The sequence below is a fragment of the Prionailurus viverrinus genome, chromosome E1, assembly GCF_022837055.1.
Source record: "Prionailurus viverrinus isolate Anna chromosome E1, UM_Priviv_1.0, whole genome shotgun sequence".
Lineage (NCBI taxonomy): Eukaryota > Metazoa > Chordata > Mammalia > Carnivora > Felidae > Prionailurus > Prionailurus viverrinus.
Window position 1 is genome coordinate 48,622,289 of NC_062574.1, and position 138,839 is coordinate 48,761,127.

Consider the following 138,839-nt stretch of genomic DNA (forward strand, 5'->3'; position numbering starts at 1 on the left):
AAGAATGCTTACGTCCAGATTATTTCAAGTCCCCCCACGCCCTCGAGGCGTCAGGAACCCCCTTTCCCTCTTTTGGTGGCTCATGTGACTCTCGATCTCAGGGTTGTGGGTTCGAGCCCCACATTGGGTGCAGAGATTACTTTTAAAAAATAAAAAAATAAAAATAAAAGGATATTGCTGTCACAGTACACCCCGAAATAATTGAGCATGGCTTTCATTCACTAGAGCTATACATTTATTTGCATTTTTTTGGGGGGGGGGGCAAAGTAAAGCACAAAGAAATGTCCAGATCTTCAGCGTTTATCTGCCGAGTTTTGACAGATTCCTATACTGGGTGTCGCAAACCTCTATCACTATACCCGGCATCGCTATCATCCCAGAAAGTTCCCTCCCGTCCCAATCAGTTCCCACTCCTAAGTCCCAGAGGCAGAGGAGATGTGATAATGTGCACTTGACCTTGAGATCCATTGACCTTACCATGTAAATAGTCCATCATCTGGAAACATCTGGACTAAGAGAACAGTAGAATGGCTCACTAAAGGCTCGTCAAAGGCACCTGACCGGGGTAACGTCCTGCCGTGTAGCCGAACCATCCTCTAGGATAGAGTGGATGTGCTAGATGGATGGCCAACAGGTGATGCTATGTCCCCAAGTGCTAGAACACAATGGGACTGAGAATCCCAGGAGCAAGCGTCCCTGGGGGCCACCTTGGAGCTGCCTATGAACCTCTGAACAACCCAGAAGCACCAGTGAGTTAATGCCTGGGAAGTCAACTGGGACCCATGAGGGACAGGAGTCAATGGAAAAGTCCTTCCCCTCTGCCCTCTCAGGCAGATGGTTCTGAGATGCGTTTCATAAGGCTCCCGAGAAGGTCCCGGTGAAGTCAAGCACCCGTCACCGGTGGCGGTATATTAATGACACATTCTGGTTGATATTGGTGTTCCCTCCTCCCCTGTCTCGTCCCCCAGCTCCTCACTCCTTGAACAGGATTATTTCCTAAATAAACAAGCCTTAGTCGCTGGCTCTGGTCTTTGGGTGTGTGTGTCTGTGTGTGTGTGTGTGTGTGTGTGTGTGTGTGTGTGTATTGCGTGGAGGGGTACTAAGACCCAGATAGGCGCGTGGTATTTGTGGTTGTTGGTTACTTACCGAGATACAATTCTATACAGTAAGATGCACAGCTGTTAAGTGCACACTTTGATGGGTTTTGACAAACGCACCTACACCTATGTGACCAACAGCCTCACACAACACCTAGAATCTTGCCAGGACCCCAGACAATTCCCCTGTGCTGTTTTCAGTCTATCCCCACCCCCAGACGCAACCACCATTCGGATACTTATTCTGCAGATGCGTCAGGTCTGTTTCTTTTTTTTTTTTTTTAATTTTTTTTTAAATGTTTTTATTTATTTTTGGGACAGAGAGAGACAGAGCATGAACGGGGGAGGGGCACAGAGAGAGGGAGACACAGAATCGGAAACAGGCTCCAGGCTCCGAGCCATCAGCCCAGAGCCTGACGCGGGGCTCGAACTCACGGACCGCGAGATCGTGACCTGGCTAAAGTCGGACGCTCAACCGACTGCGCCACCCAGGCGCCCCAACGTCAGGTCTGTTTCTGCACTTGATGGAAGTCGAATAAACGTGCAGTATTTTCGTGGTGGACGCGAGGTGGCTGAGTTGGCCACACGACAGGATCTGGCTTGGGTCGACACAGGGCTGTTGGAAGTGATGCTGTGATTTCCAAGGCTGTGATGGAAGACGTCTACGGCCTCCGCGTTCCCGACTTGGACGCTGGGTCTGGGACCAGGACGAGCAGTCGTGACCGCAGTGGCCACAGCGGGAGGAGGAGCACGGCCCCGAGACTCCGCCGGAGGGCAGGAGAGTTGTCCCACCTGTCCTGGTCCTGTGCGATACTAAAACACGTGAGATACAGCTAACCTGCTGTTTAGAGGTCAGTGAAACCCCTGAGTGTGCGTATTAAAAATAAGAAAGACTAGGGGGGCTGGGTGGCTCGGTCAGTTAAGCATCCGGCTCTTGATTTCAGCTCAGGTCGTGATCTCGCAGTCCGTGAGTTCGAGCCCCACGTCGGGCTCTGTGCTGACAGCTCGGGGCCTGGAGCCTGCTTCGGATGCTGCGTCTCCCTCTTTCTGCCCCTGCCCCACTCACGCTGTCTCTCTCTGCCTCTCAAAAAATGAACAAACGTTAAAAAATTTTTTTTAATTTAAAAAAGTGAATACGTATAAATAATTTTTCCAACCTGCTAATTAATGAGGAAACTGACAAGATAACCAGTTGAAAAGAGAATGTGCAAATCAGCCATGAATCCGGGCAATCAGGAATGCCAGGATGGGATTTGCTGATCGATGCCACGCTCTCGTGTCCCCGCGAGACAAAAGCCATTTGTGATGTTATAGACAAAAGTTATTTCAGTTTTAATGACTTAACTTCTCTTTCCCCCTTCCCCGCCCCGCCAAGAGGTGTAAAATTGCCCAGTCAATAGACGGGAAGGTACACACGCCTCCAAAACCAGGCGAGCTCTGGGGCGGGCGCTGCGTCCGCGCCCCGTCGAAAGCGCTCATATCCTTTTCTCCATTTTCAGGTGGACAATCTCTCTGGACAGGGGACTAACTCAGTCCTCTCACACCTGCAGGACTGTCTTAGAGCACCTCAATCCAGCTCAGTAGAATGGGCCGGGAGCCTTGAAACATCCTGATTCCCAGGCCACACCCCAGGCCCATAAAAATCAGTATTTCAGGGCGGGTGGGGGCGATGCCTGGCCTCAGGGTCTTTAAAGCTCCTAGATGATTCTGAGGTGCCACCCAAGTCGAGAAGCACTGCTCTATCTTTTGTTGTTGTTGTTGTTTTTATTTATTTTTGAGAGAGAGAGACAGACAGACAGACGGGGGGTGGGGAGGGGTGGAGAGAGAGAGAGGGAGACACAGAATCTGAAGCAGGCTCCAAGCTGTCAGCACAGATGCGGGGCTCGAACCCAAGAACCGTGAGATCATGACCTGAGCCAAAGTCGGACGCTCAACGGACTGAGCCACCCAGGCGCCCCAGAGAAGCACTGCTCTGAAGACATCCAAGCAGGAGCTCTCCTCCCCTCCCCTCCCCACCCCCCTCCCCCCACCCTCCCTCCTCGTCCTCTCCCCTGCCCCACCTGCCTCCCATTGTGCCTCTCAGGTCCTGAAATGTGCCTACTTTTGTGCAGAAGGCACCAAGCTGGGGCAGCCCAGGACAAGCCCCCTCCAACTCCCAGCCTGGCGGGGAGAGGGTCGTTCCCGAAGGTGGCATCTTTCGAAAATATTTTCCTTCCGGGACTCAGAAGGAGCCCACAGCTTGAGAGCAGCAAACGAGAAGAGATCTAGGAAATCGGTTCTGGAAGTCCCGTAGAGTGACAGTAACCAGAAGTCCTTTGAGCACCCGGCTAAATAAATGGGTTTAAAATGAACGCACCAGCTGCTGCAGGAAAGCGCGTGACCACAAGATGGGCGGGCAGCGGGGCAAGGGCATAAATCCAGACACATGGTGGGGGCCCCAGCTCCCCCCCCCCCCCCGCCCCCGGCTCCTTTCACAGAAGGCAGAACGGAGCATGTCTGCTCTCAGCCTCCAGAACTCGTTTTTAGTCGAGGGAGAGCTGTCGTGTTTGGCTTCCCAGGCCCCCCGCGCTACCCTGGAGGGCGGCCTGGGGAGGTGGTCTGGGAGGACAGGCAGCCAAAACCGAGCCAGCTGACCAGCCTGGCTGGTCATCACAGATTCTGGGGGCATCACAGATTCTGGCAGACCATGGGGGCGGTCAGCTGTTGGGAGTTGGCGACCAGGGAATTTTGAGTGACCTCAGGCAAGTCGGAGCCTCCAAAATAATAACAATAATCCCTAGTTCCTAAGCTTTCTCTGAAGGTGAAATCACACTGTGTACAGAAAAGCAATTATCACAAAGCCACGCACCCAGGCAGCCATGGGGGTGGGGTTACCTTCCCTCCCTCCTCGTCTATCCCGAAGCATCCAGGCACCGGGCTTGGCCAGCCTCCAGGTGCTAGCACTTTCCAGGCCACCACGAGCCCCACGTGACTCCTGGGCACTTGAAACAGGGCTTGTGCAAACCCCAATGAGCCGTGAGTTTAAAATACACACCAGATTTCAAAGACTAGGTTAAAAAAATAAAAAGCAAAATCCCTCATTAATAAATTCTGGGGGTGCCTGGGTGGCTCAGTCAGAGTTAGGCCTCTGACTTCGGCTCAGGTCACGATCTCACGGTTCGTGGGTTCAAGCCCCGCGTCGGGCTCTGTGCTGATAGCTCGGAGCCTGGAGCCTGCTTCAAATTCTGTCTCCCTCTCTCTCTGCCCCTCCCCCTCTCATGCTCTGTCTCTCAAAGATGAATAAACGTTAAAAACAAAACAAAACAAAAAAAAAACGGGCCCCTGGGTGGCTCAATCAGTTGAGCGTCCGACTTCAGCTCAGGTCATGATCTCACAGTCTGTGAGTTCGAGCCCCACATCGGGCTCTGTGCTGACAGCTGGGAGCCTGGAGCCCGCTTCGGATTCTGTGTCTCCCTCTCTGTCTCTGCCCCTCCTCCGCTCATGCTCTGTCTCTGTCTCTGTTTCTCTCTCAAAAATAAACATAAAAAAATTTTTTTTCCCCATTAAAAAAATTATGTGTTGTTTATCTGAAATTCGTACTTGATTGTGCAACCTGTTTGTTTTGCTTTGCTAAATCCAGCAGCCCTGCTTGGAATACTTTGGGGTGGGGGGACTTCAGATTTGGGGCGTGGTGTAGGGTTGAGAGCACCCACTCTGGGTTCAATTTCTGCCTCCGTCACCTGGCAGTTCTGTGTCCCTAACCCCCGGGTCTCAGTTTTTCTTCTCCTCACAATACCTGCTTCGTGTGACTGTCGTGGGGATAAGGCAGTGCACTTAAAACCCCTGGCACGTTGGAAGGGCTCCCCGACACTGATGAGAAAGAGGGGAAGGAAGGCCGGGGGGACAGGGGGCCAGTTCTGCAAAGCCAGGGCAGAACGCCCACCGCCCCAGAAAGGGGGTGTGCCGGATGTCAGGTTCAAAGGCGCACAATATCCTGGCATTCGAACCCCAGGACTCGCTGGCCCCCAACAGGAAGTCTCCTGAGGTGGGTCCAGAATACAGCCCCTGTCTGCTGAATCGTGGCTTGCCCCAGCCCCCTGGCTTCTGGGCGAGGACACCCAGAGTCACTCGGAGAGGTGACAGGGCTTAGCCGGGTCCTCCTGGGCCTCTCCGAGCCACTAGACTGAAGGGGATAAAGAGTCCTCATTAAGCTGAGCCGGCATCACTCCGCTCACCACTGGGCATCACTCCAAACCTGGGCATTAGTTCCTCCTCTCCACTGTGACTCTTCTATGATGAAGAGGTTGTTACGCCAAAGTAACGGGTCCGCAAATCACTTAATCACTGCCCATCCGGAGAGTTCCTGTTACAGGTATAAATGCGCTCGGCGTTCAGAGGAGACATTTTTGAAAACAAAGACACAGAGCCGCACATCAGCCGCTTCCGAGCACCAGCTGTCGCCTGGCCCTTTCACTGCTGGGCCTCCAAACACCCTGCAGGGCCCTGGAAGAGACCAGAGTCACCCCCCAGTAGCCCCTGTCCCTCCGGCAGCAGGAGTACCCAGTTAAAAGGCTATACTTTCTAAACTCCCTGGTGGCCAAATGTGATAAATCAAGCTGACTGCGAGATGAAATTAAATTTCCTTAGAACCGGCAGCCCACTGGTAAATCCTTGAGGCCGGCAGAGCAAAACGTTTCTCCAGGAACCCCCCACTTGTTACCGCTGGTGCTTTGCTGGAGGGAAAGACAGCCTTAGCCTGACAATAGCTAGGCCTCCAGGATCCTGTGAGTCTAATTTAGCATATGAAAATCTCATTGGAAACTTCCCCTGGACTTGACCTCCCCCAAAACTCCCAAGTACATAACCAGTCTCTCCCCAGGGTCCTGGGGCAGCTAGCTCTTCCTGCCCACGGGTCCTGTCCCTATGCTTTAATAAAATCACCTTTACGCACCAAGACGTCTCAAGAATTATTTCTTGGCCGTCAGCTCCGGACTCCACGAAGCCCCCCCGCCCCCCCCCCCCATCGCCCCCCAAAACCTCATCATCTGCAGGGCTGGTTCTTTCTGGAGGCTCCAGGGGAGAAGCCTTTCCTTGCTTCTTTCCAGCTTCTAGTGGCTGCTGCATTCCAAGTTCATGGCCCCCTCCCCCCACCCTCAAGTGCAGCAGCTTCTGTTGTCACATCTCCGGACTCTCCCGCTTCCCACTCGGGGAGGCCCCTTGTGATGACATTGGGCCCACCTGGAGCGCCCAGGACCATCTCCCACCCCGGGCCTCCTAACCTCATCACACCTGCAAAGTCCCTTCTGCACTGTGAGGTGACATGCACAGGGTCCAGGGACCGGGGCACGAACAGCAACTTTGCCTCCCAGACCCGCTATACCGCTGTCCCTCCGGCCTCACATGTTCCAGAGCTGTCCACTCTGGGCCCCGCCTCACCCTCACCCTCCCTTCACCACCTGGAGAGGAGAGGAGGGAGGGCAGCCAGAGGTCCAGAGGCCTGACCGCATCCTGTGACGGGGTTCTTGAACTTCTGCAGCTCCTCCCCCCACCCCCACCCCCAGACACATCAGTTCCACCCACGAGTAAGTCCGCTTTCTAATATAAGTTGAGTTGGCTTTCTGTCACATGACTCAGTCTCATGACTGACGTTTTATTAAATGGCAATAAATGCTATTTTTCTAGCAACAGCTAGCCCCTCAAGGTCCTGGAAACCTTGCTTCCAAAATTCCTTACAGACTTACTCTACCCCTGACCCTGTCCCAACCTGAGGGTATACAGTGAGTGACCCATCAGGACCCCAGTGCAGCTCTTCCTGCCCATGGGTCCTGTCCCCGTGCTTTCTGCACCAAAGACATCTTCAAGAATTCTTTTTGGCCGTTGGCTCTGAACCCCATGGACACACACACCCCCGTCACCCCAAAACTTCATCAGTGGGAACCCAGAGGGGAGAGAACAGGCGGGGGGAATCCTGGAGCCTGGAGCTTCCCCCTGTGTGTGGCACGGTTCAGGGCGAGCCGCCCACAGCCCTTGGGCAGTCAGAGGTGGCTCTGCGTTAAGAAGGCCACCACTAAGCACTGAGGACCTGAGGACAGAGCAGCCTGGGGTGGGGGGTTGGGGGTGAGGCCACGTCTCTGCCCAGGAGATTCAGGGGACATACAGTCCCTGTGCTGGCTGCTGGGCCCATCTCCGCTGGAGAGGCCAGAAAGAAAGCCGAGGACAGGCAGCGTGAGCCTTTGTGTCACTCGAGCAAGTCACGATTGGCCCCACGTGGGGCATTTGGCACCTCCACGCTCCTCTTGATGTGGGCATAACCTTCAAAGTCCTGCCTATTGGGGCGCCTGGGTGGCTCAGTGGGTTCGGGTCATGATCTCTCCGTTTGTAAGTTCTAGCCCCGCATGGGGCTCACTGCTGTCGGTGCCGAGCCTGCTTCAGATCCTCTGTCCCCCTGTCTGCCCCTCTCCTGCGGTTCAAAAAGAAACATAAAAAAAAAAAAAAAAAAAAAAAAAAAAAATTCTTGCCTATTAGAGTGGAACGTCATTTGGCCGTAAACAAGAATGAAGCACTCATACATGCTATAGCTTGGATGAGCCTCGACAACACGGGTCCCTTCCGCTTCCCTGGCGCTAGGGCTCTCCCACCACCTGCCGCGGCGCACATCCCCCTGGAACCCGCATTCCCGGCTTCGGCCCCTTTAAGACGGCCATGGAGGACCCAGTTTCAAAGCCCAGGGAGACCCTCTGGCTGCCGCCTCTATGGTGAGACGTCACTTCCGGCCGGAAGTCGGTGCGTCCCGCGGCTTTGGCGCGAGTTGGGGGTGGGCAGCGAGCGCGGAAGCGTGCTTCCTAGTGTTGGGAGGAAAGGACCCCCCCCCCCCCACTTTTGTCCCCCGCACTTGGCTTCGGGCTGATCGCGGGGGCGGTGATGACGACTCACGGCGGGGCGCGGGCCTCGGGAGCGCTCCCCCCAGGCCCCGGACGGGGAGGCAGAGGGGGCTCGGGCCGAACGCGGGCTCCGAAGCCGGGGCGGGGCGGGCAGTAGTAGGTGCGGCTGCTGGCCGATGAGTCTTGGAGGCCCCGCCGGGGCGGGGCGGGGTGGGGGTGGGGGGTCAAGGCGGCTTCTGGGGAGCGTGTAGATAGCGGATGAGACACCCTCCTAGAGCACGTTGTGTTACTCTTTCCCCAGGGTCTCCTCGGAAAACGAGAACGTTCCCGTCCCCCGGCGATTAGATGCAGGCAGGCACCGATTGGCCACTTTGTCCTCGTCGGTCACAGCACCCAGAGCACCCTCCCTATGGGGATCCAGGTATGCCAGTCACGGGGACGGAGAGTCTTGAGGCCGATGGTCTGGGGAGAGGCTCCTGTGTTGCTGAACCTGCCGGCTTGCGGGTGCAGCCTTGTAACCAGACAGCCCGACCCTGACCTAAAGTAAATTCCCGGGAGCAAGTTTTTCCTGGGGTTTGAATTTGCAGTAACAGGTGTGAACATTCTAGCAGCAGTTTGATGATCATGTATGATACTGCAAACAGGACCTACGCTGAAAGAAGGAAAAAACCCTTACAGTTAGTATCCGAGAACAGTGGTTCCCAAACATCTGTAAACAGAGCGTGGAGACTTTTAATAAATATTGATAATTTTGGCCAGGCACCGTGCCAAACGTTAAGGGTACAGAGATGAACAAAACAGCCCAGGCCCTGGTTCTCGGGGAGCTACAGCCCCCGTCGAGGGAGAAGAGATTAAATGATTGCACTAAAGAGGGTGTAATTCAAAGCCCAGCCTTGTTAGCAGGCGAATTACAGCACGATGGAGGCTTTCCTAAGGATGGGATCCTTGAGCTGGACTCTGGAGGATATGTGGGGGTTCCGTGGAAGGCCACGGGGCAGCACGTGCAAAGGCCCGGTGGCCTAGCAAATTGTGGCTAGTGGAGGAGCCGAAAGAAGGCCATTATAACCCAAAAAGCAAGAGAATGGGGTGCAATGAAGCTGAAAAGGCGGGGAAGGGCCAGACCACACAGGGCCTGTGGCTCATGTGAGCATTTTGATCTTTCCTAAGAATGTGGGGCATCGTGGGTTTTAAGTAGGAGGATGAGGTGCTAACATCTAATTTCAAGGGAACGCTGTGTACAGAACCGTGCTGTCCGGTAGAACGTGCCGCGGTGACGAAGTGGTCTACACCCGCCTTGTCCAGTTGAGCAGCCACAAGCCACAGGTGGCAGTGAGCACTTGGCAGCGTGGCTGGTGCTCTTGGGGAACAAGATTTGTCATGTTAATTTCAGCATAAACAGTCACACGTAGCTGGTGGCCGCCGCATCGGGCACGCGTGTAGCGCGTTTTGAAGGGCACGGGAGCACCTTTTTTGGGATCATGCCACACGCACCCTCTCGTGTCTCCTGCACCGCATCCCGTCCCGGGTCAAGGCTGAGAGGGATCCTGCTTTTTGAGAACCCTCCCACTGTCTCCCGAGGAGCTCGCACACCGCAGTGCCTGCTGGTGGAACTTGGGACTTTGGGCTCTTGGCCAGAGGTCCTCCTGCCCCTCCTGCTTCCTCGGCCTGGTGGGCTGTCCCCATGCAGAGGGAGCAGTGCCTGCAGGGGTCACCGCGTCACGTCTGTGCCTTGGAGGGGATGTGAGGAAAAGTGGTCCTGGGTGTTGAGGGGCTTAGCATCCGGAGAGGTGAACGTCATATGCTATGGAGCCACAGAAAGGGACATTTCCAATAGGACTTCTCGGAATGGGACCCCTGTGAGGACACGACGGCTGTTTCCAGCTGCTGAAGTGTGGCAAAAAGCAGGCAAAAAGCCTGGCAAAAAGCAGGAAGCCTGAAAATGCTTGGGGGATGTGAGCAGCTCCCACGTTGGGGCCAGACTGGGGAACTAAATGGCCGGAATCGGGCAGGACGGGAGGAAGGCGTGGGTGGGCGTGGGGTGTAGAGGCTCGGTCAGAGTTCAGGTTTGCCGTGGCTCCTGTGCAGGCAGGTTTCTGAGGAAGGCCCCAGGCGGTATGCGGATTACAGTCCAGGGGGAGGTGGGTTGGGAAATCACTGTGGGTGCCTTGAGGTAGAAGGTGATGAGCCCTCGGAGGGAGCCCGCAGGCTTGGAGGGAGGAGGGGCTGGTGGACGCAGGGCCACTGCCTCCCACCTTGTGTCCCGGGGCCGCTTGCTCGATTCTGGAGGCTGTCTTACGGTGCTAACAGACTTGCCTGGGTAGAATGAAAACTGACGTGCGCTTTCTTTGCAGGTGAGTTGACGGGAAGATCTGTGTGCAGGCTGAACGTGTGCCAGTTCCTTTTCTGCCTGGTTCCGTGTGCCTGAAATAGAATTGTCGGGGCCTGGAACTTCCCAGATTCCTTTGGTTTCATTCCCTCAACCGTGTCACTTGGGAACGCGGGCCCTGTTCGTGCTTAAGACCCTGTTTTGTATGGACCTAAATAAAAGGGGTCGGTCCCCAAGGAGCATTTCACGCACTTCGTGGTTCTCGTTCCCAGCGACCTCGTGCGTGACGGGTCGCTTCTGCTTCTGAGAAACAGAAACGTCGATGGCAGCAGTGTTCCCAGCTGGAGAGTGACTTAGGGAGCCAGCCACGGGTCTCTAGGAAGTGTGAGCGCTGGGGACGCGTGGAGGGAAGTGACTGTTGTCTCCGTGATCTGAGGGGGCAGGGGGAAGGCTGGTGTGGCTCAAGGTGGCGGTCACCTTGTTCAGACGTCACTTGGGGTAGAATTTCCAAAGACGGCTGTGACCTTGGCACCGATCGCTGCCAGGCACTGCCCGTCCCTGCTCCCTCCCCGATGTCTCCAGCCCCGTCTCTCCCAGGCCTTCCTGTCTTCTGACTGTTCACCACCTACTGATGTCAGAAAAGGAAAACCCAACCCGCCTGTGTTTGTAGCTGTCGCGTTAGTGACGGTTGTACACGTAGGGTGAACCTCGGACTGTTTTCATGCTCTCTTCTAGTTACAGTTGGGGTATAACGTCCTTTTTTTTTTTTTTTAAGTTTGTTTATTTTGAGAGAGAACGTGAGAAGGGGGGGGGCAGAGAGGGAGAGAGAGAATCCCTCTGTGCTGTCACCATCAACGCCGGACATGGGGCTTGAACCCACGAACCTGTGAGATCATGACCTGAACGGAAGTGAAGAGTCGGATGCTTAACTGAGCTACCCAGGCGCCCCCATACTGGGTGGGTGTCTTGGCATCCTCTCCCCTGCCCCTCCTCTTGTCCAGCTCAAGTGCTGGGAGGGTCGGGCCCACGGGTGCCTGCAAGGCCGAGAATGTAACTTCAAACCTGCAAGGCGAACTGTCAGTGGGCTTTATAAGGGACCGACAGTCCGGGACTACAGATGTGGGGGTGGGGGGCGTGGCCCCCAAGGGAAATGTCCATTCAGAGGCCCCAGAAAGCGCCTCCGCACCGAAGGGCAGGCGTTCCCACGTTCGCACAGCCTGGACAGTTAGCGCGGGGTCTCCCATCCCAGCTGCGCCCTGGCCTGCACTGCGGCCTCAGGCCCCTTCCCTGTTTCTTAGTAAAATGGGGGACTCTGATGACAGGGACGCCCACGGGCGGGTGCCTGGGAGGAGTGTGTGAGCGAGTCAGGAGCACTTGGGATCAGCCTTGGCTGATGGACATTCTCGGACTTTCGGAGCCTTTCACGGTGCTTCCGGCTGTGAGGCTCTCTAGGCTGTTGCTGCGCAGGCGGGCCCCGGGAGGGCGCCAGGAAGGTCCTCCTTGCTGCCAAGCGCGGGAGCTGAGGCGGGTTTGCTACAGGCTCCTGGCTTGCTGAGCCCGTTGGTGTCCACGTTTGGGGCGCTCACACGAGCACGTGACTCTCGGTGTGGTCACCCGCCCTCTACACGCTCGTCTTCGGCGGAAGTATCAGTTGCCCAGACTGACCTTGTGTTAAGACGTGTGTACTGGGGAACACGGTGTGTGTTGTTGGCATTTCTGTAATAATCAGCTTCGACGCCCGCTTCCTGCTTTGCTCTCCTGCGGTGTTTTTCTTGAGGGCAAACGGCCACTGTGGCCGTGGGCAGGGCCCGGTCTGGCCTCGGTGGCGTCCAGCGGAGCAGCCGTGGGCTCTGTCTGCAGACTGGTGCAGTGAGTTACCGCAGCCTCTGCTTCGGTAGGTTCACCGGGGGCCTCAGATCGTTCTGGGCCCCCCTGAGCAGGAACGTGGTGTTTCCGGCGCGGGAAAGGCTAAACCGGATGTGCTTCGGCTGGGCAGTCGTCTGTGATGTGCGCGTGCCGTCTTCCGTTCCCGATTGACATCGATGATGGCGGGGGCGGGTGCTCGAGTGTCGTCCCCGGTGGGTCCGCGTGGCTTGGTCTGAGACCTGGGGCGGAAGAGCCTGCCCGGGACAGGGGAAGGGATGCTCTGATGCGGGGTGGTGTGGGCTGAGACCACGCGGTCCTCCTTGGCAGTCCCGCAGCCCTCAGGATGCCTGCTTGCCTTCTCAGTCTGCTGAAGCGCTCCCCTGATGGGGCTGCTTGACTCTGAACCTGCCCCCCGCCTTTGCGACTGCACCTCGGTGCACGAACGCGGTGTGCTGGGCGCTGTCGGCGAGGGGAGGGCAGCCCCGAACCCACGGGAGGGGACTCGGGAGGACGTTTCGTGTGGCCGATGCCAGCGGTCTCCCGCTCCTTCGGTCGCAGCTCCTTCATGCCTGCCTGGGCGCGGCGCCGGTGTTTTCCCCAAAGAACACATAATTTGAAATAGGCTGCGGTAGGACGTCCTTGGGCTTCAGCATCTCTGGCTTTTGTTCCTCTGGATTGTGTGAGAGCGGGTTGAAGTAGGGGCAGGAGCCCAGGCTGCCAAAGACTTTTCAGCGTAGCAGTAGATCCCGAAACGCGTGGTCCACGAGAAGTGATTTTTAATGTCAACAACAGCCGTGGAGCACAAAAGGCCGGTAGCAGGAAACGGAATGAAAACAACCGCAGAAGAGTTACAGCGGGTCATGGTTTTGAAGCTCCCTGTCTGGCCACTAGGGGATGCAATCCCACACCACCCTGCTCTCTTTGGCAACTTGGTCCAGTTCTAGGTTTTTAATGCGGCCGAGCCCTTATTTCACCAGAAAGTTATGCGGAAGGTTAATCTGCAGGGCTGGGCTCTTTGTTAGGAATCTGCCAGGGTGTCCCCAGTTGCACACGGTGTCTGGGAGGTGTTGATCATGTCGTGGACGAGCTGAACCAGACCCCGGGCACGGGACACTGGCGCTTGGGGAGAAGAGGGTGTCCTGATGGGACGTTCCATCCGGATTCACTCCGGATTCCCCACCCGACAACAGGTGGCTTTACTCCGTGTGAGCAGATTTTCTTTGGTAAGGACCCCAGTGCAATACACAAACCAGTATGTGAGGTGCCAGACCGTGTGTGAAGGGTTTAGAGGCATCTCTCGAGAGAACGCTGCTCATAGTTGTGGTTGAAAGGTACAGACCAAAGCTGAACAAGATCTATGCCGAGCTGGTGAGGTCTGGATTGCTGGTTGTCGTCCACTTGGAAAGTGCTGCTGAATCGGGGGAAAGAGTTGCGATCCCGAAGCCTAATTTTAGGCAGAGTACTAAACGTTCTCCGGTTTGTGACCCTGGTTGACTGACTGCTTTCTGATGAATTGAACAAACGGTAGGTTGGGCGCCTCCTGCTGGCCACATGAGGCCGGGACGGGAGCCAGTCACAGGAAACTCCCCGCCCCCGGAGCGCTTCCATTCTGGAGCAGGGGGGACCAGAACCCAGTCCTTAAAGAAGTGGAGACGCAGGGTGTGTGCTCTGCAGGAAAGGAAAACGGGGCCAGAGTGGAGGGGTGGGTGGATGGGGGGGGGGGGTTCAGTTTCAGATGGGGTCGTCAGGAAAGGGCCCAAATCCTAAGGGATGAGAAGAAGTCACGTGACAATCTGGAAGCGCGGGGGCGGGGCAGAGGGAGCAGCCAGTGCAAAGGCAGCCTGTCCAGCCCAGCACGATGGTGAGTGAACAAGGCTTTTCTGAGCCGGGTTGGAGCGGCCGGGGCGTGGGGTCTTGCGGCGCCTTGTAGGAAAGTCTGGCCTTTACTCCCCAAGTGGGTGTCACTAGCTTACATGTCTTCTCTCATCTTTTAGACACCTTCCCCCCACCCCAACAGAGTAGTTTGCAGTCGAAGCATTTCCTGTTCCTGTGTCAGCAGATTTGCCCCCTGAGAGGATCCAAGATCTGCACAGTGTGTCCCTCCCCTTGGCAGCTGTGGGAGGCTCCCACTCGGCCCTGCTGAGCCGTGACTGTGGTGTCCCCAGGATGACTGACCCGGGAAGAGACATTTGGGTGTAAGCTCCTGGGACAGCCGACCTGGTGCCTTTCACCTCGCGGATGAAGCCGGGGTCGGGCCACACGTCTCGTCTCAGAGCAGCAGGGCCCCGGGCACGCGGGACTCCGTCCTAGGACTCACCCGCTGGTTTTTTTTTTTTCTCGCCTGTTGCCCCCTCGCAGGAGCCGTGTCCCTCCTTGCTTTCTCGACGAACCGTAGATGTGTTTTCATTTAAATTACCGCCAAGAAGGCTACAGAAAGCGCATTCTCCTCGAACCTTTACGAGGCCGAGGCTTGTCCCGGTTTCACGTGGCCATCCATAACGAATGTGGCTAAAACAGCTATTTGTTCCGGTATTTGTGCAGATCAGTAATGCAGCCACAGCAGAAAACTCGTTCTTTTATTGCAGACTTAGTTAAATACGGAGCCGAGTGAGTCATTGGAAGGTCACATGTGTCCGGGCCCGGCAGCCATGGGGTTGTGGGATGGTCACCCAGCACCGCTCCAGAATGCAGCGGCCGTCAGCACAGCGCCCAGATTACCGGGTGGAATTAAAATAAGACTTGACCTTTCTTCGGACGACAAATTCTTTGTGAAAACCAGACTTGGGTTTTTACCCTGACCTCCACTAGAGGCTCTGTGAGCCGTGTGTGTTCCGTCTTTGCGGCGGTGCTCCCCCCCCCCCCCCCCCCCCGCCCCCTCCCTCCCCCCGCCTGTGGGATACGGTTCTTAAAGCCCAACTTCCGACATACGTGCCCCTTTGGGAATTTTCCTCGGTTGTCCTCTAGCGGGGTGAGCTCTGGGCGGAGTCCCCTTCACCCACGTGCCTTCTTTGTTCCAGATCGCTGCACCCCTTTGAAAGTCAACGGAGGAGACAGGAGAGAGGAAGGAGTCAAAGTAAAAGAAAGGTGTTCCTTCTCCGGTCATTGTAGATACGTGGGAGCCCTGCTGGGTGTTTGCCTTTAGTCTTTTCCCCCCACAGTAACGACGCACAAGTTGCAAAGCGCAGAGGATTAAAAGGCTGGCGCTGAACAGCCGCTCCCGGCGCCCGGCTTCCCAGGGGCCTGGCCTCGGCGCCCGCTTCGTGCGGCTCTGTCTTCCAGGCGTGCGGGTCTCCTGTTTCTGAGTAACATCCGTGCGCTGCGCCTTTTGACCCATCTTCTTGAGCCTTGCCCGCTGACTGCCTTTCTGGCGGATTCAGGCTGAGCACTCACGGACCCCCTCTGCTTCCCCTTCCCCGTCCTCCAGTACAGTCATCCTGCGCGATTTCTGTTCAGCAAGCGTTCACGGTTGTCACGCGGACACAACAGTCGCCCGCCTCCTGGACTCGTCTGGCCAGACCCTCTGCGTCTCCTTCCTGTTCCCCGCCTAGTTGTTGTCTCGCGGTTTCCGTGGCCGAACTTTCCTTGGTGGCCAACTCTCATTCCTGCAGGGCCCGGAGCCTCTCTGCCTAACTTTGCACCAGGTCAACCACATCTCCTGATCTGTCCCTTCCTTCGGTCTGTTGCTTAGATGTGTGAAAGACTTTGCAGACGATTCAGCTGTGGTGGGAACGTTGTTACGGTTTTGTTACAATCCCGGGTGCAAGGGGAGAGGCCCCAGGAGGCCAGTCCCCAAGCTGATCTCAGTTAGGAATTTTGTATTTTGCAGGGAAGTTTGGATTCTTTTACAGGGGAGGTTGGATTATTGTTAGAGTAAATACAAAAAGAGTCCCAGCTAAAGGTCATCTGGGTGGGTAGGTTTCCTAGGAAATTCCTTGCAAATTATATCAGGGAGGCCAATCTTCCCAGAAGGAGGCTATGAATTTTATCATCTGTCAAAAATCAGAGCCGGATTAAAGTGGTAGGAACAGATTTTTTTCAAAAAAAGGCTCCGTCCCAAGCCAGGTTTAGACTAATTTGGGGGGGGTAAGATTTTATTTTTAAGTAATCTCTACCCCCGAGTGAGGCTCAAACTCACGACCCCAAGATCAAGAGTTGCGTGCTCCGACTGAGCCCGCCAGGCGCCCCTAGACCAATCTTCATACCCTCTTTTTGACCTAGACCTCGCCTCTGACTTGCTCAGGAATGCATCTTGCTGCATTTCGGTTCTAAGAACATGAACGAAAAGTGTTGCCCGGGTCAGCACTTTCCAAACAACCTGTGCACAACCACCGTCCCCCACCAGGGGTCTGTCAAATGCAGATTCTGGCACAGCAGGGCTGCGGTGGGGCCTGGAACTCTGCATTTCTCATGAGCTCCCGAGGGATGCTTGTCTGGGGGGCCACCCTTGGAGGAGTGACGGAGGGCATTTTTGGTTGCTAGGTACGTCTCCCATTGATGATAGGCTTGGGTGTGGGTTTCATTTGTGTGGCACATACCCAGTCGTAGCTACCAGCAGTATCTACACACACACACACACACACACACACACACACACACACACACGAGCCAGTTTCCTATATTAGGGAAGGCCTTACCTGTGCAGCATGGAGTGGTAATCTCTTACAGTCTGTGCACCTGGGCCTAGAATCTGACCCTGAACTCCCTCCTTATATACGCTGGGTTCTGTGAGGCCTCTTCTACAGCTAGCTACAGCAAGAGGCAATGATAAACATCTCCTTACCGTTTGCCTCATCAAACCAAGGTCACATGAAATATAATAAAAAAAAAAAAAAAAACAAACCACAAAAAACCTCCCCGCTGTCAAAAATCAGCGCCTGGGTTAAAGTGGTAAAAACAGGTTTTATCCAGAACGATTGCAATAAAGGAAAAGAGACATCAGTATAGAACGGGGTTCAATGCCAAATGTAGCGGGGACAGGTGGGGATTTACGGTGAGGGAGCAGGAGGAGGGCAGCGGGTGGAGAATCGCTACGAGGACAATACATCACGGGGCAGGGGGCTTCTGGACCCAGCAGGATTCTCAGCAGGATTCTGGCCGGAGGCAGGCCAGGGGGTCAGGCGTCACCCAGGGGCCGGTGGAGGCTGGTAGGTTGCAAGTAATTTGCAAATGTTCCCTCCTCAAACTTCTTGTCTCCTGTGGGGGGAGGAGGCTCAGCAAGGACAGGTGACTGCTGGGGTCAGAGGCCAGTGTCCACTTGCTCATTCACAAATGTGGGTGACACACGCAGAGACCGTGCTAGGTCCCGGGGATACAGGGGGAACAAGCGTCACCATGGCTGGGGAAAGGTCCCTGGTCTGCTCTTGGGTGCGGCTGGGGCTCCCGCTTGGCTTGGAGGAGAGGGAAGTCCTCCCTGCTGGTGTCTGCACGGAAAGCTGAATCACAGGAAGCCATGGGCCAGGAACGAAGAGGGAAGGGCATTCCAGGTGGCAGGAACAGCATGTGCAAAGGCCGCACAACAGGCCACCACTAGCGGGGCGGCCCCGGGACCTGAACCCTGTGCTTCCCGCCCCCAAAGTGCATGGTCTCCCCACCAAGGCCTCTGCTGTTGCGCTGCCCCGTGTCAAAAAACAAATCCCGACTTAGGAAACAGAGACTGTCTTGTTAAGGATGATTGTGGGGGTGATTCTCTCCCACCAGGGAGAATCCTCTGGCCAGGGATCTGCCACGGAAGAGTTCAGCAAAAAGGACACTGCCTTTGCGGGAGGAGTGGGGTGGGGGAGGGGGGGCAGGGGTGGGGGAGGGATGAGGTCACCCCGTGAGCAGGGGTGGAAGAAGTTTCCTTCTGCCCTTTACTGGTCTTTGGCCGGGCTGATAATTAAATTGACACGAGGTAGATTACCAGGAGAAAAACAAAAGTTTAGGGGCGCCTGGGTGGCGCAGTCGGTTAAGCATCCGACTTCGGCTCAGGTCATGATCTCACGGTCCGTGAGTTCGAGCCCCGCGTCAGGCTCTGTGCTGACGGCTCGGAGCCCGGAACCTGCCTCGGATTCTGTGTCTCCCTCTCTCCCTGCCCCTCCCCTGTTCATGCTCTGTCTCTCTCTGTCTCAAAAATAAATATGCGTTAAAAAAAAATAAAAAAAAAAAAAAGAAAAACAAAAGTTTAATCAAATGCATACCTCCTGAGAACATGGCAGAAAAAAACGGAGTCACTCCCCCCAATGGCCAAAGCCATCACCTTAAATACCACCTCCGGCTAAAGACCTAGGAGATGTCGGGGTGAGGGATCAGTTGTGGGAGGGGGCCAGGAAAAGCACCACCAACAAGGCGAGGGTGTGGTGTGCATATTAAGTCCACACCACCTCCACTGATGAGTTTCTAGAGATCTCCGGAGACCCCCGCATCCGTGGAGATTTCTCTTAGAATGAAATGTCTCTCTCTTACCAAAGGGTACGTCTCCCCTACGTTCAGAGCTTTTGTGCCTGCATTTCTTAAAAATAACCAATTTAAGATAATATGCCAAAGAGGCATATCGAGGGGGTCTGTTCTCCCCTTCAGTCAACACGTTCTCGGAGCAGAGGCTGGGCCCACGGGACCCGTGCCTGCGGACTGGAGTTTCCTTCCGGTGGAAATGCTTAAAGTTGTGGCTCAGGCAGCAAACACAGCCTGATGCTTTCCCGAGCGCCCCACGCCCCTCGGTCGGCTCTCGGTAAGGGCAGGAGGTAGATGCAGAGCCCAGCAGACTCCAGGTCAGCAGCTTGTTCAAGGCCTCCCACCTGGTTCTGGGAGCAAACCCCCAAGATTTGACCTTTGTATACAAGTTTGCGGAGTCCGTCACAGTGTGCTAGAAATTTAACGTATGTAGACGGGCCTGGTCCACAACCTGTTCCTGGCAGCGATCGGGCCGGGCCGTGATGCCTTGGAAAGTCCTTTCCCAGCTAAGGAACTACGTGCATAGCATCAGTGACTTGTCCTCCTTCCTACCAGGAAATGATTGGATGTGTCTAATCCAGTGCTGACACCAGAACTGTCACGTTTAGGAACTCTGCTTCCCACGGGAAAGCACGGGCCCGGCGTGGAAGCCTAACAAGTAGTTCTGGCATTTCTGGCAGGTCGGGCACACCGCTGTCGAGGTCTGGGGACCTCGGGAAAAGAGGGGCGGCCCCACGCCCAGCCGGTGTTGGTGGCCCTTGTTCCCTGGTCTCTGAGAACACGGGGATTTAAAAGCAGTTGGGAAGGGCACCTGGGTGGCTCCGTCGGTGAAGCGTCCGACTTCGGCTCAGGTCATGATCTCGCGGTCCGGGAGTTCGAGCCCCGCGTCGGGCTCTGGGCTGACGGCTCAGATTCTGTGTCTCCTTCTCTCTCCACTCTTCTCCCGCTCATGCTGTCTTACTGTCTCCTTCAAAATTAAATAAACATTAAAAAGAAAAATGTTTTGAAGGATCTGAAGCCCTGTAAAAATAAGGCATTGTTGAAAAGTAAAGGAACAACAACAAAAAAAATTAATTAAAAAAAAAAAAAAAAAAAAGGAAAGGAAAGCAAAGGAACAAGGGAAGAGCCTCCGCCACCCCTACTCCCTATATTCCCAGCCTCTCTTTCTCTGCCCTGCTAATCTGTTTGTGGCTGAATCAGTCTCAGGCGGCTCCCAACTCAGGAATGTCTTCCCTGGGCCCAGAGAGCCTAATCTTCGAGATGTGAGGAGGCTAATGCCCTCTGTGTCCTGGGAGGGGACGGCCAGACTCCACCGGCCCCACATTAATCGCAAGCCTACGTGAGGACTGAACGCAAAGAGCACGTTTTCTCTCTGTGTTTGCGGTCCCTTCAGTGGGTGGCCTGGGGGCGGTCCTCACGTTGTGGTTTAACGCTTATTATGCGGTTTAACGCTTAGAGCACTGTTCTCTTTTACCTGGGTGGAGAGGTCTGTTATCCAGGGCTCTTGGACCAAACTTCAGTCAGGCGCCTGGACCTTCTCGTCGGCCCATCCATGCACTTCCTCGTCAAATGCAGCGTTAGCAAGAGTCGAACCCCATCTCTCTCCCCGGCGGCACGTCCCCGCCGTCCCATCTCCATCTCGAAGGTCCTGAATAGAGTCGACCTCACCGTCCTCAACAGGTGTCACTGCACGCGTTTTCCTTACTGCAGGTGAAACGGACAAAGACAGTTGAGCAAGAGAAAGGCCGGTTTGTATTCATGCTGCTAGCGGGAGTTTGCAGAAAAAGGTCTCTGGAGGCTAGAGGTGAGGGCTCCTGGGGAGAGGAGGGGAGGACACTTGCAGGAAAGCAAGACTTCTAGAAAAGATAATGAGCCTTTTGAATAGGTGACAGGCGTGATGGTTTCGCGACAGTGCCGCTGATGAAGTTTTGGGGTGATGGTGGGGTTCGTGGAGTCCAGAGCCGACAGCCGAGAAAGAATTCTTGAGACGTCTTGGGGGCCAAAAGGCGATTTTGTTAAAGCACGGGCACAGGGGGGCGGGACCCGTGGGCAGGAAGTGCTGCGCTGGGGTTGTGATGGGTGACGGGTTGTATCCCCTCAGGTGGGGAGGGGGGCAGGGACAGCGTACGTCTCTGAGGAATCCTGGACGCAAGGTGTCCGGGACCTTGAGGGGCTAGCTGTTGCTGGGAAAACTCAGTTTATTACCATTTAATAAAACCTCCGTCCCGAGACCCTTCAGATGTGTATCGGGGGCCATGAGCTTGGAGAGGGATTGCCAGCATATATCTTGGGGCCGTCGAGATGAAGGAAGTTGACTTACAGGGTCCCCGAGGTTGGGATCACGTTAAGCCGAGATTCCCTTTTGCCCCCCGCAGAGTGTCACCATCGAGGCAGCCGAGCTCCTAGAGGAAGGTCATTCTGCTGGTTTCCAGGACTCGTCAGCGGGCTGCAGGCGATAAGGGAAGTTAGTTTCTCCTCTGCCTGAGTCTCCCACGGCACCACGGCAAGGACTTTGACCCCATTCTTTATCCTACTTGGTGGGGGGGGGAGTGCTAGCTTATGCTCTGCCCCTCAGCCTGGGAAGGGCACTTGCGACCCTCGGATCCTCTCCGGAGGCTCTGCGTTCGGGCAGATAAAGGGAGCTCGGAAAATCAAACAGCTCCAAAAACCCCTCTCGCTCTGCACCCGTTCACTGGCTTCCTTCTTATCTGACTTTGCTGGGAGTCCAGGACATCCTCCTATACTTCCCTCCTCCCAAGTAAGGGGAACTTGAAATCACTCAGGCCCTTTCCAGAGTCAGGCAAGAAGCAGGCTGGGGCCTCCAGGCCCCGGCATCCCCCCCCCCCCCCCCCCCCCACCTCCCGCCGTGACCTGGCCTCACCCCGCAGCTGACTTCCCTTGAGTCCTGCCCGCACAGCCCACCGGGCCCCACGAGCAGGGCCTGGCGTGTCCGCCTACAAGCCCTCGTTTACCCCCGCGGGGCTGTGATTTGCTGGGAAGGAGTCGCTTCTGTCCTGCAGAAAGCCAGAGGCTCACCGCGCAGCCCCCGTGACCTGAGATTCCGGAGTAGCAATGAAGGGTCTCATTCATTCGGCCGCCCGCGCCGTCCACCCACAGGGGGAGGGCGCGGGCGGAGAACTGCTTTTCCACCCAAGGACCCCTCACCGCCCTGGGCGCCGCGCCTGGCTCACTGCCTTCATCTCGTTCACTGCTCCTCCGGACAGATTTCTGAGGCCCCGTTGTCCCCCACCCTGCAGATGAGGGCGTGGGGGCCGGAGGGACAGCCGCTGCCAGGGCCCCGCAGCCAGCGCGTGTCGGGGTTTGGACACGGGCCGTGCCTGACCCACCCAGCGACAGGCAGTGACAAGAGTCTCGTTCGTCTGCGTCGAAGCTCACAAAACATAAACGAGTCAAAGTAGCGCAAATACAAAATGTCTCGGATGGGTTTCCGGTCTCTCTCGGAGGCAGTTCACGAAGACGTCGAAAGGGGGCGCGGTGAGAGGTGCTTCTCTTGACTTTCTTGCCCGCCACGGCACACGGGCTCATTTGACAGAGGTTCTAGAAGTTCTTTTTTTTTTTTTTTTTCCCCAATGTTTTCTATTTATTTATTTATTTTTTCAACGTTTATTTTTGGGACAGAGAGAGACAGAGCATGAACGGGGGAGGGGCAGAGAGAGAGGGAGACACAGAATCAGAAACAGGCTCCAGGCTCTGAGCCATCAGCCCAGAGCCCGACGCGGGGCTCGAACTCACGGACCGCGAGATCGTGACCTGGCTGAAGTCGGACGCTTAGCCGACTGCGCCCCCCAGGCGCCCCGATTTTTTTATTTATTTTTGAGACAGAGAGAGACAGAGCATGAGCAGGGGAGGGGCAGAGAGAGGGGGAGACACAGAATCCGAAGCAGGCGCCAGGCTCCGAGCTGTCAGCACAGAGCCCGACGTGAGGCCCGAACAACCCACGTACCGTGAGATCATGACCTGAGTCGAAGTCGGATGCTCAACCCACTGAGCCACCCAGGCGCCCCAGGTTCTAGAAGTTCTAAAGGTCCCACACGAGCGGACGGTCGAGTGCTTTTGGAGCTTTCTTGTGCTAGAGCGTCAGCAGCCCCCAAAAGTCCCTGTGACGAAGGGCCTTTGCCGATGGGTACCATTCCGCAGTCTGCGAAGGGGACACTTTGGGGCTGGGATTTGTGTCCTTGTTTTCAGCCCCGCCAGCCTGTCGGGTAAGCACACACCACGTGTTTGGTAGCATCTGATGGTGGTGCCGCCAGGCCCGGCCCGGCTCTTCCGGCACCTTCATCCCGCGTCCCCAGGTGCCGAGTTGACCTGTCATCCCAACCCGAGGCCTGCAGCCTGCGGCCCTGGTGTGTGTCGGGGACAGGCGCAGAGGGTGGCCCGGCCCCGGGGGGGGCTCTCGCTCTTTCCCACGGGACCTGAGGCGGGGCCAGAGGGAGGGGACCCCAGTGTTACAAGTTATCGTGGGCACGCGCGGCATCTCCCACCCCAAATGTGCCTTCATCTCAGGTCCGTGAGAACTGTGGCCGTCCCAAGACAAAAGTCCTGTGACACAGTAGCAAAGCGTGTTTCATCAGGCGTTTTAAGTGCTTCTCTCTGAAGGAGGAATGGCTGAAACTAGGTGTTCAAAGCTGTGCTTTCTATCTGCTTTCGGCAGTGTTTACATTATACGTCTGGGGGCGCCTGGGTGGCTCGGTCGGTTGAGCGTCCGACTTCAGCTCAGGTCACGACCTCGCAGTCCGTGAGTTCGAGCCCCGCGTCGGACCCTGTGCTGACAGCTCGGAGCCTGGAGCCTGCTTCAGATTCTGTTTCTCCCTCTCCCTTTGCACCTCCCCCACTCGCACTTTGTGTCTCTCTCTCTCTCTCTCTCTCAAAAATAAATAAACTTAAAAAAAAAAAAAGCTAACACCCTACTCTGCACATTTTTTGAAAGTGAGGTCATATCTTATCGTCATTTGTCAGCTTGCAAACATTTTCCTTGGAATACGCCGGGCTCCCCTGTGCTTCCGAATCCCGCACTTTTGGGGCAAACACAATAGTTGGGACCAACCACAGGCCAACGGCACTGGTGTCAACCCCGGTCACATTCCCCAGAAGGGAGGCGTGGGCGCGTTTACTTGGTTTGCGTTGAGGAACTTTCTTTGTCTTCCAAAGAATACATGAGAAAAGTTCCTGTCTTGGAACACGAAGCTCTCGGCCGTGACTTGCCAACCGGAGTAATCAGACGCCGGTTGACGGAGCTCAGAGAGGAAATACCCTCTTGGTTGCCAGGTCGCGAGGAGAGGCAGCGGCCTGGACCCTGGGACTGTCAGGAAACAACTGTTTCTGAGGGTGGGGGGTGGACAGTCTCCTTTCCATCAGTTCCGGACGTGGCTGGAACCAAGCGTGAAAACCAGGCCGCGGATCTGTACCCCTGGCCTCTGTGAGCCGGAGAAGCCTGGGGTGTCTCAGATGTTTTATTCTCAACATCAACCGAACACCGGAAGCAGCCCGAGACAGAAAGGGGCAGTCGAGCGAACGAGGCAGGGCACGGCCGCGCGGTGGGAAGGGCTCATGGCATGTCGACGGGCGAGGACGAGGGTCTCCGCATCCTGTAGGGTGCCGTTTACACAGAGTCCCAAATCGGACACAAGTCATTCTGTGGTGGCAGAGGGCAGAAAACTAGTTATTTGGGGAGGACGGGGGACCGGCCAGCAGTGGGGAGGGAGCTTTGGGGACCTGGTCCTGAGACTCACCTTATCAGGGCAGTTAATCCGTGTCTGCGAATGTGAAGACACGCCTAAATTTTGTGCTCTTTGCTGTGTGTGAATTACGGCTCCATGAAAAGGCCAGCCCGCCGTGTACCGACGGTGTGACTTTGTCTGGGAAGGTCACGGACAGGAGCACTAGGCCGTGGTGTCGAAGAATTATAGTGGGCTCACTCCCTCTGGGGAGTGGGTGACCGGGAGTAGGGTGAGGGGTTTCTGGGGGAGGGGAGCTGGTCAAGGAAGAGCTCTTGACCTGGGGCTGTGGTCACACAGGTGTGCCTCTCCCTGATCTCCACCTGTTTGCTGAGGATCTGGGATTTTGTTTGAACGCTGTGCCTCAATAAAAGGTCATTAAAGGGGCGCCTGGGGGGCTCAGTCGGCTGAGCGTCCCAACTTCAGTTCAGGTCATGATCTCGCGGTTTGTGGGTCCGAGCCCCGCGTCGGGCTCTGTGCTGATGGCTCAGAGCCTGGCGCCTGCTTCGGATTCTGTATCTTCCTCTCTTTCTGCCCCTCCCTGGCTCGCGCTCTGTCTCTCTCTTTCTTAAAAATAAATAAACATTAAAAAAAAAAAAAAGATCATTAAAAAATAGCATGTACAGCATGGTCCCTTTTTTTGGTGGAAAATATATATGCAAAGAAGACCTTGGGAGGGGGGGCGTCGTGTTTCTTTCCTGCAGCTGCTGTAACAAATTCCCACAAACTCAGTGGCCTGAAACAACACAAATGTGTTTTCTTTATAGTTCTGGGAGTCTGAAGTGCGGCTCAGGTCTCGCTGAGCTGAAATCAAGGACCCTACAGAAAGACCGTTGTGATTCTGTTGGGCTACCTGGAGAATCCCGGCTGATCTCTCTGTTTTGTTTGTATTTATTTATTTTTTGAAGAGTTTATTACTTTTTATTTAAAACAATTTTTTTAGTGTTGATTTATTTTTGAGAGAGAGAGAGACAGAGCATGAGCAGGGGAGGGGCAGAGAGAGAGGGAGACACAGAATCCGAAACGGGCCCCGGGCTCTGAGCTGTCAGCACAGAGCCCAACTTGGGGCTCCAATTCGGGAATGGCGAGATCACAACCTAGACCAAAATCAGACGCTTGACCGACTGAGCCACCCAGGCGCCCCATTGAAGATTTTACTTTCTTTTTTTTTTTTTTTTTTTTCAATTTTTTTTTCAACATTTATTTATTTTTGGGACAGAGAGAGACAGAGCATGAACGGGGGAGGGGCAGAGAGAGAGGGAGACACAGAATCGGAAACAGGCTCCAGGCTCTGAGCCATCAGCCCAGAGCCCGACGCGGGGCTCGAACTCACGGACCGCGAGATCGTGACCTGGCTGAAGTCGGACGCTTCACCGACTGCGCCACCCAGGCGCCCCGAAGATTTTACTTTCAAGTGATCTCTGCCCCCGACATGGGCCCCGAACTCACAACCCCGAGTTCAAGAGTCATGTGCACTACCCAGTGAGCCGGCCAGGCACCCCAGATCTCCATATTTTAAGGTCAGCTGATTAGCACCCTTAATTCCATCGGCTTCATCGTGTGGCCCCTTATCCCCTGTGTGACCTAACATATCACAGGTTCCAGGCTTCGGGTGTGGACACTGGGAGACATCCTTCTGCCGACCGCGGGCATACCCGAAAAAGTTGAGAAGGCTGGTCTTCCGCCCACGCCCCGCCCCTTTTTTCCCTCGTCTGTATTTTCAGAAGTTTTCCTGGGAACGCATGTACCGCTTTTGCAGTGAGGCAATTTGAATCTCACGCCACTCGCCGAGGCGAGAGCATCCCAGTGTGGTGCTGAGCACCTGATCGCGTGCCTGAGCCTCTGACGTTCAGAGAGATGAACCCAAAGTGCCGAAGCCTTGAGCAGACCGCCACGCATTGTCACCACCCTTGGAGCCTCTCGTGCTCCTGGACAGGCGAGAGCCATCTTCTTAGCCAGAAGAACCGCTCTTCTGCTTAAAACTCCGATCAGGCTTTCAGGTTTAACTTCTGAAACAAAAGGATGCTCCACACGGGAGTTTTTTGCAAACAGGTGAAACAAACACATGACGATACTCCGATGTTCTTTGTTTCCGCAAGGTCGCCCGCTCACCTCCCCCCGTGTCCCAGACGGGGCAGTGCTACCTCTGACCACGGGAGCGTCCGCACGGTTGCTTCCCGGCCAGCCCCACCCCCTACTCTTGGGCACCTTCTGGATCACGGGGCCAAAATGCACCCGAAAATGTAGCTGCGGCCACACAGCAGGTGAAGAACCAGTTAAGAACGGATACCAGCCTGGGGGAATCTGTCTGTCGGCATGTCTTTCCCGGAAACACTGCCGGGCCGAGCGGACCACTGTCTTTGGGACAAACAGCAGTTCAGAAGTGAAGATCTCCGAGGCCTCCGTGCTTCCTGTGAGTGCGATGCAGTTAAACACGAACTATCCCTTCTTATTGTTTCCACATTAGGCCATAGTTGCTCCTGATGTGCTGTAAACACAACCTCTTATCCTAACTCATAGACCTAAAATACTCCCCAGGGTGGGAAGGAGAGGCCACTGTGCTACCCCTGCTTAAGTGAGACCTTTTTATTTATTATTTTATTTTATTTTATTTTATTTTATTTTATTTTATTTTATTTTATTTTATTTTATTTATGATTATTATTTTTAAAAACTTTTAATGTTTATTGATATTTGAGAGAGAGAGAGACAGAGACAGAGACAGTGCATGAACAGGGGAGGGGCAGAGAGAGATGGAGACAGAATCCAAAGCAGGCTCCAGGCTCTGAGCCGTCAGCACAGTGCCTGATGCAGGGCTCGAACTCATGAACAGTGAGATAATGACCTGAGCCGAAGTCAGATGTTCAACCGACTGAGCCACCCAGGTGCCCTTAATTTTATTTTGGAGAGAGAGGGTACAGGTGAGGGAGGGGCAGAGAGAGAAAATCCCACAAGGGTCAGAGAGAGAGAAAGAGAGAGAGAGAAGCAGGGCTCACCCAAAGCAAAGTGGGGCTCAGACTCACCAACGATAAGATCGTGACCTGAGCCAAGGTCAGATGCTTAACCGACTGAGCCACCCAGGTGCCCTAAGTGAGACCTTTCTAACAATACCGTGTGGACCCCCTGGAGATCTGTGATAAATGCCATTAGCGTAGAGGTCCTAGGAGCCTCTCCTTTCCCTCCACCCCACCTCCTGATTCAGGAGTCAGGCACAAACGTCAAACCATTAAGTCCCCGCGGGCTCGCATTTTCTGGAGGCCCACCGCCATGAACTGCTGGAGCAAAGGGCCCCTCTTTGATCTGAAAGGGTCCTACTTTCAGATCTGTTTTCTTGTTTTGCCTTGAATCGTTCACTCCAGAAAACTTCCCCCTTCCAGCTCTTTCCTGGGTCTGACGTCCACCGGTTACAGATAGACCGCTGAACGCAAATGTGGGTTTTTCTCCTGGGGACTGTCAGGCAGAGCGTTTCTGTGGTTGTAGCGTCTGCTTAATGCTCCAGGCCCTTGGCCTTTGGCAGCTAAGTTTGGTCCTGGGAGATGTTTTCCAAGTACCTGGGAGTACTTGGCAGAATAAAGCAGGAACACTTACATTTAAGAGCCTCTCTGTCAAGCCCCGTTTTGAAGTCCGTTCATTGTGCCGTAAAGAAAATTAAAAGGAAGAAATGAGAGAGCTTTGACTCGTATGTCTTTGTACACCCTACAAAAATTCACAAGGCTGTAAAGATGCGAACGAGCCCATTTTGGGGTGTTCTCGCTCCTGGAGGGAGTTGGTGTGTCTGTGGAATGGCTAAATCAGGCAGAATCTTTTATTTCTTTAATGTTTTCATTTGTTTTTTAGAATGGGAGAGCACGAACGGGGGAGGGGCAGAGAGAGGGAGACACAGAATCCCAAGCAGGCTCCAGGCTCTGAGCTGTCAGCACAGAGCCCGACGCGGGGCTCGAACTCACGGACTGCGAGATCGTGACCTGAGCTGAAGTCGGACGCTCAACCGACGGAGCCACCCAGGCGCCCCATTCTGAGAGCATTAATGACTGTGTGAGCAAAACCCCCGACCCTGAGTCCAGAGGAAAGAGGAATTAATTCTGACCTTAGCATCTGGGTGTTACACGGAGGAACGGAACCGTGAGGGGTGGAGTGGGATTTCTTAGAGCAGATACTGGGACAAAAGCCCTTCTAGGTGGGAGAGGCTCAACGTTCCAGAAAGGGAGAGAGGCGTGTGCTTCCCGGAACAGCAAGCCCTTGAGCCCCAGCACGATGGACTTGGCTCTTGGGGCAAAGTTGAATTCAAGTCAACTATTCTGGGGACGCCTGGGAGGCTCAGCCTGTTGAGTGTCTGATTCTTGATTTCGGCTCAGGTCATGATCTCAGGGTTCGTGGGATCCAGCCCCACGTCGGGCTCCACACCATCAGCGTGGAGCCTGCTTGGGATTCTCTCTCTCCCTCTCTCTCTCTCTGCCCCTCCCCCTCCAAAATAAATGAACATTAAAAAAAAAAAAAAAAGAAACCCAGTATTTTTATTGCTGTGTTTGTATTGTGTTTACAAGTCTGAGCACTAACACAAACACACAAGGTCAGGATTTTTGACTTGAAATTCAAAGAGGCGCTTTTGCCAGCGACAACGTGTTCGAACAACCGTGGAGGTCCACAGACTTTTCCGCAACCTCTGCCCATTCCTCCAAGAAGCTACCAGGCAAGATACTCGCCCACCGACTGTAGAATTGACCCTTCTTCGTGGACTGTGGATGTGAGTGGGGGCCAGGCCTCGGGCTGGGGGAGATTTTGGACCGTGACTTACAGGCCAACACCCCATGTTTACAAAATTAAACGTTCAGCATCCTTTTGATGCCAAAGGTGTTGCTCTCTGGGTCCGCTGAGCCCCCACGGTCTCCAGCCTCTCTCTCTCCTTTGCAGGAAACGCTAGCGAACTAACCTGTGTGCAGAGGCACTTTCTGGGTGCACGCAGAGATGCAGAGACCCGACCAACGTCTTTGCAAACGACTGGTATTTTTAAAAACTCTAATAAGCTATTCTTGCCGGCTGAATGGATGTTTTGACAGCCTAATGGTGATCGATGTGTTCCACAGCTTCTAGACGGAGCTGATGAATTATAGAGTAACTTCACGGATCAAGCCCTAGAGGAGAATTTGCTCCACGGAGTTGGTCTGTCCCCAGCGATGGCTCAGGAAAACCCATCCCCCTGTTGGCCTTGGCCGTCTCCTGCAGGAAGAAACATTCTCAGGGCTGAGGGATTAGGTGTGCCTTTGTTACCGTGGAGCTGGAGGCAAAAGGTTAAGTTTGGGGGGGCGGTGTCAGATCTTTGAGGCTCCCTGAAGACCCCTGCCCGGCCCTCCCTTGTATTCCCATCTCTCTAGCTGCGGATCTATGTCGATGGCAGAACGGGCCGTGATGGGACCCGGCATGGTCAGAAGACCCTAAAAACAAGAGCTCCTGCGCCAGCCTGGCACCCATGTGCCCTTGAACCTGCGACCGGAAGGCCTGAGACTTGGGGGCCCAGCAGCAAGACTGGCCTTTCATCTTGGGCGGCTGCCGGGTCAGCTGGATGGCAGGAATAGCGTGATTTTCTAATCACACCCAGAAGGCCAACAGGTCCACCTGACTTAGCTTGGTCACCCCAGTGGCTCACGAGCTGGGGGTGTGTGGCTGCTCAGAGCCACGAAGGGTGGGCATCGCAGAGGGCTCTTTGGAAGGGTTTGGAAAAAGTGCTGCTTTCTTCAACCTAACGCCTCTTATCCGGGCAGGCTCTCAAGGGGGTCCGTCTCCACAGAGAGGCCTTGTCTCCCTCTTGTCGACCGCTACAAACCGATGATCTTAAAATGTGTCGTCCAACCAGGTCACTTCTGAGAGCGACAGGAGGGCATTGTGAATAATTACTCTGAGTCTACAGGCATACCCGGAGACTGCCTTGGGCCAACCGGGACACCTGTCACCCTAACTAGAAAGGACAAAGAAGGGAGGGAATGTGAATGAGGCCCCTTTGTCTCCACCCGTGTCAGACTGTCCTTTGAGCCCTACACTTTCCAAGTGGCAACGGACGCTTTTCTCTTCTGTAACGCACACTCGGGCGCCACTGAGTCCAAAGGTAACAAAGGACAGAGTATTTCCAGCTGCCGGTCCAGGAATGGCATTTAACCCAGGGAGAGCCGTGGCCAGAGAAGGTCATCTTTCCTGAGTCAAGGTTACATTTCCGCAGCATGGGAGCCTCTGTCACGTAACTGTTCTCACACGCGTGCGGGTAGGACACAGACCCGCTGGCGTCTCTGGTAACATCAGCATCACCTCTGTAAGCGCGTTCCTGTCTTTGTACGCAGGGAGCGCAGGCTTTGGCTGGCAAGGTGATCCCAGGGGGTCCGGAACAGGAAAGAAGTAACTAGCACCTTCCAGTAGCCTCGCCACCCTCTTCGACGGGATGGAGGCAGCGGCTGGCTTGGCTGGCTTCCCGAGCAGGGTCCCAAGAGCTAGATTAACAGCCAGGAAAATGGGCCTCCGCGAGCAGCGATGGGGGAAGGAAAGTAAGTCTTCAGCAGATCACTTGGCCACCCACCCTCCTTAGGGGTTGCGGGTCATTTCCAGGCCCCCAGCCACGCAAGAAACACCTGAGTCTCTCCGGAGTTGAGACACCGAGGCTCAAATCACCGCAGTCGCTGGAGGAAAGGCTCACAAACGGCCCGTACCCGGTGGGAGAGGAGACCGGGTTGTCGTGAAGGCGTCCAGCTCTCTGGCAGGACAGGAAGCAGGGTTTCTTTTAGCGCCTGCAGAACGGGGGGGGGGGTGTATGTGACGAACGTCACTTAGGCTGAGTGAGTGCAAAATAGCACGTCCGAGGGTACGTAATGAGTAATATCTTCATCCCTGAGGAGAGGGCCAGTCTGGCCGAGAGATCGTCCGCCGGAGATAAAAGTGGACAAGCACAGGGAGGAAGAATGTCCCCGGCGAGGTCTGAAAATTAAACCGACAACGACGTTCGCGGAGAAAAACACCCAACGGTTACGGAGTAGAGGTTGTTTGTGACACCGGGAGTTGTCACGAGGAAATGAACACGTGAGGAAACGGTTAAACCTGAGTATTTTTGTGCCGGGTTTGAGGCCGAGTGGAGGGTCGTGGAGGAATGTGACAGGTCAAAAATTAGAGGTAAGGGTGGTGAGCGGGGGCACGCTCGGAAGGGCCGTTTGTTGGGATTCTTCCTGGCGTCCCCCTGGCGTCAGAGATGCCCCCTTTGCCCTGGGCAGAGGGAGGGCACCTCTCACATCAGGATTTTTTTTTTTAAATGTTTATTTCTGAGAAAGAGAGAGAGAGAGACAGAGCACGAACAGGGGAGGCGTAGAGAGAGAGGGAGACACAGAATCTGAAGCAGGCTCCAGGCTCTGAGCTGTCAGCACAGAGCCTGTTGCGAGGCTCGAACCCAAGAACCGTGAGATCATGACCTGAGCTGAAGTCGGACGCTTAACCGACTGAGCCACTCAGGTGCCCCAGGATCGATTTCTTCCTTCCTTCCTTCCGTCTTTCTTTTCTTTCTTTTCTCTCTCTCTCTCTTCCTTCCTTCCTCCTCCCTCCCTCTTTCTTCCTTCCCTTCTTTTCCCTTCCCCTTCCTTCCTTCCTTCCTTCCTTTCTTTCTTTCTTTCTTTCTTTCTCTCCCTCTCTTCCTTCCTTCTTCCCTCCCTCCTTCCCTTCTTCCTTCCTCTCTCTCTCTCCCTTTATTTCTTTCCTTCCTTCTTTCCTCCCTCCCTCCCTGCCTTCTTTCTTCCTTCCTCCCTCCCTCCCTCCCTCTCTCTCTCTCTTTCTCTCTCTCTCTCTCCCTCTCTCTCTCTCTCTCTCTCTCCCCCCACCCCCCCTCTCTCTCTTTCTTTTCTTTCCTTTCTAGGCTTCACGCCCAGCATGGAGCCCAACGTAGGGCCTGAACTCACGACCTTGAGATCAACACCTGAGCTGAGATCAAGAGTCAGACGCTCAACCAGCTGAGCCCCCCAGGTGCCTCTCATGTCAGGATTTTATGACCTATGTCAGGGAAAAGTGGAGGGAGGTCGGCCTGAACTTCCTGCTTCTGTTGTCTTCTCAAATTCCTTTAGCTTGCAATATTTAACGTGCCAAGATGCCAAATTTGGGGGTACCATGTCCTGAACCCCACCCAAGCATGTTCTTAAAAGTACAAAATGTGCAGGACCCATCAACCATGTACCCCAGGAATGGCCTGTTCGGGCTCCTGGCCTCGCCTCTCGCGTCTGAGCTCAGCTGGGGTCACACCGGAGCCTGTCACCGAGTCACCTCCGATGGACGGGGAAGCAGGTGCGTGACTCCCAAGCATGTGTCCTTGATCTTCTCCCCACCACAGTCTGAGGCTGCCCCAGAGGTTTTGTACCTCTCTCTACACGTGGATTGTGCTCAGATTTCCAGATTGCAGGTGTCCCCTTTCCAAAGCGGAAACGTAAGACCCGCTGGCGCTCAGATGTGCGATTTAGATTCAACTAATCGCATGCTCTGCGGGAGACTTGACTCAGCACTCACGCCGCAGGCAGGGGTAGGGGACAGGGCACGGTGTTGGGGGCATCTACTGTGGCAGAGCGAGCCCGGTTCTGGAGACGGGAGCCAAGGTAGCAACATCCTGACTTGGCAGCTTCCCGATCCTGGTGCGGCCCCGTCGGTGAGCCGGTTCTCCGGTTGTTCCTGGAAGCCTGCCCGGTGGCGGCATCTCTAACCCCGTGAGCTCCCTGCCCCCCCACCCCCCTTCAGAAACCTCTTTGGCTTGAACCAGCCGCAACGGACTCCGTTGTCCGCGACTAAGAACCCCCCGGTGGACACAGATAGAGCGAGGACAGCAGAGAGCAGGGAAAAGGGGGTTCAGGATACGGCAGAAAAGTCTAGAAAAAGGTACGGGAAACTGACAAGGATTTTGAACAATGGCCCCGCCGCGTGCGTTCGCTCCAACCCTTACAACAGCTCTAGGCGTGATTCTCCCCGTGTTACAGACGAGCAACTCGTCCCAGAACGGTGAAGGGTCCTGCCCAAGGCCACACCGCCTGCCACTGTGACCCGGGAATGGGAGCCCGGATCCTTGCGCGCTAAGCCCGGGATCTCTCCACCTTATCACTCCGCCCAGGCCAGCCCCGCTCACAGAGGGGAGTAGGGGCGCCCCCTCCCGTTGCGTCTCCCTTCTCTGACCCCGATCTTGAAAGTGCAGTTTAGGGGCGCCTGGGTGGCTCGGTCGGTTAAGCGTCCGACTTCAGCCAGGTCACGATCCCGCGGTCCGTGAGTTCGAGCCCCGCATCGGGCTCTGTGCTGACGGCTCAGAGCCTGGAGCCTGTTTCCGATTCTGTGTCTCCCTCTCTCTCTGCCCCTCCCCCGTTCATGCTCTGTCTCTCTCTGTCCCAAAAATAAATAAAAAACGTTGAAAAAAAATTAAAAAAATAAATAAACATTAAAAAAAATTAAAAAAAAAAAAAGCGCAGTTTACCCGCGGGCTCAACAGACCATGTGGGTCTTCATGAGTCGGGCAGGCAGCTCAGGCCTCGGAAAACACCGCAAAGGGTCCCCCACCGAGAGGGAGGGGTCACGGCAGCTCGGTGCTGTCTCTGCATTCGGCCACCCCTCCGTTGGAATTTTTTATCCAGGCAGCGAGCGTCGCCCTTAGGCAACGACGCGTCGAAATGGCACCACCAAAGGGCGACGGAAGTCACCAAAACCTACGTTGTGGTTATGACGGCCTGGTGGCGTTGCAGGTGATTTTTCTTTTCTTCTGTATGTGCGTCCGCCTTTAAACACGTTTCTAAGTTGAGCCTGCGCTCGGGTGGCTTTTCGCTACGAGGAACGGAACACGTGGCGTGAAACTGGGCCCCCGGTGAGGACGCCGATGGGTTCACGGGACTGGATGTCTGGCAGAAGGAGGGCCCCACGCGTGGCAAGGACACGTCACCAGAGACTCCCTCTGCTGCTTCCACCTCCTCCCGGAGGCCCCAGCATCCTCCCCACCACACGTGGCTCCTCTTATGCACACGGCCCAACGGTAACAGCCTCAGGGACCCGAGCGGGCACAACAGGGCCAGACACAGACATAGGGGACTTCTGTTTCCGTGTCTCCCTTTTCAGAGTGCGGGAACCCTTCCGGCACCCCCTGGCAGACTTCCCTGCAGGTCTCATTGGTCACAACTGGGTGACACGCTCACTCCCAAATCTGTCCGTGGGAGGGGCGCCCGGGGGACTCAGTCGGTTGAGCCTCCGACTTCGGCTCAGGTCACGCTCCCGCGGTTCACAAGTTCGAGCCCCGCGACGGGCTCTGTGCCGATGGCTCGGAGCCTGGAGCCTGCATCGGATTCTGCATCTCCCTCTCTCTCTGCCCCTCCCCCACTCTCACTTTGTCTCTCAAAAAAAAATAAATACATGTAAAAATAAAATTAAAAAAAAAAATCTGTCTGTGGGAGAAGGGATGCCTTAGACGCACCTGGTCTACCTGCCCGGAGGTGGCCCTGGGGCCCCGTAACGTGGACGGGGCAAATGCCTGAACAAAGTCGGGGCGTTGAGGACTGAAGCCGTGGGATGGGTGCCTTGTAGACAGTCTACTATGGCAGATGTTATTTTATAACTTAAACAATGACAGGGGCACCTGGGTGGCTCGGTCGGTGAAGCGTCCGACTCTAGACATCGGCTCGGGTCAGGGCCCCGCTGCGTCGGGCTCTGCTCTGGGCGTGGAGCCTGCTTAAGACCCTCTCTCCCTTTCGGGGCGCCTGGGTGCGCAGTCGGTTAAGCGTCCGACTTCAGCCAGGTCACGATCTCGCGGTCCGTGAGTTCGAGCCCCGCGTCGGGCTCTGGGCTGATGGCTCAGAGCCTGGAGCCTGTTTCCGATTCTGTGTCTCCCTCTCTCTCTGCCCCTCCCCCGTTCATGCTCTGTCTCTCTCTGTCTCAAAAATAAATTAAAAAAACGTTAAAAAAAAAAATTAAAAAAAAAAAAAAAAGACCCTCTCTCCCTTTCTCTCTCTCTCTCTCTCCCCTGCTCACACACGCACGGGTGCGCTCCCTAAAATGAAACATAATAAAATAAATAACTGTGCTAATTTTTTAAAAGCTTAAAATTACCGTCGTGTGGTCGGCCCCGCCGTGGAGGGCTTTGGCGGAAGTGTGTTGCTGGGTCCGCTCGCGTGCCGCTCTTGATCTTGGGGTTGTGAGTTCGAGCCCCACGCCGGGGGCAGAGATTACTACCAAAAAAAAAAAAAAAAGTAAAGAAAGGGAAAGAAAATTCTTCCTATTATTCTCGCCGAGTGCAGGGTACCTTTAACTCCGCTGAGCCTGCTGAAACTTGAACTTCCTCCCTGGCTGGCAAAGCTGTGGAGCGTTTCTTCCCTCCATTATGTCATGTGCTCGGCACTCAGGAGCGCCGCGATTCTAGATCTCCGAACCACAGACGCTTGGAAGAATAAATGGAACATTAAAAAGTCGTGCAGGTTATTGCCACTTGTTAGTTAAAGGATTTGTAAGTCGGGACAGTTCAGACTGCTACTCAGGGCCCATATGGAAATGGCTTAAGGCCAGAGACGTTCTTGGCTCAGCCGCGCTGAGCAGAACGTCTGAGGACGCACGGGGGAGGATCAGAGAGAGGGAGACACAGAATCTGAAACAGGCTCCAGGCTCCGAGCTGTCAGCACAGGGCCCCACGCGGGACTCGAACTCACGGACCGCGAGATCGTGACCTGAACCGAAGTCGGCCGCTCAACCGACTGAGCCACCCAGGCGCCCCTCTCTGCAGGGTTTAAACAACCAGGCCTCCCCGTACCTTGGTTTCCTGGAGTGTGGGATGAACTCAGGTCGTCAGCACCGGAGAAAGACTCTCTGAGCCGCTAAGAAGCCGGTCCCCAGAGAAGTCCTTCACGTCCCTGCCTGTGATGCCAGCTCTTCTCCAGGTGCACGTCCTGAACCTTTCAACAAGGCCAGCCCGGACACAGAGGTCAGCCTTGGTCACCAAGGACAGAGATGTCTTTGTCCTCTGGCTTTGGGTGCTTCCTGAGCCTGCTGGTGGTAAAAAGTCTCCTTTCCCTGGTGTGTGAAGTTCAAAGGTGTACCTCTTGTCCCCGGGGGGTGTGGAGGAAGGTCGCCTTAGCACTTCAGAGCGGAGTGAGCTCTCCGAACGTGGAGGGTGACCGGTGACCGGGGCTGCCGTGCCCAGCTCAGCAAGGTGACCGCCTCTGCCTGCATTTCCCCGACACCTTCAAGTCCTATCTAGCTTATAATTATCGAAGGCGCTTTACCAAGAAAGCGGGCAGGTCTGGGTCTGCAGCCATTCAGGCGAAGACTGGTCTTTTGATCAGCACTCTGTGTTTGTTATTTTTGGGTTTGGGGGGAAATTTCAGATGGAGAAGGGCTTATCTAAATAAACAGAGGATGGTTCTAGCAACCAACCAGAGGCGTAGGCAGGGTCATAATAATCTCTGGTTACAGAACGTTCCGGAGGCAGAGCTGTAAGATGTCTGGCCGTGGGAAGCCTTTGCATACAGCCTCGCCGTTTACAAAGGGTTTTCGCACACGTTTTCTTATCTAAGCTTGAAAACCCTGTGAGAAACGTTTTCTGACACCAAATCCCATCAACATCCAATTAAAAAAAAAAATTTCTTGCCCCCCCCTCTGGAAGAGCAAGGCCTCCGAAGCCGCTCTGGGCTACAGCCATGGTTCCATCAGGCGCTGCCATGGTAGGAAGGGCTGAGAGATGGGATTTTCAGCGAGGTGTGGAATGAGCAGATGCGTGGTTCTCAGCGGGAGGCCACAGAACATTCTGGAGGCAGAGCTGTCGGACGGACGGCTGGCTGTGGGCGGCGCCCCAAATAAGGAATTGAGCGGAAATACTCCCCCCCCCACCATGTTCAAAAGCCTTTGGGGTGACGGGAGATTTTGGGGTCTGAGGCAGGCCCTCTTTTATCTGTTTCACAGAGAAAGCGGGCGACCTCTGGGCCACAGACTGAAAGTGCTGCCGTCCACAGTTAGCCTTGGGACAGATGCTTCATTGATCAGATTTAGAGGGCTCAAGCTGCTTCTTTTTTTTTTTTTATGTCTATTTATTTTTGAGAGAGAGAGAGAGAGAGACAGAGTGTGAGCAGGGGAGGGGAAGAGAGAGAGGGAGACACAGAATCCGAAGCAGGCTCCAGGCTTCAGGCTCCGAGCTGTCGGCACAGAGCCCGACGCGGGGCTCGAACCCATGAACCGCGCGATCGCGACCTGAGCTGAAGTGTGACGCTCAACTGACCGAGCCACCCAGGCGCCCCGAGGGATCGGCTTCTCATTCCTCGCTCAGGGTCCCCTTGTTGTGTGACCTTTGGTCGGTCCCTTGTTAGCACTCCGTGGGTCCTGCCGGGCCAACCCCACCCCCAGCTTGTGTCACCAGCAGAGCAGCCTGGGGACCCACTGCTGGCTTGCTAACCTAAGTCCCCCTCTAGCCTACAAGGAAAGTGCCACACAGCTGCATGGGGCGGAGAAGCCAGGACTATATTTTGCGAAACAAACAAACAAACAAACCAAAAAGAAGTATGATTGGGTTGGCTATTTTTATTTCTCTGAGCCGGAAGCTGAAAGGCCTCAGGCCATCCTTTGTTGTCCTAAATCTCACTGGAGGAGTGCTGTGCTTCTCAGGGCACACGCAACAATTTGCCTCCTAAGCCAGGCTGCTTCCCTAGGCTCTAGATGTCCTAGCCTGGTGACACAGAGGACAGACCAGGGTGGGGAGACCACCGCCCTCAAGGATGCTTCAGCTCAGTCCATGGGATGGAGAGATGTGTTTAATGCACTCAGAATAAAGGCTAGGGGGTGGGGGGTGGGGGGGTGTGTGCCTGGGTGGCTCATTCGGTTGGTCGGCCGACCTTGGCTCTCAGGTCATGATCTCACGGTTCATGGGTTCGAGCCCTGCATCGGGCTCTGCTGAAGACGGCTTGCCTTCCACGAAGTGCCAAGCACATAAGCATCTAGAGAAAGAGCAGGTGACAAGAAAGGCTTCGGGGAGGGCTGTGGAACTCAGCAGCTACATCTTCGCCGTTTCCACGTCTGTCCTGTGCCGTAGGCTGAGCACCTGGAGGGAAAATCTGCTTTTATATAGTGTATCTTCCCACACTCCCGCGCTCGATATGGTGTCTGAATAAATTAAGGAGCCGAATAAGTGTTTGCCTAGTTAACAAAGGCACGGATCAGGGAACAGACAGCGGGGGGATGGAAATAAAATCATTCTGGACAGAGGAAAGCTGGGGAGCAGATTTATGGAAGACCTCGGATGGCAGGCTTTGATGCTTACATTGATTTCTGTCGTCAGTGCAGGTGTCGAGTGAAGGGGTGAGTTTGCGTTGGTGGTTTCGAGAGAGAATATTCTGCCGGCAGCCTTAAGGGTGCCCTGGAAGAGGGAAGACTTCGGCGGCCAAACCAATTAAGAAGGCGGGAGCTCTGCCCTCTCCGGATTGAAGGGAAATGTTTCAGAGATGGGTAAGGTCGGATGGTAACTTTTGCAAATCTGGCTTCCTGGCCTCAAGTTTTCCCAGGTTGGAAATGAGGCAATGGTATTCGCTCAAGGCCACTGGCTGACCGCCAGAGCGCAATTAGGAAGTTGTGCCTGTGGGGGAATCTACCTCCCCCAACCCCCAGACTTCTCCAGGCTGGAAACTTCGCCAGATGGCCCGTGTCAGGAGAATCTGTCATGTTTTGCAAGGCTGTCTTTTGCCACCAAAGGAGAAAGTAATCTCTTCCAGACGTGGAAGAGGGCTGACATGTCCCTGTGACTGACCAATGTGTAAAGGACCAACGCGGGGGCGGGGGGGAGGGCCACCGGACTATAAGTGCCATTGGGCCTGTCACACAGCCTGGATACTTAATTGACCCTGACTCTCAGTCACATTCAAAGGGATCATTCAGACCTTATTTCCCGTTTCTTTGGCTGCTGTGGGGAAGAGGTTGGGCTCCAGAGGCTGGAATTTGAGCCGAGACTGTCACCTGGCTCCCCGCGTCTCCCCTGAATGACCGTCCCCTTAAAACATATCCCCAAACCTCTCGGTGTCACCACCTTCCCATGCTTCCCTCGGAATGACTCCTGAAAGGGCACCAAGAGCGATGGAGAAGATGTGGCTGCAGGGACAGTGACAGTGTCCCCAGCTCAGGTTACTTCTATTGGGGAAGACGCTAACAGCCACAGGGTCTGTGCCCAGGCCCAGGTGTGAGCGGCCCAGGGATCCACATCCATCCACGTCCTGACGCATCAGCCACACGGAGGTGGCCACACGGAACAGGAGCTTTAGATTCGGGCTCCTAGTGGACACTCAGCTGAGCAACCCAAAGGAACCAGCGGGTCTCTTTATGGATGCCAGAACTTGGGACTCTTCGGTTTCCGTCCCAGGGTCCCCATCAAGGCTTCCGTCTACCCAACGAGAGGTGACAGCAGGTGAGGAGCTTAGTAGGAAGAAGGCTCATGGAGCTGGGTGCCCACTCCAGGTGTCTCAGAATTCTCTCGTAGTACAACTTGCGAGTCTGAGGAAGAGAGCCAGGGGTGCTGCGGCAGATGAGCGGGGCCACGTCACGTCACCTCCACCGGTGCTCCGCCGTCCCACCGGCCGTCCTGCCCTTTGCCTTGTCACGCACGCACTACTGTGCACGCACACGCGTTACATCCACAAAGCGCCATCGAGGAGGGGTGTTAGATCCTCACCTTCGCTCTCCTCCTCCTTGCTGGCTGGGGGGTGCAGGAAACATTGAGATAAGACAAGGCAGCAAGACAGAAGGACCCCGTGGCCCCGCCGATGAGAGACGAGACCGCCCGCGTCCACACAGCCTGCCTTTCGGGACTCCGGTGTCAACACGACTCGCGGTGTGTCTGGAAGATGCCTGGCCGGGGAAGAGAAGACCGTAAACCAACGAACGGCTTCACCGTTTGCTTCGGGAAACTCATGAAAAAATACTGCCTTCTAACGAAAGATGGCTCATCTTGGCAAACAGCTTGTTTGTCGGACGGCCGTGTACTCGTCGAGGCTCAAATCTTCAAGACCCGTTCCTTGCCGTATCCGTCAGGTCCAAACAACTACATCACCGAACGGACCTAGTCCTTCTTGGTCCCGGTGTTGAGACAGCTGCCTCGAACGCTTAAGCCCAGACTCACATCCCCTGAAATGTGCCCCCGACCTCCCCCCCCCCGCTGACCCACCAAGAGTGTCTCCAGGCTGACTCTGGTTAAGGTAGAGCTCTCCCCTGCTGGACTTGACTTAATCACCGTAGCCTTGGGTCATCAGGGTGGCCCTTTGGGGGAATCGGCAATTGATAGTGATGATGAGACACCGTACCAGCCTTGGACGCCATTCACGTGTGAGGGACATAAACTTCTGTTCCGTCATGACACTTTTGCTTGGGGGGTCCGGGTCACCGGCAGCCACACCTGACCCCCGCACTTCTCCGTTTCCCCTTCCACACGGTACTCATCCTTTTTTATATATATTTTTAATGTTTACTTATTTTTGAGAGAGACAGAGACAGAATGTGAGTGGCTTAGGGGCAGACAGAGAGAGGGAGACACAGAATGTGAAGCAGGCTCCAGGCTCCAAGCGGTCAGCCCAGAGCCCGACGCGGGGCTAGAACTCACGAGCTGTGAGATCATGACCTGAGCCGAAGTCGGATGCTCAACGGACTGAGCCACCCAGGCGTCTCTTATGGCTTATTTTATAAATTGTATATATATATATATATATATATATATATATATATATTTTAATGTTTATTTATTTTTGAGACAGAGACAGAGCGTGAACAGGGGAGGGGCAGAGAGAGATGGAGACCCAGGATCCGAAACAGGCTCCAGGCTCTGAGCGGTCAGCACAGAGCCCGATGTGGGGCTCGAACCCATGAATTGTGAGATCATGACCTGAGCCGAAGTCGGCCGCTCAACCAGCTGAGTCACCCAGGCGCCCCCACACTGTACTCTTCTTTATGCTTCACACAGTGTCTGCCACATAATAAGAGGTCCATGTACATGTGCTAAAAAAAAGAGACTGGAGACTGATCTTTTCACGTAACTCTGTGGTATGTCGCTCGGGAGAGTTTCTTGTGCATTTTCGACAATTGCCCAATAAAACTGATTTAAAAACAATCCAACGTAAGCCTCAGTGGTGACAAGCCATCTTTTTCGTGTGTGTGAAAAACGTCTTATTATTGGTAATTTCAAATGTGGTAACTCAAACATTGGTCATTTCCAAGTGTACAAAAGCGGACAGAATCATACAATGAACAATTATCAACCTAGGACCGATCTTATTTCGCCTTAGCCCTTACTCCTCCCTCTCCCCACCTAGATTATTTTGAAAGTAATTTCCAACACCGCATCATTTCACTGCAAAATATTTCCGGGCACATCCTTATAAGATAGGGCTTCTTTGAAAAATGTTAGCTATAATACCATTATCTCACCTAAAAAAATTAATTTTTTTAGTATCGTAACATGTTCAAAGTGTTTAAATTCCCTGGTTTCATAACAATGTATTTCACTGGTGAGAATCAAGACAGAAATAAGGTTCATGGTCAATGTCTTAGTTCTGGTTTTTTTTTTTTTCCTCTGAAAAGTTTTTTTTTTTTAAAGGGTTGAGAGAGAGCGTGTGGGTATGCGTGTGAGTGAGGGAGGGGCAGAGAAAGAGAGAGAGAAAGAAAGAAAGAGAGAGAGAGAGAGAGAGAGAGAGAGAGAGACTGAATTTCAATTTTGTGCTGGCAGCAGGAGTCTGACTTGGGGCTCGATCCCACAAACCATGAGATCATGACCTGAGCTGAAATCAAGCGTTGGTCCCTTTTTTTTTTTTTAATATTTTTTTTCAACGTTTTTTATTTATTTTGGGACAGAGAGAAACAGAGCATGAACGGGGGAGGGGCAGAGAGAGAGGGAGACACAGCATCGGAAACAGGCTCCAGGCTCCGAGCCATCAGCCCAGAGCCTGATGCGGGGCTCGAACTCACGGACCGCGAGATGGTGACCTGGCTGAAGTCGGACGCCCAACAGACTGCGCCACCCAGGCGCCCCAAGCGTTGGTCCCTTAACTGACCGACGGAGCCACCCAGGTGCCCCTTTTGGAAAAGTTTTAACTGAAGTATACTATATATACACAAAAGCCTACAAACCATAAGTGTATATACACAAAAGCCTACAAACCATAAGTGTATGGATCTCCCAATCTCTGTTAGGTCCTTCCCCCCCTTTTTCCTTTAGAATTGATTCGATAAATAATATGTTTGTCATGCAGTGTTTTCCACAGTTGAAACTTGGGCGATTCTTTTTCCCTGAAATCATTTGCCACGTTTCTCTGTTCTCTATTTCCAGTAAATTGGTGGTTACACCTAGAGCTTATCAGATCAGGTCAATTTTTGACAAGACCATTTCATGGGTGCCGCTGTTTACTCCTACCGGGAGGTTCATCATTCCCGGGATGTTTCTTTCCGAAAGCATCTTTTGAAGGTGGATGCAATTTTTACAAACTGGCCGAAGCCCGTCGGAGCTGAGTCTAGGGAGCAGTGTGGCTGCTCAAGTTGGAAAATGAGGGTCAGAGAAAAATAGGGTGTGATCAAGTTATAAATGGTGCTCTTGGGTGCCTGCTAAACTGACCCTGAAGGAAATTCCAAAGCAGTTCCGGAAATGTTCTGTGCAGGGGCAGCATCCGAAGTGCAGCCACCCAGGGTGACTAATGCAAAGGGCGCAGTAGTGACACGGCCGGAGAAATTGTGTGTTGGCGGTAAAGCCAGCCTTGCGGTGTGTGGGGGGAGGGAGGTGTGTGGGGGGAGGGAGGTGTGTGGGGGGACGTGCGCCGTGCCCCCCTCCAGCCCTCGCTCCCCGTAAGGCGCCGGGTCTCAAGGTGCATCACCCTGGCGCTCTGAAGCTACAGCTGGAAGTGCGGCTGTCCCGCTGGAATGCAGCCCTCCTGGTCCCCAGGGGCTGACCTGGCCCCGCGTTCCTTCCACCGCGCGGCCTGGACGTGTTGACAAGACGATGCTCGGTTCCACCCAGCCCCTCCCAAGCCCTGGCACTCGCCTCCGCTGCATTACTCGGCGAGAATGCGGTCAGGGCGCTGCAGGGGGAGGCCTGCCGCCCCCGAGCAGTCCATAAAAAATGAGGAGGCACCGGACCTCCGGCGCCGGCCAGGCCTCGCAGCAGCGGCCTGGCCCCGGCCCCGAGCTGACTCTGACCTGGCAGGAACCGGCTTGCTCCAACTCGGCGCAACTCCAGGCCCAGCTTGCCCGCCCTCCGGTGTCTCGCCCCGCCTCCCGCCACCCCCACCGCGGCCCGCGAGCCCCGCCCCTCAGCCTAGCCACGCCCTGTGACGAAAACAGGGCGGGGCCAGCGGCCTCTTGCGAGACTAGCCTTGCGTCAGGGCCGGCGCCAGCTCCGAGCTCCTCCCACGCCCGCCGGCCGCCGAGATGGCGCTTGCGCAGCGCGGCTCGGCCCGGGTCGTCCCCCTCCTCCCCTTCCCCTGGCAACGGTCGTAGCGCCCGCCTCCGTCCTTCGGCCGCGCTCGCGCACGCGCGCCCCTTCCGGCCGCCCGGCCCCGCCCTCCCCGTCACCCGTAACAACCACTGGAGCCTCGCCGCGCCCCTCCCTTGCCCGCCCCCCTTCTCCCCCCTCCGGTCCACTCCCCGGAACCGGCGGCGGAGCTGCGATCGCAGGCAGTGGAACGGCGACGGCACCCCGGAGCCGCCGGCATGAGCTCCCCCCGCCGCCCCGCGTTCCGGGCCCGGCCTTTCTGACAAGAGGTAGGCGCGCGTCGCCGCGGCGGGCTCCGAGCGCGCCCCCGGCCCGGCCCGGCCCGGCCCCTCCTGGCGTCGCGGGGCCCTTCGCGGCCCCCCGGCTTCCTCCGTCCCGGCGGGAGCGCCCCCCCCACCCCGCTCCCGCACTCCCCCCTCCCCCCTCCGCTTTCCCACTCCGGGAGCCCTCCCTGCGGGAGACAGAATTTGGGGTCTGATCCCGTCCCCGGCTCCCCTCCCCCGGGCCGGTCGGGGCTGGGGGCCCGCGGGGGCCGCCGCGCTGGAGCCCCGGTACCGGCCCGAGGGCCCGGCTGCCCTCAGCCTGCGCGCGGTGGACTCCCTGGGTCTGGCCATTGGCTGATTTTTAAGCACCAATTGTCATGCAATAGAGGCTGCCCGGGTCCGGGGTGCCACTTGGCCGTCGTAACTCCGGATTCCCACGGAGGAGGTTTCTCTGGACCCGAGCATCCGAAGCTGGGAACTGGCAGGAGTTCAGAAGTTCGTGAATTAGCAGGTTCCCCAGCGTGGGTTCTGCCGGGCAGTGGAATCGTGAATGGATGTTAGAGTATCTCAGCCGAGCACTGCTTTTTGAGTCTCCCAGCCCCCCGCATCCCTTTGTATACCCCGTAATCGCCCTCCCCTTCTCTGGGAGGTCCTCGGAAATCCGTTTTCCCAGTTTTCAAATTGTGCTCCAGCATCGATCGCCAGGGTTGCAAAACGGAATAGATCGTGGTCCCAGCGCATCAGGACCTGCCAGTCGCAGAGTGAGGATTAATGCGGGGCTTCCAAGGGAGGTGGAGAGTTCCGGAGTTGGGGCTCTGCGTGTCATGATTTTAGAGCTGGAAGGCTTTCAAGGTTATCGCTCTCCAAACCTCATTGTACAGAGGTGAAACTGAGTCCACGGGAAGTCAAGGGACGTGCTTGAGGTCACCGAGAGTAATTGTGTGGCAGTTTTCAGACTGTCAGCGCTGTTTTCCAACATAACCTGTTCTTTCAGAGAGATAAGCTACACAAACATGCCGGAGAGAGTTCCAGACCTGTTTAAATGTAATAACGTAGATAGGAATCTTCTGAAATAAAATATATTTCCGTAATCCTTTTTTTTTTTTTTTTTTTTTTACAGCTAGACTTTGGGCTCCTTGAGTATTTTCCATTTTGTACTTTGGAACAGCCCCTCACCGTATCCAGCATGAAGTAACCTTCTTAATGATTATCCTCAGCAGGACAGGTAGGTTCTTTGGATTTCTTTTTCTTCCTCATTTTTAAATAGGGAAGTAGGGTCTTGCGGAGGACTCCCCCCCCCCCCCCCCAAAAAGAGTGTGTTTTTTCAACGACAGTGCCCGGTGGCTGGCACCACCGGGGCAGGAATACGTACCTCGGGGAAGGTGCCAGGGGGTGTACCTTGGGGAAGTAGGCTCCAGCACTTGAACTGATTGCCGACAGATACCACAGCTATTTGAGGCTTGGAAGTTTCGGGGGAGCCTCTAGCCAGAGTGCTTGGTGTTGCCGCCCCGTGAAGACAAGTCTCTGAAATTGTGGTCACCGCAGTTAGGAAACAGGGATGGACCGTTAGACTCCGAAGCTCGCTTTTGAGGAGTTTTCCATCATTTGAGATACGGTAGTATTTTCTTCCACTTTTATGCCTGTGTGTCTCCAGACTTCGTATCCCGAAGTGCCGTCATTTTGGCTTGGCTTGTTGTAAAAGTTGTGGAAGAGAAAATGATTCGGGAACTAATCCTCGGATCGTAACATCTCAGTGCCGGAAAGGACTGGGATCTTGTACCCCCGTACATCCCCTGGAGAGGCCCCGGGAGGCCGACCAGAGGGGATTCCCTCATTACGCTTGAACTTCCTTCACCGACTCTTAAACTGTCTCATTACCTTCTCCTTCCTCGTGTAATCAAAGTAGCATCTCTTGATTTTTGCGTGTAGAGAATGATGCGACCTATTGAGGTCCCTTTGTACACTCGGGCTGTGGTTTGCTGAGTAAACACGGATTTAAATTTTCCCTGTATCACGGGTTTTTTTTTTTTTTTTTTTAATCGCAATACATTTGTGTCTTGCAGGTGTGAGAAGTTTGCTGTCGTGTTACAATCATGGTGCAGAAATACCAGTCACCAGTGAGGGTGTATAAACACCCCTTTGAGTTAATTATGGCTGTAAGTACTTTATATTTTGATTTACTCTTTGGCCTGTTTTAAGTATTCAGATTTGACCGTAGCTGGATGTATTCAGATTTGATCCGTAGCCGGATGTTTATCATTTGTCTCCATTCTCCCATTTTTACTTGTTCTGTTTTTATGCTGACGAGCCACGGCTACAGTTTGTGAAGTGTCTTTAAACTGTCAGTCTCTGAGAATCAAAACCTGCCTGTTCGTTTTTTTAAAACTGCACCTCAGGTTGCTACACGGATTTGAGTTGAGGCGCCTGGGTGGCTCAGTTGATTAAGTGTCCATTTCTTGATTTCAGCTCAGGTCGTGATCTCAGGGTCGTGGGATCGAGTCCCGTGCCGGGACCTGCGCTGAGCTTGGAGCCTGCCTAAGATTTCTCTCTCTCTCCCTCCCCCTTTGCCCCTCAGAAGCAGGATTCTGATGAAATACTTTTTCCTCCGGATTTTGTTCGTTAAAGTAGAAGAGGGATGTGGAGAGGGGTTTTTTTCCCCCCCGGGGTCCCACTCCCCACCTCCCTCCCACCTCAAAGTTGGCCGCCGCTCTCACTTTGAACACCATTGATGAGTGTTGGCTGTTTCGATTCTGTATTTAACTAGAAACTCAGGTGTTTTTGCATCTGGTTGTTTCTAATTTTTTTTTTTTTTCAACGTTTATTTATTTTTGGGACAGAGAGAGACAGAGTATGAACCGGGGAGGGGCAGAGAGAGAGGGAGACACAGGATGGGAAACAGGCTCCAGGCTCTGAGCCATCAGCCCAGAGCCTGACGCGGGGCTCGAACTCACGGACCGCGAGATCGTGACCTGGCTGAAGTCGGACGCTTAACCGACTGTGCCACCCAGGCGCCCCGCATCTGGTTGTTTCTGCTCAACCTTGGTTGTGAGATTTATCCAGGTCAATATAGTTTTGAAAAATAGCCCCCAAAACTCAAGTCCTCTCAAGGAAACAATTTAGATTTAGGGAGTTTGTTTTTGTAAATTGAGGTATAATTTACATACAGTGAAATGGTCACATACTCAGTGTCCGTTTTGATCGGTTTTGAAGGAAGAGTGACCAACACGTCACTTGTAGAGCCTTTCCATCCATTACCTCAGAAAGTTGCCTTGTGCCTCTCCTCAGTCAGTGTGAGGTTTTGGGGGTTTTACTTTTGGTGTGGGGGTGGTGTTTCTAGTTCTGTATTTCCTTTTTTTTTTTTCTTTTTCAAGATTTTATTTTTAAGTCCTTTTTACCCCCAACGTAGGGCTCAAACTCACAACCCCAAGATCAAGAGTGTTGTGCTCTACTGATGGAGCCAGCCAGGCACCCCTGTATTTCCCTTAAATACTAGGACTGTTGAGTATGTTTTGTGAATGGTTTATCAAGAAAGGCTTGTTTCCTGTTTGCATGTTATACGTGCTGTTTTGGCTTTTGGTTGTGTGCAGCACAGACCCACTCCAGAGAGCTTGAGAAGGGGCATTGTTCGTGGGAGCACATGTGGGATGATGTGAATTGCACAGAAATGCAGGAATGCAAGCTGGATGGGCTGAGCTCCAAGGACCTGGCATTGGAGGGTGGTTCCTGGCAGCTCTGGGGAACGTCTGTCCGCAGCAGTTGTCCCTGGAACTTTACCCCGTGGGACTCTCTGCCTTGCTCCGTACGCGGGAGCCCCCCTCTCCTACCAGCTGGCTGCTTTGCTCGCTCCTGGTCTTCCCTCCCTTGTGGCTTCAGCTCACGTGCTCTTTGAGCTATTCAAAACCCCGCAGGCCCCAGTTTGTGGCATTTCTTGTTGTATTCTTTCAGTTTCTAAGTGACCGATTCTGGTCTTATTTCCTAGTTCAGATTCTGGAGAGACTTGATCCGGTCATCTCTCCCCTGGAGCTAGGATGTAGGTTATTGGCCAGCCTGTGGATTATCTGCCCAGGGTTGGCGGCCTCACCCTTTTCAGTTGGTAGAGGCTGGTGGAACTGGGGGAGAGGGGTGAGGGAGCAACAGAGCCCAGGGGCACCATGTGGGGCAGAGGACTGCCCCGAGGACTGGGCCAGGCCCGGTGGGGCAGGGGGACAGGAGCCATTCTGTTTTCTAAAACATGAAGTACTATCTTATAAAAGCTCCGTGCAACCCTGATTCTGTGTGGCAAAGGTATTTTGGTCTCTTCTGCAGACACTAGCTTAATAAAGAGGAGTTTTGACTGTCTAGATCAACTTCCTTATTTTCCTTACTTTGTTATTTTCAAAGTGGTAAAGTTTGTCCTGCCCATTTTTATGCATGGATTTACAGGAGACTGAAATTCAAATTCTGAACCACCTCCCAGTCTTTTAAAATTAATGCATTTTTAAATTGCTTTTATTTTGAAGCAAGAAATCATTTCCTTTTGAGTTGTGAGAAAATATATATTTTTTAAGTTTATTTATTTTGAGAGAAAGAGAGAGAGAGCGTGCTTGCACGCGCACGAGCAGGGAAGGGGCAGAGAGGGAGAGAGAGAATCCCAGCCAGTCTCCTCCTCCCTGTCAGCACAGAGCCCGGTTCAGTGCTCGATCCCACTGGGAGATCATGACCTGAGCTGAAGTCGGATGCTCAACCGACTGAGCCACCCAAGGTGCCCCCGAAAATATTTTTTAATCTGAAAACGAAATGTGTTTTCCTTCGGGAATTAGAAGCTAGAACGTTTTCAGTCTTTAGTGATTTTTTGGTGTGGTGTCATTTGCCATTTTTTCAAGCTGAAGTTGTACGTCATAAAATCCTCATTTACCTTGCTCTGTCACCGTTTTTTTTCCTTGAGGATAAGCAGGAGTATAACAGACTTCCTGTAGAAATAGTCTTTGCGGCTCATTCAGAGTGAGGAGAGAGATGGCCAGTTAAAGCGAGAACGGAACTATGGCTTCAAGGGAAACGTTTTTTTTTTTTTTTTTTTTTTTTTTTAATTTTTTTTTTTTCAACGTTTATTTATTTTTGGGACAGAGAGAGACAGAGCATGAACGGGGGAGGGGCAGAGAGAGAGGGAGACACAGAATCAGAAACAAGCTCCAGGCTCTGAGCCATCAGCCCAGAGCCCGACGCGGGGCTCGAACTCACGGACCGCGAGATCGTGACCTGGCTGAAGTCGGACGCTTAACCGACTGCGCCACCCAGGCTCCCCAAGGGAAACGTTTTTGAGAGCGAGCCTCAGAAAGTGTGCGGCGCTAGTCACAGCACGTGGCGGTGACAGCGGCGTTGGGCAGGTGGTCGGCCTGTGGGATCTGGGGGTGGATCCAAGCCCTGCTTTACGGGGGTCCCGTGGGGAGGAGACTGTCGGGGAAGATGCCACTCCGTGAACGGATGCCCTTGTCTGTTAACCGAGAGCGTTACTGTAATTTAGTATGGCCTGAAAACGGCTTAGGGGAACAGCGACTAGTGTAAGTTGCTCGTAAGTTGCTGGGGGGTGGGGGTGGGGGGTGTATCAAGCATGTTAATTGCATTTGATCGATTCAGTGTAGCGTTTGTTTTGGGATCAGTGTACCCGTAGCCTTAGGAAATCATGTGAGCGTTCTCACTAACCCATTTGAATTAAATGGCAAACCAGCAAAACGGAGGTGGAGTTTCTGCAGAAACCAGCAAAAACGGTTGTGGCGTTTTAAGGGCCCGCTCTCATGCCATATTTGCCCAGAAACGGAACGGGAGAGCCTCAGTGAGTTGAGAAATCACCCGAGACCACCTGAGGCACCTCGGAGGGTGAGGAACCTGAGACACACCTCGTGGTAGAGGTCTGCTGCCCGCGTTCGGTTCTCTTTATCCTGCCAGGCCTCCGGCGCCCCGCGTGTGCCCGCGGTGTTTTCCGAAGGTTCTTGTTCGCGAGGGCGCCTTGGACTTGTCCAGTCTCAGCCAAGCACGTTTCCCGGGGCTCCCCTGCCTGGGTCGTGGGGAGGGGGACTGAAGGGGCTCTGGATGGGCAGGAAGGTTCTGGCGTGCTGGCTCGAGAGGGCTGCACGTGGAAATTTCTGAGCTAAAACATAATTTTAAAACTTAGACGTGTTCAGTGACAGCTTTCCCCCCGCTGACCGTTAAGGGCCCCTTCCTACGTGACCCAGAGGTAGGGTGAAGTTGCTGGAGAGCAAATGGAGGGACACGCGGGAGGCCAGGGCCCCGAGGGGGAGGAAAGCCCGCGGCCCAGACGGCTCTCTGCCAGCATTCGCCGGCGAGGCGCCCCCTTGCCAATGATCCCTTTTCACCTGAGGACAGCCGTCGTTTTGACCAGTTGGAGCGCGTGATGGGAGAGGCTCTGCCACCCCGCGGACCGCCACCTTGTCCGGCCATCAGCGCCAGCCGCGTGGTGCCCTCCCCTCCTGCCCTGCTCTGGCCAGCTTCCCTCCTTTCAGAAGCCCCGTCCTTCTTCCAGAGCGCCCCCCGTCTGCGTCCCAGCACACCTGTCCTCTGGTCGTGCCTTTGGGTCACACGCTTCCTGTCCCCTTCTCTCCCTGCACCACCTGAGTTATTTGTTCTGTCTTTATGTCTTTTACGCGGACAGGTCGCCCTGCGTTCGGCTGCCATACGCTGTGTCTGCCCGGCGGTCGCCTGTTTGACCCCTTATCTGTCTCACCCGCTCTAAACTCCTTTGCTCTCCTGCGAGGCCCTTCCTGTCCCCCCCTCTCTGTTTCACCTTACTTCACGAACATGGACGTTTAAGTCTGCTCTGTGCTGTCCTGGCTTGCCACACGGTGTTTTTCTGGCCCTCACACCCCTTTGACCCTTCCTTCCTTCCCTTCGCTGCTCGCTTCTCCCGTCTGTCCTCTGAATCTCTGTCCCGCTGACCCAGCTGACTTTCCCAGGCCTCTGAGCACCGCTGCTAGGGTCTGTCTCCCCTTCTTCGCGATCCCTTATCAGGGTCATCCGTGGTAGCTACTCCCCCTTGTAATTAGCGTTTCTTTCATCCTCAGGGTTCCATGCAGCTATTTCGAATGTTCCTCTGGGGCAGTGACCTCGTGTATTATTTTCCTTGTTCCCTCGAGTGTCAGCGCTAAATGCATAGTAGCCTCTCGGATTGCACTTGATCAGCCGACATGTGTGCACTTGAGCTTTGAGTACGAGGACTCGGGAGGTGGGTTTGACAGAAACTCAGCTCTGAAATGTCGCCCTGTGGTCCGTTTTCGGACACGAGATCTACGTGTTCCCCACGGAACACTTTGATCCTTCAGTGAGCTAATACCCCCCTTAGGAGCAGAGCCCTTTTGGTGGGGAATGTGGCGAATTCTTTTTTTGTTTTTACATCTTCCTAAATCCTACGAAGTCCTGTTGACAAACCCCTTATTAGGAGTTTGGACGATGTATTTCTGTAGGTTGAATAAACAGAGAAGCTATTTGCCGGGTGCCGCTGTTGATTAAATGGCCCGCGACCACAAGACTGACTTTTTGTTCTTCTCTCTCGTGTTTCATTTTTGTTTGTTTCATCCCATTTTTTTGGTTTTTGTTTGTTTTTGTTTCGAGTCCCTTTTTCCTTAGGTGCCTCCTGGCTTCCTGCTAAGACCAGATGGCGAGGGCAGGAGGGAGAGATTGGCTGTGGGCTCGGTCCCCACCGGCCCTGCCGCAAACCCGCTCGGGGACGGGTCAGTTTCCTAGTGTCAGGCTGTGGTGAGGAGGTGCTGGAATTAGCCCGCAGAGAGGAGGGTGGGGGAGGGCAGGGCCTAGCGAGACCCACACGTCCTCGCCTCTTCCTTGCTCGCAGCCAGCCCTGTGCCTGCCTCCACGTAGAAGTGAAGTGCATCAGTAAGTTAATGACGTCTCTGAACGTGTGTGTTTTCTTTTCTTTTTTGTCTTTTATGTCTTTTGCATTAAGCGGGCATTTGTATTTTTATTTAGGCTTTGTTGCATCCATTCAGATTTCCTTTGTCAAAACAGCCAGGGAGACCCGCGGGGGCCCCAGGCGCCTTGCATGTGTGACCGCAGCGTGAGGAGAGCCCCGAGTCTGGTCTTCTGGGGGGGCGAGTGCGAGGTGTGCAGAAATCTGGGAGGTGGAGTGCTTCCTGAGGAGGTGGCCTGGCGCCCAAGCCAACCCCGCGGGCAGCCGCTTCCAGGTTGTTCTTTGGGTTGGCTGGGATAGAGGGGCACGGGTCCTGCCGGAGCGCATTCCTGTTTTGTGCTTTCTCGCTCCGTGTGGCAGCCGGCCGCCTCCCGAAGCCCCGTCCGCTCTCCCGAAGACATTTTGAGCCACCTGTCCCGTTTCCTCTGGTTTTTTCCTCTGACCCGAGTGCTGTGCACGTTGGGTTTTGAGCAGGATTTTAGTCTGAGGTGTTGTCGTGCCATCTGTCGTCCTTCTTCTCGAAGCACGGCTTCCTCCTCTCCCCCTAGATTTCAGCCCTGGGCCTTTTCGCGTCCCCGACTCCGGTTTCCCAGTTTCTCGAGGTGACACTGAGATGCATCCTTTTGGTTAACGGAAGTGTTGTGAGATCTGCCAGCGGCCTGGTGGGCGGGAGCAGTTGTTTTGCCCAGGGCTGAGCAAGCCGCGCTCGTGTATCTCGGGGGCTGCCTTTCAACAGTTTTCCTCCTTCTGGGAGTGGAGGGAAAGGACCCAGTCCCTCTGATGGTATATTAGGATCCTGGTCGGTTTTCCAGTGCGGGGAGATGGTAGACTTCTTATTTATAAGGTTCTTGAGTGCCAGGGTGTGACTCCTACCGCATTTAATACAGATTGGGGTGTAATTAGTCAGGCTCACTTAGTTTTGGAAACAGACAGTTATAGTACATTCTCAGTACGCACTACTCTGTAGAGAACTAGGCATTTTCCCTTCTCTTACACCCACTCTCCAACACATCATGCATCCTGAATTATTTTTAATGTGCTCGGGTGGAGCCAGTTGTGGTTCTGAAGGAAAAATAAAGCAGGATCTGACTCAGCTCCTTGCCTCTTTGGTTTACCTGTTTTGGCAAAAACACGCAAAAAAAAAAAAAAAAAGACACCCCCCCCCCCCCCCAACACTGATATGGACATTTTCAAGCCTCTCCAAGTTGAGAGAATGAAGGGTCCAGGCAGTGCCAGGGGCCGTCACCCTCCTCTGGCGGCGGGGGCAGTGCTTTGCCACTATTGTTAGATCTATTTTCCCCATTTTTTTCCCCCTGGTGTATTTAAAGTTGTTGTTTTTTTTTTTTTTTTTTTTTTTTTTTTTTTTTTTTTTTACATTTATTTATTTTTGAGAGACAGAGACAGAGCACAAGTCGGGGAGGGGCAGAGAGAGGAGACACAGAATCCGAAGCAGGTTCCAGGCTCCGAGCTGTCAGCCCAGAGCCCGCCGCGGGGCTGGAACTCACGAACTGTGAGATCGTGACCTGAGCCGAAGTCGGATGCTTCACCGTCTGAGCCGCCCAGGCGCCCCTCCCCTGGTGTATTTAAAGCAGGCTTCAGGCATCTTGCGAGCTCACCCATAACTACTTCAGCAGGGTCTGTAACCAGTAAGGACCTTTTATTCTTTCAACATAATCGCCATGTACGTCATCGTCATACTTAACAAAAATACTGGGTCCACGTTCAGACTTTCTCGAGCGCCTAAAACAGTGTCTTTGGTTCCCCCTCCAGATCAGCTGTCGCTCGTGGTTCTTGTCTTCAGTCTCCCTGCTTCTCCCACCTCCTCCCTTCCCTTCGTTTCCTTTCGTGCCCTCGCCTTGTGAGAGAAACTGCCACCGTCCTCTCCTGTCACCCTGACCCTCAGCCGCCGTCACTGTTCCGGGGAGCCTATGGGAGCACGTGCGGCCTCGATCGGTTCGGCCTCCCCATCCGGCCCGGTGGCCGTCCCCCGGAAAGCTGAAGCACAAATAAGAGGCAAAATACTCTTTTCCCAAGCTAAACCGGGTCTTTCTGTGATGGGTCCCTGTGGTTCCTACAGAAAGCAGTAAAGGAGTGCATCTGATGGCAGGGCCGACTGGGAGGGTTTCGGGGTAGCGTGAGCAGTGGGGTGCCTGGGGGAATCTGGTGGAGGGGGGCCGGGCTGGCGGTGCCGCGTGGAGAAGTGCCCGCAGGCAGGTTCACTGAAGAGAGGACTTTGGTCGCTGTTGTCATCACTGATTCTTCTTTTCTTTTTTAACCTGCACGAGAGGGAACCAGTCTCGTGTATTTCTAGGGGAGTGACTTCCCGTGTTGAAACAGAGCATAGACCGCATTCTGATTCCCTGGCGAGGCACGGTTTGAGGTTAGGAGAGCGAGTCTTTTTGTCGAATGAACAAAAGCTTTATGCTTTGTGTGTCTTGATGTGTACCGGGTCCCTTCTCCATTCAGAAATTTGCCGTGTGTTTCCTGGCTCCCCTGCACGTTTTCGCACTAGAGTATTCAGCGTGCACTTCGAGTTATTGATGAGCAGCCAATGTGTGAGTGTCCTGCATATTTGATCGAGGCTGCACGTGGAACACTCTGGCCTGCCCCTCTGACCGATCTTGCCTCTCTCTCCCACCTCCGTGCCTTCTCGGGGACAGATGGACCCCTCCTCTGATGACACTTGGTTTGCCGTTTTGGGACCGCCGGTTGTGTATTTCGTGTTTTCTGGCCATCGTAAACATCGTGCTGTTTTAATTGGTAGTTCGTGCTGTTTTAGAAGAATCCGGTTCTCTCTCACCTGACATCTCTTCCTGGGCAGCCTCTGAAACCCATGGCTTCAACTGTCACTTTATAAACAGAAGATCCCAGAGTTTATCTTCAGCCTAGACTCCCACTCAGGAACTTCCAGATTCCTAGCCAGCTGCCTGCTAGGACGTCTCCATTTGACGCTGTACAAATTTAGCGTTTCTGAAACAGAATCCACTGCCTCCTCCTGCCCGCACAAAGAACACAGCCCAGCAGAACACACACACGCACACACACACGCACACACACACACACACACACACACACACACACACCCAATAAAATGCCCCTCAGGAGCTCTGCCTTTTCTTTTTTTTTTTTTTTTTTTTCCAACGTTTATTTATTTTGGGACAGAGAGAGACAGAGCATGGACGGGGGAGGGTCAGAGAGAGAGGGAGACACAGAATCGGAAATAGGCTCCAGGCTCTGAGCCACCAGCCCAGAGCCCGACGCGGGGCTCGAACTCCCGGACCGCGAGATCGTGACCTGGCTGAAGTCGGACGCTTAACCGACTGCGCCACCCAGGCGCCCCCAGAGTATATCTTTATAATGTGCATTTTGTGGTTGCTGGTGTTCCTGGTTTCTTAAGAAAGAAGCAGGGGTAGGGCCACCGAAGTAAAACGCTGGGCTCCTGCCATAAGGGAAGAGAAGTCGAAGAGACAATAGAGAATCAGACGCTTCGGGTGTGTGAGGTGCGACGGGTCTGATAGGCCTTTAATAAATAGTACGTGATAGCTATTTTCCTGGTGGATTAAAACAGCTCCTAGTTTCAGTCCGCTAATGATGGAGTTTTTAGTCTGGTTCATGAAACCGGATAATATTTCCATAGCTCATTACGTTCTTTTATGTGGGCAAACACATGGCATCTTTCAAAGCTGACAGCTGCAATTCCCCAGAACACCAAATGCTTTTTCTCAAGTCCTTGGGTTTATTTTTTTACACTCTGGAAAGTAAAGCCGTACTCTGCCAAATCCAACTTGATTTGAACAGGAATATGCAGAACCGCTATTTTTGTTGTCACCCACACTGTGTTTGCTCTTTATTAGACAAAAAAACGTACGGACTAGGAGTGGTTTTGGTAAATCACGGGGTGTCTTGGATCCCACTGGATCACGCATGGGTCCGTCACGTGACTGCACGTGAAAACCCCAGAGAGACCTGTCACGGCGCTCCAGGCGTTCGTGTTTGCCTGGGGCCTGAATAATTGTCACCTGTGAGACCTTTGACCTTCAAAATGTATTGACGTATAGCTTACGTATAAAGATCTACCTAAAAGATGTGTATACCTCCGTTTTTTCCAACTGTAGTTGGCCCTCGAACACAGATTAGTGTCACAGACACCCCCCCCCCATCCCCGCATGCGGTCAGAAATCTGCATATATAACCTTTGATTCTCCAGCAACTTCGCTAATAGCCCACTGTTGACCGAAGCCTTCCCGATCGCACGAGCACTCGATCAGCACGTATCTGGCACGTGCCTTCTGTCCCGTATTCCTCCAACCAAATAAGGTAAAGAAAAAATCATAAGGATACGTTTCAACCCTTGTCACCTGACAATGGAAAGGTCGAGGCGGGAAGTCTTTACGTTTGTGATTCTTACGGTCATGTATCTTTTTCACGAGAGGAATTTTAGAGTGTTTTGCACATGGTCCTCAAGTACAACTATATCATGTTTTCAACTTTAAAAGTGTAAAACTCGGGGCGCCTGGGTGGCTCGGTCGGTTAAGCGTCCGACTTCAGCTCAGGTCACGATCTGGCGGTCCGTGGGTTCGAGCCCCGCGTCGGGCTCTGGGCTGACGGCTCAGAGCCTGGAGCCTGCTTCCGATTCTGTGTCTCCCTCTCTCTCTGCCCCTCCCCCGTTCATGCTCTGTCTCTCTCTGTCTCAAAGATAAATAAATGTTCCAAAAAAAAAAAAGTGTAAAACTCTTGGGGCACCTGGCTGGGCCAGTGGAGTGTGTGACTCTTGATCTCAGGGTTTTGAGTTGGAGCCCCGTCTTGGGTACAGAGATTACATAACTAACTAATTAAAAAAAGAAAGTTTAAGACCTTCAAAGCAGTTTAGTTTAAGAATGGTAGTCATGTGCCCAGGAGGTTACAGTAGGGCTGGATGCCACAGGGAGACAGGAAGGGGTTCTAACAGGTCCTGCCTTCAGAGGCCGGTCTCCTGGAGGAGGTTGACAGGGGATCAGCTAGGCCTTGAGCCTGTAGAGTGACCGAGCCATCTTCTTGGGCTCTGCTCTCAGCAAGCTTATAATCCAATGAGAAGACCCAGTTGTCCGGGCCCTGGGGGCAAACAGGGACCCTCCTGCTGAATTTGAACCAACGTTTCTCCCTTTAAGTGTTTGAGAAATACTTAAAGAACATATAAAAGGTCTAAGGATAATGGTGAGCATTTATTGGGTGCATAAGTATTTTGTCATTCGTTTGTGTGACGAAACGTTAGGGGCGCATGGCTGGCTCAGTGAGCACGTGACTCTTGATCTCAGGGTTGTAAGTTCAAGCCCCACAGGGGGTGTAAGAGATTACTTAAAGATAAAATCTTTAAAAGAGATGTACACGCTGTGTTAATTTCCACAGATCTAAATTAGACCCGGAAGAAGTTGAGGACCCTACCAGTAGTGTCTTTTTGATTGCTTACACTTACTTTGTAGGTAGGGCCCCACCAGCTTTATTTGGATATAATCGACATTTAACATTGTATTAGTTTAAGGTGTATACCGATGTTTTGAGATACGTACAGATTTGTGAAACGACCATCACAGTAAGTTTATTTAACCTCTGTCGCCTCACATAGTTACACATTTTTTTCCTTGTGATCATAATTTTTAAGATACCCTCTTTTAGGGGCGCCTGGGTGGCTCTGTTGGCTAAGCATCTGACTTCAGCTCGGGTCACGATCTTGTGGTTTGCGAGTTTGAGCCCCACGTGGGGCTCTGTGCTGACAGCTCGGAGCCTGGAGCCTGCTTCGGATTCTGTGTCCCCCTCTCTACTCCTTACCCGCTCATACTCCGTCTCTCTCTCTCTCTCTCTCTCTCAAAAATAAGCAAATGTTAAAAAAAAAGTCCTTTTTTTAGCAGCTTTCAAACATGCAGTGCAGTATTAATTATAATCACTGTGCCGTGCGTTACATCACCGGGACTTTTTTTTTTTTTTTTTTTTTAAGTAAGCTCCCCACCCACCGTGGAGCTTGAACTCATGACCCTGAGATCAGGAGTCGCACGTTCTGTCGACTGAGTCCGCCGGGCGCCCCTGGGCTCAACCTGTCTTCCGACTGGGAGTGTGTACTCTGGAGTAGGTCTGTGGGCTTTGCTTTAAAATTCCTCTCCCTTTCTCCTCCTCGTTCTCCCTCGGATCTGCCTGTGCCCGACTGGGTTGCCTGCCGGGCGATAACACTTTTCCCCTTCGTGCCCTGTCTTCGGTGGCTCACAGCCGTCTTCTTCATCGAAGGCTGTTGCTTACGGCTGGTACCCGTGGCATTCAAATCAGGGCCCGTCGACACCAGAGCCCAAGCTGTCCGTTGGCCCTGTCGTGCGGCTCTCCCTGGTTTGTGTCTCAGGCCCAAGGTGACAGTGCTGCAGGAGCAGAGGGAAAGGGCACACTGGTGACTAGCCGAGTCCCACAGCTGGTAACTGGGGGGGTGGATAGGAAGTTGCCAGCACCCTGCGCTCCAAGGAGTCCGTTGGAGGCCGTGAGGGCTGGTGCGGCACCACATCTCCGGTCAAGATCCGGTGCGAGATCCGGAGAAGGCTTTGTCCTTGGAGCAGGAGAGGACTCTCCCGGGACTGTGGGGAGCAGCAGTCTAATGTTTACATTTATTCAGGCCGCGATGGGAGCCGAGCGATTAGTTTGATTAGTTTCCTGACGCGAGTTCTTTCCCCTCCAGGGTATTGTGTTTCCTCATTCTGTGGAAAATGTTAACACCAGTAGCCTGAGGCCTGTTTGGGGGCTCCCCGGAACCGAAACCTTTTCAGAGAAGTCGTCTCGTTCAGCACCCTCTTTCCACCCCCTGTATTTTGTGAAAGGTCTCTTCCCAGCCCTGGTCGTGTTTATCTTCAGGGCCCTATCTTCTGATTCCCGCAACTGAGTATCGTACAGGTAGCTAATAATCAGTTCTTTAACTAGCTATATCTGTTTCTTGTATTTATTTCATCTTTCAGGGGGAATATTTTATCCATAATACCTACACCGAAGTAAAGATGATTTCTGTCCGTATCCTCGGTTTGCCTTTTCTTTATAGGAAGGAGACCTACGTGATATTATTTACACCGAGTATTTGTTTTTGTTTTTGTTTTAACTTGGCTGTTTAGAAGCTTCACATAGTGGGTTTTCACCAAAGCCTCATGAGATTTGCGTCGTGTGTTTTTAGGGCCGTTGGGAATATGATTACCATTTTAGTCTGGTGAACAGAGGGGTTTTGGGGGGGTGAGTTTTCAAAGCATGGTAGAAAAGATAAACGTCAAAAAATATTTTAGTTTTTAAAGCCGATTGCGTTAGAAAGGCTTCCTTCCCCTTTTTGAGCCTAGACAATTTGGTTCCTTGGAACCGTTGGGCTGCCGCGTCTTTACTTAATGCGCGCTCGCTTTCTTCCTCTTTGGGAAGTTCAGCACAGGACAGGAGGCACATTTTTTGACTGTTGTACTTAGTCTGTGTCAGGGCCCGCTAACCAGTTCCTTTTTGAATCTTCCATGATTCTGTACGCTAAAGAAAATGCAGAAGCTGGGACTCGGCGAAATTCGGGAATCTCCCGGGGCTCTCTGCTGACTGCTGTTCGGAGCTGAGATTTGAAGGTGGGGCTTTTATCCCAAGGTCTGTACGAGGGGGCGCGGACCCGGGTTCAAATCCCCGGGACGTTGGCTTCTCTCGGCCTCTATTTCCTCATTTCTAAGTAGAGAGAAACTCATTTCGTAGAAAGATTCTGCCTAGTAAGTGCATTAGACTTTGTGAAGCCAATTACGGTGCATACGCAGCGGTCAGTAAGTAGGCGATGCTTGGGGTAGAGTGTTGTCAGCCTCATTTCCCGTGCTGACAAGGTCCTTGTCCTGTGTCCCTGCCTCCTCAGCGCCCGCCGTGGGGAAGGGAGTGAATGTTTGTTGAGTAATTTCTCTAGGTTCTTCTGAAAAGAAGTTTGTCTTTTGTTTTCTTAGAGCACACTTGATAGATTTTTGCTCTTTTATCATATTTCATAGGTCTTACTTTTTAGAATAGTTTGTTTAGGTTTGCAGAAGATTGAGGAGACCACACAGAGGGTCTCCAGATACCCCTGTCGTTAAAGTCTGTGTGCTGTGTTTCAGCTGATAAGCCAGTATTAATACATGATCTTTTATTTTATTTTATTTTTTAATGTTTTATTTATTTTTGGGAGCGAGAGAGACAGGGTGTGAGCAGGGGAGGGGCAGAAGGAGAGGGAGACACAGAATCCGAAGCAGGCTCCAGGCTCCGAGCTGTCAGCACAGAGCCCCACGTGGGGCTCGAACTCACGAAAACCGTGAGATCATGACCTGAGCCGAAGTCGAATGCTTAACCGACTGAGCCACCCAGGCGCCCCAATACGTGATTATTCATTAGCATCCCCCATTAGGATTCATTCTTGGTGCTGGACATCCTGTGGGCTTGGACAGATGCAGAACATCACGTGTCCACGTTAAGGTATCACACGGAGCAGTTTCGTGGCCCAGGAAACCCTCTGTGCTCCGCCTGTCTGTCCCACCCCCCTCTCCTCCAGTACCTGGGAGCCACTCATCTTTCGGCTGGTTCTGTCATTTTCCGTTCCCAGAATGCCATGTGGCGGGCATCCTATGACATGTGGCCTTTTCACACAGGCTTCTTTCGTTAAACAGTAGTCATCGAAGTTTCTCCCATGTATTTTTGGGGGTTGATGGCTGATTGCTCTTTGTTGCTGGATAACGCTCCACCGTATAGACGTGCCCCAGTCTACCAATCCATCCCTCTTTCGGAGGACACTTTGGTTGCTTCCGGCCTTGGACAGTGAGGGACAGAGCCTTTCACCCTGCGTCCCTTTTCACATACCCTTGCCGCTTCCCTGCTCTGGTGGATCAAGTTCCTTTGTCAGTCAGACTGGTCACTGCTGCAGATGTTAGGAATTCCTGACTTGGCTGCCAGTTGAAACTCGATGAATTTGTTGCTGTTGTTGTTGTTTGGCTTTACTGAGGTATAAATGAGGAATAATAAACCGTACATACATTTATTTATTTATTTATTTATTTATTTATTTATTTATTTATTTAAACTTTACATCCAAATTAGCTAGCATACAGCACAACAATGATTTCAGTAGATTCCTTAGTGCCCCTCCCCCATTTAGCCCATCCCCCTCCCACCACCCCCTCCAGTAACCCTCTGTTTGTTCTCCATATTTAAGAGTCTCTTAGGAATAAACTGTACATTTTAAAGCTACGTAGTCGGGTAAGTTTTGTCATGTGTTCTTACCTTTGAAACCATCGCTGTAATTAAGATCATTAACGTAGGCATCGCCCCAAAAGTTCTTTATGTCCCGTTGTAATTTCTCCTTTTTTCCTAATGCCAGGGAGCCACTGATTTGCTTTCGGTTACTGTAAATTAGTTTGTACTTCCTAGAATTTTACAGAATCACACGTACTTTTTTTTTTTTTTTTGCCTGTTTTCTTTGATTCAGCATAATTATTTTGATTCATTCATGTATGCACGGATGAATCGTTCATCACATTGTATTGCTGAAGAGGGTCTCCTTGGGTGGGTTTATTTATATATACTGCAGCAGAAGATATTGGCGTTTAAAAAAAATAACACTTAAACATTTTTTTTTTAACTTCCTTAAAATTTATTTTTTAGAGAGAAAGAGAGCGTGTGGGTATACGAGTGGGGAAGGGGCAGAGAGAGGGGGAGGGAGAGAATCCCAAGCAGGCATCTTGCAGAGTCCGCGAATCGTGAGATCGTGACCTGGGCTGAAATCAAGAGTTGGATGCTTCACCGACTGAGCCACCCAGGTGCCCCGAAAAGAGAACGCTTTCTGATTTCGTAGCACCTTTCTAAGATTTTGGATCTGTTAGAATCAAGATGGGAACCTATGATTTATTGTTATTATTTTTTATTGCTCCTGTAATTTATTTTCAAATCTGGATTAATACTTGCAGGCTGGAAAACAAAGGGATACTTTTCAGGCTGTCAGCAAAAAGGAAGATGAAAAGTAGTTGCTAAAGTTCTATTCTAGGCAGAAAAGGCAACTGGATCTGGGACTCAGACCACGAGAGGGGAGGGGAGGGTGGAGCAGGAAGGTGGGGGCGCCGAGAGGAGGGGGGCCTCCTCAGTCCTGGAAGGAATGAACTGTTTGTTGTTCACCCGAAGTCACCTTTGTGATTGGTGTGTGCGGTCAGAAGCTGCCTGTTTTCTAAAAAATTGCCTCCGATGCCAGAAATTAAAAAAAAAAAATTTTTTTTTAATGTCTATTTTTGAGAGAGAGAGGGAGAGAGACAGAGTGCCAGCGAGGGAGGGACAGAGAGAGAGGGGGAGACACAGAATCCGAAGCAGGCTCCAGGCTCCGAGCCGTCAGCACAGAGCCCGATGCGGGGCTTGAACCCACGGACCGTGAGACCATGACCTGAGCTGAAGTCGGACGCTCAACTGACTGAGCCACCCAGGCGCCCCCAGAAATTTTTAAATAGGTGATACAGCCTTCTATTCTGCGTCTGGACAAAAGGCTTTAAATAACAAGACCCAGTTAATAAAACAGATTTGAAACTCAGACTAGTATAATTAGCTTATCAAGAAGTATGAATGACTCTCAGGGTCTCGAGGAGAGAAGACATTTATCGTTAGACTTATTATTTAGGGCTCACCGCAGTCCCCACAGACGTTCTAGGGACACGAACTAGGACAAAGGTGTGTAGTTGTCAGGTCAAAATGTTCCTTGTAAATCAGCCAAGAATATCAGAGCAACTTCTTGAACTTGAAATGTGGCCAGTGAGGCTGAGGAACTCAATTTTAAAGTTACTTACCTTTTAACTAGCCACATGTGGTTAGTGGCTGCTGGTTTCGATGACAGAGTTCCAGAGTCGTCTGTTCATTGCGTGGAATGGTGGGTGTTTTCCTCATCGTTCAAATGCATTCTCTCCTTTCCCCTCCTCCCCAGTCCTTTTTTGGGTGAAATGTACATAGTCAGATTTGCGGATGTCAGTTAGATGTGTATTTGTTGGAATCCTGCCTTCTCACGGAGAACGGTTCAGGTAAATAAACATAAAACGTATGAAGTGACCATCCGTGGCTTCACAGTTCTTTCTATTTTATGTAAAGTTTTTTTGTCCACAGTTTTCACTGATTGGCATTTTCTTTTTTTTTTTTTCAGTATATGAAGTTTATTGTCAAATTGGTTTCCCTACAACCCCCAGTGCTCATCCCAAAAGGTGCCCTCCTCAATACCCATCACCCACCCTCTGATTGGCATTTTCAAGAACTCTGGAATTTTTGTGGGAAAATAATTAAATGGAACCTTAATTCCATTAAGGAATGGAATTCCATAAGGAATTCCAATTAAGGATGTTAGAGTTCATCTCTTAGATCAGGGGTGGGCAGACTGTGCCCTGTTGCCTGTCTTTGCAGACAGCTCTTAGTTTATATATATAGATCATATAGATGATATATAAAAATATGTATAAATTATATATATGTATGAATATATATATATTTAGTTGATACATATATATATTTTAACGTTTATTTATTTTTGAGACAGAGAGAGACAGAGCATGAATGGGGGAGGGTCAGAGAGAGAGGGAGACACAGAATCTGAAACAGGCTCCGGGCTCTGAGCTGTCAGCACAGAGCCCGACGCGGGGCTCGAACTCACGGACCGCGAGATCATGACCTGAGCCGAAGTCGGCCGCTTAACCGACTGAGCCACTCAGGCGCCCCATAGTTTTTATATTTTTTAATGGTTAGGAAAAATTCCAAAGAATAATATTTCATGACATGTGAAAAGTATATGAAATTCAGTTTTTGGTGTCTGTAAATACAGTTTTAAGGGAACACGGCCGCACCCATCTGTTCGCGTATTATCTGTGGCTGTTTTTGTCCTATAAAAGCAGAGTTGAGTATTTGCGACAGAGACTACCTGGCCCGTGAAGCTGAAAGTCTTTGTTTTTTGGCCCTTCACTTACTACAGAAGCTTTGCTCACCCATCTCTTTGCTTCTCCAGGATCTCTGTGCGGAAGTTGGAAACTTACCGGAACACTGGACCCTTTGTTTTTGATAGAAAGTTTGATGGTAGAGAGTGATCCATTGGATTGAAGCTCATTTGTTCGGATTTTGAATACCGCCTCTCTATGCAGGCAGAACTTCTGAACAAATGAGTAACATTTAAAGCACTTGCTTGGCGGCGCCTGGGTGGCTCAGTCGGTTGAACGTCCGACTTCGGCTCAGGTCACGATCTCGCGGTCTGTGAGTTCGAGCCCCGCTTCGGGCTCTGTGCTGAGCGCTCGGAGCCTGGAGCTCGCTTCCGATTCTGTGTCTCCCTCTCTCTCTGCCCCTCCCCTTGGGCTCTGTCTGTGTCTCTCAAAAAATAAACAAACATGTAAAAAAAATAAAAAAAAATGAAAAAAATAAAGCACCTGCAGCCGCAGTTCCCGCACTGTGCCGAGGCACCCCAGGGCACCCCAGTGCTGTCGGGTGTTTTTTACATTTTGAGAAAACACGCTTGATAGTCAACATTTCTTGGACGTCGTGCAAACTCCTGGCGCATGCACGGTAGCTCACGTTTCAAGATTGGATCACACTGTTTCGTTTCTTTTTTTTTTTTTTTTTTTTTTTTAATTTTTTTTTTTTTCAACATTTATTTATTTTTGGGACAGAGAGAGACAGAGCATGAACGGGGGAGGGGCAGAGAGAGAGGGAGACACAGAATCGGAAACAGGCTCCAGGCTCTGAGCCATCAGCCCAGAGCCCGACGCGGGGCTCGAACTCACGGACCGCGAGATCGTGACCTGGCTGAAGTCGGACGCTTAACCGACTGCGCCACCCAGGCGCCCCACACTGTTTCTTTTCATGGCGTCGCGTCTTTGTGGAGCTGCGTTTTCGCTGGCTGCTGTGCTAAAAATTAGCTAGTGCGGCACAAGAATCCGTGGGCAACAGGAAGCGAGAGCACAAGCGCCCCGTGTGATTCCAAGCCCTGGTGGCACCCAAGCGTCCACCCTCACAAGTAACACTGGTCGTGTAGGAATGGAACAAAAACACATTTTCCCTCGACTTGAGAGTATTATTGTTTCAGATGGCTACTGAGTTATTAGGACACAAGTGCTTTTCAAGCTTGTCTGGACCTAATAACAACCGATCCTTCTGGCATTGGGGCACCGTGGAAAAGTTACTGAGATGTCAGGGGTGTTGCGAAGGGACATTTAGAATCCTCTGACGTAGGGCACCATGTGGTGGTGCCCGAGGACAAACGTTCCCAGAGAAGCCAGTCAGAAATGTCCTCATCGATTATCTGCAAGACTGTAAACAAACTGAAGTCACCCCCAGGCTAGTGTCTGAGATGTTGATCTCCAGCTCTTCCAGAAACATAATACCGTGGAACACGTGAGGGCCTTAGCTTTCTACTCTAGGCTAAAAAGCAGAAGGTCTGGTTTATCGAGCATCCTAGATGGTTCTTGGAATTTCATTTGAAAGCTCAAGAACTCTGTGCCGGTCTATTAAATTGTGTTCACAGAAGTTTCCACGTAGTCTTGCCCGGAAATTCTCGAGAAGGAATACATTACAAGTACCGTAAGGTAGAGTATTCTAGAAGACCTTACTGAATCAGGAGCGTAGCCGTACAGCTGCTTGCAACACACAAGGAGAGAAGGAGTGGTTTCACGTTTGTCTTTAACCAGAAACAACTAGAAACTATTGTGCCTGGTAGCTTTGCTGGAGCCAGATAAGCTCTGTGCCCGGCGTGGGACTTGAACTCACGTCCTTGAGGTCGAGAGTCGCTTGGTCTACCCACTGAGCCTCCCAGGCGCTGCCGCCCCTCCCCGAACATATGCTAATTTTGAAATAGATTCGGATGATTGATTATTTTTCTTCTAAGGACAGTTCTTTGTTTTCTTGCTCGTTTGGTTCTTATAGCAGCGGTTCAAACATTGAGGAGTCCCGGGACTCTGCTGGCCCTAGTCAGCGACTTCGCGTTTCTCTGCCGGGAGCTGGGAGCAGTGTGCTCGGGCCGCGTGCTGCCGTGGGTGCAGGTTGACGTCCTGCTGTCCTGGGTGCGGGGGTTGGGGGGGGGGAGGGGGCAGCACTGGCAGGGGCGCGGTCACGGGCGCCATCACATTCTGCTGCGGTCCGCCCGCTGCACCTGCACCTGCTCCTCGGCTCAGTGTTCTGTTGTTGTCAAGGACTCGCGGTTACTTGGGCTGGGACCCTCACGGTCGAAACGTTTGGGGTAGAACATCCTAAACTAGATAGAAGTTCATGGAGGGCCAGTTCCCGCTACTCTCGCGGAGAGACCTTTGCCAGGCATCTGGGTTTAGGGGGCTCCCGTCCCGCCTCGCGCTCAGGGCTGTGGGACCCTGCCCTTTGGAGCGGAGTCAGGCACGGTTTGGGTCTCACTCACCCGAGTTGTCGAAGAGGTCGGCAAAAACCCTCCTGCTGTGTGATTTGGGGCCCTCTTTACAAATATCGTAGTATGGATAAGGAAGGGTAGCGACCTCGCTGGAACTGAAACTCCTCGCACGTGAAGTCCTTTGATCTCGTGGGTAATTTCCAGCAGGCCCTTTCTGCTTGTGCCGCTGTTGGCACTGCTGGTCGTCTGCAGGCCGGTGACAGGGCAGGGGACACAGGTGGCCGCCGTGCACGGTCCCCTCTGCTTGAGTGGCACCATGTCCACTGGCACCATGTCCCGCGTCCGTGTGCTGTGGTCCCACCGAAAATAGGTGGATTGGGGAAGAAATTGCGAAGTTTTTCCGTCCTTTAACACAGCCGTTCCGTGTTGAGAACCGTCCAGAGCAGGGGCACAGGCGTGTGAACGAGGGACACGGGGCCTGACCTGCGCTCCTCCCAGTGCCTCCCAGTACCCGCCTGTCTCCCCCGGAGGTGTGGGGGAGCGCACCGAGCCGGCTCCTCGGTCGCCAGGAAACACGGCCGGTGTCTCCCGCGGTGTGGTGGCTGTGAGGGCGGCCGTGGGACCGAGGGACGGTCAGAAGAATGTGCGTGCAGTCGGGACACTGTGGCGCAAGGTGTGGGAGCCGCACGTCCGCCATCCACGCTTCGGCTGCGCTCCTGTCTTCGCTCATCGTCGCCCTGCTCGACGGAGAAGGTCCTAGAAGAGGGTCCAGCCTCTTGTACTGGATCCCGTTGGCGTCGGTCATGATGCCCTGTCCTTAGAGCTCCCGGCCCTGCGGGCCCGACTCACACCCTCTCCACACTAAATGTCACCCAGAGAGAGTGTGTCCTCAGAACCCTGGAATTGAGGTTGTCTAAGACGAAATCCCTCATTTACACTTCAGATGTGTTTGATCCCAGAGGGAGACGGCTGGGCACCTGTCAGATGTTTGCGAATTTTTTTTTAGCTGCCGTAGAATCTTTGTGTGTTCTTGTGTGACCTTCCCAGGGCTAGTCCAGTCTGTTGTGACTTGATTTGTGGGTCCCACTGAAGGCCGGTGACTGAGGATGGGGACTTTGGTGTTAACTCAGCACTTGGCCCGGACAGTTGTCTGTACCGTTACCCCAGTTAGTCCGCTCATGGTCTTGAACTCGTTTGAAAATCGCTAATCTGACTGGGTTGGTCATGAAGACTTTGGATGAATGGAAGTGTATCACAACTGATTGGATTATAACTTTTCTTGGAAAGGACTCAAATTTTCAAAAATTTAAGTTTTTATAAATACTTTGTCTTATATTTATAAAAATATATATTTTTATATATATATAAAAAATATATATATATAGGGACGCCTGAGTGGGCCTGAGCGGCTCAGTCGGTTGAGTGTCTGACTCTTGGTTTCGGCTCACTCAGTTTCGTGGGTTCGAGCCCCGCGTTGGGTTCCACGCGGACGGTGCGGAGCCTGCCTGGGATTCTCTCTCTCTCTCTCTCTCTCTCTCTCTCTCTCTCTCTGTCTGCCCCTCCCCCACCCACACTATCTCTCTCTCTCTCTCTCTCTCTCTCTCTCTCAAAAATCAATAAACTTAAAAAAAGTAAAAAAAGAATGAACACATTTATTCACAAGTAAGTAGCACGTGATTCGGAACCTCGCCTTACTAGTGGACTAAATAGAAGTCCGCCTGTCTTGTAATAGCGGAGGCGGAATTCAAGAGCCCATCAAGGACTTGAGTTGCGACCACGTGCAGTGTGGGGGGGGGGGACCCAGGTTCCTCCGGCCGTTGACACTCTTCACGCCTTCACGAGCTGTTTGTATGCTTTGGAGTCTCAGCAACAGACCAGGTGCCCGAAGCTCTTCGAGGCGACTCCTGTGCCTGAGCCGCTTCTGAGGCAGGTGACGCGGTGTCCGCGGGTCTGAACGGCTGCTCCGGAGCGTGTCCACGGAGTGTTTCCTCCCTTGTGCTGTCGCTCCCGTGGCCCCCATCGGGAACGTTCCCTTCTGCACACGCGCTCTCGCCACCCATCCTGGAGCCATGTCCCCCCCCACTGTCTGAAGCAGTTTTTTATTGTCAGCACGGTGCATTGCTGTCCGTGACCTCCTCCCTGTCTTTTCTTCGTTGTGGACGGTACGTGTGTCTGTGTCTTGCTTCTGAAGAAGCCCCGTCCCTGTGTCTTCCACAGTCACGTTGTCTAGATCTCAACGCGGTGGCTTATACGGCAGGCCCTCTGTATGTGGCTGTCATGTCTGCCACGTCGGCGACTTACGGAGAACCGACTCTGAGGGGCTTCGGTCGGTTTCCCACGTCTCCCCGATGCGTTTTATATTTGCCTCTTCGAGCACTGGCGACTTCTGAGAGACTCCCGCCGTATTTAGAATGGTTTTTCCACTTCTGGAGTCTTTCCGGGGTAAAACCAGCTCTGCGTCTAAGTGCGTTTGAGGGTCACGTCCAGTGCCGTAGGATCTCCAAGTCGTACAGGAAGCGGCTGGCTTAGTTCGCTGGCTAAGTTGTGTATGAACCTAGTTCAATCTGAAGGTAGAGTCTTTAAATGGAATTTCTTTTAAACGGGTTCTCCTGGCAGATTGCGCTGTTAAGCTCGTTACTTCTCAAGTTGAAATGTCTTCACTAAAATATGGTTTTATTTAGCACAGTACAAGCTTTTAATATCTCAAAATTGCATTCAAAGTTTGGTTAAAGACTGAAAGTGCTGTTGCCAAGCTCCCGAATTACAGGCTCAGAAATCCCTTTCGAGAGAGGAAGAGTGGGCGTAGGAAGGTGGGAGGAAGCCGAGTTACCCAGCAGGCAGCTTTCCTCCCTGGGGCAAATGGGTAAGGCCCTGCTTTTGTTTTTATTATTGAAACAATGGCTGTGTGAAACAAAACGAGTGAGCCCATGATTATATATATATTTTTTTTTTTTAATTTTTTTTTTTTTTCAATGTTTATTTATTTTTGGGACAGAGAGAGACAGAGCATGAACGGGCGAGGGGCAGAGAGAGAGGGAGACACAGAAACGGAAACAGGCTCCAGGCTCTGAGCCATCAGCCCAGAGCCCGACGCGGGGCTCGAACTCACGGACCGCGAGATCGTGACCTGGCTGAAGTCGGACGCTCAACCGACTGCGCCACCCAGGCGCCCCGAGCCCATGATTATAATAGTCAACGTCTCTTGGTCTCTTGCGAAAGAAGCTTTTCCTTTTAAGAGAGGACATCGAAGAACGTTTCTCTCGCGCTGGAAAAATGCCTTCTGGAAACTTTAGTTCTGTTCAGGCCTTTCTTGATTTTTGTGGTTGATACATGCCGAGTGTGATTAGGAAGTGACATAATAATATTGCAGATAGTTCCTGAAAACTAAGACGGAGGGAAATTCCTGTGGCTCTCCCGAGGCGGTGATTTGAACCCGGAGAGAACTGAAGCCTGGGTTCCTGCCCAGTTCTGGAGAGATAGGTGCAGGGAGGAGACTCGAAGGCCTGCGGACGTGGGCCCGTGGGCACGAACTAAGCCTTCAGAATGGGGAAGCGGCACACGGAAATCCAGACTGCTGCCTTCTCGTGAAGAGCCGGCAGCTGGAGCTCTCTGGGTCCGCGTCCCCTCAGAGCCACGGTGGCCGGGCCGGGCCGGAGGCCCCCGTGCCGAGGCGCAGGGCCCCGGGGGACCTCTCACCTGGCCTTCCCCCTCGGGCTGGAGCTGGGCCAAACCTCACGCCGGGTAAGATGTGACAAGGTCGTACTCAGTTCCGTGCAAAAGCACTGTTGGTCTCCATATTGCCCTTCCCCCCCGAAGTGACCTTCCCCTGTTGCTAGCGTCCCCAGTTTTTTACTTTGAGAAATTTGCATTATTAAAGAAGTTGATGAAGTGTAGCAAATACATGTCTAATACATTCTCTTTATCTCTTACACACACGCACGCGCGCGCGCGCGCGCGCACATGCACACACTCACAGCCTGAGTCTTGCAGAACCATTTGAAAGAAGCTGTGTGTATCATTACACTTGCCCTAAGTACTAAAGCATTATTGCCTCAGAATAGAAACGCTGCTTAACGGTCATCGTTATCACACCCGCGAAATTTCACACGGACAGAATGGTAGTATTTAGTGTGTGATGCATGGGCACATGTCCTTAAATATTCTCTAGAGCTCTTTTTATTCCAAAGAGCCAATGCAGCATAGCCTTTGGTAGTCCTGGCTCTTTAATTGCCTTCTTGCTAGATAGTTCTCGGCTTTTTTTGTGCATCTTTCAAGACACTGGCCTTTCTCATTTTTTAAGAGTCCAGGCCGGTGCTTTTGTGCAGTGCCCCGTAACTTGGACTTGTCTTGATTATTTCCTCCCTTTCTGTTGTGAGGTCTGCAGAGGTCGTGCGTGCTTCCGTTGTGTCACAGCAGCTCGGCAGGTTGTCCCGTGCTTGGTCCTGAGTTAAATCCTTGGCCGGAGCTGGTATCTGCTAGATCTTTCCCCTATAAAGGGACAGCTTTCCATCATCTGTCCCTTTGTAACTGACAACCTGCAGGGTGATCTTGGAGACCGTGCTGTCTCTTCCAGCCTTTCAGTAGGTGCCCTGTGTCGATCCTTGCCTGAACCAGTTATAAATCGGTGGTTGCAGAATTGTGGTTTTCTGATTGTGTTGTTTGCTCCTGTGGTTATTAGGTGACATTTGTCTGTAAGATTTCCTCCCCCGCCCATTTCTCTTGAGTATCACTATCTTTTCTCTTTCTGGTGCTCAAGTGATCTCAGAACGGGGGGGAGTGGAACCCCTTCAGGCTGGTTCCTGTGTCCTTTTGACATGCCCCCCCTCCGTCACTGAGCACATCCTTATTTCTGGTAAGTACTTCAGATTCACCTTGACCTTTCCCTTCAGACTTGTAATCAGTCATTTCTTGACAGTGCGTGCCTTCTTCTCTAGTCCTGAGTGGTATTTAGAAACCGAGCTCTAGATGCCAAGTTTCTTGTTGCTGCTGAGGTGTCATTGCTTCTAGGCCCTTCCTGTGGGCAAAACTAGAATGTGCATAAATGTTTCTAATAAGATTGGAATGCTTCTGTTTTTCAGAGGCTGCAGCAAGTTTGTAGATTGTAGTTTGTGCTGAAAAACTGGGGTCTGGTGTCCGTAAGCAGTTTCAGAGACTAAAGTTTTGTCACCGTTTTGCGATCTTCCTTTTCTATAACCCTCTAGAAAGTTAGGCTTTTCTGCACCAACATTATGCAGAATTCCTGAGCCTTATATATCTCCGAAAGATTGGCCCAGGTAAGTGAGCACAGAGACAAAGAGCTGGGTTTGTTGCTTTATCTAGTAAGGGTTTTTTTTGTTTTTTTGTTTTTGTTTTAATGTTTATTTTTGAGAGAGAGAGAGCCCGAGCACACACGAACAGGGGAGGGGCCGAGAGAGAGAGGGAGATAGAGGATCTGAAATCAGCTCCGCACAGAGCCCGACGCGGGGCTTGAACTCACGAAACCTGAGATCGTGACCTGTGCCGAAGTCGGACACGTGACCGACTGAGCCACCCAGGCGCCCCTATCTAGCAAGGTTTTATTCCATAATTCAAAAAATGTTTATTGAACACTGACTTTGTTTTAGGCGATGCGAAGACACATGGACTGGCCCCTGCCCCGTGGCTGAGTGGTGCTCCTGGGGACGGGGGGCGGGTGCCGACCGGGGTGCGCAGGGAAGCAGGGAGAAGCTCGCTAGGAACCTTCCGCACAGACAGCTTTGCAGAGGAGTGTACCGATTCCCCGGGTGGGTCGTGCATTAGCACTGTCACGCCTAAGGCCATCTGGCCAAGGTAAAAGCGAGTCTCTGTGAAAACAGGCGTCTACACGGATGGGTGATTTTACAGGGACTGGAGGGTTTGTGCTGTGTCTTAAATTGAAGACCGGGCTGTGTGGGTAGTGCCCTGTGCTGACCACTCTGTTGCAGGAATTTAGAGGCCGTTGTGGGCATTTTGAAAGTGATCTAATAGGTCCTTTGATAGGAGAGATCCCGGCTTCGGGTATTTCTTGGCGAGTGCCTACTCTACCCCGTATGTAACTCAAAAAGAATCTTTTTGTTTGAATCCTTGTATTTCAATTTTTTGATATGTCATAGCACTGGAGTATACAAAGCCAGGGTTTTTTTTTTTTTTTTTTGTAATGTATTAAAATTTAAAACTCAGTTTAGATGGTTTTCAGTGTCTGTAGAACAAATGATAGCAAAATTTTTTTTTTCTAGAGTTGTTCCCGTGTGCAGTACTCAATACAGGCGTATTTTAGGGCCTCCCAGAGACTTCTGTGTGGTATGGTCTGAGCAGTTCGATAAACTTCCATGTTGTTGATTTCAAATGCATTAAGAGACGAATGCTGTGTGATTTGTCAAGATTATAGCAGTTAATGGGATGCAGAATATATTTGAGAGGAGGGGGGAGTAGGTAAATAGGAAGGATATGTTTTCAACCCCCAAAGTAAAGACTTTTAAAAAGCAGTTATAATTGGCCACCACGCAAGTTTTGCCTCCCTTCCAGACCACCCTGTGTATGACTGTCCTTGATTTTCTGAAAGGGCGACTCTGGTCACAAGGTAGACTTCCCTCCTTCTCCATCGCCCCGTGAGGTAGGTCAACTCCAGGAGAGCCAGGCCTTCCGTTGGGTTTGGTGTGGCCACGTGGGCTGTGCTCAGCAGGGACAGGCCTTGTCACAAGTGTCACTGCAGGCCACCGTTCCCTCCTCCACTGGCTTTCGGTCCCTGCTCGCCCTGCGGCATTCCCTTGAGGCCACGCTCCTGGGTTCTCTTTCCTAGAAATCTCTCCCCTCCTCGATGACTATAAACAGTCGTGTGCCTTGAGGCCCAGTGTAAATGCCCCCTCTTCCACGAAGCCTTCCTACACCACCCCTCTCTCCAAAGCTCAGGGTGTTCTCTTTCTCCTGACACCTCTGTGGCACTTGCTTATTCTTAGGACACACTCGTGTTATGACCCTGACTCCCTTTCCTGAACTGTCTGCTTCATTTTCCACTGCCTCCCCTATCGCCTCGCGTGGTATCTTACATAGACAGCAGGAGCACAGCCGGAAATTTGCAGACTGGTGTAGCCCTGTAATGTTGTGGAGAGGAGAGGAGATATGTACCAGATTATCGAGGATGCTTAGAGTGAGATTAGTGAAAACCGGATGGAGGGATTAATAGGTCGCTCTGGTAGGGGCGTCCCGACTTCGGTTCAGGTCATGGATCTTAGGGTCCGTGAGTTCAGGCCCCGCATCGGGCTCGCTGATGTCAGCACAGGGTCCGCTTCGGATCCTCTGTCCCCCTCTCTCTCTGCTCCTCCCTCCCTCTCTCTCTAAAAAACAAATATAAAAAAATTGTAAATACAAAAAATAAGAAATAGGTTGCTCTGGTGCTTTATGGGGGGGTTCAGTGCAGCTGCTGTGACCTGAGTATTACTTCTGTTCAGACGTCAGGTCTGTCCACGGGCAGCTTCAGGAAACTGCTCCACGGAAGGCAGCGTGTTAGTCTGGCCGTGCGCCGGAACGCCTCGCCCCTTGTCGGAGGTCACATCGCAGCGGTCGGTGCCACTTTGAGGTTGTCATTCATCTTGTCAACAGCATACATTTCTCCTCAAATCTGTGTGTGGTTGTGATTAATTTAAGGCGGGAAGTCAGCTCCCCCCCCCCCCCCCCATTTTTAGGACAGCTGGTGGAGGAGTGGCATTTGTCACTTTAATAGGAAGATCACGTCACTGAGGTGCTGGGCCCAGCCCCAGGCTGCTTTTTCATGCTTCTTCTTAGAGCCCAGACACTTGTCATCCGGCCGCCTCGGTTTCCTGTTCCTGCAGCCCCGCGAGCCGCCGGGTGGCTTCGGTTTTAGCGTAAATTCAATAGTCAGGTCGTCAGCAAAGCTGTCTTCACAGATCACCACACACTCGCTACGCCGTAAACTAAATCGGGCGCCTGAGTGCATTGTCGAAAAGTTTGGATGAATTATACAGGGAGTGAAGCTTTTTTTCATGCTTTAAGTTTCGTAGTTTGCGATAATTGAAGAGTCACGATATGTTAATACCCTGTTATTCACCAGGAATGACACCGGGGCTTCCCCTGTGTTCCTTACCCGTTCCTCCCCGCCCCCCGTAACATTTAGGGAGACTGTGGTCCGTCGTCACAACCGGAATATCGCCGCGGATGCAGCGAAGATACTGAACATTCTCCGAGTGCCTTGACGGCTGCACCCACTCCCCCCCCCCCGCCCCTGGCAACCGCCGATCTGTTCTGCGTTTCTGCAGTTGTCATTTCCAGCAGGTTACAAACACGTTTGAGTCCATGGTCCGTTTTGAGCTAATTTGTACATACGGTGTGGGGTTCAGGTTGAGGTCCTTTTTTTTAGTTCCTTCCTGTTGGTGTGCAAGGCCTCCAGTCAGATTTGTTGGACAGAAAGGCCGTCCTTCTTCCGTCGAATCGCTCCTGCCCCTCTGTCGAAAATCACTTGGGCGTATTTGTGTGGGTCGATGTACGGCTGTCTGCCCTGTGACTTCTGTGTCCCTTCCACCGCCAGCCGCGCAGGCCTGGGTCACCGTGGCTGCGCAGTAGGCACCGATCCCACACCACTTGGAGTGATTCCTCCCAGTTTAGTCGTTTTTTGTTGAGAATTGTTTTAGCCGGTTTAGTTCTCCTGCCTCTCCGTATAAACTTTATGTTTTTTTTTTAAGTTTATTTATTTTGAGAGTGCAAGCTGGGGAGGGGCAGGGTGAGAGGGAGAGAGAGACTCTCGAGCAGGCTCCGCACTGTCAGCAGAGAGCCGGACGCAGGGCTCTAAGTCATGAACCGTGAGATCGTGACCTGAGGCGCGATCGAGTTGGATGCTCGACCGACTGAGCCGCCCAGGCGCCCCTCCATATAAATTTTAAAATAATCTTGTCTGTAGCTTTTAGACAAAGACGAGCCCTGCCGGGATTTCGATAGGAGTTGTGTTAAACCTCTGTAGCCACGTGGGAAGGATTGACGTCTTTACTGCCCTGAGACTCCCAGTCCATGAACACAGAATGTCTTTTTCTTTTTTAACAAAAGCTTATGATGTAAAGACAAAGGCAGCTCTGTGGTGACGCGTGGACGTGTATCAGGAGATGCCGTGTTTGGTTTTTTTTTTTATTTTTTTTTTATTTTTTATTTAAAAAAAATTTTTTTTCAACGTTTATTTATTTTTGGGACAGAGAGAGACAGAGCATGAACAGGAGAGGGGCAGAGAGAGAGGGAGACACAGAATCGGAAACAGGCTCCAGGCTCTGAGCCATCAGCCCAGAGCCTGACGCGGGGCTCGAACTCCCGGACCGCGAGATCGTGACCTGGCTGAAGTCGGACGCTTAACCGACTGTGCCACCCAGGCGCCCCTGTTTTTTTTTTTTTTTAAGTAAGCTTTGCGCCCAGAGTGGAGCCCGATGCGGGGCTTGAACTCCCTACCCTGTGATTGAGACCTGAGCTGAGATCAAGCGTTGGCCGCTTCACCGACCGAGCCACCTAAGCGCCCCGGGAGATGCTTTTATTCCTGGGAGAATCTCAGTGACGGGCTGGCGGGTCGCATCTCTGTTCAATTCCTTTTTTTAAAACAATTTATCCCCAGGCCTACGAAAGGAGGTTCCCTACGTGTCCTTTGATCCCGATGTTTGTGGACAGTGACACCGTGAACGAGTTCAAGAGCGAAGACGGGGCCGTTCACATTATAGAACGGCGCTGCAAGCTGGACATAGACGCACCAAGGCTGCTGAAAAAGGTACCCACGGGGACATTGAGGCCGTCCCCCTGCCAGACGAACTTAACGCTCGTGGCTTCTGTTGCACTCGGTGTCATTAATAAGTCCGTTTTCTCCTTTTTTTTTTTTTAAAGATTGCAGGAGTCGATTATGTTTATTTTGTCCAAAAAAACTCACTGAATTCTCGGGAACGTACTTTGCACATCGAGGCCCATAACGAAACATTCTCCAACCGGGTCATCATCCACGAACATTGCTGCTACACTGTGAGTAACCGCGCTCGCGGGGGTGGGGCCGGGGAGGGCAGGGGACGCAGGCTGGGGCCGGCCTGTGCTTCTGGGACCCGCGTGGCCGTCGCGCTAAACGGCACACCGCCTTGTGTTCTTCAGACACCGTCCCTCGCTTCTGACGCGTGGGGTCAGCGGGTGGCAGCTGCGGTTTACTGCAGAATGGGTCACGTGGCTGTAGCAGTCAGGGTCGCCTTGTGACCTTCCCGTGTCCCTTCCTTCCCGGCGCCACTCTAACACTTCAGAAGTACACGGGAAGGACCCAAGAGAACAGTTTTCCTCCGCTCTCTGAAAGTAGAGCATTCCCGTGAAGCCTTTCGTACGCTGAACACGGGCAGAGCAAAGCAGCAGTTACGAGTGTATATGGGAAGATTTTTTAGCATTCCCGTATGCAAAGCAAAACATAGCTTGTTTAGGGGCTTCTGGTGCCCCAGGACCCGTCTTGCTAACAGGCGCACAGAATAAACGGAGATAAAGCCCAGAGGCCCCCAGACGCTGTTCTAAGCTCTGGAGTCTCGAGGCTTCCGGAGGCGGGGTGGGGGGCGTGGTGCCATCCTCGCCGCTTGGGGTACGAGCTGCCTCCGTAACGGCTTTTGCAAAACAAACGGTGAATGCTGTTTTCACGTTCACCCATTTTCCTAAATGAGGAAATCCTCTTTAGGTTTCTTTTGGTTAGCCAAAAGAGGCACGAATGTCAGTCTTTCGTAGAAGCGATGGGGCGGAATGCAGACTTCGGGAAAGCGGGGCTTGCCTGTGATGGGTACCTCTGTATCAGGCTGATCTGCTGTTCTTCATCACTAACTTGCCACCAGATTATCAGAATAATCTAATAGGGTCTCTCTGCTTCTTCCTCACCCTTCTACAACGTATCCTTAGCGCGGAATCCCAAGTGATCCATTTAAAGTATGTCAGATCAGGGGCGCCTGGGTGGCTCCGTCCGTGAAGCATCCGACTTCGGTTCAGGTCACGGATCTCACGGCCCGTGGGTTTGAGCCCGCATTGGGCTCTGGGCTGACAGCTCGGAGCCTGGAGCCTGCTTCGGATTCTGTGTCTCCCTCTCTCTCTGCCCCTCCCCTGCTCTTTCTCTCTCTCAAAAATAAATAAACATTAAAAACTTTAAATAAATAAATAATGTCAGATCGTATCATACTTTCTGCAGCCTTCCTGCATTTCACACAGAAAAGCCCAGAGGCCTCCCAGTGGCTTACAGGGCCCCCCGTTTTCTCGTCCTCACACATCTGCTGTCCTGCTGTCTTTGTGCACAAGCCTACGCACCTGCTGTTCCCTGATGGCGTAGGCTGCTTCCCCTAAGGACCTCTGCTCCAAGTGCGCCCTCTGCCGGGGGCGCTGTGCCCCCGGATCTCTGATGGACTCCCGCCCTCACCTTCGGTCTGTGCTCACATCTGCCCTTCTGGATGAAGCCAGCCTGAACACCCTGTTCAATTCTGCTGCCCGCCCCCCAGTTCATTCACCTGCTCCAGCTTTTCCTTTTTCCCTTAGCGCTTGTCTTCAGTTTCTTACCTCTTTATGTTCATGGCTAATTGGCTGTCTCCCCCTCCAGACCGTAAGCTACATCAGGCAGGGATCTTTGTTTGGTCTACACTGGAGAACCCTGCTCAGGAAATACGGTGAATGGATGAACCACCAATGAAAGCGGAGCTCTCCTTTTAACAGGCGTTTTTCGATTTTTTTTTTCTAGGATATTTTACAAATATTTAGGTCTTTTTATGATTTTGAGCCTCCCTTGTGTAAATTTTCCATCTGCTGCTTTCATGACCGTAACGTTACTGGTAGAGTAAGTGTTTTCTTTTGGTTACTAGTTGATGGAGAAGCCGACAGATGATACCGTCACTCATCAGCATACTTAATGGGAACGATTTCTCATTTGTCTGCAGGTTCACCCTGAGAACGAAGATTGGACCTGTTTTGAACAGTCCGCAAGTTTAGATATTAAATCTTTCTTTGGTTTCGAAAGTACAGTGGAAAAAATTGCAATGAAACAATACACCAGCAACATAAAAAAAGTGAGTCCAGCTTGGGATTTTATGGAAAAGGGGGGGCAGGAGCCTCTGAGGTGCTCGAGGCTGGCAGTGTTTTCAGAAGGCCAGAAACGGGCCAGTCGGGGGTCCCGGCCGTTTCATGACGCGGCAACGATTTGACGCTCCCCCGAGTCTTGCGTTCTAGGGAGGGGGAGGGTTGGGTGGGAGTTCAGATATTGCTGTTGCCAGGGACGTAGCAGGAAGGTGCGGCCACTGGCCGCTGTGCCCTCTGCCCGGAATCGTTGGCAGATTGGGGTGGGCGGGCGAGGCGGGAGCGGACCTGTCTGTGGGCAGGGGGAGCGCTTGTCGGGGATCCCCGGGGGCCCCCGGGCCTCGGGTTCTTAGGTTCACCTTGCGTGGAAAACTTGCCTTCTTGTTCTCGTGCCGTTGCTCAGCGCTGCTGTGGGATTTGGGTTTTGAGAGTGTCCGTGTGAGATCATGAGTGTTATGTGAAGGCTTGCCTTATTTTCAGGGTGTTGGAAAGAACTTGGGTCGAGACACAAAGCGCAGATTGCGTACAAGGGTGATACGTGGGTGCTTTTAGTCAGTCATTAAAAAAAACCCCGTCTCTTTAGAAATTACTTCCTGGACCTTTGGAGAAGAGGAAGTAAAATAATTATGAAAAACCCAGACACAGAGGCATTTGGCTTTTGCTTTTATAGATTTCTTCCGCGGCTCTTCGGTTTTTGTTAGTGTCTTAAAAATCTGGGGGAGGGGCGAATAATTTGAACGTGGATCACATCCTAACCGTCAAATCGGTTTTATTTTCAAGGGGAAAGAAATCATTGAATACTATCTTCGTCAGCTGGAAGAAGAAGGCATCACGTTCGTGCCCCGTTGGACTCCGCCTCCCATAGCTTCCTCTTCAGAGACGACCTCGTCCTGCAAGAAACAGGCGGCGTCCTCGGCTGCTGTCGTCTCGGATGCTGCCCAGGCGGAGGGGCTGGGCGGCGAGGCGCTCAGCAGCCCCAGCGGGCCGCCCGAGCCGGCGGCGGGGACCCCTGAAGGTAGGAAAGATGCGGTGTCCCACGAGCAGGACCGGGGGTCGTATGGGGTCCTTTCCCTCCGGTTCCTCGGCCCGTTCTTGTCTCCTTAGGACCTTTAGGTATCATTTTGTCGCTGTCCCTTTTCCTCTGGCTTAGGTAACCCATTGTAGTTTTCTCTTAGAACGAAGAAAAGTTTCTTTTTTTTTTTTTTTTTTAATGGGCAGGAAGAGTTCTATCAAGTTGTTCTTTTATTGAAACCGGGAGATGCTTTTCAGTTACTTTAATTGAAGGCGTACTTAGCAAACGAATAGCAACTAAGCCTTTTACTGCAATCGTAGCGTCGTCAGATGCTCTATGCTTCCCGCGTGCTAGGCCCTAAAGGTAATTGAGTCAGTAGGTTGAGCTGTGGCTTGGCCAGGGATTTGGTCTTACAGACGATCACTGAGGGTCTCTAAGGGGGGGGCCGGCTTGACCCTGCTGTCCCCGTGGCATCCTTCAGTTCTGTGGCCGGAGGACCGCACTTTGCTGAGCAGGACGACTTTGGACGCCTTCAAGTTCCAGCGTTCTTTGTTGTAAACGCTGTCATGTAATTTCTGTTCCAGACAAACTAGACGCAGACTACATCAAGAGATACCTGGGGGACTTGACCCCGCTGCAGGAGAGTTGCCTGATCCGGCTTCGCCAGTGGCTCCAGGAAACCCACAAGGGCAAAGTGAGAACCGGCCCCCCCCCCCCCCGCCCCCCCGTGTGTGGTGGTGCTGTCCGTGGAACTGTTCATGGTTCTGGGTCCTGTTCATGGTTCTGTTCGTGGTTCCTCGGAGTAAATGTTCCCGATTACCGTAGCTGGGGAAGCCCCTCCCAGTCCCAGAGTCACAGGATCTGTGTTTCTCTGTGTGGCGTCCGAGTCCTGGACGGCAAATTGTGATGCCCTTCTATTTAGAATCAGTTTATTTTTCTAGGTTTACCAGAGAAGGGTCTCACTTAAAAACAGCTACACGTCGGGACACCTGGCTGGCTCAGTCAGTGGAGTGTGTGGCTCATGATCTCAGGGTTGTGGGTTTGAGCCCCACGTTAGGCGTAGAGATCACTTAAGAATAAAATCTTTAGGGGTGCCTGGGTGGCTCAGTCGGTTAAGGGTCCAACTTCGGCTCAGGTCGTGATGTCGTGGTTCATGGGTTCGAGCCCCGCGTCGGGCTCTGTGCTGACAGCTCAGAGCCTGGAGCCCATTTCGGATTCTGTGTCTCTCTCTGTCTCTGCCCCTCCCCCTCTCATGCTCTGTCTCTCTCTCTCTCTCTCTCTCTGTCTCTGAAAAATAAATAATAACATTAAAAAAAATTCGGCGGGGTGCCTGGGTGACTCAGTCGGTTCAGCGGCCGACTTCGGCTCAGGTCGTGATCTCGCGGTCCGTGAGTTCGAGCCCCGCGTCGGGCTCTGTGCTGACAGCTCAGAGCCTGGAGCCTGTTTCAGATTCTGTGTCTCTCTCTGTCTGACTCTCCCCCGTTCATGCTCTGTCTCTCCCTGTCTCAAAAATAAATAAAGCGTTAAAAAAAAATGAAAAAAAAAATTCGGCAATAAAAAGAATAAAAGGTGTTCAAAAATTACATGTCACATTATAAAGCGATATCAGGTTCCAAGTATTCTGACATTTTAATTTTCAGAAGCTTTGGAAGGGATTCACGGATTGTTTTAAGACTAGAAGTGTTTGAGTTTCGATTTTGAGGTTTTTGGTAAAATTTTAGCCTTATAAGGAGTTGGGTTTTTTTTTTTTTTTAATTTTTTTTTTCCAACGTTTATTTATTTTGGGGACAGAGAGAGACAGAGCATGAACGGGGGAGGGGCAGAGAGAGAGGGAGACACAGAATCGGAAACAGGCTCCAGGCTCCGAGCCGTCAGCCCGGAGCCCGACGCGGGGCTCGAACTCACGGACCGCGAGATCGTGACCTGAGCTGAAGTCGGACGCTTAACCGACTGCGCCACCCAGGCGCCCCTTTAATTTTTTTTTTAACGTTTATTTATTTTTGAGACAGAGACAGAGCATGAACAGGGGAGGGGCAGAGAGAGAGGGGGAGACACAGAATCGGAAGCAGGTTCCAGGCTCCGGGCCATCAGCCCAGAGCCCGACGCGGGGCTCGAACTCACAGACCGCGAGATGGTGACCTGAGCTGAAGTCGGACGCTTAACCGACTGAGCCACCCAGGCGCCCCGAGGAGTCGGGTTTTTCTAACCCACCTCATGCTAACAGGGGACTAGAAGTGAACACAGGCACGTTGCTATGTCCCGCTAGTTACTGGCATCGCTTAGTAAAGGGAAGCTGGGCATTGCATGGAGCCCACCCACGCGCTGGTTTCTGCCGGCCTTGGTTACCAGCACCTCTGTGTCTGACGCGACTGTTGGTAGCACTTACCGGGAGCACAGCCGCTGTAATGATGGCTGTCGTTTGTCGTGAGCTTGCCACGGGCTAGACACTCTCACGACCTTTACGAGATCTTCCCAACGTCCCTCTGAGACGGTGACGTATTTTCCACCCCTGTTGTACATACGAGGAAACCGAGGCACAGGGCAGTGAATTGGCTTGCCCGAGGTCTTCCCCCGAGGGAGTGCTGGCGTGAGGGTTTGAAGCCAGGCCCTCTGGTCCCAGAACCCTCGTTCTTTACCACGTCCGTGGGATGCTGGTCCTTCCTGAGTCACAGCGATGCCATCTCTGTGCCTGGAGTTACTCTCCCAGCAGTGGGGGAGTCGGAAGGCTCCCCCTTCCCTGCCCTCCCACCCGCCGTGGACCGGTGGTGTGCACCAGCGAGCGTGTGGCCGTGGAGGAAGACGGCCGGGCCAGATACGACTCGGACACAGTCTTGGCCTGGTCCTTCCCTCAGAGGAGCCGACTCGTCCGATAGCAGACTCTCCAGAGAAGGTCCCTGTGTGTTAGCGACACCGCCACCGCCACCAAAACCAGCAATACTTTTGCGTCCTGACTTTTGTTCGGGTGTAATACACGTGCAGAAGTGCACGCAGATCACAATCACGGATCGGTCCGGCAGGCCGGAGCATTTGACGTTTAACAGATTATTTCTGCCTTCGCTCTGCTTTGCCGACACTAAAATAGAATTCTGGAGAGATTACTCAGATTAGCGGTAGTGATTTTCTAAAGCCTTGAGGGGGGTTTTTTAGTAACGGCCGATTTAAAAAAAAAATTGTTTTTGAATGTTTGTTTCTTTTTGAGCGACAAATAGCGGCTGATTTTAAATAGCGCAATAGGGGCGCCTGGGTGGCTCAGTCGGTTAAGCGTCCGACTTCAGCTCAGGTCACGATCTCGCGGTCCGTGAGTTCGAGCCCCGCGTCGGGCTCTGGGCTGATGGCTCGGAGCCTGGGGCCTGTTTCCGATTCTGTGTCTCCCTCTCTCTCTGCCCCTCCCCCGTTCATGCTGTGTCTCTGTGTCAAAAATAAATAAATGTTAAAAAAAAAAAAATTTAAAAAAAAAAAAGAAAAAAAATAGTGCAATAATGCAGCTCGCTCTGGACGAGAAGTGAGTTTTAGAGTTTCATTCCCCTTTAGTCACTTGGTTTTCTTCCCTTAGCAGCTTTTACCGTTGCTTAGAAACATCTTACTCTCTTCACAGATTCCAAAGGACGAGCACATTCTTCGGTTCTTACGTGCCCGGGACTTCAACATCGACAAAGCCAGGGAGATCATGTGTCAGTCTTTGACTTGGCGGAAGCAGCACCAGGTGGACTACATCCTCGATACCTGGAGGCCCCCCCAGGTCCTCCAGGACTACTACGCCGGAGGCTGGCACCATCACGACAAAGGTGCGCTGGGCATCCCGGGCGCGCTTAGAGGCCGCCTCGCGCGGAGTCCAGAGGGCCTGTGGGTGGTCGCCCCCCCCCCCCCCCCCCCCCCGCCTGGGCAAAGGGGCGCCCGTTGATCGCGGCCAGCCCCACACCTCCCCCACCTGCTTGGGAGCTCCCCCCGCCCCCCCCGCCCTGCGTCCCTGTGGAGCGCAGGCACGGGCTGTCCCTTCCTTCCCTCCGCTCTCGCCCCGCCTCGGCCGCCAAGTTTCTTCGCGTTGCGAGAAGGCCGGCGTTGCCAGAGGCGTGCCCGCTGCATCCTGGTTCGGAGCTGGGCAGCGGACAGGACGGGATCGCAGACGTGGAGAGGGCACGGGGCGGCCCTGGCGCGCCCTCCCCCTCAAAGCAGGCCCTTCCCAAGCGGAATAGCTCTGATGTGTCTGCTTTCCAGACGTCCTCTTTTGTGCTTTTCCATATTAATTGCAGCTTTATTAGTTTTTACTGGAAACATCTCTTTATTCTGTTTTCCGACCCTTTGAAGACTGAAGCGTGGTAGTAAAACATTAATGTATTTTATAAACGTCGGGAGACACTTTTTATAAACCTTCCCTTCAACAGGATTTGGGAGCGCAAAGACCTTTTTGTTTTAAGTAGAACAGGTCTAGAGCCAGAGTCTAGAGAGTTTGTTTTAAGTAGAACAGGTCTAGAGCCAGTGGGAGGTGAATGAAGTTCACCGGGTGATAAACACAAGGAAAAGTTGGGCCCCGTCAGAGGAGCGGGCTGGCCCCCCGTGGACGGCACAAGACGGGTCTCAGGTGCTTGTCCGGAGCAGATTCCTTCCCTATCCTTTCCCCTGCTCCCCTGAGACAGCAAGTGTCAAGGGTCTAGAATCTAGAGAATCTGTTGATTCCGGGACCCAGTGTGGCCACTGAGGTCTTTACGCCGTCCGCGTAGCTGTCGTGTGATGACAGCGCATCTGTATAGCGAATGAGGTTCCTCTCAGGCTCCATGTTAGGCCTCCAGGCTATTAACGCGTAGAGCCGCCCTGTGCTGGTTGCTATGAAAGTAAAGAGTTCCTGAAAGTCCTCAATTATCTTGATCCTCTAGGTGGGAATCAAGGGTAAGCGGACTTTTAGGAAATCTAGACGTTAACTTTTTGGTAGCCCATGAAATGAACGTGTTTTCTTCCCTGAAAAATATCAAAGATTTAAAATACTCCCTGCTCACGGAAGAAGCGTGGATACTCTGAGGTCCCCGCTCGCCCCCCGCTGTTGAAAGTGGGCTCTGTTCAACCCCCTGGTTGTTCTTGAGGAGTCTGAGCCCCGGTCGGCACCGGCGGTTAGAGGAGGGCCGGACGGAGGCCGAGCTCCGCTGGGTGCCCCGGGTCCCGGGCAGAGGGGCGGCTGCTGGGGGGCTCTGCTGGGCCCACGCAGCCGGCTGCGGCCTCTGAGCGGGGAAGCACGCTCCTTGTTAAGGCTCCGGTCAGCTGCTCGCCAGGAACGGTGCCGATCATGCGTTTCCTTCCCTCCGTAGACGGCCGGCCGCTCTACGTGCTCAGGCTGGGGCAGATGGACACCAAGGGTTTGGTGCGAGCGCTCGGGGAGGAGGCTTTGCTGCGATACGTAAGTGCTTCCCGGGGAGGCCGCCGCGCCCTTCCGACCGTCACAACTGTCCCCTTAGAGCGAGCGTGGAGTGCGTTTGCAATCAGGAAAGGAATTCTCTCAGTATGTTTTTAGAATTTCAGAAGAGGGCCCGGGAGCCCTAGAGATAATTTTCACAGGAAAGCGTGAACGAAAAATCACCGTGGCCACTCAGGATGGCTTCTTGGGGCCGATTTTGAGCCCTCTTTTTCCACCGAATTGCTCCCTCCCCCCTCCTCCTTTTGAGATGTGTCTCACTCAGGTCAGACCTCTTCATGGTATTCTTTTCCCCAGCACGGCCTCACCGGGGGGTGGGAGGGGGGGTTAGCATCTCCCATCTGAGCCATTAGAAATGCTTCCTTCCCGCCCCTGGACCCCGGGCTCCCCCCTGCCCCTTCAGCCTCCACAGTGCGGGCAGTTAGGAGAAGAGTGTTGTCCTTAAACTAAAAAACAAACGAAAACTTTAAAAGACACCTCGGTGATCCCACGGTCTTCGAATATCTGTCGTTGGCATCTCGTCGCGTATTCTGTCGGCCCCGCCACCCTGCGAGCGTTTACACGTGCACACGCGCGTGGCCGCATCTACGCGCTCGTGCACATAAAGATGCGGATAGACTGTGTCTCCAGGGGAAGTGAATCCAGACCAGAGAGTCCCCTCAGCCGCGCTTCCAGTCTGCTCTCATGCTGCCCTTCCTTGTGGATTTGCGTGTGGCTGAACGTTCCCCTGCTCGCAGCTACCCGCCCCCCCCCCCCCCCCCCCTACCCCAGAGGCGCCGATTCCAGAGACGGGTCAGCGGGGCACGCCCTCCCTGCCCATCCGGTGACACCTAGCTCCGATCTCACGGGACGTAGCTGTCACCTTCGCCCAGAGGACAGTGCTCGCCCCCTGTGGGGAGAGAGAGAGATTCTCTGTCAGCCACAGGTCGTGTGTGCATGAACGTGTCATAAAATCTAAACCGATGACTCTGTCGGTTGACCCGCTTGCCTAAAACGGGCTTTGTTATTGTCCCTTTGGTTCCTAGCTTGACACGGTGGTGTTGCTTAGGCTAATCGTGGGTTTTTTATGGCCCTTTTTCACATAGGTTCTCTCCATAAACGAAGAAGGGCTGAGACGGTGTGAGGAAAACACAAAAGTCTTTGGTCGACCTATCAGGTAGACGTTGATTTTGTTTTCCCTTCCAGCTTATTGAGAGTACAAGTTAAATATTTCTGGTTGGCTTTTAGGACCCAAGTCTGGTTTGATTGTTAACGCTTTTAGGGTTTTAGAACCCAATCTAAATAGTAGCCTGTTTTCTACAGCGTACTCAAAGGCCGAAGAAGGATAACCGTGTAATACGGTTAGTTGGGAGGGACAGGTGCTGGGTTTTGGTATTTTTGACCCCGAGGCATTGCTGTCCCCTCGCTCTGAGTGGGTCGGCCTGTCTGGTTAGTCTGCACGGTCCTTGTGGGGGGAGCCCCCGGGGGTGCAAAAAACTTACTCTGCATTTCTAAACCATACTTGTAGCTCTGGTAGACCATTCTGAGAATGTGCAGCGGTCCAGAGGCTGACACCAGAAGGGGACGGCAGGCTAACTGGAACGCAAGTTCCGCCATGACAGGAAGGAGTTTCGAGGGTTTTCCGTTCCCTGCTGTAGTCTCGGCTCCTGAGGCCGCACCGGACTCAGATCCTTGCGGAAGAATAGCTTATTGTGGTTCGCCACAGCGCGCATTAGAAAGCCGGGCCCGTGCCCCGTTGGGTCAGCAGAGGCCGCGCAGCGGGTCAAGCACGACACGTCACCTCGTGGTGCTGGGTCACGTGTGTGCCCGGGTGAGGTGGCGATGGTCGATGAGCCGCTGATGCTTTGCCGTCTCGGGGGTTGGTCCCACCGCACCGATCCCGCGTGCTTGCCGCGAGTAGATAGAAACACGGTGCGCGACACTTTGGTTTTTCGAGACTGGTGGACTTGTGTTAATGTGTGTACAGGGCTGTTGCCCAGTATCGAAACGAGAAAACAGTAGCAGTCGCTTGGGACGCGGTTGGCGAGTGTGCCGTCTGGCGAGTGACACACGTCTGCACGCCCTTACAGTTCGTGGACCTGCCTGGTGGACCTGGAGGGTCTGAACATGCGCCACCTGTGGAGACCCGGCGTCAAGGCCTTGCTGCGCATCATAGAGGTGGTCGAGGCCAACTACCCCGAGACGCTCGGCCGCCTCCTCATTCTTCGCGCCCCCAGGGTGTTTCCCGTCCTCTGGACGCTGGTAGGTCTGGACGCCGCTTTGCAGAAACGACGAGCCACTTGGAAGGCGGACGTGCGTGCATCCGCGTGCGTGTGTCCCTGACCCTTAGCCTTAGCTGGCTGGGAAATAACAAAATAAACGTGGAAAGATACGCAGTCTCTCAAACCGGTGAAGGGAAGAAAGAATGCCCGAGCGTCTTTCTGTCACGCGGACAGACTTTCCGTGCATCAGACTCCCTTCCCCGCCCCCCCCCCCCCCCCCATACTGTCACGTTGTCATTTTAATCTTTGGGAATCGGACGGCCAAGCAAAGATGACCGCACGGTCTTCTCGTTACCTACAGGTTAGTCCATTCATCGATGACAACACCAGAAGGAAATTCCTGATTTACGCAGGAAATGACTACCAGGGTCCTGGCGGCCTGCTGGATTACATCGATAAAGAGATTATTCCAGATTTCCTGAGCGGGGAGTGCATGGTACGTATTTAGGCAAGTAGTTACACGTTTGGCCGCTTTACAGGGGTAGGGAGGGTGGGCGTTGGTTGGTACAGATGATTTTCAGAACCTTTAGTTGGGAGTATTGTCTTTCTTTTGGCTGACATTTCTCTGACCCAGAGTTAAACTAAATAGAACCACGTAAGTGATGGTCGATAACATGCCCGTTTCTTCGTCGTTAAATGCTAATGAGGATTCGTTTTAGACTCTAATTTAATTACGGCTTGCTTTATTCACTCAGCTTCGGGTGGGTCAGATTTCTTTTACCTGTCGGGGGAAAGCTGTGCGTTTTATAAAAACACTTAACTCCAGATGATTCTCCAAGATTTCCCCCCGGACTGTAAATCAGGATAACATTTCAAAGGGGATACGTTAAGAGAACCACTTCTTCTCTGTAATCGGGGTTTTAATACATTGAGTTGCTAGCTTCTCGGGCAGACACCTCCTCTTGTGTGCCCTGAACTGTGAGGAGGGGTCCTTGAGGACCTTACAGCCCCAGGGCATGACACAAGGGCGAAAGAGACCTGCGGAGGCGCAGGTGGCTTCCCGAAGTGACAGCCGGAGCCAGAGGGGGGTCAGGCTCTCGTTAGAGGAAGGATCTCTGTCATCCTCACGGTAAATAAAGTTACCCGCTTCGGGTACGTACACACTGGATCTGACGCGTGCGTTTATGAGCTAACGAACTGGGCTTTCGGGGGAATCTTTCGGGATGGGTGGAGGAGGTTGAACAGCATTCGGATCCAGCTTTCAGGTCGTGGGTCCCGCGCTCAGGAATTGCAGGCAGCGTCGCGGTGCGAGGGGTAAGCGAACTACAGGGCCCCCCTCACCAGGCGCCGTGACGTTGAATCGGGAGGTCAGGCATGTAGCATCCTACAGACGGCTCGCGTTACATGAGAACGGTCCCGAGTGGCCGGTCCTTCCGTTGTGAGCTGGAGGGAGGCCTGGCTCACGGCGGATCGGACCACGTTTGTCAGGCACCGACCACCGTGATGCGATTACCGGGCTGAGAGTCCTCTTCTGTCCACGCGTCCGGGCTCCGGCGCCTGAGGCTCTCCCGGCTGTCATGTGTCCCTGCACGCTGTGCTTCTCGCACTCGGCGCTCCGATGTCCCCTAACAGGACGTCATGCCGGGATAGGTCTCCAGGCTGGCCGCACTGCCGGCCGGACACCGTCGTGTGGGTTCCCTGTGTCCTCGCCTCCCGGGGCCGATGGTGCGAGAGCTGCTAAGATGCTGTGAACTTGAGTGCTGGGTCACTCTGTCGAGGTCGACGAGGAAGTTTATGAAATACACAGATTCTAGTTCAACTTAGCCTGTTTGCAGCGGCTTCAGAAGAAGCTCTCCTTTGTTATTTTTTTGTCTGGCATTGTGGACGGATCCTCTGATCCGGGTCAGACACAAAGCTCTCACCGCTGGTTACGTGTGTATTGACGGTAATTGCACGTAATAAAGAGATGCCTGTAGTTGCCGAGAATCCAGCTTTTCTGAACGTAACGTTTCCTCTTCACGGTGCCGTGTGAATGCTTGGCGATTCTTACACAAACGAGCTTTAGTAATTTACCTTGTAAATACGCGTGTGAAATCTGTGCTAAATCAGCTTCAACTTGTTCTCATTTAAAGTATGACACGTGTATTTAAGAGGTTCTAAAATCCTTTGGCTAAATCGCACACAACGTTTTTCGACCTCGCCAGTGTTTTCCGTTTCCCGAGTGGCCCGGAGGAGTCGAGCACGCTGGGATGTGGCCCTCGCCGGAGTGTTTGGTGTTCAAGGGGGGGGGGGGTCCCCGTGTGCGGGCACAGCTTTTATTGCCACGTTTCTGTTTCCAGTGTGAGGTGCCCGAGGGCGGACTGGTTCCCAAATCTCTGTACAGGACCGCGGAGGAGCTGGAGAACGAAGACCTCAAGCTGTGCACCGAGACCATCTACCAGTCTGCCAGCGTCTTCAAGGGAGCCCCGCACGAGGTGCGCCCTCCGCGGTGACGGCCCAGGGCGGTGGGGGCCCCTCTCCCCAGGGAGAAATTCTTCGGGCGGCCTTCCGAATAGGATTTAGTTCAGGAAAATCAGATGTTTTCTCTGGTTGTTGTCTTTAGATTTTTTTTGTTTGTTTTTTTAAATCTGTAGTTGAGGCACATGTCTACACTGAAGGGCAGGCGTCTCTCAAGGCATCTGTGCTCGGAAGGAGATCAGGCCTCCCGACCTCTGTTTTACTGGATAACCTCTTAGCGCAGGGATGAGAGGGGCACGTGGAAACTCTTTCCTGTGGAAGATGTTTGACTCCTCAGTTTGGTTCGTTCAGCGATTACATAGGGCCGGTTTCATTTCTCTTTTTTCCTGACCGGGCCTTGGTGGTTTAGATTTTAAGGAATTTGCCCGTTTTTATAAGTCAAGCAGAGTGAGGAGAAAGCACATTTCTCTTCCCTTCTTGCTGTCCCCTCTGGTGCGGAAGCAAGAGTGCGCCTGTGTTTTGTATACGCGGTGTGTCCTCTGACGACAATTGTGAGCGGCCTGAGCTGTGAGGGCTCCCAACCGAGCCCCCCTCCTGAGCTCCGGGCAGCTTTCCACCTCGAGGGTTGTTGCCGAGGACGGCGGCCCTGGGCTCCCAGCGAGGGGTCAGCGAGGAGGGGCTGCGGGCTCAGGCCGCAGCCGGTGGCCGGGAGCTGACCCCTTACCGCCACCCACCATCTGTCCTTGCTGGTGTGTGTCCTGGAATGGCCGGCCTGTCACTTGCAGGGCGGACAGGGACCGTCACTGTGCTCGAACAAGCGGAGGCACATTAGGTGTGCCTCATTCCTAGATTCTGTAGGGAGATCTCGAATTCTCAGGGCTTTGCCTTCAGGATTATTTATATTGATCTCCTGCACGGAGACCAGGCTCGAGGAGGCGGAGTTCTCGTTTCTCCGGTGACCCCGTCTTGTCTGTGGCACAGAATTCGGTGACACCTGACGTTTCTTGAGAGTCACGGGGTATCTGTGGAAGTGGGAACGTCTTCTGTGTCACAGCACCAGAACTTGCTTTGGGGATGAAGTAAAACACAAATCGAGGATGGTGACACCCCTGAAACGAAGGCTGAGTTCAGTGTCCCCCTCATGAGCGCGGGAAGGAGGGGGCCCGTGGGCAGACGGGGTGCCTCTCGGGAGAGCTGTGCCCCTGGGGAGCCGCCTCGCAGCAGGAAGGGAACCGCGGTTCCCACAAAGGGCTCCGGTGCTCCTGGAATCTGCTCTTTCGGGAAATTCCGGAGTGGTATTTCTGTGGTGAGGAGGGAAGAGTCTGCCTGACGACGAGCAGAAGGCTCTTCCCGGGAAGAGGGGGCCCCGGCCCCGGCTGAGGTTTCCGAGCGAACACAGAGCCTCGCACAGCTGGCTTCAATTCTCACGTCCCTCCCGTAGTCATGTTCTGAACTATGTAACTTTGATCATCCCCTACTGGGAAACTTTATACGGGCGCGCAGTTAGGAAGTTCGGGTTTTAGGTTGGCGCTCGGTCCCCGGGGCGCCTCCCCTGCCCCATGCCACGTGGCTCTTTTCTCCCCCGACTGCGCTGGCTGCCACCGTGCCTTGCGAGCCTCTGTTCCCTCCGCTTGCCCGGAACGTTTCCTTCTGTTCCTCCACGTGCCCTCTGTTCCGCTTGCGCCTTCTCCGGCACCTTCCTTGTGCTGGCCAGCCTAGAGCGACCCGCGGAACCACTTCTGTACCGTGTTGAGTTCCTTCTGTTCTGTGTGGCTAAGGCATTTTGACAGCCAGGGCCCGGTGTTGCGAGCGCTGAGGCTCGTGCAGTGGGAAGTCTTGGGCCGTGGGGGCAGCCAGCGAAGAGCACAGAGCTTGACCTGGAGCGGGGGCCATTGGTCGAAAGAAGGGAGAGCCGGAAGGCTGGGTGGCCGGAAGGGGGATGTGGGTGAAGAGACGGCCGACGTGACACGTCTGCCTTCCTCCCACGACTCCCTCCCCACACCGCTGGGCCAGAAAGCCCCTCCGGAGACGAAGCCACCACAGTGGCAGTGGCAGCACAGGGCGGGGGCGGAGGGGGGCGGCCTCGTGCTTCCCTTGGTCGCCTCATGCAACCTCTTCTTCCAGATCCTCATTCAGATTGTGGATGCCTCTTCGGTGATCACTTGGGATTTTGACGTGTGCAAAGGGGACATCGTCTTCAACATCTACCACTCCAAGAGGTCGCCCCAGCCTCCCAAAAAGGACTCCCTGGGGGCGCACAGCATCACTTCCCCGGGAGGGAACAACGTGCAGCTGATAGACCGGGTCTGGCAGCCGGGCCGTGACTACAGCATGGTCGAGTCCCCTCTGATCTGCAAAGAAGGGGAGAGCGTGCAGGTAGGCCCGTCCGGGATTCCCTGCGGCTTGCGTATTTCGTCTCGCAAAGGAGGGCTCTCGGGCTTCACCGATGCCCCGCGTGGCTGGCGCGGTGTATCCGCGGGCGAGCCCGTAGCTGTGTCCGGCTTCCGTTCCGGTCAGGACGACTCTCAGGAAGCCAAGTGAGACCCCGAAGAAAACTCAGACCTGAGAGATGGTTCTGGACTGAATCCATGACTTGGATCTGAAGTGCATGAGGTTTTTTTAGAAGTTCTTTTCATGAAAGTGATGTGGAGGGAAAGGGAGAGGCATTCTGTGCACTTGTACAGCTGGATGCAGGCTTCCGCGGAGAGGAAGAGTGCCCTAAATCAGCAGGGGGAGAGGCACGTGCTTCGGGAGCTATCCGCTGTCGTTACTGAGCATTCTAATTCGTTTAAAAATGCTCTGTCGGTTCATCTGTTAAGTCGTGGCCGGTTATTTTCAGTGCTTGTACTAAGAACAGTGGTCCTTGGGCGCTTCTAGCCTGCATAATAGATGAGTAATTTTGCTGCCTTTACAGTTTTCAGGGATAAGCCTGTCAGTGTTTGGTCTGAGAAGTAGAGTAAAAGAGAGGCTTTTACTCTGTTTTAAAAGTAACGGACAGTTGAAGGTGAGGCTCCGGTCATTTTCCCACGTTGACGTTGAGTCCTACTTTAGATGGACACCCTTTATAAGGTTTTTCTTCGTGTTTATTTATTCTTGAGAGAGAGAGAAAGACCGAGCACGAGCGGGGGAGGGGCAGAGAGAGAGGGAGACACAGAATCGGAAGCGGGCTCCAGGCTCCGAACCGTCAGCACAGAGCGCGACGCGGGGCTCGAACTCACAAGCCGTGAGATCATGACCTGAGCTGAGTCAGACGCTTAACTGAGCCCTCCAGGCGCCCCTAGGTTGACATCCTTTTCACCAGAATGCTCTAGGTAGATGATTGCAAGCAGGTCCAGGAGAGTGTCGCCTGGTCAGATGACCTTTTCTGAGCCCCTTAGGGCTGAGCGAAGGGTGGCCTGAGCTCACCCAGCCCCCCAGGCGCCTGCCCCTGTTGTGGCCGTCCTCCCCGTGAGGCCACAGGTCCTCCTCGGCGCCCAGCGGGGCCCTCGCCGCGGGGCCCGCAGGCGGGCCACCCACCGAGATGGCCCGCGGTCACTGCGGAGCGCGATGACCGGGGCCAGCCTCCGGGTGGCGTCTGCCGGGGGGGTGGGCGTGGGGGAGGGGCTCCGACGTGAGCTCTCAGCCGGCACCGCCCGACTTGTTCCAGGGCTCGCACGTGACGCGGTGGCCGGGCTTCTACATCCTGCAGTGGAAGTTCCACAGCATGCCCGCGTGTGCCGCCACCAACCTGCCCCGGGTGGACGACGTGCTGGCCTCGCTGCAGGTGTCGTCCCACAAGTGCAAAGTGATGTACTACACCGAGGTGATCGGGTCCGAGGACTTCCGGTACGGGCTCCCCTCCCACCGGGGCCGCCGGGTCTCGCATACGGGTGGCCGTGGCCTCGGGGGCCGAGCGGGGCGGCCGGCGCGCGACGTCCTCCGTGTGCGGGGGCGGTGGGGGCGGGGCGGCCGAGAGCGGGGGCGGCCCGCCGCGGGGTCCTGATGCCTCGTCCCTCCCTGTGCCGCTCGCAGGGGCTCCATGACCAGCCTGGAGTCCAGCCACAGCGGGTTCTCGCAGCTGAGCGCCGCCACCACGTCCTCCAGCCAGTCTCACTGCGGCTCCATGGTTTCCAGGTAGTGCCGCGACGCCCGTGCCCGGTGCGCGGAGGGGACAGCGCGCCTCCTCGGACGGCCCGCCGCGCTCCGCCCCCTGCCGGCGGCCGCGTTGTGCCGACTCGTCCCCTTGTAGGCAGCGGATAGCTCTCCAGCCGGCAGACGTAGTCCTCCGCCCCAGACCCTCTCGGCAGGTAGTTTTAACTCTAACTCGATAGCCATAGATTTTGTACACAGTGGGCACAAAATCAAACCAGAGCACAAGGGCTCCCTCGAAAGGCGAGCAGCTCGTGTACACTTAAGACGTTGACTTTGTCTCCGAAGCTGATGCAAAAAACGTTTCCGACAACCTCCACACGCTGCCCGTTAGCGGGTGGGTCCCCACACCGTCCTTCAGAGACGAGCCACCCCCCTCCACGGAGCGGAAGCTGCCAGCTGGTCCCCACCCCGCGTCGCACAGCCGACCCGGCCCGCAGGTTGAGTGGCCGCCTCCTCCCCCCCCACCCCGACCCCGACCCCGACCCCCGTTCCCCAGGGCAGACCTGCTACTCCGGGAGGCCTCGGGGGCAGCCGGTGGGAGCCCCAGCTCTGCTCCCGCGGGCAGGTGCGTCCGCGGTCAGGGGACCCTCGGGGACTCCCCCGCGACGCCAGGAAACCACCGCCGTCATTAAACACTTCCTCTTGCCTCCTTTTCACACCTTTTTGATACTTTCAGAGCAGGATTTTTCTGTAAGCGAACCCACAGGGAAGGGATTCTTGCCCTCTTCCCGTGGCGTGGCGTCCTCTCTCCCTGCGGACGCTGGTTCAGAACTCCCTCCAGCGTTAATCCCGGTGCCTCCTCAGAGCCTAACAGCATCGGGGCCCCGGTGGTCCTTCTCCTCGCTGCAGGGGTATTTTGAAGGCCCAGTCGCTTTGGCCACGTTGAGATCGTCCGGTGTCCACTTCAGCCAACCGTGTTCTCGCCGTGTGGCCGCTCCGGGAGAGCGCACGGCCCACGGGAGCCCCGCTGTTTTGTAGAAGTGTGGACTTTGGGGCTGTGTTTGCGGGTGCGGGCATGCGGGTGGGGGGTGGCAGTGGTGCGAGTGGGTGTGACCGTGGGGGTGCCTGTGGCAGCAGTGGGGCGCATGTGCATGTCGACGCGTGTCAACGCGTGCAGGGGCGTGTGTGAGTCAGTACTGGGGGGGGGGGGGCGTGTGCGTGTGAGACCGAGCACGAGTGGGTGGCATTGAGCGGGTGGGGGGGGGGGCAGCAGTGCGATGCTGGGGAGAAACGGGCAAGTAGAAAGTGAGTCCAAGTTACAAGGGATTCTTCTAGAAGCAAATCAGAACGTGGGCTTGCTTTGCCTTTTACGTTTTCTTTCTGACCCCGGCGACAGAGCACGGTCCGTCTCGTGGTGGCCCGTGGTTTTTTCGGCTTTTTACGGGAAACACGGGTCATTCACAGATCCGACTGCAGGTTGCATCGGGTTCGCATTTGTGATAAGGACGTGACGTGTCGGGTGGTGTCGGAAGAGGCTGTGTCTTTAAAGATCCGTGCCAAAACCCACGCGGCCGCTCTGGGTGTGCGTGAGGGGCACGTGCGTCCCGGGCCGCGGTGCTCGCGGTCTGCTCTGAGGGGCCAGGTGGGGTGGCCACGCAGTGGAGGAGCGTGTGGAGGGCGCTGTGCTCCCCTGCGAGCACCAAGGCGGGAGGGGCGCCCGGTCAGTGTGGCTCCGGGGTGGCCTGCACGCTGAGCCCTGGGCCCCTCCGGGACTGCCGGCCTTCCCGGGGCGCAGCCACCGGCTTCCTTTGAAAAGATACGCTCGTCATTGGCACCTAGAGCCTTGTTTCCAGAAAGCACGGGAGGGTTGCTTACACCCGCGCTGCTTCCGATCAGCGCTTCCTCCTTCCTAAAGGACCCGAAGGTGGTCCCTTCCTTCTCTTTCTCTCTCTCTCTGTGTCTCAGATGGCGATTTTGCTGCCAGCTGTCAGGAAAACACTTCCCTCCACAGCCCACCTCAACCCAGGGATGTTTGTAGAACTCTTTGAGTTGCAGCCACCCCCTCCCCCAGTCTGAAGATGTGTTCCTTTTAAGTTGACTCGGAAGTGTCCCTGTCCTGTCCCCAGGGAGTTGAGTGCCTCCGAGAGTTCGGAGCACGTTTGTAGGGCTGGCTCACGGCCACGGCACCTGCTTCTCCCGGGAGGGGCCGCGGGCACACGGGTCTGGACCGAGCCCCGACTGTCAGTGCCCCGCACCTCTCCCCTGCACTAAGGGTTCTTTTGGCTTCCCTTCTTTTACTAATGTCTTAACTCCTTTTTCTTCCTAAGTTCCTTATTTGCATATCAAATTCTGTAAATGTTTTGTAAACATATTACCTCACTCTTGGTAATACAATACTGATAGTCTTTAAAAGATTTTTTTACTGTTCTCGATAATAAACGTGAACCATTTAAAGAAAAGGATGTCTCTTTCTTACTGTGAAATGCAGAGCGGCCGTCTCCCTCGAAGAGGCTGACGTTCTTAGGAGACTTCAGGGGGCCAAGGCCGACCTGGAGCCAGCGTGCTGGTATTCTAGAAGTTCCCGAGCAGTGCCCAGCTGGTGCAGGAGCCAGATCGCGGCTGTGAGCGCCTGGCGCACAGAGGCGACCCGGGGCTGGCGGCTGCCTCACTCCCGTCAGAGGACCTGCCGTAGGTTTCTTGGACTCTGTGAAGGCAAACCTGGCCCGGGGGCAGGGTATCCGATGCGCCCTTTCTTCAGTAATAAAACGGATCCTTTAATCCCGAGGCTTCAGAAGGAAGAAGATGGGCGGGTGTGGACCTTCAGAAACCTGGGCCCCCTTTCCCCCGCTGCTGGTTGCCGGCCGGTGCAGGGTGGCAGGGCCCAGGAGGGCCGAGCGGGCGCCGGACTGCCGCCTCGGTCGGGAGCCGTCACTTGGTTTTCTAGTCAGGGTGGGTGGGAGCTGGCCGAGGGGACCGGCCGGGGATGTGGCATGGGCAGCAGGCGTGTGAGCGTCTGCGTGTCGCGAGCTCAGTCTGGGTGCTGAGTCTGTCGGCAGAGGAGACGGTGACGGTCTCCGTCCCCTTCTTCTTGGCAACGCGAGGACCTCGACGCCTTAGCCTGTGGCTGCAGGAAGCACAGGGTTTACACCATTATCTCGTGCTCTGAGGTCTCTCCCTGTCTTCAGGTCAGGCCTGCTTTTACCAAGCCTTTGGTTTAGCATCGGACTCTGACGGCGGAGGTGAGAATCCAGCGAGCATCTGTCCCCTGCGGCCATCCCTCGGCTGTCGCAGAGAGCGTGGCGACGGAGCGGGAGGTCCCGGACAACAGTCACCGTGTCACGTCGGGCCACCAAACGCGCGATACGTGTTTCTCCTCACGCACGTCGCTCCCCTTGGTTGCCGAGCACAGCCATGGGGCACCCCTCGGCGCTCTGGGCAGGACAGAGGTGTTCTCAGTAAAATGTCATGACTAGAGCCGATGAATCCGCAAGTCAGGGCTTTGGGAAGCAGGGCTTCTGGGAAGAGGGTAGGGGCGTCCCCGTAGGAAAACGGCACCGAGACTGCAAAGCCCCAAACCCGAGGACATCTGAGTCGTGTGCTTAAAAACGGTTAAGGTGGCAAAGTCTGTTGTTTATCTTCTGCCACGGTAAACGCCCCTGTGGACGTGGTTCACAGCAAAACTAGGGGGTCGGGGATCCGCACAACCCAGCTACAGCCCTGAGGCCCCCGTGTTCAGTGGTGGAGTGTCTGATTGACGGGAGCAGGGCCCAGGCCACCCGGCAGGTGCCCAGGAGGGACGCTGGGCTGGACCCGGGCTGCGCCCCTTCCGACGGTGGGTGCCAGGGCCGCCGGTGAGGAGTCCGAGGGGTGGGGCAGCCACGCCCTTGCCACGCCCAGCGCCAACCTGACGGGGCTCCCTGCCAGGAAGGGCCCCACACTGAGGGAAGCCTGCCAGGAGCGGAATGAAAAGTAATCAGGAGAGGGACAGGAAGGAAAGAGAAGGGCTGGGCCGCCGCAGGGCAGGAGCCAGGAAACCCCTGGAAGCGAATAGACATTTTTTAAGTTTCCCAAAAACAGCAGAAGGGGGGACTCTGTAGAATTAGAAGTGCTCTCTTAAAGTCCGCTTTGTTCTGGAAGTTCATGACATCATCTGACATAAAAATTAAGTATCAGAAAAGTATCAGGGCGCCCGGGTGGCTCAGTCGGTCACGCATCCGACTTTGGCCCGGGTCACGATCTCATGGTTCGTGAGTTTCAGTCCCGCATCTGGTGAGCCCTGCTTCTCTCTCTCTCCCTCTCTGCCCTCGCTCACTTGCGCCCTCAAAGAAAAGAAAAGAAAGCATCAAAGTCAAGTCCATACAAATCTGAGAATGAGAATAGTCTGCTCCAGAGAAGGAGCGCCCGCCAGAAGGACGTGCCTGGACGATGGACAGACGTGAACTGGGCTTTCTGATGGAAGGTAATACACGATGTGTTAATAGTTTCGTGTGTACGACATACAGACTCAAAGCTCTGTGCGAGCACGCTCGCCACCTGTCAGGGTACAACAGCGTCACAGCGTCCTTACGGCAGTCCCCGTGCTGTGCTGCTCGCCTCCAGGACTGACTGCGTCACTGGGGGTCTGTGCCTCCTCACCCCCGCCCCCTCTGACAACCGCCGGTTGGTTCTCTGTGTTGAGTCTGGTTTCTGTTTCCTGGGTTTTCTGGGTTTTGTGTTTTTTCCTGAACTAAAAGTCACTAAGAAAACAGACGTGAAAGGAAAGCGTGCATTAGAAAAGTCTGGAAATGCAGCGACGCTCCAAGCATCAGAGATGAATGAAATCGCTTCAGAAATGAAAACTGGCTTGGAAGGACACAAACCGAAAAATACAACAGGTCAGGCTTTAAGAGAAGCCAAAAGAGCCGAAGAGGAAGATTGTACGAATCAGAAAGGAAGGACCAAAGTGAAGAAGACGTTTATTTATTTCTTTTAAAATGTTTATTTTTGATCGAGCGAGCACAGGCTGGGGGAGGGGCAGGGATGGGGACGGAGGATCCAAAGCAGCACAGAGCCCGACGCGGGGCTCAGACCCAGGAACCGCGAGATCACCACCTGAGCCGAAGTTGGACGCTCAACCAAGTGAGCCACCCAGGCGCCCCAAGGAGAAGACATTCAGAAGGGGACGCGTCTTGAAGATGAACGAAGCGGCCGCAGTGTAAGGGTGAGGCAAAAAGGCGGGGGGAGGTCAGGCTTTTCAAAGGCTGAGCTTTAGGTGGGAAGAAATGGAATAGTTAGGATTTTCAGGGAAAGAAAGAGGAAGCCGAGGAATTTACATCCAGCAAAACTGCACACAGGTGTCCCTGCAGCAAGTCGGAATCAGGTGGCCACATACTCTTCCTGCGGAGTCTCGATGGGGCCTCAGATCGCCGGGGTGGTGGGAGAGACCGAGGATGGGGGGCTATAGGGCTCTTAACCTGCCAGCCCGAGGCCAGTGAGGTCGCAGATGGGGAGAGTGTGGTACTTGTTGGCTACAAGCTCTGTGTTGGAAAACTTTTTATTTTATTCTGTTTTTATTTTTATTTTTTTTTTAATTGTTTTTAATGTTTATTTCTGAGACAGAGACAGAGCATGAGTAGGGGAGGGGCAGGGAGAGAGGAGACACGGAATCAGAAGCAGACTCCAGGCTCCACTTGTCAGCACAGAGCCCGACGCAGGGCTCGAACTCACAAACCGTGAGATCATGACCCGAGCCGAAGTCGGACGCTTAACTGACTAAGCCCCCCAGGCACCCCATTCAGTTAGGGCTTTAGACAGGTGGTTTGCCTTGAAGGAAGGTAACGCTGGCTCTTTCACTGGGACTCAGGCTTCCTTTCTTTTGTCCAAATCACTGCTGTGACCTGCGGCTCGTGGTCGAGCCTGTGTGGGTGGCCACGCACGCGCACAGGACAGCAGAGCTGAGCAGACCAGCTGGCGGTGAGTGACCGTGAAGCGCCCTGCTGTTTTCCAGGACACGGTCTGAGGCCGGCCCCACAAGAGCCCTGCCATTGCAGGTGCTGCCCACAACCCATCCCTGCTTCGGATAGAAGCAACTGGACAGTGTCCCGCTGTGACCTCGCCTTTGGCTTTAACAAAGAACTCGGCCACCAGGACCGGTGTTGGCACCCACGGAGCAACTCCTGAGCCCTTGGACCTTCGAATCACTGAGCTTCATGCACCAGCCCGACCTCTCTGCCGTGAGGTCGTGAAGGAGAGAGACAAATCCGCCACCTGCTGTCCCTGGGCTATTTCTGGGGACCGGCGAGGGGCGAAGGCCCGGCTGCGGAAAGGATGCTCCCAGCTCCCATCTGCAGAGCGGTCTGGATCCCTGTGGAGTTGAACCCAGTCTGCAGGCGCGTCCTGACTGTCCTGGTGCCACAGCCCGAGTGCAATCCAAGCTCGGGAGCCTTCCCAGCCCGCCGAAGGTGAAGGGAGCCGCGGCTCTGGCCAGGGAATGTCCTCCCCCGATGCCACCTTGTGGCCACATCGGAGACGCACATCCCCCCGCCCCCAGCCGGGCCACTGATGGTCTTTTCTTCCTTCAGCTCTGCCCTGCCGGTCAGAGCCATGGGTGGAGTTCTCTAGCAGGAAGGCAGGGCTGGCCCAGGGGGAGCAGGATCGTGATGGTGGCAGGTGCCCCTCGCCGTGCTGGGGTGCAGGGGGCAGACCTTGGCTTACTGCCGTTATTCACGGCCTCCAACGTGCAGCGGGGCCCAGGTGCACGAGTGTTGTCCAGAGGCGCGGACGGATAAATTAATTTATTCTGCGTTGACTCTACCAAGGCCTGTCTAAAGCTCCCCGGCAGAATCCACGCCGATCCCTTTTCCTAGAGGCAGTGTTGTTTGCAAAGGAGCTGCAGGCCCACTTGGCCCCACACGGCTCCAGTCCCCTCCCCCACGCCCCACGCTTGCCCAGCCGCCACGCCTTTGCTCCTGCTGTTCCCTCTGCCCGGGACCTTCACTCCCACTGGGAAGGAGAGAACCCCGCACGGGCTCCGTGCTACGCCAAGACCTTTTGTGGATCTCGCTTGTTGCCCCATTCTAGAAGCTTCTCTGTGGGCTCGGGGGTGGCTCGGGGGTGGGACCGGGGCCCAGCACAGTACCGTCCCACGGGAAGTGTTAGTGGGTTATACAGGGAGGCCCCTCCGGGAGAAGGCGGGTCCTCCCAGGGCAGTAGGTGGGACCCCTGTGATCTGGAATGGAGCCAGAGTGCTTCTCGTCCGGGGTCCTCAGGCTTCGGATTTCACGCACCAGCGCATTTCCAAAGAAATCGTGAGCAGTGACCTAGGGGAGTATGTGTGCGCTCCCACACGTGCGCACACGCACACGCACGTGCACACACACACGCTGCACGCACAGTCCTGGCGTGGGATGTTAACTCCCATCATTCACCAAAGGGCAAAGAGCGGGCACTACGTAGCGTCAGGAGGATGGGCTTCATCTCAGGACAGAGGACGTCGTCCCTGCTGAGCGTGGCCTCGCAAGAAGCCGGTGTCCTACTTCCTGTCCTGCACCAGCCCTGCCTCGTGCCCGGCCCTGGGGGCCTCGGCCCAGGCTGGACACCTGTCAAGGCACTGCCGCTGGTGTGCGCGTGTCCGGTGCCGGCCCCTGGGCTCCCACGACCGTTGGGCCGCGGAGGAGAGAGCCCCACACCTGCTTCTCAGCCTCCGGGCGGGCTGACACCTGCCGGGGCCGCAGACAGAGGAGTGGGCGGCTTCCGGCTTGGGACGTTTCCAAGACAACCTCGGGGCCACGGTGGGAGGTGCGCCTGCGTTCAGAACCGCTGCTCTCTGCTGTCCCCACGGACCCCCCCACAGACAGACAGGCGGGAAGCCCTTGTGCTTGGAAACCAGAGAGAGGGCAGGTCTGGGTTCTGCGTGGGAAACCGAAGCAGGACGGGTTTTGTTGCGATTCCGTGACAGGCGCCTATTAATATTTTCTCCCTACCGGGTGAGTGGATTCTGTGACCGCAGGACCGAGCTAATTAGGGATGGGGTCCCATGACTGAGCAGACGAGCCGCCTGTGGACGTGCTCAGACCATAGTGCCATTGAGCGCCTCCTGCCGCCAAGGCCCAGAGGCAAATTAAACAGGGACCCAAGTCTGTACAGAAGCCAGCATTTCTAGTCACACTGTAAGAATGCAAATTTGGGTTTTTTTTTTTTTTTTGCTGATGACATCACTCTGGGTTATTTTATTTTATTTTTTTTTAAATTTTTTTTCAATGTTTTTTATTTATTTTTGGGACAGAGAGGGACAGAGCATGAACGGGGGGGGGGGGGGCAGAGAGAGAGGGAGACACAGAATCAGAAACAGGCTCCAGGCTCCGAGCCATCAGCCCAGAGCCTGATGCGGGGCTCGAACTCCCGGACTGCGAGATCGTGACCTGGCTGAAGTCGGACGCTTAACCGACTGCGCCACCCAGGCGCCCCTTTAATTTTTTTTTTTCAATGTTTTTTATTTATTTTTGGGACAGAGAGGGACAGAGCATGAACGGGGGGGGGGGGGGCGGGCAGAGAGAGAGGGAGACACAGAATCAGAAACAGGCTCCAGGCTCCGAGCCATCAGCCCAGAGCCCAACGCGGGGCTCGAACTCCCGGACCGCGAGATCGTGACCTGGCTGAAGTTGGACGCTTAACCGACTGCGCCACCCAGGCGCCCCTGGGTTATTTTTTTCCAATAGCAAATCCAAATGAATCAGTTGAATCAGGTGTCATAGTAAAGAAGGAGAAGCCTTGTGCCTGTTTTTTTTTTTTTTTGGTTTTTTTTTTTTTTGTGTGTTGAAATAATTACAGATGCCGTCACACGCAGTTGGGAGAAATAACACCGAAAGCAAAAATCTTCTATGGCCTTTACCCACTTTCCCCCAGCGGTGACATCTGCAAAACTGTGAGTCACTGTCAGTCACACCCAGGTCATCCAGCTGACGCAAGCCCACCTGTCCTCTCCCACCCCCCCGTGTCCTTGGCGGGTGGGTATTTGTCTCCATACCGTTTTACCCCGTGTAGGTTCACGTGCCCCCCACCACCGTAGTCCAAGCACAGAACACCACCTTCCCCGGAGATCCCTGCGTCGCCTTTTTTTTTTCTTTTCAATTTGTATTTTAAACGTGTTTACCTAAATTCAAGTCAGTTAGCATCCAGTGTACTAGTGGTTTCGGGAGTAGAACCCAGGGATCCGTCCCTCGTCGCCCTCTCCTGGCTGCCCTCGCCTCCTGCCGTCCCCGCGGTCCCCAGCCCTCAGCAACCCCCACCGTCCGCCGCTTCGGGAACGTGGCCGTCTCGAAAACGCCACGCGAGGAGGCCCACGCGGCCTGTAACCTTTCGGAGTTGGCCTTTTCCGCTCGTCACACCTCCGTGGAGACTCCCCGGGGGTGTGATGCGTGTCGGTGGCCCGTGCCTCGTGGCGGAGGAGCGAGTACCACGCGCCCACCCGTGTCTGCAGCCCTTCGCCCACGGACGGGCCCGGGCTTGCCCCCCGTTTTTGTGTGCTGCGAAGACAGCCGGTTTGTGTACCTCCAGGCTCTGCGTGAACAGAAGCTTCCCCGTCTCTGGGATAACAGCCCAGGAGTGCACTTCCGGGTCGTACGGTAATTGCTTGCCTGGTTCCTTTTCTTTTTAATTCTCGAGATGTGGTGGCGTCTTTTTAGTATTTAAATTGCAGCTAACGTGTAGCGCAGTGATGGTTTCCGGAGTAGGATTCGGTGATTCGTCCCTTACGTGCAAACCCAGCGCTCGTCCCAAGTGCTCTCCTTGACTCCCGTTACCCGTCCAGCCCGTCTCCCACCCACGGCCCTCCAGCAACGTGCAGTTTGTTCCCTGTCGTTAACAGTCTCTCGTGGTTTGTTTCCCTCTCTTCCCCGCCCCGCCCCCCGCCATATGTTCATCTGTTTTTCTTAAATTCCACATATGAGGGAAATCACACGGGATTTGTCTTTCTCTGGTTGACTTATTTCGCTTCGCACAATACATTCTGGTTCCATCCACATCATTGCAAATGGCAGGGTTTCGTTCTTTTTGATGGCTGAGTAATTCTCCATCGTGTGTGTGTGTGTGTGTATGTGTGTGTGTGTGCGCGCGCGCGTGTGCATGCACACCACGTCATCTGTGTTCCGTGTCTGCTCTCACGAGAAGCTGCCACACTGCCTTCCAGAGAGGCCGTGTCACGTTCCATCCCCACCGCTGGTGAGAGGACCAGTCTCCCCACATCCTCACCAGCACTGGGTGTTGCGCTGTTTTCCATTTTGGCCGTTCCCACAGATCTGCATCTTTTCGCGGCTTATCTGCCATCGGGGTGGCCTTTGTGGGGAAATGTCCCTTCCTGTTTTCTGCCCGTTTTGTTTTTTGTTTTGTTTTTTTGTTTTTTAATGTTTATTTTTGAGAGAGATGGAGCGTGAGTGGGGAAGGGGCAGAGAGGGAGACAGAGACTCTGAAGCAGGCTCCAGGCTCTGAGCTGTCGGCACAGAGCCTGATCTGGGGCTCGAGCCCCGGAACTGTGAGATCATGACCTGGGCTTAACCGGCTGAGCCCCCCAGGCGCCCCTCCTGGGTCTGTTTCTTGATCCGGCTGCCAGGAAGCAGACCGAAGAGCGCTCCTTACGTCTTCAGGACAGCGTCCTTCGGTCCTCCTGGGGTCCAGCTATTTTCCCAGCTACCCATCGGTCCATTCATTCACGCCCGCCTTTGTTCACGTCCACTGCGTGCTGGGCGGCTCTAGGAGGGTGGGTAGAGCCGCTGGTTAGAAACGAGAGCCTCGCAGTCTAGCCCGGGCCTGACCATGACCCACCAAGTGCAGCACACTGCCGGCTCCGGCCCTCCCTGAGATCTGCCCCCAGACTGGGCCCCCTCAGACCCCGCAGCTGGTCGAGTGCCCTCGACGGTGCTCGCAGACGGTCGAGTGCCGTGCCCTGAGCCGCAGGCAAGGCCCAGCTTCCAGAAGCCCCACCGCCTCGGGGTGAGCCACTGCGGCCCACAGATGCGAGTCCCACGGTGTTCCTGTCCAGTCGTGCACCCGAGTAGCCCGTTTTCTCTATTAAATCTTTTTGTTTGGGACACCTGATCTCAGTTTTCCCGACTGGACCGCGCCCGGCATGCCGTCCCGGACGGTGATGCGCGGCGAGCGACGGTGATGGGACGGGCGTGGGAGGTTGTCGTCTTCCAACAGGGTGACCGGGAAATGAAGGCCTCACTCGAAGGAGGCGAGGGAGCCAGCCTAGCAGATTTCCAGGAGAACAACATTCTAGAAAGAGGGAGGAACTCACGTAGAGGCCACGGGACAGGCCACAGGACCGCATTCGAGCCCCAGCATTGACATGGGTGTAGCTGGACGAGTGAGCGAAAGAGGGGGAGTGGGGGGGACCATGGCAGGGGAAGCTCGGTCCCCCAGGCCCCGTGCCCGGCCGAACCTCCCTGCCCCCTGCAGCCAGCAAGCCACGTGCCCAGCTCCTGCCAGCGGGCGATGTCGCTTCTGGGGGGCGGTGCCACCGGGTGGCCGCGTGGCTCCTACCCTGGGGAGCTGCCTGACCCCGGGACTTTGCACGAGTGGAAGTAAATCTGTGCTGCATTACGTCAGGGTTTGCTCGTCACCGCTGCAGAAAGGAGCCCGTGCTGACAAGTACAGGGGTGAGGCCAGAGGTGGGGGGCGGGGCGGCCAGGTCCTGCCAGGCCACCAGCTGGCCGGTTCAACTCTGCCGGCGACGGGGAGCAGCTGGCTTCTGTTTGTCACGTGGCTCGGACTTCTGTTCGTTTGTTCCCCAGTAGAAAATTTTAATCTTTACGACATCAAGTTTATTTTCCTTTCCTTAACAGCTTCTGGGCTTTACCTCTTAACTCAGAAAGGACTTCCCCGTGTGAAATTCTTCTCCATTTTCTTCGGGCGCTTTCATGGTTTTATTTTTTCACGTTTAAACCCCTGATGCATCTGACATTGGGCCAAGAGTGACGCCATGACTTGATTAATCCTGAGTGCTTTTCTAGATTCCGTGGCCGCTCGACCAAGCTCACTGCCAGCCCTTAAAAACCCTCCTGGGGCCACCTGGCTGGCTCAGTCGGAAGCACACAACTCTTGATCTGGAGGTTGTGAGTTCGAGCCCGAATTTACTTAAAAGTAAAATTCTTAAAAAAAAAAAAAAAAGCCCTCTTGGGGCATCTGGGGGGCTCGGTTGGTTAAGGGTCCGGCTTCGGCTCAGGTCATGATCTCACAGCTCGTGAGTTTGAGCCCTGCATCGAGCTCTGTGCTGACATTTCAGAGCCTGGAGCCCGCTTTGGATTCTGTCTGCCTATCCCCTGCTCCTGCCCACCCTCTCTCTCTCTCTCTCTCTGCTGTCGCTCTCTGTCTCTCTCAAAAATAAACATTAAAAAAAAGTTCTCTGGAGAAATCCTTAGGGGCTGCGGCTGGTTGGGGCAGGAAGGAGCAGGTGGGCATCAGCCAGTGCCCGGGGAGGGCAGGGCCGGCTGGCAGCTGCCCGTGGACAACTCGAGCCTCAGAAGCGTTGACGTCGTGCAGGAGAAATGCCAGTTAGCCCGGGGTCCACCCCGGACACCTTCTGTGACAGCCCGCCCCGGCCGAGAGAGGATGTGAAGAGGGCCCACGTGCCCGCCGACCTCTGCTGCCCCTGCCTGTGCAGGTCGCGTGCAGCCCCCAGGCCCTGCCATCGGCATTCCTGGGTCAGCATTCCGTCAGCAGAAACATGCAGCCTAATAACCAACAGGCGGCCCTCCGAGAACGAGTGATTTATTTTATTGCCTCATTTTTAAACACTTCAACGTGCCTCCCAAGAAGCTGTTTGGTTTGGAAAGTCGTAAGAGAAGACCCAAACGGCAAGCGGCAGATGCTTGGCTGCCCTTGCCCGGGAACGCCAGCCTGCCCCGCCGGGGATGGGTTTCGGGGCGTCTGGACCCGGTGGACGTTCCTGCACGGGCTCTGATCCCCAGCGCAGGACGGGAAGACGCACGCAGGTTGTCATTAAAATGAAGAAAGGCGGGGCGCCTGGGTGGCTCAGTCGGTTGAACATCAGGCCTCAGCTCAGGTCATGATCTCACCGTTCATGGGTTCGAGCCCCGCGTCGGGCTCTGTCCTGATGGCTCGGAGCCTGGAGCTGCTTCGGATTCTGTGTCTCCCTCTCTCCCTCTGCCCCTCCCCTGCTCGTGTTCTGTCTTTCTCTCTCAACAATAAACATTAAAAAACAAAATAAAATAAAGAATATTGGTTTCTCTCCCTCTGGAAATACACGGTGGGCCTCCATCAGTTTAAAGGGGCAGCATGGTATTGGGCAGTGAGGCTTCTCCACTTCCCCAGTTGACATCCTGCCCAGTAAGTCATGTCCTGTCTCGTCGTCCTGATGGCCCGATACTGACTCAGAATGGGCAGGGGTTTGTCTACTCCAGGGTCTCTCAGCCTCAGCATGGTTGACCTTCCGGGCGGGGTAACTCCTTGCTGTGAGCTGTATGTGATGAGCACAATTTTAACGAAAGGTGCAGCTGGAATTCACCTAGGGTCCTCTTCTCCCCTGGAGATCACGGGGGTCCTGGGTGCTCGGGCAGTGCAGAAAACTCACGTCCTTGGCTGTGCAGAGAGCCAGGCCCCAACACGGACCCTGTCCCCCCCGATCCTGCACGGAAAACACAGCCTTCCAGTTCGGGAGCCTGGACACTTGGCCGAAATAGCGAAGGGCTCCCCTCCACGTGATGCCGGCGTTCATCCTGGCTGTTGTGTTTCACGTCACAGCGGTGTCGTCCTCATCGTCGTCACCATCAACAATAAATCCTGCAAACCCCGAGTGCCTGACGTGTTTGTTCTTGTGAAACAGGGGGCCTGCGGCCTGTCCAGTAAATGCCTTCCCGGTAGATCAGAGCGCAGGTTAAAATGTGGGTAAAGCTGTTGAAAGGAACCCCTGTAGGAATCCCCCACGTGATGCCGGATTTCCCTGATGATTACGTCCTGATTTTCGATGAAATAAATGAAACGGAGCACAGCGTGCAATTTTCTGAAAGCACTAACACATTTATTCGGAGGTGGGGATAACTGACCCGTGTGTGTGTGTGTGTGTGTGTGTGTGTGTGTGGTTTGGAAGCGGTCAGACATACAGACTGAGCTTGTGTGGATTAGAACATCCTGTACATAGATTCATTCATGCATTTGGTTTTACTGTCCTAGAGTTAGGGGCTCTGGTACACAATATGCAAATCAGAGGGAAATGGCATGCAAATGAGCAAACCTCGGTTCTATTTTCAGCCCCGGTTTCCTGCCTCCCTTGGGACGCCAGCTGACAGAGCCACGTGCGGGTCTCTTATCTTTGTCCCAGCCCCTCCCAGGGCCCCGGGGTCTGGGCTGCGTCCTGCCTGGCCGTCTGTGGACCAAGACGCAGGCAGCCCCCCTGGATTTTCTTGCCAGGAGCCTGTGCGTGCACGGGGGCTCCAGGCCTCAGCGCCGCCACTGACTGAATGTCAGACCTCTGAATCCCAGGGGGGTTATTCTCCGGGTGAAACGAGCGTCCGGGCATCGAGCCGGGCACACGCGTGGGAAGTGTGCTGGAACCGTCGCTGCTGGGAGGAGGCAGACGATGGCAACGAGAGGCTGGCTCGAGGCCCTTGGGGTCACACACTCGGAGGTGACCACAACTGACCCGACACTTCCAGGGCTCGGCTGCAGCTGGGACCCCGGAGCCGCTCCCCTCGCCGGCTGGGTGCGGTCACAGGCTCTCTGCCGCACCTTGCTGTCCTCAGGGTTCCTTCACAGCTGGTGGAGGCCAGTTTGGTCTCAGAGGGGAGATAAGAGAGACACAGGAGCAAAACTCAGCCTGGCTGTGCACCCGGCGAGAGCCGTTCTCTGGCAGCTCTGGTCCGGGACGGGATACGGGATGGGAAAGCGGCCCAAAGCCCCCTGCGGGCCGCCGCACAGCCCCTCGTGGCCCAGCAGAGGGGGGGGGGGCTCCTCCTGAGGGGCTCAGGCCCCCTTGAGGGCCACCTGGTATTTGGGAAACAAACTGAAACAGTAACAACGTGAAGGTCCGCACTCTCCCGTGCCTGTGGCTGAATTACATGAGACCATCACAGATCAATGAACTTGGCCCCATAGACGGGCCTTCCCTCCTGGAGACGCTCCCCTTGACTTGGGACTTCACGTTACGCCCTGGGCATGTCCAGAGGGCCAGCTCCAGGCTTGCTCGTTACCCAGCACGTCTGGGCCTTCTGGAGAACCCTGCGGAGGTGCACGGGGCCTGCGTTGAGCCCGTGCTAACAGAAGCACCCACGAAACCTTGGTCCCTAAGTCTGGTATCGGGGGGCGGGGTCTGTCGTGGGGACAGCTCGCTGTGCCTCCCTCTGACAGGGACTGCCGTGCACGCTGTGGTGCGGCGGCCCGGGAGGGCTCACGGAGCGGCCAGGCCGCTCCATTCGCCGCCGTCACCAGGGAGCTTCTAATCCAGTGACTTTTTTCAGATGCAGCAACTAACGTATCATCGCTTCCTGGAGAGGCTCCCACACCTGTGGGAACTAGCTGAGAGGCTCTTCAACCGAAATGGTTTGGTGGCCAGGGCGGGGGGGGGTTGGTGGGGGGGTGGCGCTGTGCCCCAGAAGATTCCGCCAGCCTCAAATGACGGCTTCCTTCCAGAAACAGAGGAAATCGTCCCCATGAGACTGGAGGTGAGTCAGGGCACAGGCCTGTGATTCAACGCCTTGAACTTGGCCAGAAGCCTCAGCAGGTGAACAGCAGCCTGGCCTTGCAGCCAATGGATGAAGACAGTAGAGGTCTTGGGGTGGGGGGGCTGTTACCCAAGGACAGCAGCCTCCCCACAGTTCCAGAATCCTCTGGGCCAGTCCAAGGCCTGGCCCCTGTCTGTGCCATCCTGGGTCACCCGCTGTCCCAAGCAGCTTCTGTGTGGGAATCCGGGAGTCTGAGAAAGTGCCCCACCCCCGGGGGGCCTCAAGGGCTCCGCCCTCGGACAAGCACGCACGTGGAATCTCCCGACACAGCCACGTCGCTGCCCTTAGCCTGGTGAGAGCCATAAATTACTCCTTATTGTTTCCTCTGTATATCTATTTTGGATCCCACATTCTCCAGGCGATCCGTACTTTTATTAAGTCTAAAAAGCTATCATGTAAAATTTCCAACACGGGAAAGTACAGAGCGTAACATTATGAACGCCTGTGTATCCGTCGCCTGTATTTAACAGTTGCTAACATCTTGCCAGACCTGCTTCATTCTCGAGAGATCTAAATCGCTTCAAAGTAAATTACCGTCTTGGCGACATTTCCGCCTCAAGTATTTGGGCACAGCCTGATTTCAAAACCAAAGGACATTTTTCTAGTTCGTACGAGACCGTTATCACAACTAACAAAACCGACCGCAATTCCCTGATGTTAGGGAATGCCCGCTCCATACTCGGGCCTGCCCAGTGACCCCCAAGTGTCTTTTTCAGCTGGCCGTTCTAACCCGGACCTGATGAAGGACGGCGCCTTCATCAGGTGTCTTATGTCACTTGTCACATAGACGAAGACCACGCCCCTTTGGTTTGTATGGCGTCGACCGCGGAAGAGCCTGGGCAAGTGACTCGTGGAGCGTCCCCCTTCGGGACTTGTCTGATGGCTTCCGCCTCCCTGCCGTGTCTTGCTTTGTCGCTGCACGTTGCCACGCATCGGACATTAAATCTGAACGAGGTGTGGCTAGAGGGCTTTTGGCGGGAACCTCTTAAGGCTCATGGTGACGGGCGTCTCCCCTCTTGGGGATTCCAAGGTTGGTCCCTGGACTCTCGGTGGAAGGAGGTCTCCCCGTGTCTCTGCAGCCTTGGTTCCAGACCTCAGGCCAAGCTGTTCATGAGGGTCTATCAACCCGGTTCCTTAAGAACCAGGCCTTTGGGCCCCCAGTGGATGTGAAGCCTGGGGGGTTGACTCGATCAGAGCAGGGAGAGTGGACGGCGGTGGGGCGGGGCGGGGCAGGGAGCCCAGCTGGAGTTGGGGACAGCGTGTCAAGACCCAGGGCGGAGTGCTGGGGGCACAGGAGCCTGGGGGCAAGGGGAGAGGCAGCGCTCAGAAGGGAATGTGGAGGGCCCAAGGCTGGAGGGGTCCGTGCGGGGGAGGGACGGGCAGCTAAGTTCTGCAAAGTTCAGGGCCGACGAGGAGGTGGGGGCCGAGACAGCGCATCCCGGGCAAGAGAGCAAGGTTTTCCAGTCAGCCCATCCCGGGTTGTCACTTTCTAGCTGCGAGGCCTCGGGGGCGTGAATTTCTCGGAAGCTCTTGCCTCTTATCTACAAAATAGAACAATGCTCCCTGCCTAGCACTGAGGTAGAAGATTGCCTTGGCCAAAGCCGGTCTCCTGTGCAAACCTGGTTTGTGAGCAGCTAACACACACCCGCTCTGCCCATCAGCTCAGCCTCCTTGAAGACCCTCTCCCCTGCCTCCCTTCCCTCCCAGAGCAAGTCAGGCTGGCCCCTGCCCCAGGACCTTTGCCCCTGCCGTCTCTCCGTCTGTGGCCTTCTCTCCCAGGTCTTGACACGGCAGTCCCTTCTCTGACTACCTGATTTAATGGCACCGCCCATCCAGGCACTCTGACGGTCTCCTCTTAGGTGACCCAGGTGTCTTTCCCCGCCAGACACGCACCCCACGGGATCAGGAGCCTCGCGTGCTGTGTTCTGTGCTATGGCTCCCGAGTCCAGAAGAATGGCAGACAGTGGGAGCGGCCGAATGGGGGAATGGATGAAGGTAGACGGTCGAGGTCCTTAGGTACGTGAGAAGGCTGTGGGGGGTGGGGCTTGGTCTGCAGGCCCTCCAGGGGTCTGGGGGCTGCAGACCATGTGGTCTAGGGTGCTGGCGGGGGCTGGGTGAGGTTAGGGTCCCAGGCCGCCGCCAGGCCGTGAGCCCCGAGTGAGTGTCCCAGCAGCCGTGAGTCCCAGCTTTCTCCCTGCAGGGCAGGGAGCCTTGCTCGGAAGGTGAAGCCCCGGGAGGGGCCTCTGGAGGGGGGTCCTTGGGACAGAGGTCCATGCAGAGGACAAGGAACGGCGGCCTCTCTGTCCTCACGCTGCCCACCGTGGCTCCAGGATCATCACAGACGCAGCTCTTGTCACAAGGTGACTGGTCAGCTCCCGCAGTGAGCAGATCGCTTCGGTCGCCGGGCAGGCCACGAGGAGAGGCAAAGGCCTCGGCGACTAAGATGGGCGGGCTGCCCAGGGCCAGGGCTGGGCGTCGGTCCTTCATGTGAACCTGGCCCCCGGGGAGCCCCAGCCCAGCCCCTCTGCCACCAGCTCCCAGTGAGGTGAACCGAAGTGCAAAGTCTCTACCAGCTGGGGGACAGTCGGGGGGGGACAGATCGGCAGGGCTGGAACGATGTGGGGGGGGGCCAGTCAGGAGGGGCGGGGAGGGGGCTCAGGATGTGGCCTTAGAGCCCATAGGTCTGGTCGCTGCAGGCCACAGGAGTGAAAAGCCCAGAAGCAGTGCATTTGGGGCGTGCGTCCGGAACGGACACGTTTCCTCGAGGCCTGTGAACGCGGGAGCTCCCGGCTGAGGCCTGCTCGCCCCGTCCGCTTGAGGGCTGTTTTCAGGACGGCACGAGACGGTGTACGTGGGAGGAACAGACGTGGAGCCACCGGGAGCCCCGGCCTCTCTGCGCCCGTTCGGGCTGCTAGCGCGGGTGGAGGCCTGGTCTGAGGAGTCGCCCGGCGGGCCCCCAGGTCTTGGCCCTCGTTCTGCCCGGCACACGCTTGGCACCTGCTGTCTCTGAGGGTGGCCGGGAGGGGCGAACGAGGGGCTTCCCCCCTGCCGTCACCAGCTTTCGGTCCGGGGCGTGTGTGTGCTCCCGTGTACGGATGTGTGTATGTGTGTGCATATGTACACGAGCGTGCATATGCATGCGCATACACGTGTATACAGTGGTGTCTCTCTGTGCGCGTGTGTGTACTGTGTGTGTGTGTGTGTACGTGGCCCCAGCCCCTGCCCTGGGCCTCCAGTAATTTCTGCAGCACCTTCCAGGAGCTGCCAGGCCACATTCCCACGGGCCACAGCGCCACCTGCTGGAACGCACGTGGCGGGCCATCCCAGACCCGGCGTGAGGGCGGGGAACCCCTGGCCTTTCCGGCTGGCGATGTCCTGGGAATCCCCGAAGGTGTCCTGGGAATCCCCCCCAGGAAGGGCTGGAGGCCAGGAGACCGGGCGACGTGGGTAGCAGTCCCAACACCCAGCGCTGGGCCTTGCGATGTTCAGGGGACACTCTCCAGGACTGGTCTTTACCGAGCTTCCTCCCATCAGGTGGAGGGACCCTGCCCTGCAGCAGGGGCTGTTCCTTCTCCAGGTTGAAGGTGGGAAACTGAGGCCCGGAGACGTTGCGGCCAGTGGGCAGAGGGCTGGGATTCTGGCCCAGGCCAGTGGGCTCTACTCACCTAAGGCGCTCTCTGCTTTGCCTAAGCTGAGGAACTTCCTCCAGGAAGCCTTCCCTGAGCTCTCCACATTAGTGTGGGTGCTCTTGCCCTGTGCTCAGCTAGCAGCCTGTATTCCCCATTTTAGTTCTCCCCAGGTCCTTACGTGGCTCACGGCTTACCTTCCCCCCCGAGTCCGGGAGCTCCCGAAGGGGCCACTCTTGTGTCTGTCTTGTTCGCCTGCCCCCATAAGGACCCAAACCTTTAACTGCACGATTTCTAGTTAACTATGGGGGTCGGACGGCTGTGAAGAAGGAACCAGGTCGGAGGGAATACCGAAAGCCCATCTCTTAACTGCGTTGGCCTGGACTCCTCAAGAAGTGCTCCCCCCAGGAAGACGTCCTCTGCAGCCCTTCGAGGTGGTGACCACTGATGCCCCCAGGTGCCGGGTACCCCAGGGACGGGCCACACGCCCTGGCTCCCCACGCTGCTCCCGGGCCTGATCCTGCCCTCCCGCCCCCAGAGGCCAGCGCTCCCCACGGGCTCAGCCCCCAGCTCCCTCTCAAGGGCTTTGGGACTGGCTCACTGTGTTCCCTTGGCCCCGATCCTCCCATCCTCATAAACAGCTTCGAGATCACAGATGCTTTAGCCGACGGCCTCGGCTGAATCGGCCTCCTCAACCCCGTGTGGTGGCAGAATCCTAAGGTGTCCCGGCTCCCAGCCCCTGGTGCGCCGTCTGTCTCCTGCTTCCACTTGTTCAGCCAAATGCCAGTGTAGACACTGCGCTGATGAGTTTGCAAGCGTCCTTCGTGGCTCCGGGCAGCTCACCTTAAAACAGGGAGGTTACCAGGGCAGGCCCCACCTAAGCACAGAACCCTTTCCATCTGGGTGCCCGCAGCAAAGGTAGCAATCAACCGAGCGAAAGGGCAGCCTGCGGCAGGGGAGGAAGTATTGGCAAACACAGCCGCCTTAGGATCAAGCCCAAATTCTTTCCCCTCATGCCCTTGACCCCACTGACGGTGCCCTCCTGGGCCGTGTTCTCCTTCCCCTCAGCACACTGGGGCGTCCCTCCCGGAGCACCTCCCGGTGTCACCCCCCAGGTGAGGGTCTTACCTCCGCTGCCAGGACTCAGCTCAGCAACGCCTCCTCTGAGAAGCCTCCCTTGGTTTCCCCCAGCCTGGATTTGAGGCTGCCTGTGCTCTCCTGGCACCCTGCACCGCACCCGACGGAAGCCCCTGACCACACTGCACTTTGGTCTTTATTTCCCTGTTTCCGTGTCCGTCCGGGCCCGAGCCCCTTGGGCCGGGACACCGTCACCGCTTGTCACCCCTGTCACTTCTGCACCTCTGCCCACACCCACCTGCGACTCGACTCGAGGCTTCCTCCTCCACGCACGCACACCGTGCCCCTCATCTCCCTCCCGGCGCTGCTCTAACGGCATCCCGCGTACTCTGGGACATCGGATACTTATTTCCACCCGGCCCTGGGTTTAAATTTCCTTCCAGGCTTCCTCTTTGACCCGTGGATTATTTAGAAGTGTGTTGTTTAAATTTCCAAGGGTCTCGGGGTTTCCCCGTGGTCTCTCTGTGGCTGAGTTTTCGTTGGATGCTATTACCGTCGGAGAACACGTCCTGCGTGATTTCAATGGTAGAAAACGTGTTGAGGTTTATCCGGGGGCCCAGGACGGGTCGATCCGGGGGCACGTACCCTGGGCACTCGATAAAAATGTGTATTCTACTGGTGGGCGGAGTCTTCCGTATCTGTCGGCGGGGGTCCCGTGGTGGATCCGGCCATCAGATCTTCTGTTTCCCCCCTGATTTTCCTTCTGGTAATTTCCTCCGTTGCTGGGGGTGGGGTGTGTCCCCAGATACGCGTGTGGGTCCATTTCTCTATTTAGCTCTGTTCGTTTCTTGTTTTTTGGGTTTTTTTTTTCTCCCTCGTGTATTTTGAGGCTCTGTTGCTTGGTGAGGACACACAGATTTATTTAGGATTCTCATGTCTCTGGTGAATTAATCTCTTTATCATTATGTAATGTCCTCCTTTGTCTCTCGTAACTTGCTCTGAAGCCGACTTGTTTCGTATTATAGGCACGCACGCTTTAAAAGATCGCTTCGTGGCGTGTCTTTTTTTCCCATCCTTCTTACTTCCGTTCCGCCGATGTCATTGGGTTTGAAGTGAGTTGGGGGTCCCCTTTTTTCCACTCTGACAATTTCCGCCTCGCGTGACTGTATTGACACCATTTATGTACGTTTAAGGCTTCAGGCTGCTATTTTGTCGGGTTTTTTTGTTTGTTTTCTTTTTATCTATTTCTCATTTCTCTGCTTCTCTTTTCTTGCCTACAAGAATATTTTGGGACCCCGTCTTGATTTTTTACGGTGTTCTTGGGAGTTTTGTGTAGTTTTCTATACAAACTTGGCTGTTGCTACCTACACACACGCGCACAACTTACCGCAATATGCCGGTGCCATTTCGAGCGGAGTGTGCAAAATGTTCAAAACTTACTCGTGTGGGTCCTTTTACCTTCCCTCTTTTCTTATGTTTATTTATTTTTGAGAGAGAGAGAGGGTGGGGGGCAGAGAGAGAATCCCAGGCAGGCTCTGCACCGTCAGTGCAGAGCCTGACGCGGGGCTCCATCCCACGAGGCGTTGAGATCGTGACCTGAGCCGAGATCGAGAGTCGGACATAGGGGCGCCTGGGTGGCTCAGTCAGTTGAGCGTCCGACTTCGGCTCAGGTCATGATCTCACAGTTTGTGAGTTCGAGCCCCGCGTCGGGCTCTGTGCTGACGGCTCGGAGCCTGGAGCCTGCTTCCGATTCTGTGTGTGTGTGTGTGTGTGTGTGTGTGTGTGTGTGTCTCTCTCTGTGCTCTCCTGTTCGTGCTCTGTCCTTTCTCTGCCTCTCCAAAATAAAGAAATGTAATAAAAAAATTATTTTTTAAATACACCTTTTGGTGGTGCCTGGGTGGCTCAGTCGGTTGAGCGTCCGACTTCGGCTCAGGTCATGACCTTGTGGTTCATGGGCTCAAGCCCCGCATCGGGCTCTGTGCTGATGGCTCAGAGTCTGGAGCCTGCTTCGGATTCTGTGTCTCCCTCTCTCTCTGCACCTCTCGCATTCATGCTCTGTCTCTGTCTCTCAAAAATGAATAAACGTTAAAAAAATTAAAGAAAAGTCTGACGCTTCACCGACTGAGACCCCGGGCGCCCCCGCCCTCCCCTCTTCTGAAAATCTGGAGCGTCCATCCAACAGCCAGGGCTATAGCTGATGTTCCGCTCACCACGTGGGATTCAGAAGACACGAGGCGGAAAGTCTGCTGCGCTTTCCATTCTTCCTTATTCCTTCCCGTTGCTCGAAGATTCCATCCTCTTCCTCTCTCCCTTCCATTTGCAGAACTTCCTCCAGCTGCCCTTTAAGGAGGTCCCTGCCTGCCAGCGTTCTTCTCCGCTTGCTCCGTCAGAGGATGTCTTTATTCTTTTCCCTCCGTTCCTAACAGGGTGTTTCTGCCAGACTCCATGCTCGGTTTCCTTCGGCACCTTTGCGAAACATGCTTCCAGTGCCAATCTGGTTCGGAGTCTCCGCAGGGCTGCCAAGGGGCACGAGGCCCAGCCGCCTGGTGCCTCTGGGTGGGAGGGGGCCTCCGGCTTGCTCGCACAGAGAGCGCTCTCGGGGCCCGTGCGTCTTGTGTGGGTGTTCCCTTGGCCATCGTTGTCTCCGGGTGAGTAAGGGGACCACTTACCTGGCCACTTACTGCCGGAGGCCTGGGGAGCGTAGGGGGTCCTACGGAGCCTCGCGGCAAATTGTTCCTGACTCAGTCTTGGGGTCCCAGCCAGTTCACCTGCTCCCTCCCTTCTGCTGGCCTCTCTCCACCGTTCCCAGGGCGTGTGGCTGTCCTCAGTGGAGAGGGGCAGGAAGACACGAATCCCACACCATCCTTTCCAGACGGGAAGTCCCTAATTAGGTGATTGAGTGACTGAGCGTCTGTTTGAAGGAGAGAGGCGAACACAGGACCCTGGGCCAGAAAAGACCTTTCTCTGTGAGACGCAGAGTAAGTGCCTGAAGCCAGATCCCTGAGATCCGGGCTGGACTCCAAGGCCAGCCAGCTTCTGTCACAGCCCCACTGCCAGCGCGGCCAGGAGCGGCGGCCCCAGGCCCTGTGTGGCGTCAGGAGGGACCGCAGAGAAACAGCCACCCGCTGCCCAGCCACAGGGTGCAGAGAGACAGGGAGAGGGGAGAAGCCCCAGCAGGGAGACGCCTGGAAAACAGACCCCCTGCCCCCTCCAGGGCGGGGCATTGCCACCCGTAGCAGACGTCACCCACTCGATTGTAGGGATGGATGTGACAGCCTCTCCGGGACAGAACCTCCTTTCTCTCCGCCCCAGCCAGCCCTTCCCTCCTGCCGGTGACTTTGCTTTGCAGCAGACAGGGTGGGGGCCCCGTGGTTCCGACGGCTCTGTGGGCATTCTGGGCCTTAAGCCGGGGGCCTGGGACACTGGGAGCTCTGTCTGGGTCTCTGTCCCAGAGGAGATGGCTGCTGTCTTTCCAAAACCATCAGGCCGCCGGCTCCTTCCCGTCTCGTCTAGCTGCTGATCGGTGTGTGAGCACTTCTGTGCCCCACCCCCTGGCCCCATCCCAGGGAGGCTCGCAGGGCAACTTTGGGGGGATGGGGGCCAGAAGAAAGGGAGACCCCAGGAGGCCAGTTCTTACCCGTTCTATTCCATCTCTTTCCATACACATCGTCTGCACCCAGCTCTGTGCTGCAGGGAAGAGGGGACGGGGTGCACACAGGTGACTCCCACCCGCTCAGCCCTGGGAGGAGCTCAGCGGGCCCAGGACAGCGACCATGACTTGAGAGGAGCTTTCAGTCCTGCCCCGGGCGGCAGCCATTCGGGACACTGGGAGGTTTCAGATGCCAGGGTCTTTGGACTGGCCGGTCCGTCTCTCCATTGGCATCTGGCGGGGCCAGGAGGGCCGGTCCCCTGTCACCACGATGGCAGGGGAGGCCGAGGCTCCGAGGGGCGTGGCGCCCCCAGCCCCCACGCCCAGGCCTGTGCCCTGCCCCTCCCACGTCTTTCCTGCTGGGGCCTGTCTGTGGCTCCCCAGGCAGAGGCCCCGGTCCCACCCCCGGCGTCCGATGATGCCGCCGGCTCTGTCCTGCTCGCGGCCTTCCCCACCCGGCGCCCACCGCTCCGCGGAAGCCTGTAATTTCGCAGGACTGAGTCACTGCTGGCTGGCTAGAGCCGGGTCAGCGTGCCGCCCGGCACGGGCACTGAAGTCAGCTCCCGGGGCCTGTGCCCAGCGGTTAGGTGCCCAGGGACGGATTGCCAGGAAGCCTTGCCTGTGAATAAGCCTTTAAATGCCAAGAGCGAGGCGGAGAATGACCACGCCTTCCTTCCCTCGCCCCGCCCACGTCAGGGGCCACCGGGCTCCCTCCGCCTAGGCTCCAGCATGTCCCATGGGCTCCCCCTGACGCCCCGGGGCTTTGGGCGAAGCCTACACATTTCGGAGAGGGCGCCGGGCTTGGCCAGCAGTGGCAGCAGACCCAGCAGAGGCTACGGGACAGCACGATGGTCCCAGCGCGGGGCCCGGGAGGGGGGGGGGTTGCTGCCTGGCACCAAGCCACCGAGTGGCTGTGTGACCTTGAAAGGGCGACATCGCCTCTCTGTGCTTATGTGCCTCATCTGTGAAACGGGCCTGTGACGGGGCTTCAGTGAGTCGCGGCGTGTAGGGCACACAGGGCCGGCTGGAGAGGCTGCCGGAATCTGGAGGCGAGGTTTTGGGAGGGGGGGGGGGGAGGAGTGTGGCCAGGAGGGCCCCGCAGCTGTGACCGTGGGGGGGCGGGGACCCTGAAGTGTTGGTTTAGACCAGTCTGGTGGTTTGAATATGTGACAGCGAGTCTAGGCTGGCGAACATGAGGTACTTCTTAGCGCTGAGCATGGACGGAAGGTCTGTGACCCGCCCGAGCTGTGAAGCAGGGGGAGGGGGGCCAGAGTGGAGAGAAAAGTAAGCCGCTGAGCTTGGCCCCTGCAGGAAGCTGGTCACCCTCACCGCCACTCGAGCTCCAGCCGCAGGACGGGTCTCCATCAGCTGCCTTCCCCCCATTACTCCATCCCCCTTCTCCCCTTCTATCCATTCCATCCCCTCCCACACCTTCCCCCTCCCTCCCCCCCCCCGTCCCCACCCCCTCCCCCTCCCCCACCTCCCTCCCCCCTGCTCCCATTCCTCCATCCCCCTCCTCCCATCCACCCCCCCGTCCCCCCTCGTCCCCATCCCCATGTCCCCCTCCCCTCTGTCCCCCTCCCCCATCCCCTCCATCCCCATCCTCCATGTCCCCATCCCCCCACCTCCTCCCCCCCGTCTCCATTCCCCCCTCCCCCTCCCCCTCCCCATATATCCCCCTCCCCTCTGTCCCCTCCCCCTCCATCCCCCTGTCCCCATTCCCCCATCCCCCTCCCCCATCCATCCCCCTACCCTCTGTCCCCTCCCCCTCCATCCCCCGTCCCCCTTCCCCCATCCCCATTCCCCCCGTCCCCATCCCCCTGCCCTCCTCCCCCTACCTCCCTCCCCCCGCCCCCATTCCCCCATCCCCCTATCCCCCGTCCCCCTCCCCCGTCCCCATCTCCAACATCCCCATCCCCATGTCCCCCTCCCCTCTGTCCCCCTCCCCGTCCCCCTCCCCTCCATCCCCATCCTCCCTGTCCCCATCCCCCACCTCCCTCCCCCTTGCCCCCATTCCCCCTTCCCCCTCCCCACCCATCCCCCTCCCCTCTGTCCCCTCCCCCTCCATCCTCTGTCCCCCTTCCCCCATCCCCATTCCCCCGGTCCTCCTCCCCCCCCGCCCCCATCCCCCTGCCCTCCTCCCCTTCCCTCCCTCCCCCTGCCCCCATTTCCCCATTCCCCTCCCCATCCATCCCCCTCCCCTCTGTCCCCTCCCCCTCCATCCCCCGTCCCCCTTCCCCCATCCCCATCCCCCCCGTCCCCATCCACCTGCCCTCCTCCCCCTCCCTCCCTCCCCCCACCCCCATTCCCCCTTCCCCCCATCCCCCTCCCCCATCCCCCTCCCCTCCATCCCCCTTCCCCCATCCCCATCCCCCCCTCCCCCGTCCCCATCTCCTCTCTCCACCTCCACATCCTGTACCACATCTGCCCAGTTTCATCATTTCCTGAAACAGCCCCCTTTTGCCCTCCCCAGCTGTTTCCTGACCTTGCTGTGCTCCTCCCTGAAAGGCACCAGTCCAAACCATCTCCTAACTGGAAAAGTCAGAGCAGCCCCCGTACCTGCCCCTGCCACGCCTGACATCCCGGGAAAGGATGCCCCGCTGGGGTGGGGGTGTCTCCACCCAAGGTGTGGGGGTGCGCAGTCGAGGAGCAACCTGTCGTGCGGCCAGGCGGGAAGGTGTCCCCCAACAGGCGCACCTGTTGCTGGGAGCCCGGTGCCGGGTCCTTTCTCAGTCCCCCAAGCCCCCTTGCCGGGCAGCAATTGTCAGCCCATTGCACAGATGAAGAACGAGGCTCCCGGAGGTCCAGCAGCCCCTCTGAGTTCACGGGTCAGCAAAGAGCCGCTTTCCCAGAAGCCCCCGGGGCAGCCTGCTCACCGGCCCCCCGATGGGGCGTCCTTTTCACTTGCTGCACTCGGCCTCGGCTCGGGAGTGACCGCAGCCCCCGAGTGACAGCCCCCCACACCGGTGGCCAAGCCACGGAGAGAAGGTGGCCATCCCAGGTTTTGGGGGGGTGTGGCTCACGGGGACGCTGTATCTGAGTGTTGTGGGAGCGGGCTGAACCTCGGGAGGCCCAGAGCAAGCCCAATGCCTCCGCGTCTTCGGAGCTGACCCCAAGCCCCCGGCTTTAACAGCAAAGTGTCTGTCGTTTGGGATTCCTGCCCTTCCCCCCAGCCCCCCCCCCCGCCCCCCCCCCCCCCCCCCGCTGTCGCTATCACCATGGGCTGGGCCAAGGTCCCAGGCCTTCTGGGTAGGCCCCTGGTCACCGCTCTGCCCACCATGGTGACCTCAGGGGCCTTTCTGACTCTTAGCTCTGCCTCTGGGCCTCCCGGGGACCCCGTACGGCTGTTCCCTCCTGGCGCAGACGGCCAGGCCCTGCCTGGCCTGCGCCCACGTCCCCACGAGGAGTCGTCCTCGTCTCCCGTTTCTCTGTCTCTCTCCCTCCGGCACCCCTCCCTCCGGCACCCCCTCCCCACCCCCACCCCACGCAGTGATCAAAGCTCTTCTCGAAATGCAGGGGGGACCACGGTTCTCCCTCGGCCCCGCCCCAAATCCCTGACACCTTAGAACATGTGTAAAGTAAGGTCTCGGGAAACCACCCCCCGGCAGGGGTCCCCCCCACGGCCCTGCAGGTCCCCTGGGTCTGTTGGTGTTCCCATGAACACGGAGCGTTCCGCCTTGGGGATGGTAGGGCCTGCGCGTGTCCGGGGGAGGGGGGGGGTGCGGCCGGGGCCCCGCACTGGGGCGGGGAGGGGAGGCTCGGGGGAAACTGGGCGGCGGGGGGACAGCAAGAGGCCCCGAGAGAGACGCTCAGCTAATTTAACGTTAAATGGGTGTCTGTGAAGACCGAGAGCTGCCACCACCACCCCTTTCTCTCCAGAAGGAGCGTCCATCCCTGGGAGCTGCTCGTCAACGAGACCACGGCCGGCCAGGGTGCCTGTGACTCTGACCGCGCTAGGGGCCTCCGAGAAGGGGAGTCCTGCGCTGTCTCTGCGGTCCTTTTAAAGGCGGGTTTCCCGTGCATCTTCCCAATTCCATCTCCGCCCCCAATGACTGTCACTCACCTCCCAGAAGCCCTTGGGAGGAGTCACGACAGGAAGGACATCGGGCCTCGGACCCCAGGCCGTGGAGCCCGACCGGGTCACCGAATTGCCCAGGCGGGACCCAGGGAAGAGGGTGTATTTCGGGGCCCCGGAACGTACACTCAGCAGATGAAATATTTCAAGCGTCAGAAAAGTGGAGAGCCACACGACAGACACCTGTGCCCGCTGCCGAGCACTGGCATCCCGCCGTGTGGGGGTCAGACCCTCCCTCCTTCCAGGGAATGCTAAGCCCACAATAACGTGAAGGCCCCTCAGTACCCCCAGGGACCCCATTCTTCCTCCTTCCATTCCCTAATGTCTCTGCATTTATAATTTTATACTTTTTTTTTTTGAACTTGTATAAATCTCTGTAAGCAATACCTGAAATTGTATGTGTTAACCTTCCTGCTCCTGTCATTGTCCATAACCGGCTTGTTTGGACTTTCCTCTGCCATTTACTTTTATGTTTTCTATTTACCATGCCTCTCTGTTGGACTGATAAGGGTTTTGGCTTTCTCTCTCTCTTTTTTTTTTTATAAGGTTTTATTTTTAAGTCATCTCTACACCCAGCACGGGCTCAAACTCATAACCCTGAGATCAAGAGTCACAGTCTCTCGTAACCGAGCCATCCAGAGGCCCCATCAACGTTCTCTCTCTTTTTTTTTTCCTCTGTTGGCTAAGTAGTCACAGGAGGCACCCTTTGGGAAGGTATTTAAATATAAGTTTTGGGGGGCGCCTGGGTGGCTCAGCTGGTTAAGCGTCCAGCTTCAGCTCGGGTCATGATCTCTCAGTCCGTCAGTTCAAGCCCGTGTCGGGCTCTGTGCTGACAGCTCAGAGCCTGGAGCCTGCTTCGGATCCTGTGTCTCCCCCTCTCTCTCCCCTTCTGCCACTCACGCTCCCCCCTCCTCTCTTAAAAAGTAAACATTAAAAAAATTTAAATATACATTTTTTGTAACACAGTTGAAAGTTACGCAGTATTTCTCTCGTCCTCTGCCAGCTTGAAACTCCCCTGAACGTAATCCCCTTCCCCTCCCCCGCATTGTTATCACTTTCAGAATTTCAGTTCTATTCTTCGAGACACGTGAAATCAGGTATTTTCACTGTCAGTAGTAACTAAATTCACCAACACATTTCCGTGTTGACCCTTGTTTCTTGCAGCCTTCTCTTCCCTCCTGGCCCAGCTTTCCCTCTTGCTGAAGTTCTCCCTTTGGTAAATCTTTCCAGGGACAGTTTGTGGGAAGGGAGCGCTTTCTTAGACTTCGAATGTTGGAAACGCGCTTTGTTCTGTTGAGGGATAGCTTAGCTGCTCTAGAATTCTAGGACGGCAGCTGGGTCCCTCCAGCCCTTGGGCGACTCCTCCAGACTGCAAGGAAGCCGCCGAGTCCCCATTTCTCCGTGGACAATCTTTTTGTGTCCGATAGCCCTTCAGCCTTTTCCCCGTACCCACGGACGTGCTGCGGGGCCCACTGTGAAGTCCGTAACTCCAAATCGGTGTTTGTTTTTCCAGCACAGCGAATTTCTTTTTAGTTTTTGAAAGCTTTGAGCAATTATGTTTTAGGATGTTATTTTCTGTGTCCTTCCTTCTGTGGTCTTCTTCTGAAGCACCTGTGAGTTTTATTCTGGAACTTCTATCCACTGTCTGCATTTCCTACTTGTAGCTTCTTGTTCTTATCTGCTTCATCTGTTTATTTCTGGGCCAGTTTCTCAGTGCTGTCTGCTGGCTACCTCATTCCCGTGTGTCCAACCACGTACGCTCTGTCTGTCGAGCTTGAACTCTCCATAATCATACTTATCACTTCCAGGATTGCCAGTTCATCCTTCATCACGACCGCTCAGTTTTGTTTCATTGCAGCCGGTTTTCTTTCATCATTTTTAATTTTCTCCGATGATCCTCAGCACTCTTGTGTGAAAATCATTTTCAGATTCCTCCATTATTTCCATTTCACTGGGGGTGGTTTCGTATCTCCACGGTCGATCTTCTTGATGGTCATTATCGGCATTAGCTTTGCCCGTGTTTTGGGGATCAGGTGTGTGGGTGCATCTTGAGTAGATGTCCCTGTCCCTCCGATCTCTTCCCCTATCTGTCCACCCCCGACCCAGCCTCCACCTGGCCGCCTGGGGGCTCCACTCCAGAACAATGAAGCCATCTGTTGTTGTCTCGGAGTGCCTGTCTCCTGCGGAGGCTGTTGGGGACCCAGCTGCTGAGTCCCTGGCTGTCGTGGCTCGGAAACTACGGTTATTCCCTTCCATTTCTCCAGGCACACAGCCGGGAGCCCTGCCCCGGCCCCTGTGCACAGCGTGGCTCCAGCCTCTGCTTCCTTTCCGTATCTATTACGTGGAGACGAGCGTCTTAGTTTTTTCTTACGGCTGATGTCTTTTCAGTTTCTCTTTTCATAGTTTATCTGTCTTTGCTGTATAGGATGACTTGGAAAATGAACTTAAAGTGCCATCTATCTTTTTTTTTAAGCTTTAAATATTTCCTTTTATTGCAAACCCATTAAAAATAGAAAACCAGTGTAAATTTTCGGCTTCCTGGAATGTAATGGGTTTGAAGGTTAACTTTAAAAAATGAAACCTCATCAAGCTGACCCAAATGCGAGCTCAGCTAAACATTTTTTCGCCCACAGTGGCCGGCCCTGCCAGCTGCACGCAGGCAACGGATAATAAATTACTGTTCCCGGTTAAAAGTTGGGAGGTAATAACATCTCCTCGCAAGATGAATGGTGTCGGTTTCTCTCTATGGGAAACTTCTTTGTTAATTGTTTTATAAACTATTTTGCTGCATTACAGCGTTGACACGGAGAAGGGCACACGTCCCAAGTGTGCCATGTGACCAGCATCTGCACGTGGAGGTACCCCAGTAGCCTCCGTCCAATCCCAAGCAAGCCCGTGGCCTTGGGGAGGTCACGATCTCCGTTCCACGGGTAAGGGAAAGAAAATGAAAGAGCAGAGAGGTTAAGTGCTTTTTCCAAGGTCCCCAGCTCGGAAGAGACATCACCCGGAGGGGACAGCCAGGCCTCCCGGTCCCCCATTCAGGGAGCAGCTCAGAGAGGCCGGCGCCCCTGCTGCTCCTGGCCGGAACGTTTACACAAGAAAGGAAAATTTCAGAATCAAGACAGGTCCTTGGAACAGCTCAGGCTTTTACCAAAGAAAAACAAAAAACAAAAAGCGAGGAACCCACCACTTTGCTGTGTCCTCACGTGTGCCATTTTGCTTCTGACCGGTGACCGCGGACGACTGGTCCCAGGGCGGCCCCAGCCCCCAGCCTGGGAACTCCGCGGCGGGGGAGGGGATGGTCAAGGCTCCTTTCCAGGACCGCCAGTCTGTCCCCGGGGCTGAGGCCATACAGCTTTCGGATTCAGCGAGTAAAAATACAGGATGCCCCGTTAGCTACCTTCTAATTCCAGATAAACAATAATTTTTGTAAAGTATACCTTTATGTCTTAAATACCACATAGGCGTGCTCATATTGCAAGAATCGCTTGCTGCTTCTCTGCAGTTCAGACCTAACTGGGCATTCCGTGTTTGGTCCTACAGCTTCGCCGAGGGACGCTTGCCGAACATGAGGGCTGAGCAGGGTGTGTCCAGAGGGCCAGGGGGCCCCGAGGGGCCACGCCGACCCCTGCCCTGTGACCCGAGGCCCCGGCAGCCGTGGCCCCTGGCAGGCCCTGTATTTATTTATGCTTTCAGTGAAAGCACGCTAAGATTGACCCACTCTTGACCACTGTGACGTGACGGCCCTTGCGGGAGGTGGAGACACCCGGCTTTTCTCGGCCTGGCGCGTCCCGCATGGGGCTCGGGTTCCAGCGGGCCCCGGACCCCGCAGGCCGCTTTTCAAATGTTTCTGGAGTGCTGGGGGAGGGAGGCTTCAGGGCTCCAAGCGGGAAGGCCGCTCCTACCCTCACTCACATGTGAGAGCGCCCCATATTATCCCCCAGCCCCACAGCAGCCCAGGGCTGGAGTTGTCCCCGTGGGGCAGTTGAGGAAACTGAGGCACGGAGATTTGTAATCATGCAGAAGCTCACCGGGCTGATACCTGGCAGCCCTGGGATGTCTACCCAGACCTTGGGGTTCCCAGAGATCCTGACTGAAGGGGCCTGGCCCGGGGCCTGGGAGCAGGAAGCTTTGACAGCTCCCTGGGAGATGCCCGCGGACAGAGACGAATCCGGCTTCTCCCTGTGACAAAGGTCAGCGTGTGCTCTGAGGAAGGCCCACCAGGGAGGAGGGGGAGGGGGAGGAGGAGGAAATCCGGGGCTTCCGAGGCTGGAGGGCCTGCTGGGGGGACGGGAGGCTGTGAGCAGAGGCACAGGGGGATGTACCCCTGGGTGACGAGATGGAGGGCTGAGCTCCAAACCGGGCTTGCCTTGGGCCTTCCTACCCATGTTGCTGGGACTCCCAGCTTCCCCTGAGCCAAAAGCTCAGATGCGGCGTCACAGGGATGCCAGTCCTCCCCTGCCTCACGCCCTCGACTGGCAGTTTCCCACCAGAAAGCTCATCCCGGCCCCTCCTCCTGGAGGGCAGTGGAGGGGAGAGGGGCAGGGGGCAAGGCCAGCAGGAAAGGACAAAGGAAGGGAGAGCAGGCCCAGGGGCAGAGGGCCCTTCACTTGCAGCTGACTTTTGGAGCCTGGCAGACTTCCCCGGCCCGTGGGTGCCCCTCCCCGCCCCCACCGACCCACGGCCCTCGTACAAGCATCCTTTCCCAAAGGATGTCCCCATGGAACCGCGAGGTGCTTGTGACAAACGAGTTCTGGCGACAAACGAGTACTCTCAACCTTGTTGGAGACTCGCAGCCTCTACGGGCACGTTAAAGGCTCTGAGAAGTCCTGCAGCTAAGTTAGTTTTGTTTAACGTAGACGTTGCGGATACATCCTGGAGACAGGCAGTAGCTGCAGAAGGCTCGTGAATGGTTCCCGAGGGCAGCGGGGGTTGTAGGGTGTCATTAGGATCTGTGCTGTCCAGGTTAATCTTCCAGAAGAAGGGCCCTCCCCCCTTCCTCAGGCTGCTGGTGAGGGAGGGAAGCATCTTCTCTGGGGAAGCACTTTGCATGAGTCCCAGACCGATCTCTCTCCGGCAGAGACTCAGCCATCGTCTGCTGTCTAACCTGGGAGAACGGGAGATTCTGACTCTCAGGATTCGGGGGGTCAGCCCTGGCTTTCGTGGCCTTGGGAGAAGCCGTGCTTCGTGGGAGGAGTCCTGGGTGACCTCGGACTCCGTGTCACCTATTCTGTAAAACGTGGTCCCACGTGACAACCGCCCATCTGGCATCAGTGGTTACGGAGACTTTGAAGATCAGCAGGGCCAAGCTGCCCAAAGGTGGAAAAAGCTCGTTTTCGGTCCTCCTGGCAATGAGTTTGCGAAAAGTTAAAACATCAGACAAAGAGGCTTTAAACATGTACCAACACTGACCTCAAAAAAAGTGTGCCCACCAATAACAACATCCATTGATGCATTTCTGTCCACATGTGTCGGTATAGCACGGGTATCTATTTTTTTCAGGTTACGAAAGCAATACATGCTTCTTACGGAAAACACAGAAAAATACAAAGGAGAAACCCACAAGTCGCCCGTCATCCCACAACGGGCGGGCAGCTGCTCTTAGCACTTGGTGTAGCATTTCCCATATTTTGATGTTTTTCTTTTTAATTTTTTTAACGTTTATCTTAGAGAGAGAGTATAAGCAGGGGAGGGGCAGAGAAAGAGAGGGAGACACAGAATCGGAAGCAAGGCTCCAGGCTCCGAGCCGTCAGCCCAGAGCCCGACGCGGGGCTCGAACCCGCGAGCCGTGAGATCATGGCCTGAGCCGAAGTCGGACCGACTGAGCCAGCCAGGAGCCCCTTGCGACCTTCATTTTTAAAAAATAGTTTATTGAGGTGAAAATCACATAAAGCAAAATAACCACTTAAGGCGAGCAGTTCAGTGGCATTCAGTGGCATTCGCGACGTGCAGCCAGCAGCTCTGTTGAGTTCCGAGACGTTTCCAGAGTCTTCCTTTGACCTCACCATGGCTGGGAGCGCTCTTCCGCCAAAGAAGGGGGCTGTGACGAATTTAACTCCAAACCCGTCATCGAATGCTTGTTTAAACCCCCTGCACGGCCGGTAGGCTGCTGACCGCGCCCCGTGCCCACCTTTTGTCCGTGTGTCTGTCCATCTGCCTCCTGTAGCTCAGTTCCCGGCTCTGCCCAGCGGGCTCAGGGAGCTCCCTCTACGCCACGATCCGCCTCTGACTCCCGGGGAATAAACACCACCGCCCAGCCGATGGCTCCCCTCGGATGCTTGGGAGCCTCCCCAGGATCGTGTTCCTGGGACCCAGGCCGTCTGTCCTCTGTCCTTGTCTCTTGTCTGAGCCATCCCTGCCACAGCCCATCCCCGGGTCCAGGTGACTTTATCTCCAGAGATCCTGTCAGATACTCTGGAATTTCTCTCTTCTCATCTCTCTGTCACCCCAGCATGGTTCCAGTCTGGAACACTGCCTTAGGCTCCCGCTGGACTCTGGTCCCCTCCAGCCACATGGAGGGGACCTCTGGAGCTGCAGTTTCAGAATGCCGGTCTGCTCATGCCAGCCCGGCTCCTCCCTCTCGGAACCTTCCCGTGACCTCCCATTCTTTTTAGGATAAAGATCTGAGTCCCTGACGTGCCTGCACGGCCCGCTTCCTCCACCATCCCTCCAGCTTCTCTGGGCGCAAGGCTCCTGGGTCCTCCTCCAGTTCCTTGCAGGGACCACATTGCCTCCCACCACAGGGCCTTTGCACAGGCTGCTCTCTGCCTATAGTCTCCTTCCTCTCTTTTTTTTTTCCTGTTTAATCCATGCTCATCCTCCTGACTTCAACCCAGTATGTCCTCCTACAAGAAGTCCTCCTGGACCCCAGACCAGATGTGAAGCTTGTAGTGTATACTCTGATAGCACCTTCTTCTACTTCTTCTTCTTCTTTTTTTTAATTTCTTTTGAGAGATAGAGAGCAAGTGAGGGAGGGGGAGACAGAGAGGGAGACAGAATCCCAAGCAGGCTCCGGACTGTCAGCACAGAGCCCGACGCGGGCCTCGAACTCACGAACCATGAGATCATGACCCGAGCCGAAGTCAAGAGTCAGACGCGTAACCGACTGCAGGCGCCCCCACATGGCACTTTCCTCCACGATGGTTTGACTGAAGTCTGTTTTCCCTACCAAAGTATAAGCTTTGGAGGGCAGGGGCCATCATGAGTAATCAAGAAATATATGTTGAATCAGCCGAGGAAAAAACAATGTAATTAAAAGGACAAAGCGCATGGGCATTTTATGCTTTTGATGCGTGTTACCAAAGTGCTTTCTTTCTGGACACTCCCACACTGCCTACGCGGGCGTCAGAGTAGCCACACCTGTACCGTAAAGTCTGCACCTGCAACAAGGCCTCAGTCCTCTGACGGGTTCAAGCTCGGGAGCAACACAAGTTGGAGAAGAGTCCGCAGGAGAGATGGCTGAGCCCCGCTGAAGAGCAGAGGTAGGCACCCGGTGTGACCGGGCCCCTCCCAGGTCAGAGGATGGGAGCGGTCCCCCTGCTCAGCCTGGAAACCCGGGCGGGACGGCTGGGGAAGGGACCAGCGGGACGCTGCCGGAAGACGGAGGAGAAAAGGCGGGCAGAGGCAGCCGGCACGGGCAGTGGCCAGAGCAGGCCGTCTCAGCCCTGCAGGTGCAGTGTAGGGACCCCTGGAAGGGCCACCTTGCTAGCACCTGGGCTGGGGAGACCCAGAGATCGGGACTGCCAGCCAGATCTCCGCTTGTGGCCACCTCACCGCAGGCTGCTTCTGAGATGGCCCCAAAGACGTCTGCCCCCTGGCATGCGGGGCGGCCACCTCCGTGATCAGATTACGAGATCACGATTTCCATCTTTGCAGCAGACTGTCTTCCTCTGATGGACCACTTGCTACGTCGGGGGTCTCAAAACCGAGGCCTTCGGTCCAAGAGCCTCCAAGGAGCCGAACTCTGCCAGCAACCACGTGAGCTTGGACGCGGACCCTTCCCTAGTTGAGTCTTCAGATGAGACCCAGCCCCAGCCAGCTCCCTGACTGCCATCTGTGAGATCCTGTGCGGCCCACGGCCCAGCCGAGCCGTGCGCATGTGCCTGACCCACAGGACCCGTGGGGACTCCTGGGGAGGGCTCCTCCAGTCCTGTGCCCACCTGCGGCTTTTCCTGGGTCACACTTCCTCTTTCATAACTTTCTCAGTCTGCTTCCTCCCCTAAAAGGCTGAGAGCCCAAAAGCCTCTTTTTTCATTTTGCCCTGCCTTCATCCCATTGAGCCCGAGAACCTAATTCCTCTAAAAGCCTGGGGGCTGCCTATGTGTTCACGTAAAATCCGCTCCTGGCGATAAAAGCCTGACCCACGAAACTTTTTTTTTTTTTTTAATTAATAGACTTTGTGTTTAAAGAGTAGTTTGGGGGTTACAGAAAAGTTGAGCAGGGGGTGCAGGGTGTTCATATGTGCTCTGCGCCCACCAGCTTCCCCTCTCCTTTTTTTTTTTAAGTGTATTTGAGAGAGAGTGGGGGAGGGGCAGGGATCGAGGGAGAGAGAGAGAGAATCCCGAGGAGGGTTGGCCCTGTCAGTGTGAAGCCGGATGTGGGGCTTGAACCCACCAGACCCGTGAGATCCTGACCCGAGCGGAAGTCAGATTCTTTTTTTTTTTTTTTTAACGTTTATTTATTTTTGAGACAGAGAGACAGAGCATGAGCAGGGGAGGGTCAGAGAGAGGGAGACACAGAATCTGAAACGGGCTCCAGGCTCTGAGCCGTCAGCACAGAGCCCAACGCGGGGCTCGAACCCACAGACCGTGAGATCATGACCTGAGCTGAAGTCGGCCGCTTAACTGACTGAGCCACCCAGGTGCCCTGTGGAAGTCAGATTCTTAACCAACTGAGCCACCCAGGCGCCCCCCACCCCCAGCCTCACCCCCACCCCTCTTCTTAACATCTTGCATTTGGTGCATTCGTTACAACCGATGGGCCAGTATTGGTACGTGGTTATTGACCGGCGGCCGTGGTTCGCACGAGGGCTCAGTCCGTGGGTTTGGCCAAAGGGGTGGTGACATGCATCCCCCGCAATGCTATGACACACAGTAGTCTCACTGGCCTAAAAATGCCCTGTGCCCCACCTGCTTGCCCCTCCCTCCGTCCCATCTCCCCCCCTCCGTCCCATCTCCCCCCCCCCCCCCCCCCCCCCCCCCCGCAGACAGCCACCGATTCCTGTCCCCACGGTGCTGTCTCTTCCTGGATGTCGTGCGGCTGGAGTCACGCAGCACGTAGCCTTTTCAGACCGACTTCTTTCCCTCGGCTCCACAGAACTTGTCTGCCCTCAGTGAGCATGCGGTGGGAGAAGCCCCCTGAGAGTCTGGAGGACGCTTTAACAGAGAGGGCCTGGAAGACAGGACCCTGCGGGTGCCTTTGTCCGTCGGAAGGAGTTTATGAAGCACCCTGACCGTCCCCCCCGCCCCCGGTCTTCACCACGGATGTCACAGTCGCATCTGCGGGGATTGCTCTGGCTTTTCCCCTTTCCCCTAATTTCACTTGAACTTGAACAGTTTGCTCTTAGTCCATCGGGCCCCTTTTCTCGTTTTATTATAGGCAGAGCCCTCCACCCTCCGCCTGGAGACCCCCTTCAGCGAGATCATCAAGTTCGTGAGGCCCACTTGAGGTCAGTCTCCTACGTCAGCCCTGCTAAGCTGCCTGTCACCACTTGGCGAAGGCTTCCGGTCCGCTAGGGCACAATGGCGCTTTCTTGCCTCCCTCGGGGTCTCCCTGGCCTCCTGTAAGGCTCTCGGGCTTCTCTGCCCGCCACCTGCTCCCAGCCAATGCCACGTTTTAGGTTCTGGGGACAGCAGCAGAGTTAGGCGGCTGATGTGCCTTGTTTTTCTTTTTTAGGTTCGTTGGTTTATTTAGAGAGAGAGTGTGTGTGAGCGGGAGAGGGGCAGAGAGAGAGAGAGAGAGAGAGAGAATCTGAAGTAGGCTCCCTGCTGTCAGCACAGAACCCGACACGGGCTCAATCTCACAGAACCGTGAGATTGTGACCTGAGCCGAAATCCAAGAGTTGGACGCTTCACCGACTGAGCCACCCAGGCGCCCCTATACATTGCTTTTCTAATCGGTACATCTGCCTCGCAAGCTATGTAAGGTATTGTGATCTACACTTGTAGGAGCAGGAACCGAGACTCAGAGGAGTCATGTGGCTGGTCACAAGCCACATAGTAAGTGAGGGAGCTGAGGGTTGAAATAGAATTTTTTAAAAGTTGGCTAGCCCGGGGGCTTGGGGACATTTCGTGAAGGAGTAACACAGCAGTGTGTGAGTCAATAACCATTAAAGGTATCACTTAAAAAATTTTTTTAATGGTTTTTTTTTAATGTTTATTTATTTTTGAGACAGAGACACGGGATGAGCAGGGAAGGGGCAGAGAGAGAGAGGGAGACACAGAATGTGAAGCAGGCTCCAGGCTCTGAGCTGTCAGCACAGAGCCCGACGCGGGGCTTGAACTCACGAACCGTGAGATCATGACAGGCTCGAACCCACAGCCGGGGAGACTATGACCTGAGCTGCAGTCGGCTGCTTAACCGACTGAGCCACCCAGGTGCCCGCCCCTAAGGGTGTCATTTAAAATGATCTTGATTTGGTCGGTGAAGCGTCCGACTTCAGCTCAGGTCACGATCTCTCGGTCCGTGAGTTCGAGCCCCGCGTCGGGCTCTGTGCTGACCGCTCAGAGCCCGGAGCCTGTTTCCGATTCTGTGTCTCCCTCTCTCTCTGACCCTCCCCTGTTCATGCTCTGTCTCAAAAATAAATAAACGTTAAAAAAAAAAATTTTTTTAAATGATCTTGAGTCAGGAGAAAGCTTGGCCTACTCTGTTTGTTAAGGCAAGTGATTATGTCACACGTTCTAGAGAGTTGTCCACGAAAAGAATGCGAGTCACGCTTTTGCGCTTAAGCGCGTACCCTTGGCGCATCTCGATCGTGCACTCAGTCGTGCAGTTCTTGCAAGGAACACCTCGCTGTCCCTCCCGCCCTCCCTCTCTCTCGTCCTTCCGTCAGAGTACTGGGAAGGCCGCACGTCCGGCAGCATTGCCACACAGGTGACCCTGGTTCCTGGGTGCCCAGGTACACGTGAGTTACACCCACAGGCGGAAAGGTGGGCGTTGAGAGAGAGGCGAAGCACACAGAGAACAGCCAACGGTCCTCCGTGACTCCAGGATCCATCCGCCCTGGGCACGGATGTGCGCCGCGGCATTTCTGGCCAACAGTTAGATCCTTGGTTCCCAGAGGCCTCAGCGGCAGAGGGTGGTATCACGTGGCCAGAATCAGAACAAAGCTAAGCCTTCTGCCTTGGCCAGAGCGGAATTTACGCAAGTGGCGATCGTGTGTGTGTGTGTGTGTGTGTGTGTGTGTGTGTGGAGGGGGGGCGGGTGCGGCCGTCCCAGAATCTAATGACACCTGCTCATAATTCACCTCTACTCCCCAGGCCTGGGGCTGCTCCCTTCCTTCACAGCCCTGCCCTGCCTCAGCCTCCAGCCCCTAGTTGACCCAGGCAGAGCCCAGTGTCCACTCTGGTTGGGTCGGCTCTAACCAGGGGCTGGGGAAGGTCACCTGGCTGGACAGATTTCTTAAGAAGGAGACCGGGTGGCGGGGGCGCCGGGGTGGCCCCGTTAAGCGTCTGACTTTGGCTCAGGTCATGATCTCTTGGTTTGTGAGTTTGAGCCCCATGACGCGTGCAGAGCCTAGTGGGGATTCTCTCTCTCTCCCTCTCTCTTAAAATAAATTTTTTTTTTTTTTTTAAAAAGAAGGGAAGGGGTGCCTGGGTGGCCCAGTTGGCTAAGCGACCGACTCCAGCTCAGGTCATGATGTCACAGTTCGTGAGTTCAAGCCCGGCGTCGGGCTCTGTGCTGACGGCTCAGAGCCTGGAGCCCGCTTCGGATTCCGTGTCTCCCTCTCTCTGCCCCTACCCCGCTCACGCCTCTGCCCCCCTCTCTCTCAAAAATAAATAAAACATGAAGAAAATTTAAAAAGTAAATAAAAGAAGAAGGGAAGCCGGTGGGAAGGACTCACGCACCCAGCCACACGTGCCTCAGTTCCCCTTTATAGGAGTTTCCCACTCTCCGGCAGGAAATAAAAATGCTTCTTGCCCCTCCCTCCCCCGAAAGTAAAGGACAGATGGGGAAGAGCGGCTCTTGGTGAGGCCAAGCATACTTTGTCCTGGGTTGGTTCGGGGTGGGGGCAGGGGCCCGCAGCTGCGCCCTTATGAGAATCTGCTCCCCACCCCTGTCCCCCTCCCCCCCGGGGACCTGCGCTGGCAAACCTGGAAGGCCTGGCCCTGTGATACATGGCGCCTGGGGCCCCGCCTCGCCCTTCCCTCTGCCAGGAACAGCCCGCCTCCCTCAACCTTGGCTACCTGGCAAATTCCTGCTCATTCTCTAAAACCGTGTGCTGGCACCGCCTTAATACAGCTCTGACCTCACCCTCTAGACAAAATGTATCGCTTTCACCTCTGTACGTTAAGACATTTTTTTTTTTTCATTACGGAAAATTTCCTTAAGGATACAGAATTCTTCTGTACACCTTTTGCCAGGACGCGCGCGCCCGCATCACTGCGTGTATTAAGCGGGTTGGAAAGGCGCGCGCCCCGTGTCCGCCCTCCTCACAGGACCTGGCGCAAAGCCGACCAATGTTTTCTCAGACGGAAGGGAAATGATCGGATCCAACGCACCCATTTCACAGATGGGCTCATCGGAGGAGTCACCGCAGTCTGCGCTTTTGACTACCAGAGGGTGGAGGGGCAGGTTCCCCGCTCGCCCTGCCCGGGTCCACGAAGCCGGTGTAACCGCCTCCCCCCAGTCCCCCCACCCCGGCCTGGCCCGCCCGTGCCGAGGCCGCTGCCGGCGCTCCCTCCTCTCCGGGGGCCACCTGGCCCTCTCCGCCCCCTGCGCAGGGAGGTGGCCGGACGCCCCCGCAGCCAGCCCTCCACGCTGAGGGACAGCGAGGGGCCCCGCGCGGACCACGTGGGCGCCCCCGCCCCCACCGTCGGACACGCGGCGCCGGGGCCGCGGGGCGGGGCCGGGGGCGGGGCCGCGCCAGGTGCAGCGCGGGGCGGGGCCGGGCGCGCACCTCCACGGGCGGGGGCGGGCCCGGGGGCGGGGCCGGGCCGCCCCTCCTCCCGCCCCACCCCGCGCACTCCCGGCCCGGGATTAGCGACCCGGGAGCCCGCGCCCCGCGGCCCCGCAGCCACACTTTCCTGGGAGCGGCGGCCGCGGCGGCACCATGAAGAAGTCGTACTCAGGTGGGCGCCGCGGCCGGAGCGCGGGGAGGTGGGGGTGGGGGGGAGGTTGGGGTCGCGGGACGCGCCCTCCTTTCCTGGGCCGGGGCGGGCCGCCGGACTCAGGCGCGGGTTGTGGCGGGTGGGGAGTTCGCGCCCGGCCGGTGGACGCGGCCCCCACCCCGCGTGGGGGTCGAGGGGCCGCCAGGCGTTGAGCCCCTCGAGGGACTCGGCGCCCCCCTTTGCTCCCAGGCCGCGGGGCCCGCGCGCACGTGCGGGACACCGGGGCGGGGGTCGGGGCGGGGGTCCTGGCGCCCGGGCCCTCTGACCCCTGCACGGCCGGCCCCGCCCCCCACCTGGTCCACGGTTCCCTGGCGCCGTCAGCCGGGGGTCGCCCGGAGGTCTGGAGGGGGCTGCCGTGGGGGCCGCTGCCCCGGGCTGGCCCTACTTCCTGCTCGCTCTCCTAGCCCTTTGCATCCTCGCCGACTCTGCGGGCGCCGCCGGCCGGTCGGGGAGTTTGGGGTCCCGGTGTGCGCGGGGGGGGGGGGGGGGGAGGGGGGGCTGGTGGAAGATTTCCTCCGGTTCAGCCTCCAGGGCTGGTGGTCCAGGCCGCGCAGCATCCTTCAGATGGACTGCCTGTACCCAGCGGATGCCGTGAAAGTTCGCCAAATGGGACCGCCCAGCAGCGCTGGGGGCGGGTAACGAGGGTTCGTCCGGTGGGTCTCACAGCGCCCTCCGCGTCCTGGCGCCCATCCTAACTCCACCAGTGGGCCTGCCCTCACTCGGGTGGAGGAGGCCTCGCTGGCTCTCATCACCCTGAAGTTCCATTTCACAGATGGGCAAACTGAGGCCACAAGCACTGAAGGGCAGGTCAGGGTAATCCAGATCTCCGTCGTCTCTCTTTTCTTGTTTTTTCTTTGTGGTTCCCCCCTCACCCCTAAAGGGTCCAGGCAGGATCCTCAGCCCTGAATTCGGTGGCATCTGCCCTTTTGCTCACCTTGCTAGCTGCGTTCTTCATCTATTTGGACATGAAGTTTTCTGCCAGGGACGCGTGACTTGATTTTTACTGATAAGAAGCCAGAATCATGGGACTCACTGGGAACCGAAGAGGCCATTTGGGCCACCCCTCTGCCTGTGGGTCATTTCTCAGTCTCCTGCTTTCCACATTCAGGAACCAAAATGAGTAATAAAGAATAACGTGTCTCAAAGAGGGTTACTCAGAACTTCCTTTAAAATACCCTTCTGGGTCAGTGGCTTAGAATGTCAAGTTTCACCCCCTTGTGGCCAACAGCGCGGCCCTAACCCGGCTCTATCTCGGAAGCGTGGGTGCGTTGATGTGATGGTGGGGGAGGAGGGGGCTTCCAGGTGGCATATCCTGGGCTTTGGCTCGCGGCCTCCCTCCCCAGCATGCTCCAAATACTTGAGATGGTTGTGGGCATTGCTGCTGCGTGAGGCCCTCTCCCTGGGATCACTGGCCCCGTGCGGCCCAGGGACCCCTGTTTGTTCTTGCCCTTGTCTCCCTATACCTCACGTCCTGCCGGTGGGTCTGGACAGTGGGTGTGATCGGGGTCCTCCCAGGTCACAGGTCCTTGGCTTTTTCCCTGGGGAGACTGCCCTACACGGATGCCAGAGGGCCCCCCAAGCTGGCTCGACCTCTCCTCCTCCACGCCTTCTCCGCCTCCCCCCAGGTAGATAAAAACAACAAAGCTGAAGCTTTGTGCAGTCAGTGGAGGGAGAGTTTATGGGGGTGAGTAGGAACCAGCTCTTGTAAAGTTAGCTTCCGTGGCTCCTGTGTGTACCTAACGGGGCGGGGTGCTGCAGGATAGGTGCGTGGAGGGCTTGGACCCCTTCCAGTTTGTTCCCCTGCTGGCAGCGGTCCAAGGTGGGCTGGGTCACTCCGTTGTAGTTGTGTGGGATCAGACTGGAGGGGACTGGCCCAGGGGCGGGGTGGCCTCTCGGCCCCATTCTGAACACGCTCCCGTTCCCCTGGTGCCCTGGTTCCACAGGGCTGCTTGGCAGAAGTCAGACCGACCCCTACGTAGCATGAATGCCACGAAATTAAGGAGCCTCAAACGGTGTTAAAAATCCCCCGGTATTGAAAATCCAAGGACAACGAAGCAGGCTTTTATTCTTTCCTGGACTGAGTGGGATCGTTGCTTCTGGACCTATTTACAGGCTCGGAGATAAATGGAATGATTATGATGGTGTTCTCTGTAGAGCTGCCTTTGAGTACTCGTGAGTGTCTGAAGAGGGGCAATTTTTTTTTAATGTTTATTTTTGAGAGGGAGCGAGAGAGAGCAGGTGTGTGCACAAGCGAGGGAAAGACAGAGAGGAAGACGGATTCCAAGCAGGCTCTGGGCTCACAGCGCGGAGCCCGACGCGGGGCTCGAACCCACGGACCGTGAGACCGTGATCTGAGTTGCTGTTGGACGCTTAGCCAACTTAGCCAGCCGGGCGCTCCTGGAAAGAGGAAAAAATTGAAGATGCGTTTTGGGGGGGGGGATCCCAAGTGTCTTGGGGTCCGTACGCGTTCGTTGAACACACACCGTGTGTTGGGCGTGCACGGGCAGGGCCGCGAGGGTACAGAGGTGATGGAAAGATCGTGGTCCCCGCTTGCGGGGAGCTCGCATGCTCCCTGGAGGGGCAAGAAGCAGGTGGATGACGCCCTTCCTGCCTGTGTTCCTGCGCCACACGGGCTCCAGATGCTACCCAATACCCTGGAAGCAGGGACCACGGGCATGACGGGAGGTTTGAGTGGGCGGCCTTGAGAAGTGAGAAGCTGTGAGTAGGTAGGAGAATAAAAAGGATCTTTCCAGGTGGAGAACACGGCAGACGCCCAGATGGGGCTTTAGGACAGCAGCTCCCGAGCCGCTCCAGGCTTGTCCCGGGCCCACCTCCCCTGTGGGCTCCAGCGGGCCAGGACCGATGTCAGTCTACAGGCCGCGTGGCCCCGTGGTTCATTGCGGGGCTCCTGGAATTAAATCTGAGCCTGGCACCTCCCTCACTGCGGGGCAAGGTACTTGGTCTCGCTTGGTTCATTTGTTACATGGGGTCGACGCTGACTTGTGAAGACCGCACGAGCTCGTGCGTAGAAAGGCCTAGAAAGGCCCGCTCTGTACCTTGGCGGCTGCGGTCAGCATCATGCTTTTATTTTCTTCAGTGACTTCTGCTAAGTTTATTTATTTTGAGAGAGAGAGAGAGAGAGAGAGAGAGAGAGCAGGGGAGGAGAAGAGAGAGGGGGAGAGAGAGAAGCGCCAGCAGGCCCCGCACGGAGCCCGACGCGGGGCTTGAACTCAGGAACCGTGAGAACACGACCTGAGCCGAAACTGAGGGTCGACGCTTAACCGGCCGAGCCACCCGGGCGCCCCTGTCTTCATGGTCCTCATCAGCAGGAGGAAGGAGGAGAAGGCCGCGTGTCCCTGCCTTTGCCAGGAAGTCCAGGAGCTGTCCGGTCCTCCCCGCACCTCTGCGGCTTTCGAGGCCGGGAGTGAGGCCCAGGCTTCTCCCGCAGCCCCTCGGTGTTGCAGCCGCCTGCTGCCTGAGTCCCCCGGGTTTTCTGGCGTTCTGAGTCTGGGGCTCCTCACTGCACACCAGGTCACACAGACCTTGCCCTCCAGTGTCCCCGGCTCCCCTGGGAACCCTCAGTGGCACAGGCGCTTCCCTGAGGCCCACGAAACGGGGGACGGGGGGGGGGGGTGGGCATTGGTCCGTGTGTGCACCGGCCACAGTGGGGAATTACTCGGAGATTCGTTGTGGCTTTGAGGAGATTCCCAGAGGGGTACCTGGCCTACCAGGGGTTAAAAAGCTCTGCCCTGTAGTGACCTCTCCAGAGGCCCGGGTAGGAGGCTGGACCCCAGGGCAATGGCCTTAGAGAGATTACGTCCGCAGCCGGGCCCCGGAGTGGGCGGCCTTCTCCACACCCAGTGCCCTAGGAGCTGACTTATGGGAAGGGC

At 55.1% G+C, this 138,839-nt stretch overlaps 2 protein-coding genes, 2 long non-coding RNA genes and 1 other non-coding gene across 8 annotated transcripts in view; 4 read left to right on the forward strand and 1 right to left on the reverse strand.

Moving 5' to 3' along the window:
- The first annotated feature begins 7,896 nt into the window (after nt 1-7,896).
- On the forward strand, nt 7,897-10,530 carry LOC125152028 (uncharacterized). Of its 2 annotated transcripts, XR_007147010.1 has the most exons (3): nt 7,897-8,117; nt 8,259-8,378; nt 10,309-10,530. It is a non-coding gene; the product is annotated as an uncharacterized LOC125152028 (long non-coding RNA). The 2 variants fall into 2 exon arrangements; XR_007147009.1 differs by lacking the exon at nt 7,897-8,117 and having other exon boundaries at nt 8,124-8,378.
- Nucleotides 8,415-8,603, forward strand: LOC125152249 (small Cajal body-specific RNA 16). Its single transcript, XR_007147105.1, has one exon. It is a non-coding gene; the product is annotated as a small Cajal body-specific RNA 16 (non-coding RNA).
- An 8,956-nt stretch (nt 10,531-19,486) lies between the features above and the next one.
- On the reverse strand, nt 19,487-36,627 carry LOC125152036 (uncharacterized). Of its 2 annotated transcripts, XR_007147028.1 has the most exons (6): nt 36,090-36,627; nt 35,589-35,723; nt 35,396-35,514; nt 20,899-21,024; nt 20,053-20,282; nt 19,487-19,545 (listed from the first exon to the last, which is right to left on the reverse strand). It is a non-coding gene; the product is annotated as an uncharacterized LOC125152036 (long non-coding RNA). The 2 variants fall into 2 exon arrangements; XR_007147029.1 differs by lacking the exons at nt 19,487-19,545; nt 20,053-20,282; nt 20,899-21,024 and adding an exon at nt 33,951-34,123.
- A 7,161-nt stretch (nt 36,628-43,788) lies between these two features.
- Nucleotides 43,789-95,940, forward strand: SEC14L1 (SEC14 like lipid binding 1). Of its 2 annotated transcripts, XM_047833680.1 has the most exons (17): nt 43,789-44,050; nt 45,165-45,269; nt 46,108-46,200; nt 75,893-76,042; nt 76,156-76,287; nt 78,204-78,332; nt 79,120-79,354; nt 79,936-80,045; nt 82,947-83,136; nt 84,649-84,737; nt 85,838-85,908; nt 86,822-86,993; nt 87,315-87,449; nt 89,293-89,427; nt 91,535-91,786; nt 93,057-93,235; nt 93,422-95,940. In XM_047833680.1, the coding sequence occupies exons 3-17, from the start codon at nt 46,138-46,140 to the stop codon at nt 93,525-93,527; spliced, it is 2,148 nt and encodes a 715-aa protein (XP_047689636.1). In that variant the 5' UTR covers nt 43,789-44,050; nt 45,165-45,269; nt 46,108-46,137; the 3' UTR covers nt 93,528-95,940. The 2 variants fall into 2 exon arrangements, with proteins under 2 accessions (XP_047689636.1, XP_047689637.1); XM_047833681.1 differs by lacking the exons at nt 43,789-44,050; nt 45,165-45,269; nt 46,108-46,200 and adding an exon at nt 71,061-71,143.
- A 38,833-nt stretch (nt 95,941-134,773) lies between these two features.
- Nucleotides 134,774-138,839, forward strand: part of SEPTIN9 (septin 9) — a 147,987-nt gene continuing 143,921 nt past the window's right edge. The window contains 1 exon segment of the mRNA XM_047833685.1: nt 134,774-134,910. Within this exon segment, the coding sequence (XP_047689641.1) occupies nt 134,892-134,910 (19 nt within the window). The 5' untranslated portion in view covers nt 134,774-134,891.

What these genes read in the sequence shown, in the direction of transcription:
- SEC14L1 (XM_047833680.1), top strand. Translation starts at nt 46,138, where the DNA reads ATGGTGCAGAAATACCAGTCACCAGTGAGGGTGTATAAACACCCCTTT. An exon ending in CACCAAGGCTGCTGAAAAAG is followed by an intron (nt 76,043 to 76,155) that starts GTACCCACGGGG and finishes TTTTTTTTAAAG; the next exon opens with ATTGCAGGAGTCGATTATGT. An exon ending in ATCGGGTCCGAGGACTTCCG is followed by an intron (nt 93,236 to 93,421) that starts GTACGGGCTCCC and finishes TGCCGCTCGCAG; the next exon opens with GGGCTCCATGACCAGCCTGG.